Source organism: Garra rufa, chromosome 1 (assembly GCF_049309525.1).
Source record: "Garra rufa chromosome 1, GarRuf1.0, whole genome shotgun sequence".
Lineage (NCBI taxonomy): Eukaryota > Metazoa > Chordata > Actinopteri > Cypriniformes > Cyprinidae > Garra > Garra rufa.
Window position 1 is genome coordinate 74687602 of NC_133361.1, and position 114812 is coordinate 74802413.

Consider the following 114812-nt stretch of genomic DNA (forward strand, 5'->3'; position numbering starts at 1 on the left):
TAGCAATGAAGTCAATTCTACTCCGAACCATCCCTTTAAGGGAAAGATTAGTCTATTCTTAAGAGCATTTAGCTCTGAGTTTTATCAACTCAAAGATAAATATTCCGATGATATACTCTGATTAAAAAGTGTTCCTTAATTTTTGAGCAGTGTATATGTGAGTGAGTGTGTGTGTATATATTATACATATTATACATACATTATATATATATATATATTCTAGTGTATGCTGTGACTTCAGCAAAAGCAGAAGAGACAGGTTATTCCTGTTATAAAGACGCTTTGAGGAAGATTTCTCTTTCTGATGAATTCTCAGCTGCTTGGATGCACTACACTGAAGAGGTTTGTCTTTAGCGTGATTTAAGTCAAAAATAGAATTATGCTAACAAATAAGATTATGAGTAAAAATGTTTGTATTTCTCAGAATGACCTGTATAATAAGACATTCCGGGATCAGTTTAGTCATCTTCAGGAAAAGATCAAATCATCTTGCGCCTGTCGTTTTGGGGACATGGTAAAACCACTTTACACTGCATACATTAATAAATAAAACACTAAATTCAATATTTCATAATTGTCACCACACAACAAAAAGCCCAGTGTTAAATTAACTCTCCTGGGAGTTTATTTGAGTCTATACTCAGAGTGTTAAAAGTCATTGAGGTAATTAATTGATTACTTAAGTGATGATTGATTATTATTGAAGACAGCTGATTTTGACAAGCAGAATCACCAAAGGAAAAAATCAAATGTTGTAAGTCACCAATTATAGTGGTCAGTGTTTTTATTAGTTTTTACTCTTGAGTCTTAACTTTTTAGTATTAGTTTTTGTTTAGCTGCTGTAACTGAGATTAAACAACCAGACAAGCCAAATATATAATTCTGTTTTAAATGTAAACATAGCTTGCGTCACTGAACTCATTTAAATTTACTATATATATATACACATATATACATATACATACATATATATATATATATATATATATATATATATATATATATATATATATATATGCATGTTATTATAGCCTGTATTTTTCATAATTTTGTAATGTTTTTACAAGCTCCTCTGATCAAAAAACTGTCAAAAGGTTTTCTTTTAGATGCACACAGACATCAGGAATCAGTATATTCAGAGAAACAGATCAACTCTGAACGTCACAGAACGAGTGACTAAAAAGTCACAGAAAAACAGTACAAATAAAAGAAAATAGAGTCAAATAAATTACAAAGACAATACAGCTCATAATTTATTCATGACCCAATGCATGATGGAGAGTCATGGATGAGTTCTGATTGGCTACTAAATGCATATTGTCATGATTCATGTATTGCAAACATATATTGTCATAATTCATGAATTGCAAACATATAATACCAAATGTTTTATGGTTCACAGGGTTGACATTATGTTCAGGTCATATTTATAGGTTTTCAAGTCACTACATAATGATTATGTCAAAACATAATCAACACCACCTAATCACATTTGTCTAGTTATTGTTTCTCAGTTACAGCTGAAAAACAAAATCTAAAATTAAGAAGTTAAGGGTCAAGAGCATAACTAATGCAAACCCTGACCACTATATTTGGTGACTTACACAATTAGATTTCCGTCTTTTGGTGATTCGGCTTATTAACATCATGTGTCTTCAATAATGGTCCATCATCACTCAATGAATCACTGAATTACCTCCTTAACTGTTTCAGTGTTCATTTTAACACTTTGAGTAGGGAGTCAAATAATCTTCATTTAACACTGGGCTTTTTGCTGTACAATACAAGGTTTAACAGGATGATATTAATATTTGGATTCCATCAGTGTTGTATTTTCTAGTTATTAGTGTTTCTGTTTTGACTTTTCTTTAGAAAGTGGGTGATTGTCCAATCAGAGTGTTTCTGAATAACACTCCTCGAAGAGTTCAAGAAAAGACAGCTGAGAGTGTCTTGAAGTTTCTATATGATTCTGTGTCCCATATGTCTCTTACATAGAGTCTTTCTGTTCTCTGATGTATTTGGAATACAGCCAATGATGTAATGACAGATCATGAGACTGTCTGTTTCAGTCTCATATAAGGATGTTTTGTGCCTTTTTCATCTCTCTGCTGACAGCTCAGTATTTCACTTCTCTAAATTTACTAATAAATACCAACTACCTTTCCTTAATAAACCAGTCAAGCTGGTGTTAGCTGGTGGTTTCCCAGCCTGGAAAAGTGGCCGAAGCCCCTCTAAAACCAGCCTGCTATCCAAATATGACCAGTTAAAACCAGTAAACCAGCCTAGGTTGGTTTTAGCTGTTTTTTTTTAACCAGGGATAATTTTAGAAGTAGCCAAAAATAAATTTTACGGGTCAAATTATCGATTTTACTTTTATGCCAGAAATTCGAATATTAAGCAAAGGTCATGTTTCATGAAGATAATTTATGAATGTACTACTATAAATAAATGTCCTACTATAAATATATAAAAACTTTTGATTATTAATATGCATTAAGAACTTTATATGGATACATTTAATGGCAGTTTGTTTTATTTTTATTATTTTTTTTCCAAGTTGTTGTCTCTCGGCCAAATATTGTCATATCCTAGCATACAGCAATGGAAAGCTTATTTATTCAGCTTTTGTTTATATCACTTTCAAAAAAATTATCCTTATGAGTAGTTTTGTGGTCCAGAGTCACAAATATAATTTCATCCCATTTTATTATTTAACGTATATAATCCCATTTTATTAACCAATGTCTTTGCTGTTGACCTTTGGTGATACAGTTCATCCATACTTAGTAGCAAAAATGACTTTAGATGAAGTTACATTTATGCCTCATTTTTTTTTTTTTATTGATAAAAGAGTGTTGAACCTTCTTCTCCTGCGCTCTACTGTACTGGCATGAAATTACTTTTCCTTCAGCCTGAGGCATATTTGTTGCACTTTTTGGTGTGTAAGGGCTTTTACATTTGCAAAAAAATTGTCTTATAATATTAAAAGCAAACAAGTAAGCCTTGACTACAATTAAAAAGTAACACAATGCATTACTTTTCATAAAAAGTAACATTAATAGTTACTTTTTTAGGGAGTTACACAATACTGTAATGCATTACTTTTAAAAGTAACTTTCCCCAACAATGTGTGTTACTAATGACAACAAATCCTTCATTGATAACTAAGTTTTTGAAGGTCACAGGAGATTTCCTGCAGTTGCATAAATATCAAACCAATGGATGTTTTTAATGGACGACAAAAACATCAACATTGGGCCCAAATTTAACTTTGGTAGAGTTCTGGAAAGAATCAATAACAACAGAGTCCCTGTGGAGTAGAGATTATTTCTGATAACAAGCAAAATAAATAAGTGAATATGAAATAAAGATGTGCACATCTGTTGACCTTTTTTGATTAAAACTAAAATCTCATTTAAAGTCAACTCAATTCTGTAATCATTGACATGGCTGTAGTCTATCTGGACGTTATTTTTGATGTTTTATTCTGGGTGTGATAGGATATGTATGTACAGTTTTTATGCTTTTATTAGGACTGTCAGTCAATTAAAATGTTTAATTAATCACAAAATACATTTTCACTGTGAAAATACACACAAAAGGTTATTTAAAGTGTTTCATGGTAAAGGAGAAAGTATCAAGAACAAAAATAAAATTAAGAAAAAATAATAAAATTAATAAGAAATAAAATTAATTACACAAATATTTACGCTATAACGGGCCAATGTAAACTTTGGAACATTGTAGATGATAATTTGAAAAATATTTGTATTTTTTTTTCATACAATAAAAGTAATTGGTGACCAAAACAGCTTTGTTACCAGCAGTCTTTATGTTTCACAAAAGAAAGTTTTGAAGCAACATGAGGGTGAGTTTATGATTTGAATGTCATTTTGGGGGGGGTGAACTCTGCCTTGACGGTTTTTGTTATTATTATTTCTTTTTTTTTATTTTTAATACAATGATAGACTAAATAAGAAACTATCCCCCAAGGAAGCATATTGTGCCCTACAATTTTAATATTTATGTTAAGCAACCATTCTAGTGGTCAATGTTTGCATTAGTTAGACTCTTGACCCTTAAATCTTTAACACTAGACTTTGTTTGGCTGCTGTATTTGAGTTAAAACAGCCAGACATAAGCTCATGTCATCAGGTGATGATTATGTTTTAACATATTCATAGTTTGATGTGAATCACATAGTGTCTAATCTTAGTTTTTTTTTTTTTTTCTGTTTAACTTTAATGCATAAATTCTAAATCCATAGTCGACTTCAAATGTTGGAAACACTTTTTTGGCTTTAACGCAAATAAATGTGATGTCACATGACATAATTAGCATATAGGCAGCGTCCCTGTTCGAGTTGCTCATGTTAAAGCATGTTGCTCATGTTTCACAGTTCAAAACGCATAAATCATATAATTTAAATTGACAAATTACCTCTCAAACATACACATCTTAATTTGATGTTCCTTTAGGAGGTTACGTTGCAAGTTAAAAATGTATTCATTTTGTACTGCAGGTCTTGTTTTAAACGGATATTGGAATAATAATAAAATTAATACGTTTTGGCTTGTTAGTAGCTTCTTATATTTTAGTTTTTCTTGTATTATGGTGTAGCTTTTGGTTCACCTGAAGTGTAGATGCTCCCCTTTTTCATAAAGGGTTCATTCTGAAGCACCACTTTTTGACTAACCTGTGGCTCCTCCCTGTGTTTCAGAGATAGGAGCCCGATTCTTGCACCTTAGGGTTGATTCTCACTCAGGCCTGGGTTCACTTCCCTTTCCACGGAAAGGTTCCCTGAAGTGTCACCCCATTAGGACGGGTTTTCCTTTTTGGTCTAAGGGTTAGGAGCCTGTCCTCATGGTTCATTTCTGGAGCTTTCCCAGAACCCTACAAGGCAGAATCTAGTGCTCCCCTTTCTGAGGAAAGGGTCCATTTAGAGCATAAGAACTCATGTTCCTCCCTGTGTGCAGGGTTTGGAACCTACCTTACAGCTCCCCTACTGTCTAGGGTTCCTTCAGAGCACCATCCCCGGGCGGCAAGTCTTCCTCCCTCCTTAGGGCTGGGAGTCTACCCTGGGTGGACTTATGAGAGTGAAATTCCTTCTACCAGGACGTTGGTATGCCCCCTTTTCAAGGGCTAACTAAAAAGTGAGCACTACTCCTTGGTGTTCGAGCTTTCCTCCTTGGTTTCAGGGTTAGGAGTTTGTCCTTCATGTTTCAGATCTCAGCTTCCTCTCAAGCCTTATAATTTGGGTATATGCTCCCCTTTGCGAAGAGTACTAGTTAGAGCATTTGCTCCTGTCGGGTTACGCCAGCGCCCCTTCTACGGAAGGGTTCTCTTTGAGCGCCAACCCCCCACCTTTGTGCAAGGTTGCCTGACTTCGGGTTGAGTACAATACTCCCCTTTTCACAGGCTATGTTGACCAGGCTTGGCACGCTCCCTTTCTCATCAAGGTTTTCCCTTAGAACAGTTCCCCCTTCTGGATGGGCGTTCCTCTCTGCAGCTACCATTTCAGACTCCGGTTAGGAGTCTGTTCTCTATTATCGTCCACTGTTATAGGATGATCTTAGTTCCATGACTACTTCAGTCGACAGACAGCTTGCGAGCTGTCTACCCTGAATGGGGTGTAGCGTTGCTCCCCTCATCTGAGGGTCAACCCCTTCTTCTGTCGCTTTAGACAGCATGGAGCTAGTAGTGAAACCCCCTGTGAAAACACTCTCCCTAAATCCAGTCACTTCGGTAAGTGTCCCACGCTACGCCTGGGCATCTTTTCAAAAATCCACTAGAATGGTAAATGCACATGCATCTGGGGCACTTTTTTAAAATCCACGTGTGTGATAAGTTCCCACAAAGCTATGGGTCCTTTCCTTAAATCCCTTACGGTATGGGTCACGCGTCTTCACTTTGTTCCCATTTTTATTTTTATTTTTGGAGTTGGCTTAAAAATCCTGTTCCCCTGGGTTCAACTCTACTAGATATCAAAGCTGATATCTACTGACTATCCGCTATTCAGGGCGTGTCACTGTTAGTGGCCCCTTTCTGAACGTTCCCAGGACAGGTCCGCTGCCCTCAAATTAGTGTCAGTTCCCGAGGGAACGAGACCCTATGTTTGTGGTAGCTCCTTGTTCTAACAAGTCTAAGTTTCTCTGTTACATAGCCGTTTTCCCCAAAGAATCCCCTGATTCCAAGCCTTGAGCTGTGCCCTGGGTTCTACCCATCAAGATAAGTGGGTAACAGTTCAGAGCACGCAGTGAGGATTCGTCTCAGGTTACGTATGTAACCATGGTTCCCTGAGAAGGGAACGAGACACTGTGTCCTCTAGAGGCCGTTATTGGGGAACGGTTATTATCTTCGCCATGCAATACGATAAGCTTTAGACTTTAAAGTGAACGTTAGGTCGCACCAGTGCCTCTTTATACTTTGGCTGCACGGTAGTGACGTCATAAGCTGTCGCTGGCCATTTCATGTAGTTTTTCTATGTAATCTTCTGACACGAGTCATGCTGCAGCATTCCCCAATAGCGCCCTCTAAAGGACACAGTGTCTCGTTCCCTTCTCAGGGAACTCACTCCCATAGCCAGCCAATCTGTGGGCAAGAACAGTTGTTCGTTTTCTTAAGGGGTCTAGGAGGGGTCTAGGAGGCTCAACCGGCCTCATCCCGTCCCTTTATGGGACTCCATCCACAGCTCATGCGAAAACTTTTTTGGCGCTTCCTCCTTCAGAGCAAAACCCAAAAGTTGAACTTTCTCTGCCCCTGTCAGGGCATTGAGGATTTTCATTGAACGTTCTGCTCTGACAGTCAGAACATCATTCAGCTCTTTGTATGCTTTGGTGACCGCACCAAAGGGCCTCCAGTCAGGAAGCAGAGACTGTCCAAATGGATAATTGATGCTATTTGGCATACTGGCATTCTCCTCCTTGGGCCTACAATGCCCCATGGAAGTAAGAGCCCACTTGACTAAAGGCATTGCCTTATCCTGGGCTTGGCGTATAGCAGAGATATGTGTGGCAGCAGACTGGGCCTAACTATCCACATTTGCCAAGTTCTATAATCTGAATGTCCTTTCTGCTTAGATGGGCTCATTTTCACAAAAAGCGGGTGCTCTGGATTTGTCTCTTTCTTGTACGCTCTTGGCCCCAAATGAGGCTGTACAAATTCACTGGAACGTGTTCAGTGACCTCAGTGAGTTTGGCCCTATCGCTACCCAGCAAAATACTGTCCTTCTTAGCCTGTGCAGTTACACTGCATTATTGAAAAGGCTCCGGTCATCTGAGAAAATGAGTTTTCCTGTCAATATTCGTCAAATAAAAGCAAGAGGCATGGTTTGCAGAAATTCAGTTCTTCATAATTTTTTTTCATTTTTTGTTAAAAACATACACTGGGCTGCAAAAATAAAGAGAATCTCTGATGTTACTACTGGGATCCCCAACCCAAAAACTCCATGAACAAACACAACCTAGCCCCTATACAGTACGAGCACTCCAGCGAATAGAAATTATTAGGAACGGCCTGCCCTGCTTTAGCGTTCATAAAGATGGCACCAATTACCTAACTTAGAGCATAAATATTCAAACAAATAAATCAAAAACAAACATACAAAAATTAATTCCAATTTACAAATAACAATAAACAATTACACCCAATACATCAGCATTATCAAAACTTTATAACACAAAGCAAACCAGATGCGTTTATGTGTGGCCTCGGCCATCACATTTCCCCAAAAGCATCTTAGGAGTTCTTGTATCTTAGGGAACCAAGGTTACGTAAGTAACCGAGTACGTTTTGCATTTGATAAAAAGAAATTACCTCTCCTGTGTAATCTTTTGGAACCCCTGGATACACATTCGGTCCGTTTGGTTTATTGATAATGTTGCCAGGACAAGGGTTACTGTAAAGGAAGATAAAATGTTATATGGGACATTTTGTGGCAAAAAATTTTTATGTCCCATTATACACATGATAATACATTGGATATAATATTAATTAGGAATGATTTTAATGGTACAGCATGACAATAAAGATCTCTGTGAATCATGTGTTAAATCTGCTATAATTGTACATCAGCAATGAGCCACAAGCTAGCAGGAAGTCTCCTACTTCTCATTATGAGCAATGTCATCATACATCATCACCACAATCTGATCATCAGGAATCCCATTCTGAACTATCTGATAGGCGTGACACACATTGGCCTGAAATGGAGGTGTTAAAAAAGACATCATGCAACACAACTTGGATAATGGATATCCAATGTGCTAGAATCACAGTATGATCGATCAATGGGTTGATTCACAGAGAAGACACAGACTCACAAGATAAATAAACAGTATGTCATAAAGTAATGTCATTGTAGGCCACATACCTGGTGCCTGTAATCGTCCCATGTGTTTGAACCAGCAACAAGCATTACCCACTGTTTTCCATTTGCTGCACCCATTCATCAAGAGCAAAGTCTAGTTCAGATAGAAAAGAGTCTGTTATTTTTAATTCACCAACTGTAATAAAAATTGAAATTGTATTAATATATATGTAATGCAAAGTACACACAAAATGTACATGCAAAATACCCAAACTCAGTCTACTTCACTCCTGCACAATTGCACTAGTAGTTGGGAGTCAATCACCTGCTTTCATCTTTATCCTGTAGGTGGTTTCCATGCCATGAAACAGAAAGCTCTAGGCAAAAGAAAGTGAAACTGTTGGGTAGAAATAAAGGCTGCATTATTACCCTATAGTGTGTTGAAACAACCCATCATTTTGAATTGAAACAATCTAGGGTCATTTGTAACACAACATCTGTTTCAGTCCATATATTTCCCCATCCATTAAACAAGATTTTTAATAAAACAACATCTAAGCCAGTTTTTTTCTCAGAACTGAAGACTAATGAGAGATGAAATCACTCTTATTACAAAACCAGACTGACAATATTTCTATTTGAAATTTGGCAGAAATGTTGTCAGTAGTTCAAAGAATGATACAAACATAATTTCACTTATCCAAATACCAATAAATAGTAAAGTCAGAAAAACTAAAAATAATTTTAGAAAGGTTTTGGGTGTGTTAGATTTACACAACAAGACTGATATTACATCGACATACAGTGAGGAAAAAATAGTTTGATCCCCTGCTGATTTTGTATGTTTGCCCACTGACAAAATCCAGGAAAAAAACACATTTATATAAACTTATCAATTGATTCGCCTTTTATGAGTGAAATGCGCATTTGATCCCCTCCCAGTCAACACGTGAGCTTGTGTGATAATCACTGTGATGTCAGGTAAGTGAGTACAGGTGTGTGCCAAAAAATTTGAATATTGAGGGAAAGTCCATTTATTTCAATAATTTGTTTCAAAAAGTGAAACTTGTATGTTATATTAGTTCACTACACACAAAGTGAAATATTTCAAGCCTTTAGTTGTTTCTATTTTGATGATTATGGATTAAAGACAAAAAAAACAAATCCAGTATTTCACAAAATTAGAATATTTCATGTGACCAATAAAAAAAAGATCTTAAACACATGTTGGCCTTCTGAAAAGTATGTTAATGTAATTAAAGTACTGTATTATGTCCTCAGTACTATGCTGGGCCTCCTTTTGCACTAATTCCAGCATCAAGGCAGCGTGGCATGGAGGTGATCAGCCTTTGACACAGTTGAGGTGTTATGGTAGCCCAAGTTGCTTTGATATTGGCCTTCAGCTTGTCTGCATTTCGGGGTCTCTGTTCCCTCATCTTCCTTTTGACGATACCCCATAGATTTTCAATGGGATTTAAGTCAGGCGAGTTTGCCGGCCAATTAAGTACAGTTATTCCATGGCTATTAAACCAGGTACTGGTAGTTTGGGCTTTGTGAGGAGGTGCCAAATCCTGCTGGAAAATAAAACCATCATTTCCTAAAAGCTTGTTGGCAGGAAGCATGAAGTGCTCTAAAATTTCCTGGTAGATGGCTGCATTGACTGTGGATTTGCTAAAAGACAATAGACCCACACCAGCAGATGACATGCTCCCCAAACCATCACTGACTGTGGAAACTTCACACTGGACTTTAAGCAGCTTTTCTTTTGTGCCTCTTCCTCCAGACTCTGGGACCTTGATTTCCAAATCAAATGCAAAATTTGATTTAATCTGAAAACAGGACTTGGGGACCACTGGGCAACAAACCATTAAAACCTGATCAGTGAGGCAGTCATGGTCTTATGGTAAGAGAGTTAGGCTTGTAACCCAGAGGTCACTGGTTCGACTCCCACACCAGCAGGAATGGAAGCTAGGGATTGTGAATGAAAAGTGCCTTTTCCACCTTCAATACCATGCCTGAGGTGCCCTTGAGCAAAGCACAGAACCCCCAATTGCTCCCCAGGTGTGTGTTCACTACTTTATGTGCACACTTGGATGTGTTTAATGCAGAGCACAAATTCCGAGTATAGGTCACCATACTTGGCTACACGTTATGATTTTCAAATATCACCTTTTGTGTTAAAAAAAATGAAAACAAAACAATGATCAAACAACATGAAGGCAAAAAATACTAACTGTATTTATGTTTAGGTGGACTCTTTAATTACTGTTACTTTGGTTTGTGTTAGCAAGTGGAGGGCCATTGTCCTAGTTTTCCTACCCTAATTAACACACCTGGACAATATAACCAAACCAATTAATAACATACCACTTGAAAATTTCAGACAGGTGTGTTGGAACTAAAGATGTGTTCACATCATATTGGAATTCCTGTAATTACGAGATTCCAACTTGTAAAAATCTTGTAGAACTTGTAATTACAAAGTCCTCTTAGAGCTATGACTTGTACCACATGACCTAAACCTGTAAAGGAAACACACAATATATTACTTGCATATTGTATGCACAAGCATACTTGGCAATAAAGCTCTTTCTGATTCTGTTATATGTAACATATGTGTTTAAAAGTAAAAAAAAAAATTCTTGCTGTCATTAATGATATTTATTACATCAACATACAGTGAACTTTTCATATCAGCAGACAATATTCTACATAAAATATCTCATGAAATATATTCTTTTAGATTTTTGGGGTGTAAACAATTTATTCTGATGCAATATTTTCACCAGTGTTCTATCAGCTTTTACATACTTAAATCTGAATATTTTTTTGTTTACCTTTATAAGGGTCTTTTTTTAAATGCATGCATGTCCTTTCCTGCCAAATCATTTCAATTTATCAATACATTCCATATGGCTGTTACCAGTCAGATTAAATGTTTTCCACAGGCGCATACTTTTAAACATACTAAACTACCAGCAGGTGGCGGTAAGTCACTAAATAAGTAATTCATTGAGGTATTCAGCTGATTGTTCAAAATGCTAAATCAGTTAGTATCAAAACACATTGTTAAGTGTTGCTTGGAGAATGTGCTATACTTCTGCTGTGATCCTTGTTTGGAATTATCCTCATTGGAAGCCACTTAGGATAAAAGCATCTGCTTAATGACTAAATGTAAATAAGTAACTTAACTACTACATTACCCTGTTGAAAAAAACAGCATATGCTGGTTAGGTATGATTAGGTACTACAAGTGGACAGCCATGCTCTGGAAATGATTACAACAGCCCATCCAGCTCCTCTAAGAAGAAAACCGAGTTGACTAGGAGGGCAGTAAATTACCACAACATGTTTAATAGGAGAAGTTACAGTAATTGTTTGAGATTCAAATGAGTTGTAATTGCATAGAGGAGAATGGATTGAGTATTGTTAGAAATGAACAATAGAAATGGGCCTGCACAAATATGCAAGTCGTGCTGTCCTTAGACACTACCAAGACCAAGACCAAGACAGACCATGTCAAGACCAAGACTGATACCAAGTCGAGACTGGAGAAAAAAACAGACTAGTATTGAAGCTACTGTATGCAATAACTTGTATGAACAGCAGCATACTAGGGTTCAGCCACAGTTTACATTCACTGACTGTCACTGTAGTCTACTAGCTGCTGGATATGTGCTTGTCTCTTCTATACGCTCTACGCTACACTCACTGAGGCATAACCATTGACTGTTAATATAGGATAACATTACATGGATAGATGAGCGCCAACGGCTGTCGCAAAAAAAAAAAAAAAAAAACATTCATGTGATTGGTTGCATTTGATTTGAAGGGCGCAAAATATTAATGTTGCATTATCAAACGTTGTGTTGTCGTGGATACAAAAGATTTTAGAGCGTCTATTTATTTATGTTTTTGAGCGTGTAGTACTGCTAAATCCCCGACCACTATGATGGTCTGAGACAGCGAGACCTTGACAAGACCGAGAGGTCAGAGACCAAGACAAGACCGAGACCAAAGACCATCAAGGCCGTGACGTAAAAGTGGTCTCGAGACATACATCACTAGCTGTCCTTCTTGCAACAAGGGTTGGAGCGAAGATTCCCTCCACCCTTAAAGTCTACGTGGCTGCTCACAGCACTACAACAGGGCCCGTTTGAGCCTTTCCAGTTAGTCAAGCTGAAGTTTCTCCATCAAGAGGGATTTTTGGTCGACGAATCATGCCTACAGTTTGGGCCAGCAGATTCCTAGGTAACCCTGAGGCCCCGGCCTGCCTATGTGCCCAAGGTTCCCACTACTCCTTTCAGGGACCAGGTGGTGAGCCTGCAAGAGCTGTCCCCGATATTAGGCAGACCAAGCCCTAGCATTGTCCTGTCCGAGTGCTAAGATGTCATGTTGACCAGGCATAAAACTTTAGGACCTCAGACCAGCTCTATGTCTGTCACGGAGACCGGCAGAAGGGGAATGCCATCTCCAAGTAGAGGATGGCCCACTTGATAGTGGACGCCATCACCCTGGCTTACCTGCCCCGCTCAGGGTGCAAGCTCACTCAACTAGAAGTGTTTCATCCTCCTGGGCATTGGCTTGTGGCACCTCGCTGACTGAAAGGTGTAGAGCTGCAGGCTGGTGAAGCACTCAAAAGGGTAGAAGCACTGAGGGGCTTGCTTGATAGTTAACATCTTGTTTACATATGTAACCCTCGTTACCTGAAGGAGGGAACGGAAACGTCACATCCCATCGCCACAGCTGCTATACGACCGCTGTACGGTTGGGCCCCAGCTCGGCTCCTCAGCGAAATCATGTCTATACACTGCACCTATTTATTTGGTACTTTGTTTATTAGGACTTTTTTTGCGGGTTATGTAACGATGAATTTTAGTCAATAAACCAGTCAGAAATCATTTCATGATAATAACGAGTTAAAAGTAGAAAAATATGCTAATTTTTTACTTCAAGATTTTGATTCAGCAATGCACAAATGTTTGCTGTGAAACAATATTGCAATCATTCAGAAGTAAAATATGTTGATTTACCGTAAGAATAATGAAAAAATCTTTAAACAAACCTTGACTACAATTATGGTTGTGTCATGTTTTTTTTTTCTTGACCAATAAAACATCAACATCTAAACCTCTGTTAATTCTCAATTAGAGGTTCTGCAGACATAAAGTCAGTTAGTAATGTGTGAAGCTGGTTATGTTGTTTATTTAATCAGATCTTGATAGATTTAATGTCTTCTTTTTTCAGTTGAATTTATCCAAGGTTGTGGTGGAAGTCAGTTGTAGTTCTGTTTTTATATGCTTGTTAACAGCAGGTTTTCATCACTAATGCACACTCATCATTTAGTTAATCACCTGATTAACTTTAACTGTTTGCCAACTTCGGTTTTGACTCATTCTTTACTTTCGAAATGGTCTTTGCAAATCCAAACAAACCCTGGTGAGGCCTTTTACTTTCTGAACCTGTACTTTACACCTTTGGTTTATATCAACATGCTTGTACAGTTAAATCAAGTCATAAAAATTCATAAAGTCTGAAAATTGTTAAACAGGAATTGTATGTGTGTAGAAACATAGTGAATGCAGGTAGAGAACAATTTCTCTATGTTAGAGAGAGGTAGAAGTGTTTTGATATTTAGCTGACATTGCAGGTCATTCCATGAGATTATCACACTAACAGCTAACTGTATTTTCATATCTGTTGTGTTTTGCTTTCTCAGGAGATCCAGCAACTGGTGACGGTGTGATCTATTGTTTGGTAAGTAAACAATAGATTTTTCCTCTCCATTGACTTCACACACATCCAAGACCTTCCCAAATAAATGTTAGTTTTTCTGACTTTACTATTTATTGGTTTGTGTTTAGGTGAAATTATGTTTGTATCATTCTGTGAACTACTGACAACATTTCTGCCAAATTTCAAATAAAAATATAGTTATTTGCATTTACAGTAAAAGAAAATTGAAACCAGTCAAAATAACAGATGAGATAGTCAGAAAAGTTCATATTCATTTTTGAGTAACATTTGTACATGTATTTAAGAAGAGTTTAAACTTTATTTCAATCACAGTTTTCATGTGCCTTGTCATGCTGTCAGTCTTTAACATTGCTGTATATTTTGATCTGACAGTCCTTGCTTGACAGCTATCAGGATATGTTGTGTTTGGTCTGAAGCAGTTCTAGGCTGAAAAGCAGTCCCAGACGTGTACACCAACCCTGCATGATTCTTATCAGATACATATAAATTTAGTAGCCTAGTTTAATAGTTTCACTTTCTTTAGTTTTGAACATTCTTTTAGTGAAGAGTAGCCAGTGTCTTAGCTGTTTCGTATTTCTTTCCCATTTTATCGCTAACAGTTTAAGGGTTATCCTAAGAAATCTCTGCTGAGACGAAGAGGAAGGGGATTAAAACCACCGGTGAGTTTTTCCTGTTGTTGTTGTTGTTTGGGGTGCTTTCTTTTTTTAATATTCACACTCGTTTCATTGTTGTATTTAAGTTTAATTAAAACCTAAAAATGTTGGGTTGTTCCATGGATGGGAAAATATATGTACTGAAACAACTGTTGGGTACTTTGCATTACATGAATATTAATATTACCATTTCAGTTGCAGTGGTGTAATGTAGCAAAGTAATAATACTTAAGTATTTTTGGGAGTATCTGTACTTTACTTGAGTTTTTATATTTCAGCAAACTTTTACTCCACTGCATTTCTTAATTAAACTGTGTACTTTTACTCTTGCTTTTAAAACGATTTATTTCCCGAAGCATATTCGCTGCTTACTACAAAATGGTCAGAAGCACAGCAAAAAGCCCAGTGTTAAATTAACTCTAATTTTCTGAGATACTGAATTGGGGTTTTCATTAGTTGTCAGTTATAATCATCAAAATTAAAATAAATAAACACTTGAAATATATCAGTCTGTGTGGAATGAATGTATACAGTATATGAGTTTCACTTCTTGAATGAAGTGCTTCTTTTCCAGTTTGCATTTACTGACACTTTTACTTTCAATACTTGCAAAAGTGCAAAAAACTATTTTTTTATTATCTTAAATGTACTTAAGTACAATAAATATCACATACTTTAAGACTTTACTCAAGAAATATTTTAAGGGTTACTTTAACTTCTACCAAAGTCTGATATCTGTACTTTTACTTAAGTATAGCTTTCAGGTACTTTATACACCCCTGTTCAGTTGGTATTACAGATGGTGAATTAAAATAACACACTGTTTTCTATCTGAATTAGACTTTGGTCTTGAAATGGGGGCAACAGATGGAAAAAAGTGGGTAATGCTCGTAGCTGGTTCAAACACATGGGATGATTACAGGAACCAGGTATGTGGCCGACAATGACAGTATTATTTTATATTATGTTAATTTTTCTTGTGATTCTGTACCTTCTCTGTGAATCAACCCATTGATCATACAGTGTTTCTAGCACATTGCTCCCTCATCCAATGTCTATTTTTGACATCTTCATTTCAGGCCAATGTGTGTCACGCCTATCAGATAGTTCATCAGAATGGGATTCCTGATGATCAGATTGTGGTGATGATGTATGATGACATTGCTCATAATAAGAAGTAAGAGACTTCCTTCCAGTCATGTGGCTCATTGCTGATGTACAATTATAGCAGATTTAACACAAGATTCACATAGATCTTCACTGTCATGCTGTACCAGTGAAATGTATGTTCCTTCACAGTAATCCTTATCCAGGCAACATTATCAATAAACCGAACGGACCGAATGTGTATCCAGGGGTTCCAAAAGATTACACTGGAGAGGTCATTTTCTTTTCTTTTTATCAAACACAATTCAGATGTTTTTGTCCTATATGTAAACACAATTCTCACTGTCTTACAGGACGTAACACCTAAAAACTTCCTGGCTGCACTCAAAGGAGACAGATGTGCTGTGAAAAAGAGAAATCCAAAAGTTATTACAAGGTCTTGCTATAACAAACAATCTTGTCATTGCGTCATATTACAGTTCAGATACAAATATGAATGTGGATGGAAGATAATGAAATTATTTAACAGCAAAAACCCAGTTTTTGAAAAAGCTCTCCCAGAAGTTTAGTTGATTCCATACTCAGTAGTGACAGTAATACTGAAGCAGTGGTAAAGTGATTGAGGAAATTAAGTGATTATAGAAGACACCTGATGTTAATAAGCAAAATGACCAAGATGAGAAAATCTAATTGCGTATGTCACCATTATAGTGTTCAGTGTGTGCATTAGTTGGCCTCTTGGCCCTCTTTTCAATATTTTATTTTGATTTGAAACAGCCTGACAAAACAAAGAAAAACAGTCTTCCCATGTTGATTCTGTCTTAACATAATTTGAGTCACTGAACTCATTAAGAGTCTGATCTCTGAGTTATATTTATTTTATTGATTACAGCTGCCTTGTGGGTCTATGCCAAAAGAGCTTGTGTTAAGCAAACTCAGAAACAGATCGACTAAAAAGTCACATAAAAACAGTAAAATTAAAGAAAATAGATTCAAAGAAATTTAGGTCAAAATGCATGATGCCAAAATGCATGATGGGAGTTTTGATTTGCTACAACATATGTTTTTGATGGTCACCATTGATGACATAAACATCCAACCTTAGGTCTTTAGATATGATTTTCTTTAAAATAGTACGTTTCGCAAGTTCGTATTACAGAAGCATATCTTAACTTGATTTAGGATTCTTATACTATCTTCCAAAATAGCATCTTATCTCTATTTGAGATTATTGTTAAACTGCATGATCAAGTTGGACAATCCACTCTCAGGTCTGTTACCAAGCAACCACCCTTGCTGAAAAAACAGCATATGCTGGTTAGGTATGTTTTGGTGCTGGAATGCTGGTTTTAGCTGGAATATACTGGTCCTTTGCTGGTTTATGCTGGTCCCTTGTTGGTTTTTGCTGGTTTATGCTGGTCATGTTGCTGGTTAATGCTGGTCCTTTGCTGGTTTATGCTGGTCCTTGACCAGCAACATGACCAGCATACACCAGCAAAGGACCAGCATTAACCAGCAAGGGACCAGCATAAACCAGCAAAGGACCAGCATAAACCAGCTAAAACCAGCATCCCAGCACCAAAACATACCTAACCAACATATGCTGTTTTTTTCAGCGGGGCAGCACTGCGTTAGCTGCTAATGACCAATGAAAAAAACAAACAAACAAACAACAACAAAAAAACAGCTGGTTTTACCACTTTTCTCAGGCTGTTTTTTGTTCAGCAGGGGAGGTAAACAAAATAAACAAAACCAACCTTTTAATTTCAGTGCCACGAAAATAGCTTTTCCTACCAATCTTATCAAAGTTTTTTCAACCAAATCCCTGGTGAAAAAACAGCATATGATGGTTAGGTATGTTTTGATGCTGGTCTAAGATGGTCTTGTGATCTGGGTTTTCTGGCTGTTATAGCTCAATTACAACATTCAAACTAAATATAAACTAAAATTAAAATTTAAGAGTCAAGAGCTCAGCTAATGCAATTATGCTATAATGGTGACTTACAAAATTAGATGTTCTCCTTTAGTGATTCTGCTTATTAACATCAGGTTATTAACACTGCTTCAGTGTCCATTTTAACACTTTGATTATGGACTCAAATAAACTCCAGTGAGAGTTCCTTTAACACTGGGCTTTTTTGGGTGTTAAAATGATAATGAAAGATATAAATGTTTTATTTTTTGTGTCACACAGTGGAGGAAATGACACAATATTCATCTATCTGACAGCTCATGGACTATTTGGAGAATTTTACTTTCCTAACAGTACTGTAAGTTTTTTTTTTCTACCTCTAGGGTTAAAATCTATCAGTATTGTGATTTTGAGCTAGTAAACCTTAATATACTGTATACATCTGTAGTCACAAAATGTGTGGAGCAAATCCCTGGTGTCAAATTAACACAGCTCAGTGTTTATATGGTGTGTTGAAGTGAATGACATAATTAAATTTAATAATTAAGGGATGATTGGGTCAAGAGCCCAACTAATGCAAACACTGACCACTATAATGGTTGCTTACAAATGTTGGTTTTCAATCATCACTTCGTTAATCACCTAATTATCTCATTAACTTCAACACTGTTGTGTTTATATGTGTCCACACTCAGAGTATTAAATTAACACTGGGGATTTTGCTGTGCAGTATGAGCACACATTGTGACTACATTCAAAGTAACCTGGAAACTCATGGTGAGTCTACAGTATTTAGAACTTAACAAATTGGGAGGGAAAGTGATGTACATAAGATTTGTTAAAGTATTAAATAAAGAAACTCTTAGTGTTAGGGCTTATTCAGTGTGGAGGGATAAACTCGGGCTGAAAGAGGAAATATGGCCATATGGAGAGTGATGTACAAACCACCTTTGATGATCTGGTGATTTAGAAAGGAGAATATTACATCGGGCAGTGGCTTTTGTTTCAGTCATTAATTCACATACTCATGACAACTGTTTTTTTTTTTTTTTGTGGATTGAGAAAAACTATCTATCATTGTTTTCTAAAAAAAGTGCAAGGCTATTTAAAGCAGTCTTAATTTTACACTGGGTGATTTTGCTGTGAATATACCAGTAACTTATTATTTGCCAGAATTTTTAATGATCTGCTTGCAGATTTACCAAATGTAAATAGATAAGTACTTAAAACATTGTACAGTATTTTTCTGCTCATATTGTGGTGATCTAATTCAGTTCTTTTCCAGAGGCTTTATGCCCATGATCTCATTAAAACAGTCAAGGAAATGGCGAGAAATAACAAGTTCTCAAAGGTAAATACAAACATTCATATACACCAATTATATACACCTAAAATAGTCCATATACTGGGCTCTTTTCCATTTCCTAGAGTATTTTTGTAGTGTTACCCTTCCTTTTCTAGAAGTTCATGAATGATCTTTCCCATTAAAATGCAATATTTATTAGAAGAAAGCATATCAAAGGTTATCTCATTATAGAGGCCTGTGAATTAAAACAAAAGTAATCATTGTCAATTATGGACCTTTATATTGTAACCATGAGTATGAATATTATTATAATACTTTGAAACACCATGTTCTTATAGGCTACACACACTCAAATAGTTTGTTCTAAATTTAAACTTTATGTAAGCTAACTACATGCACATTGTCCATCCATATAGATCTAACATATACATAATAATAATAAATAAACACTGCTGAGTGTTCATGTGTTTCCACATTAAAGAGTGTTCAAGCAGCATTGAAGATAATTAAGGGATGATTGTCCATTAGTGATGAACATCTGCTGTTGACAAGCAGAATCACTGATGGACAGAGAAACCCAGTGATTTCATTACTGAAGTCAGTTGTAGTTCTTCTCTGTATCAGAAATTGAACCCTATACCCTCAAATAGGACACTATTTGAGAGAACAGCAATTTGTAGGGGTGTTTGAAACCATAGTGGACATTCTCGAGTGCACTCATTCAATCCCACAATGTACCGCATAAACAAGTGTAAAACCGATGTTCACTCAACGGCTAGAAAATAACCCATAATGCACTTTCAATTGTGACATAAATACTTCTACTAAACTCCTTTTTTAAAATGTGGCGCAGATGGTGATATACGTGGATTCCTGTCATTCCGGATCAATGTTCACTACACTTCCCGACAACATTCGTGGTAAGAAGGGCTATTTATATATATATATATATGTATGTGTGTGTGTGTGTGTGTGTGTGTGTGTGTGTGTGTGTGTGTGCACACTGAAGGAAATTGAAGGAACACTTTGAAAACACTTAAGGGGCCATATGTTTAAAGCTGCTAAGTGTTAAAAGTTCCTAAGTGTTAAAGGAGTCTTATTATGCTCATTAACTTTTGAATTTTAGCCAGTAATATACAAAAGTTTGGTATCATTTTAAAGGAAACCTTTTGAAATGACATAAAACACTTTTGAAATTGAAAACAATTATTGTATGTAGTGTCTGTGTTATAATAAAGACAAAAAAAAAAGAGGCGCTTTTTTTTTTTTTTGTAAACTGAAGTTTGAAAGTGTATAACTCAGGACCTGAGGGCCTCAGCTCCCTGCAAACAATTTTATTTGTTTACAACACTTGTCAGCAAGCACAGGAAATTTGTTTCTATCATAATCTATGCAAGAGTTATTCTATTCCAACTGTAGTGAAGAATAATACCCTTTTTTTTACACAATTTCCGCCTACCCAAATTTTAAGTCTCCCCATACCAACATACAGTGGAATAAATGCAATATCTTGGTCTCATTTTAAAGAAAACCCTTTGACATTACATAAAAAACTGCTGTAAGTGATAAATATTATTATATATGTTGTCTGTCCTAAGATGAACCATGTCAACAAAAGGCGCTTTTAATTTTTTTTGGTCTAAACACTGTTTTTGAAAGTGTATAACTCAGGCCCTGTGTGCTCTATCAAACTGCAGGTAGTTTTAAATGATACCAGCAGATGGCAGTAAACACTAGCAAAAAGAATTTTGTCTTTATCATGTAGTATGCAAGAATTATTCTAGTTCAACTGAAGGGTGGGAAGAAAAACCTTTTTGTAATTCAAGTCACCAAGTTTCCTAACTGTCAAAAGTAAAAAAACAAGATATTACAAGACTTATTACCACAGAAATCATTCTTTTACTAGATGATAACCATAGCAACATCATAATATTATATAAAAATGAGAAAATTACACACTTTAGTACTTTTTTCCTTTTATTTTTCAATGAATGAATGTTCAACACCATAAATATAACAAATAGAAAGAATATGCAAGTGTATAAAAAGTGCAATTATCAAAAAATAGTGCAAAAATGTGCAAAAGAGTTTTAGAAAAGAATATACTTCAAACATTTTCTTTTTCCATGTTCAGAAAAAGTGTAAATTTGTAAAAAATAAAATAAAAAATAAATAACTATAAAATAAATAAACAAACTGTGCAAACATATTACTTCAAAAAAAAAAAAAAAAAAAAAAAAAATTAGTCCAGCTGGAGCTAATTCTTTAGCTGGAGTGTCCCTCTGTGTGCCACTGCTTTAAGCAGTTCCGGGATGGCACCATGCAAAGTGCAACATTGCACTTCATGCAGCACATGGGAGTCTTTGTCTTCCTGTTTTCACTTTTACAAAGCACACAGACTCTCCTGCTAGCTGTGGCATCGGTTCCAAAGAACTCAGGCAGGCACATTTGGGGTGGTTCAGCTGCTGAGGAGGCCGCTGCTGAGGTGGTTTGTCCAATAAGCTCCAAAATGAGCTGTTCTCTGAACACTTTTTGGGACAGAGAAGTCTTATTCTGAAGTTTCAACAGCTCACTGTGTATAATGTAGCTGTTTACAACAGCAATGTCGACGAAATGGAAGAAAAAAGTTTTGTACCATTTCTTAGTCTTATGAAGCACGTTGTAAAATCCTATTAGTGCATCTGACAGGTCGACACCACCCATGTACTTATTGTATTCCATCACTGCTGTTGGAACTGGAATCGGATCCCTTCTCCAGCCACCCTCAGCAGTCTTCACATGACGGTTCACTGTCTCACCGTTGTAAGCCTAGTGAATTGTACTACACATGTTCACCTCCCTGGTGTCCATCCATTTCACAAACAGTACCTTTCCATTTCGTATCTATCTGATCTCCCCTCTTTTGGCCTTTTTGGTGAGGTCGTTACTTTTGGTTTTAGGGAAGCCTTGTCTATTTGGCCGTATGGTGCCACATGCCTGAGTGTGCTTCAAAAGCAAATCGCAAAAGTGGGTTGGGCTTGTATAAAAATGGTCCATAAATACCTGATAACCCTCTCCCAGAATTGTAAAATCCAGAAGCTGCATTACCGACTCGTCGCTCAACCCTTTGCCAGCATCTGTGGAGGGCTTTCCTTCATACGCATAAAAGTTCCATGTATATCCACAGATCGAATCAGCGAGAACAAACAGTTTGTAACCCCATTTAGTGGGCTTATCTTTCATATACTGTTTCAAACCAATCCTTGCCTTTGATGCAACCATACGCTCATCCACAGCAAGCTGCTTTTGGGGGTGAAAATAGGTTTTGCAGGCAGATACAATGTCATTGTAAAGAGGCTTGATTTTGAAGAGTCTATCAAAGTGTGGGGTTCCCTTTCTTCTTTGATTCTCTTCATCTTCTTTTACGTTGGAAATATGAAGATTCCAGGAAATAGACTGGAAACGTGACCTGGACATCGCAAATTGTGGAAACGGAAAACTGTAAATGTCCTTCCTTGCCCAGTAGTCAGCAATGCTCTTTGCATTCACCAATCCCATGTAGATCACAATTCCAATTTATGTCAAAAAGTCTTTGACAGTAAGCGTTATCCACAGAAACTTTTTTCCAGCCTCAGCCCTTTTTTCAGCAAATTCATTTGTGTTCTTTATAATGGTGTTCACAACAGAGGTTGTGAAAAACAAATGGAAAAGCTGAAGTGCCGAGTATGTTGCCGTTGTAATCAGCTGTGGCCCTGGTGGACGCTTTGGAATGAACTTTATTACTGCTGGGTCCTCATCTGCATCTGATATATTGTGCCAACTTTCCTCATCAGAGGCAGCAGCCTCCTGAGCACTCCTCCGCCGTGCTGAGGATCCAGCTCTAGCTCTAGCTCTGCCTCTGCTCCACCTCTGCCCAGAAGAAGTGGGGGTGGCAGTGGGAGATGTGGTGGGGGTAGTGGTGGGCCCAGGTGTGCTAGAGGTTGTTGGTGTGCTTGAGAATGATGAAGGGCTTGTCTGTCGGGCCCTCTTTGGAGGAACCCAATCATCATCAGAAGAACTCAAACTGTAACACAAATAAACACCTTTTATAAGAATATTATAATTTATTTATTATAAATTAGTAAACATCTGGACACTCGTTCCCGTTATTTCAGTTTTGACAAACACAAACAACTAAAAAGCCGGTGCGCAGTGCGCAATGGAGAACAAAAAGCCGCCTTACAAGCGCGAGCAGGATAACACATTATGATTCAAATAAAACATTTCAAAAGTCTTTGGAATATGTAAGTGTATAAATATTTACTTACTTGTCCAGAGCAGGATCCTCGCCTTCAATGAAAGCTGCCTCCCGCACCGAATCAAAGCTCGTTTCGCTCTCCGAATCCGTGTCGATTCGGTCCAGTTCTTCTAAAACAGCATCTGCCCCGACAAAAACCTTCTTTAGAGGCTCGTTTCCCTTTTTAGGAGCCATTTTCCGAGTTCCAAACAAATCCGTGCACGCTGTATGGTGAGTCTGAGCTTTGCGCACGTCACCTTGGCTTAGTTTTGCGCACATCTCATCCAGGTGACCCCTCAATATCTTAGCCGCTGATTGGCCGATCTTAGCTCGCGACATATCAGCGTAAAGCTTCGAGTCTCACCTTTCGAACGATATATATCTCATCTGGATAGTTCGATCCTTTCATATTTTCCAGAATTTTGGAATGTCATGACCCCCCTTTGTTGTGTTTTGGACATACATGGCTCAGCAAGGTATCACTCATGCACACAACCACAGAAAACGCTGAAAATGGGCTCATTTTGTAGAAGAGAACCTAAGGTAAATGATGATATAACTTGTTTGGCTATCTGTGCTGACAGCTGCAGCTCAGGAGCATATAAACAATAATTTATTTTGTATGTTTACGGAATACTAGTTTTTACCTCATGATTCATTTTAAGGCTGCTGGATAGGTGATTTTAATTCAGTAAAAATAACGGTGGATCCTTATTGCTGGGAATGAGAGCTTTCATTTGACATATGACTTGCACATGTGTGACACATCGCATAGTGTAATTTACGTGTAAATAACTTTGTTACAGTAAAAAAATATCAAAGTGATGCATATCTGCATAAAGTAGACATTCTAACCTTTCAAATGGTACAAATATGAGGTTATTGGTCCAGAGAGACCTTCAGAAATTAAAGGTAAACTTTGATGACGTCGCAGAGTTTAAGAGGTTAATGCTATTAGGTCACAAAATAAATCCCACCAATAGAAATTCAAATCGTTGTTGGGTAGGAGATTTGCCACTTTAGCGATTAAGCATGGACAGCCGCTTTCTGGGACGTAGGGAAGCTCGCATGCAGCCATATTGCTATCGCTGCAGCACCCAGGGAGCAGTTGGGGGTATGGTGCCTTGCTCAAGGGTCTCATCTTAGTCGTGGTATTGAGGGTGGAGAGAGCGCTGTACATTCATTCCCCCCACCTATAGTCAGTGCTGGACCTGCGACTGGAACCTGCAACCTTTGGGTTACAAGTCTGACCCTCTAACCATTAGGCCACGACTGGTGTGTATTGGTATGTTTTTAAATTAATGTTGAAGATGTCAAGTTTCCCAGTTCGAATGTCACTTTAGCCACTACTAAATGACATTTCATTGACTTTCCAACTGAAAACCATGTTAAACCATGTTGCAAAAACAAGACACTTTTATAAGGATTGTGAGCTTTCTTGGGGCTATTGGACCTGTTGATCGAACTCATGATCACATCATTTCTCCATGTGTAAATGACATACCAACAGAACAAGATTTCAAAGCTTAAGTAATAATTTGTGATAAATTTTCACAATGCAAAGCATTTTAAAAATACATAAAAAGTATTAAATAGTGCCTTAAATAAAAGTATTTTACTGTAGCTATATCAAATGATTATTCTTCTGTGACTTCACATGAGCAGGTTCATTATTGGCTTTTTTTGACACTTAAGGGAAAGATTAAGACTATTCTTAAGAAAATTTAGCACTGAGTTTTATCAACTCAAAGATCAATATCCCAGGAGTCGATGATATACTCTGATTAAAAAGAGTTCCTTCATTTTTGAGCAGTGTGTATGTGACTGAGTGTGTGAGTGTGTGTATATTATACATATTATACATATATATATATATATATATATATATATATATACATTCTAGTGTATGCTGTGACTTCAGCAAAAGCAGAAGAGAGAGGTTATTCCCATTATCACGACGCTGTGAGGAAGATTTCTCTTTCTACTGAATTCTCAGCTGCTTGGATGCACTACACTGAAGCGGTTTGTCTTTAGCATGATTTGAGTCAAAAATAGAGTTTTGCTAACAAATATGATTATAAGTAAAAATGTTTGTATTTCTCAGAATGACCTTGATATCAAGACATTCCGGGATCAGTTTAGTTATCTTCGGGAACAGATGAAATTATCTTCCGTCTGCTGTTTTGGGGACATGGTAAAAACACTTTACTTACACTACATACATAAATAAAACACTAAATTCAATATTTCATAATTGTCATCACACAACAAAAGGCCCAGTGTTAAATGAACTCTCCCGGGAGTTTATTTGGGTCCATTCTCAAGAGTGTTAAAGTTAATGAGGTCATTAAGTGATTCATTGAGTGATGATTGATTATTATTGAAGACACATGATGTTAATAAGCTGAATCACCAAAAGGAGAAAACCAAATGTTGTAAGTCACCAATTATAATGGTCAGTGCATCAGTTGAGCTCTTGAGTCTTAACTTTTTAGTATTAATCTTTGTATAGCTGTTGTAACAGAGTTTAAACAGCCAGACAAGTCAAAAAGCAAAAGTCCTCAGATGATTAATGTGAACATAGTTTGAGTCACTGAACTCATTTGGAGTTTAATTTCTGAGTTGTTTCTTTGAATCTTCTGAAATAGCCTGTATTTTTCATAATATTTTTTTTTTTTTTTTTTTTTTTTTTTTTTTTTTTTTACAAGCTCCTCTGATCAAAAACTTTTAAAATATTACTGTTTAGATGCACACAGACATCAGGAATAAGCGAATGAATCTATCAAAGACACAATCTGAGAGAATCACCAACGTGTTGAGTAAGGACTCAAATACACTCCTGGGAGAGTTCATTTAACACTGGGCTTTTTGCTGTACAATACAAGGTTTAACAGGATGATATTCATATTGTGTTGTATTTTCTAGTTACTAGTGTTTCTGTTTTGACTTTTCTTTAGAAAGTTGGTGATTATCCAATCAGTGTGTTTCTGAATAACACTCCTCAAAGAGTTCGACAAAAGACAGCTGAGAGTGATTGTAAACTTCTATAACATCCTGTGTCCCATATGTCTCTTACATAGAGTCTTTCTGTACTGTATTGTATTTGGAATACAGCCAATGAGGTAATGACAGATCATGAGACTGTTTGTTTCCCTATAAGGATGTCTTGTGCCTATTTCATCTTTCTGCTGACAGCCCAGTATTTCACTTCTCTAAATTTACTAATAAATGCCAACTACCGTTCATCAATAAACCAGCCTTGAATGAAATGCACTTCTGCTGTGTGTGCCAATTTTTAGTTCCACGGACCTGTATCCTGTTCTGTGTGGCTCAACTCAGATCGAATCTCAGATTTCGTGAATCAAAGAATACTTTTTATTCTAACAATCTCTAAACATGAAGCGCCATTCAAAATCTTGAAGCACCGAATTGAAACAGAAACTGGAGACAAAATAGAAGATCTGATCAGAAAACATGAAGATCTTCATTTATTACATCATATATGTAACCAGTGTTGGGGGTAAGGCATTACAAATAACTCTAGCTACATAATCAGATGACTTTTAACTAGTAACTAGTAAAGTAACACATTGCTTTTTAATTTAGAAGAAAAAATCTTCTGCTATAATAGTTACTGTTTCAAATAAATAAAACACGTTACTCGACCAAAGGTGAATATGCATTAATCTGCAATAATTAAATTATATGTTAAATAATAATACAAATGTCACCCTGGTCCACAAAACTAGTCTTAAATAGCATGGCTATCCTTGCTGAAAAAAAAAAAAAAAAAACAGACCAGCCAACCAGCCTAGGCTGGTTTTAGCTTAGCTGGTTTAAACTGGAAGTAGCTGGTTTTAGCTAGTCTCCATGGATTTTTGTAGCAGTAACCAAAAATACATTTGCGGGTCAAATTATCGATTTTACTTTTATGCCAGAAATTAGGACTTTAAGCAAAGATCATGTTCCATGAAGACATTTTATAAAAGTCCTACTATAAATATATCAAAACTCAATTTTTGATTATTAACATGCATCTCTAAGAACTTTATATGGATGCATTTAATGGCAGTTTATTTGTTTTTTGGTTTTTTTTTCAAGTTGTTGTATCTTAGCCAAATATTGTCATATCCTAACATACAGCAATGGAAAGGCTTTTTATTCAGCGTTCAGATTATATCACTTTCAGAAAATTGATCCTTATGGAAATTTTGTGGTCCAGAGTCACAAATATCCTTTCATCTCATTTTATTATTTAACGTATTTAATCCCATTTTATTAACCAATGTTTTTTCTGCTGACCTTTGGTGATACAGTTCATCCATTCTTATTAGCAAAAATGACTTTAGATGAAGTAACATTTGTGCCTCATTGTTTTTTTTTTTTTTTTTTAATTGTTGATAAAAGAGTGTTGAATCTTCTTCTTCTCCTCCACTCTACTGTACCGACATTAATTTATTTTTCCTTCAGCCTGAGGCTTATTTGTTTCACTTTTTGGTGTGTAAGTGCTTTTACATTTGCTAAAAAAATGTCTTAATATTAAAAGCAAACAAGTAAGCCTTGCCTACAATTAAAAAGTAACATAATGCATTACTTTCCATAAAAAGTAACTGAGTAACATTAATAGTTACTTTCTAGGGAGTTACAAAATATTGTAATGCATTACTTTTAAAGTAACTTTCCCCAACAATGTGTGTTAATAATGACAACAAATCCTTAAAAACCCTTCATCGATAACTAAGGTTTTGAAGGTCAAAGAAGATTTCCTTCAGTTGCAAAATGATCAAACCAATGGACGTTTCACTGGACAGCAAAAACATCAACATTGGGCCCAAATTTAACTTTGGTAGAGTTCTGGAAAGAATCAATGAGAACAGAGTCCCTGTAGAGTAGAGATTATTTATGATAAAAAGCAAAATAAATAAGTGAATATGAAATAAAGATGTGCACATCTGTTGACCTTTTTTGATTAAAACTAAAATCTCATTTAAAGTCAACTCAACTCTATAATCATAGACATGGCTGTGGTCTACAGATGTTTTTTTTCAAATGATCATCTACAATGTTGCAAAGTTTACATTAGGCTGTTATAGCGTAAATGTTTGTGTAATTCTTTTTATTTCTTATTAATTTTATTATTTTTATTCTTGTTACTTTTTCCTTTAACACAAAAAGCTTTAAATAATCTTTTGTATTTTCACAGTGAAAATGTATTTTGTGATTAATTAGATTAAACATTTTAATTGACTGACAGCCCTAATAAAAGCATAAAAACGGTACATATTACAACTGAGTTCCAGTCACAGCCTTAGATGAAATCAGCTTAAATAAAATATAATCTCTGAAGATCTCAGCAGAGGATTAAACATCTCATAAAGGTTTTCTTTTTGTTTGTTTCTAGAAGCATACATACTACATTTTTTTCCTTACCATGTGTGGTAAGCATTTTCAAGAAAGGCGTTCAAATTTCAAGCAATTTGCAAATCTATAAAAACATCTCAAACTGTATAAACCCTGCAAACATTACTTTGATGTCACTCAGTCCAAATGCATTTCTCAGATAGGAAACAGTAAAATTGTTACACACAAAAAAAGTTGATTGATTAAACAGAGTTGTTTTAGTGTACCTGAGTCACTATTGTCACATATACAATCTCCATGAAAAAGGTAATGGTAATTATTATGTGATTACAAAAAAAAAAAAAACATTTGGTGCATGTTACTCAAGAAGTTTAAACTTTATCTGAAGTTACTGACAGCTTTATAAAATTAGGAATAGTAATCCACATCATTTGATTCCTGCAAATCATGTGATGTACTGTAGAGAAACGGAAACCAAACAAAGTGGAAAATTTCCCAACCAAATAGATCCTGTTAACCTGAAAACATCCGGATGATCAAAGATGAATGTATGATTATACCATGTGAAGCTGAACAGGGGTGTGTTTCCCAAAATCATTGTTAGCTAACTTCGATTGAATGATACTGGTAATGAATAAACTTGAATAAATGTACTTTTCTACTCATTCCTCACATGTCCTGTAAGAAGAACATCAAGTCAGTTGCTAAAACTCCTTCACAATTTGAATACAGTATCAGCAGTAGACAGAAAGAAAAAGAAACATGCAGGCTGATGAAAGCAGAATGTCTGAAAAACAATGGAGCATGGTATTCATGGCAGCCACGCCAGTCAGTGAGGGAACACGCTACACCAAACCTGAAATGCAAAGAAACCGGTCAACTCAAGTAATCATCTGTACCCACACCATTAGGTATTTCGGTACTTACCAACACTACTGAAAGTGAAAGAATGTCCTAGGAGAAATTTAGTTTGGATCATTCACTACAGAGAGCCGTGAACATGCAAATCTTTCAAGCATGCAAAAAAAAAAAAAAAAAACCACCTTGAAATGTTGAAATCTGAATGTTGAATTTTTAAATTAGTTTTTTAAAGGATCACTTTTTTTTTTTCGGAAATAGGCTCATTCTCCAACTCTCCCCTAGTTAATAAGTTGAGTTTTACCGTTTTAACGTGACTCAACTGTATATTGTGTACTATGACTGGCAGTGTGTGAATTTTGCACTCTTTAGGGCCGTTAGAGGCTACATTGGAACTCCAGGAATCTGAGTCAATGGTGACTCCAAGAACAACTTTTGATGGGCAAAACCAGACCATGAGCTCACCCATTACCACTGGCTGAGTAGGCAAAAGAGTTTGACATCCAAAATCTCTGACACTAAAAAGAGAACATTAGCAAGGAGGCTATACCAATGAGCTGTTCCTGATGGTGAAAAAAAAAAAAAAAAAAATTCAAGAGGAGATGAAAATAGATAATGTCAATTTGTCCAAAAACAGGTACAGAAATGTACAGATAATTTACTCACCCCTTGTCATCCAAGGTGTTCATGTCTTTATTTCTTCAGTTGTAAGGAAATAGTTTTTTGAGGAAAAATTACAAGGACTGCTTCCCAGGCTGTTTTCCCATTATAACCACTCTCTATAAGACTGCCACGAAAGTCATATCAGTTATATCAGGGGAAGTCATGGCCTAATGGTGAGAGAGCTGCACAACTCCTCGTCCAGGCCCTGGTCATTTCCAGGCTGGACTACTGCAATGCTCTTTTAGCCGGTCTTCCAGCATGTACAATCAGGCCTCTACAAATGATTCAGAATGCAGCAGCAAGGCTGGTCTTCAATGTCACACCTCTCTCACACCTCATCATGTCATTCTTCACTGCTAAAATCTGTAATATCTATCAACACCTTGACTTCATTCCTCACCAACTTCACACCTTTCCTGACCTTCATTCACCCACACACACACACACTCTCTTCTTTTCACCTGCCCTCTCTCTCAGAACTCACCGAACTCATTCAGAAATCCAAACCGTCTACATGTCAACTCGACCCTCTTCCTACATATCTTGTCAAATCCTGCCTTCCTTCTCTGCTCCCCATCATTGCTCCCATTATTCACTCCTCTCTTACCACTGGAATTGTCCCAACATCCTTCAAAACTGCTGTCATTACACCTATCCTGAAAAGGCCTGGCGCTGACCCCTCAAATTTCAATAACTTTCGTCCTATTTCTAACCTACCTTTCATTTCCAAAATTCTTGAAAAAACGGTTGCCACTCAAATCCATTCTCACCTTTCTCACAACAATCTCTATGAACAGTTCCAGTCTGGTTTCCGCCCACTCCACAGCACTGAAACAGCACTTGTAAAAATCACCAACGACCTTCTTATGGCAGCTGATTCTGGACTACTCACCATCCTTATCCTCCTTGACCTGAGTGCGGCCTTTGACACTATTTGTCACACCACCCTTCTTAATAGACTATCATCCATTGGAATTACCAACACTCCACTAAATTGGCTAAAATCCTATCTTTCTGGCCGCACTCAGTTCATTCAGCTTAAATCATTCAAATCCACTCCATCCTCAGTCACTACAGGTGTGCCCCAGGGTTCTGTCCTGGGGCCCCTTCTCTTTATCATCTACCTTCTTCCCCTCTGCAATATTCTCCGTAAATTCAATGTTAATTTCCATTGCTATGCGGATGACACCCAGCTCTACCTCACCACAAAGCCCTCATCCACTTTACCACCCACTACCCTCACTGATTGTATTGCTGAAATAAAATCTTGGTTTACCCTCAACTTCCTTAAACTTAACAGTGATAAAACTGAGGTTATCCTTATTGGTAGTAAATCCATGTTATCCAAAACTAACAGTTTCTCCATCACAGTTGATAACTCCTCCATCTCACCTTCCCCTCAGGTTAAGAGTCTAGGTGTCATCCTTGATAGCACACTATCATTTCAACCACACATCAATAACATTACCCGGTCAGCCTACTTTCACTTAAGAAATATTAATCGTCTCCGTTCATCTCTTACCCCCTATTCTGCAGCCATTCTTGTCCACAGCCTAGTAACCTCCCGTCTAGACTATTGCAATTCACTTCTCTTGGGTCTTCCTCACAAATCCCTCCATAAACTTCAACTAGTCCAGAATTCAGCTGCCCGAATCATTACCCGAACCCCTTCCATTCATCACATCACTCCTGTCCTCCAGCAGCTCCACTGGCTCCCTATCCAATTCCGTATCCAGTTTAAAGTCCTCTTGCTGACATTCAAAGCCATCCACAACCTCTCCCCTCCTTATCTATCTGACCTACTTCATGTTTCCATTCCATCTCGCTCTCTCAGATCCTCTTCCTCATTACACTTGTCTGTTCCACCTGCCCGTCTCACCACAATGGGGAGCAGAGCATTTAGCCGCTCTGCTCCCCGCCTCTGGAATTCCCTCCCATCTCATCTTAGAAACATGGACTCATTTCTTCATTTCAAATCTGGACTCAAAACTTATCTGTTTAAACAAGCCTATTCATTGTAAAATCTATTCATCTGTCATTTTTTTTTTTTTTTTTATTTTATTAAATTTTAATTTATTAATGTATTAATTTTTATGTATGCCTGTACGGTGACCTTGAGTGTCAGAAAGGCGCCTTCTAAATAAAATGTATTATTATTATTATATCCCTGCACTGGCTACCGGTTACAGCACGCATCAAATTCAAGACACTGAATCTGCTAAATGAATAAATGTAAATGTATTGTAAATGAGAGAGTCAGGCTTGTAATGCGAAGGTTGCCGGTTCAATTTCCAAACCGGCAGGGATTGAAGGTGGGGATTGTGAATGAACAGCGCTCTTTTCACATCATTTTATAATTTTCATAAGAAAATCTTATTTTGCTTAATAATTTTGACATTACTCTTTGGTAATTGATCAAGCAGGCTTGTTGGAACCATGTATTTCCAAAGAACTTTAAAACATGTCTTCAAAGTAAACAGTAATATGGCCCAGTTTGTTATGGATCAGCCAGGCTCCATCATAGTAATCACTATCGCCTGAGTTCTAACACCTGTCTTTAATCAAGCACCTCATCACCAACAGTATTTAAGCACACACCTCAGACACCCTCACTGTCCGATCTCGTTCTTGTGTTGAGGATTACTATACTTACCTTGAATACCTACCTGCTATACTTACCTCCTGTGTTTCCCCCAGTCTCTCATTGTCCTTCCTATGTGTCTCCAGTTCTCCAGGATCCAAGTGGATTGAGGCCTGTGCTCCTTCCTGTGATGACTACAATAAACAAGAATTACCATCTCATCATTCTCACAAACTCTTCTAATATATGTTACTCACCTTTGCACTGTCTAGATTCCTCACTTATAAATGAAATACCTTTATTTTTACTTTCCTGTTGTGTCAAGTCCTCTTCCGTAACACAATCAGGAATTACTAATAGGTGTGCATTGAAATCATAAAAAGCCCTAAACAAAAACTTGGCTGGAGATGACCAAGCTGGAACATGGTTAGATTTACAAAACAACCTTTAAATGTAAAATACTAGTCTTCCTGTAAATCAACAAAATGTTAACAGCATGTTTCATTTAAAAAAAGCAGATTGATAAATGAAGAATGCCTGAAAAACAAAAGAGAAGGAAAAGAAACCAGCATAGCTGTCACGCCAGACCGTCATTGCTCACCATAAATAACCTGTCGGTGAAGAAATGGACCATCACACCACACCTGAAATGCAAACAAACCTGTATCCACAACTAGCCAACCGTATCACACCATTTTGGTACTTTTCATCTAAGCTGAAAGTAAAAGACAGCACAACGAAAGTAAAAGACAGGCAACAGTACAATGAAACAATAACCAAGTAGATTCCTGCAGTTACCATAGGCTCTGCATGCTAAATTGTCTAAATGTTAAATAAGGGCATACACCACTTATTAGTGACAATTTGAAATCACTTGTAGAGATTCTGTTCTTTACATTTATATGCAAATAATTAATAACACACACCTTCTGATCTTTCAAATCAAATGACAAACTTAATTACCACTGTTGACTCATCCCTTACACCCTAACCCACCCTTAAACCTACCCATAACACCAAACCTGTCCCTAACCCAGTGGCTCTCAAAGTGGTTCCTTTTGAAGTTAGTTTTAGAAGTTAATTTTCTTTTGACATTTTTTACGGATATCAATGGCATTTCCGAGAGAGAGATCTACCTCTCTCAGCATAATAGGTTCTCTTGTATTTTGTTGCGTCGCGCCGCTCGTGAGGAGAGTAAAGATGGATAGCTCCTAAAGCATATTTCCATATAAATGCACGGCTAATTCGTTTTTTTGTCGCAAGTGAAAAACAATATTAACCTTCTAGTTGTAAAAAGAGCCTCATATAAGAAACATTAATATATAAGAATCTCGCATTCGGAGATGGACACTTCTTGACTGGCTAGACGGCCGCGAGCGGAAACTCAAACAGTGAAAGTGAGTTGTTCAAAACGTTTCTTTTTAGTAAACTCTGTGTACACAAACAATGTTCTCAATGCTCGAGTTTTATGTGTAGAGACCCAGGCGATACTTCCAGCAAAGTTTCATGGTGTGTCGAGTCTTCTTAGTGTTGTAAAAAATATCCATTTTGATGCGCTCAAAGTTATGCCCCTACTACTCCCATTCACCAGCCATTGACCACAAAACAAAATCACGGTCAATCTCAAAAACGGCTCGTTCGTCGTAATTAGCTTTTAGATATAAGTTTGTCTCGTTTACAGGAAAAAAAAAATAGCCTAGGTTGCATTTTGGCAATGGTTATCCTTTAATAGACATGGGAAATCTTTGTTATTCAGAAATGAGATCACGTAGGTGTTTGAATCAATATCCTTTAACGATTAATCAGCTCTAGCATTTTGGTTTGATCACTTTTTGTTACATTAAAAAAAAGAATAATAATTTTGCCTCAAACTGATAATGCGGGTGCTATTCAGATCGCAGGCTTTATTTTTCAGCCATGGTGTAAGAACGTAATGATTACGAAAACGATTATTTATGTTTAACAATTATTATTTTATTTTAGTTAGTTTTTCAATAAAAGTTATTCATTTCATTCTAGTTTTTCATTTATTTTGATGTTTGATATTTTGTTTCAGTTTACGAAAATATTTTCTGATCAATAGTTTTTGTCTTAGTTTTAGTTTTAGTTTTCGTTTACGAAAATAACCTTGTTTAGAACGCAATGAGCGATCCAGTCATTATATTTCACACGTTTTAGTGCTTTAGTAGGCTACACAGTGAGTCTATACAGTTAGCATAATGTTAGCTCTAAACGGCTGGATCATGCTAGTCTTTCAAATTTGTCGGGCTGGGGTGATTTGTGCCAAAGTGGCAGGGTTAAGTTGTCCCGGTGGGATGTTGAGTAGTAGTCCGGTTTTAGACCATCTAGACCAGAGGGGTGTTCCATAAAACTAGTTTACCAAATAAGCCAGGCTTATTTTAGTTAGTCTGAATTATTGTCACTTGATATGGCTCAAAATAGATCAGACTAACTGAAAAAAGTCACTTTATTCTTATATGTTACATAATTGACAAACAGCGTTTTGTTGACAGACAGAATTCTAATGATTCACAAATATCATATATTGTGTATTTGAGTTTTTTTCCCCCGAAAAAGTAGAAAATACAAAATGCGAACAGTTTGATAGGGTTACGATATCTAAAGATTCATGACATTACAATTTTCTTTTTTATTTCAATAACCACTGGCACAATTTACCCCAATGTATTCTCCCCAAAGGCACAACTTACCCCGCACTGGGGGCAAGTTGTGCCAAGAGACCACTTTTTTTCCTGAAAGCTGTACTTCTGAATCAGTTTATTTCAGATCCAATGTTATTGTCCCCATAGATGCACCACATCCTGAAATATATTTACATACTTAAATTGGAGGGATTACTGACATGGCTTCACTATAAAGTCACTTTGAGTAAAAACTGGCACAACTCACCCCACTCTCCCCTACACAGTGATGAAATGGTTAAACTGTTATGTTCATTAAGCATGATTACAAATGCAGACACATCCACACACATTTTGTTGCACCTAAGAGATTTCTGTAATAAATGACGGGTAACAAAACACTTACTGCAGACGAGAGTAAAGAGTCATCTGACACGTTTAAAAGAAGCTTTTTCTTTTTTTTTTTTTGCAATTTGAGGCCAATTACCATAGAAATTGAGCGGGTTTTAATCCTTTTTAACTGTTATAGCGCCACCTATGATCCGATCTCCATGAAACTTTGCATGCTTCTTAAGAGTCGCCTGACACATGTTTTCAACCAGTTTTAAATTTTTGGGAGTTTTTGTTTTGGTTTTATAGGCTTTAGGGTATACTTGATCACACCCCTTTTCTAAATGACCCAGAATGGCAAAGTTGCTCGTTATGAGGAGATCAAATGATATGCATATTGTGTGGATGTGTGAAACACCATGTGATTACAAAGGCTTAAATTGTGTTAGCGCCAACCAGTGGCTGATTTCTTTTAAAATTCTTACAGACCTTTAGGACCATGAGTTGAACTAACTAGCGAGTTTCATTCTAATCGACCTCCGTTAACCTTGTCTAATAGGTTCACAAATTGTATTTGCCAACAACAGCCATGTTTTTTGAGATACACCTCATAGACCCTAATGGCACATTGAACAAAGACACTGCATACCAATTTTCAGGCCAATTGGGTTTTTTCATCTTATAGCATCACCAAGTTTCAGAGCTGTGCTTTTTTTTATTTACCCAAAGATTGGTTAAGATATCTCATTCCGTTCAAGAGTTATAGCCATTTTAATAAAAGTGGCACATCTCTTTTGAATGTTTTTGTGCACCTTCAACTTTGTTTGATAATTATTTATATTCACTGTCCAGGGAACATTTCTGCACTGGTTTGGTTCCGATTACGGAACTAGTTTGCAAAAGTAGGTTTTCAATTTACTTCGTAGAGCAACTTTTTTAACCGCCTTTACCCAATGATTTTTGTTTGAGTCTACGACAAACGGTCTAGAATTTATGAGCATTTTTGCATTTTCAATCACTGTAGAGAAATGAGCAATACTACTACCATCTGACAAAGTTTCAGCTCTCTAGGCCTTACTGTTTGGTCTGCACAATCAGTTTTAGAGAATAATAATAATTTAAAAAAATCTTACAATTACAATAGGGTTTCAGCACTACGTGAACCTCTAAATATAGAAACATATATAGAATAAATGTGCAAAAATGATAAAAAATAAATCAAAAATCGTGAATAACTAATGATTACAAAATAATTATTAATAATTATGTGCATAAGTTATGATAAATAAAATGGTTTTGGTTTCCTGTGAAAGCAGGTTGGAGTTGCACAGCATTTTCCATTTGTGATGCATAAATGGAAGATATTCCCATTGCATTGACCATAATAGACATCTTCAGAAAGTCACTACTCTCTGACCTGATCCACGTACAGAGAATGTGTCTCTGTCTTCAGTGACATGCTCCAACACTCAAATGTATGAGGAACCTTAATATCAGCCTTAATATCATCTAGAGATGGTTTCCTGGAGGAAATATAAAGCTGAGGATCATTAGCAAAACAACAAAAGTTAACCCCATGTTTAACAGTAATGAACCTTAAACACTTTTTTGATTTATTGTTACAGTTATAATGGTCAGATAAATAAGATTTTAATCATGATTTTTAAATTCAAGTACTGCCAACTTGAATCTGCTATAATAATAAGCTCTGTTGCACTATATTGTTTACATGGTTTGCACTCTCTACCATGTGCCCTTACTTGTATTTTTCATTTTTATAAATTGTATGTTTATTTGTATTTATTTGTATTTTTTTTTATTCTACCTTTGTATTTAGTGTTACTTTTTGTATTTAATGTTACTTTTTGTATTTAATGTTACTTGTATGAACCATGGGTCTGACAGTAACGCAATTTCAATTCTCTGTATGTCCTGTACATGTGGCAGAATTGACAATAAAGTTGACTTTGACTTTGACTTAATTGCTCCAAAATATAGTGTTCAGGGCCCGTATTCACAAAACATCTTAAGGCTAAAAGTAGCTCCTAACTTGATGATTTGGAGAAAATCTTAAAAATAATGGGCGTGTCAGTCCTAAATTTAGGAATTTTTGCTCTAAGAGTGTTTCACAAAGCATTTTAGCACTAAAACTAGCTCCTAAATCTGTGCAACGTAAAGACTGATTTATACGCGTCCGCAAGTTTGCTTGGGTTTGTGCACGGCTTCTCGAGTGAAGTGTTTGCGTTTCACCTCATTGCTCATAAAAACATTTTTTAAAGCTGTTTTGGCTGAACAGGTACGCCTGTACAAACATCTCTATAATCCATCAATGTGTGCCCATAGAAATAGTCAGATGGCAAATAACTCATCGTGACCAGTATTGGAAAGGACGAAAAAAGTTTGTGAAACTGTACATTTTAACACTGTTGTGTTGGTTTTACTGTTGAAGGCTGCTGCAATAAAAATATTTCTCATAATTGCTTTTGTTAGTGTTTCACATTACTTATTTTCATAGGTGTAAGTCACGGGTGGGATGGGTGGGACACTTGCAAAGCTCGATATTGTCCTACCACTTTTTGAACATCTCGCGGCACAGACGTAATGCTGATGAAAATTCCTTTCTGTAAATAAGGTGCTGATGCTGACGCTGGAATCTGTATTTTTTTTCTGAAATCATGCTTAATGTTCGTTGCGATGTTAATTAGCGACGGAACTTCTCAATGCGGCTCGTGTTCAGTGTCCAGTGTTCACAGCGAGCGCTTCAATCCCTCGCTTATGACTCATTACGGTTAAAAATCAAAACAAAATACACACAAATGTGTCTCTGATATAGGATCACTGATCAACATATTTAATTTTATTAAGGAATGAAAAAAACTTGTGTGACGGCGGATTAGAACCAAAACCCTCTGACTCTTCTATCGAACATTCTACCCTATATTGGATATTACTAATAACTGATACATATCCATGCATTTATTCACTGTATTATTTATCTCAAGACTAATAACATATTATTAAAGTACATGTAAGAATAAAATTATCATGTTAAAAACAAGTTTAATGTCAATACATTACGGACACATGATCAGAGCCTGTAACCACAAAACATTTCATCTTACCACTAAAAGTTCTCCTAAATGGTAGTAAAAGTTTTTAGCTTAGAGTTTTCTCTTAAAACCTATTCGCAAAGCTGCTGAGACAAACTTTTACTAAGGAATAGAGAGAAGTCTTAGGCTAAGAGTAAGGGCGGAGTTGACCTCGTTACTATGGATGATGTCAGCATGCTCATTAACTATGCACACAATGATTGGCTGATAGAGGAGGAGTCTCTGTCAGAGATTTATTCATAGAAATATTGTAAGGTGCACTATTATATCATATTTAAATAAAGGTTTTAAAATAAAAATGTTGCCATATTCAACTAAAGATTTTAAAATGCAAGCTAAGTGTCACTAATTAAACGTGTATCTTCAGCCTCATGTGCACTCCTCCTATACAGTTAGCGGTTATGCATATAAACAGCCTTTTAATTAACAGTAGAATAATCATAGGAGATATAGTAAGGCATGTAAACGTAAAAGAAAACCAAACTAGACGCAAGAACAACTCTTACTTCTTGCCCAATTTGTTAATGAAAACAAGGATATAAGGGACAATTTGGAGTTGGGATAATCTCAAAAACTAAAAAAGATGTGTGGGAAAATATATGTGTGCAAATAAATGCAGCTTTCCCACTCTTGTCCAGAAGCAAAGATGACTGTGAAAAGCGCTGGTATTCTTTGCAAAGTAAAGATTGCAGAATTTAAGTGACAAACAACTGCTACAGCTAAACGGACTAACTAACATTAGTTGCCGATAATGTTTTCATGTTACCCTGTTATGCTATTGCAGATTGAAATCCTTAGCCTCATTAAAATATTTATTGCATTCATAAGGAGCTGCCATTCAAGGATTGTTAAAACCTTGATCTGTGGCGTTATTGGGTTGTTTCTATTTGTCGCAATTCTGCAACAGTCATAATACCTTTGCGATTAAGACCACATCTTCTGAAAAGCTTATTATCATCAAATGCTTCTAATAAAATGTTTCTGTTCCGAGGCAGACAGCCGGCAACAGCCATTTTAGGATAGTTTTAGGACTTGATCTTAGTGACTTAGGAGTCTTACTTCTCCTAACATTTCGCAGATTTAGGAGGTAATTTTAGTGCTAAAACGCTTTGTGAAATACTCTTAGAGCAAAAATTAGGAGTCCTAAATTTAGGATTGTTTTAAGCATTACTTTTAAGATTTTCTCCTAAATCTACTTTTATCCTTAAGATATTTTAGGAACAGGGGCCCAGAATTTGGGGATGTGTGCGCACAGACAGCACAGGCTTGCGGTGCACAAGAACGCGTCGAGTATAAATCAGCTTAAATCACAAGATCAAATCCTTACCTTCCTAATATTGCTGTTGCTGGCGATCTGCTGGGATAACCTCCAAGACTTTTTTTAGTCTTGGAGGTTATCCCAGCTCCAAATTTTCATTTGATTATATCCTACGTTGGGCAAGAAGTAACAGCTGTTCTTGCGTCCAGTTTGGTTTTGTTTTACGTTTGCGTATCTCGCTATCAGCCATGATTATTCTATCATGAATAGAAAAAAAGCCTTTTACGTCGGCACCGATAGCCTAGCGGTTAGTGCATCAATATATAGCGTAACTCCGCTCAAAGCGACCTAAGTCAATCATTTGAACACTTGTTTAATAAGTGACACTTGCCCTGTATTTTAAATTCTTTATTTGAATGTGGCAACATTTTTACAAACTTTTTAAAACTTTAATTGAATATGGCAATATTTACAACAATATTTCTATGAACAAATGTCTGACAGAGACTCCTCCCCTATCAGCCAATCACTGCATGGTTAGTGAGCATGCTGATATCATCCATAGTAACGAGGTCAACCCCGCCCCTTACTATTAGCTTAAGACTTCTCTCTATTCCTTAGTAAAAGTTTGTCTCAGCAGCTTTGTTAATAGGTTTTAAGAGAAAACTCTTAGCCAAAAACTTTTACTGCCATTTAGGAGAACTCTTAGTGGTAAGATAAAATGTTTTTTGAATACGGGCCCAGATCCATTCAGTTGGACAAAGGTTGGTAGTTTAATGCATAATACATTTATGATGAGAAATCAGGAAATATGCGACCACAGCTGAATCTATTAAGCTTTGAAATAGCAATCTTCTGACAATGTCCTGATGGAAAAACACCCACACAACAGAGGAAGAGGTTTCTAATGACAGAAACCAGACCAGTTCTGATACTCAGTGGATGTGGTTACATTTGTCCTGCAGGTCTTGATGCCTAATTTCAATTTGTTGACTATATCTGATGTTTTTGATCACCAGCTTCTTCTAAAATGAGCCTTATCCAATATCTGGACAGGAACAGTTTCTTTCTCAAGCAGTCCATCTGATGAACACTTGACAATAACTGTGGAACACACAACTCTACTTATAGACCAACACATGGTGAAATTGTCCCTTTTTCTGCACTAAACAAGTGAATTTTGCCAAAATAGTTTTAGAAATGATAGACAAGATGTTATAGAATAATAATATTATATAGCTTCTGTCGTGAAAACAAACTCATATGTGTAAACATACCTGATTCTGTACTGGTTTTACATCACCAATGTAATGGTTTTACATTTTCAAGTTGTGGCTGCATGTGCATTAAGCAATTATTATGTTAAGAGCATCTTTGTTCATTTGCTCATTATCTGACAGAGTCACTCTCCATTTCCGGAGTGAATTCAGACTATAAAAGCACGTCCGTCAGCTCACCATCATCTACTCGTGAACATCTTCAAGCCAGCGTCTGATCCAGGTAAGATCATCTGTTGTCTTATATCGTCTTGTACATTGTTTAATGTAGCTCTGGGGGTTTTCTTTCAGGTCCTTGTCAGAGCCATGTGTGTGTTGTGTTTAATAATTAGGTGATCATAAAATCTGTCTTGGACAAGTTCATAGTGTTAACTATATTTTTTTATTTCAACTGTCAATGGCTGGTTTCAATGATAGTTTGAGCTTATCAAACACGTTTCCTTCAATTAAAAGTGTGTGCCATTTCACTTTTACTATCAGCGCTGAATGGAAGGACTACAGATTTACGTATGTTTCCCAAAAGAAATAGTTCACAAAGCACTGACCAAGGAAATGAAAACTAGAAAGCATTTTTTGTGTACTTTGGTAGTTTTTCACCACAATATTTCATCTTTAATAAGTTTAACATTCATTACATATCATTTATAAAACATTGAGTGATTGAATCTTTGAGTGTTTAATTCGAGTTGGAGCTAAACTCTGGTCTAGTCTGAGTTAGACCTGTACTCATCTGCTTCAGTGGATTCCTACAAGAAAAGTCTGTTTATTTAGTTTGTCATTAATGTTGTTGTGTTCTACTCACTCCTCTGGTCTTATTTCAGCCTATGTTTCAACTGTTGCTCAATAAACACCAACTTCCCCAATCATCTCGGTCCTTACATGACAGTAAGATCTCACTATTTAAATAGAAATGTTAAACTGACCAACTAAATGAATTAAAGTTTATTCACATTTGTTTGTATCTAAACAGTTTTCCATCAGACCAACTACATGGAAGTGGAAAATGTGACGGTGAAAGTTCTCCTTTGACTTCCCTGTGGAAAATGAAACCAGTTCTTTTGTCAATGTAAGTTGTTCAGTATTTATTGCTTGTTTACTGAAATATTTTATTTAAGCAATATATCACTAGCTGTAGTGCATGCTGATCAATGTCTCCAAGATTATTAGAGAACCAAAGGTAGGCGAGTTTGATCAGGGTTGGAGCTAAACTCAGCGCAGCGGATCGGCTCTCCAGATTTGAGGAGCCCTGGTTTAATGAATATGTATTTTGAAGTATACTGTATTTTAAGCGTTTTACAGCGATAGTTCACATAAAACTGAAAATTCTGTCATCTTTTAAGCCTCGTTCAGACTGTCAGCCCAAATCCGTTTTTTTTTTTGTCCATATCTAGATGGAATCGGATTTGAATAACTGACTGTTCCATACAGTCACATCGTAACTGTTCTAATCCGATTTGTGTGTCCATAAGCGCTCTTTCGTTTCACGTAATGTGCGTTGGTTTCTATGGCAATGCCATTGTGTTGTTATGCCGACACCAAAAACAACAATAACAGCATTACAGTTTGCAATATAGAAGCTGTCTTACGATATGACAACGTTGCCGTCGCGTTTGATTATATTTCGTCTTCTAAAGCGGCGGCACAAATGCAGGAAGCTGGAATGTGCGACTTTATTCTGCCGTCTCTGCTGGTTTCAAAACTCAAAGAGCTGCATATACTAGCCGTATATTGTCTTTTCCAACTTGATTTTGCACAAGCTTGTTTCTGCAAAGATGTTTGTTATGTTTTCCACAAAAACATCTGACGTGTTTACGTTTTCCGTGGCATGAAACGTGAAAAAGCAGAAATCCGATTTGAATAGGATTCCAAACCACATACGAATGTAGCTCGAAACGGATTTGAACAAATCGGATTTCATATAGTTCGTTGCTGTTCAGACTACCTAAATATGATTTGGATGAGGCGGAATTCAATTGGATTTGCATTCAAATCGGATTTGGGCTGACAGTCTGAACGAGGCTTTACTCACCCTGTAAAACTGGTTCACGTTCAAAACAGAAATGGGGATGTTTTTAAAGGAACACTCCACTTTTTGGAAATAGGTTCTTTCTCATCATGTACTAAGACCGGCGGAAAATGAAAAGCTGTGATTTTCTAGGCCGATAAGATCAGGAACCAAACTCCCATTCCAGTGTACTAGTCAAGGAAGTTTGCTGCCGTAACATGGAGGTAACAGGAGCAGTAATATCATACAGCGCCTGAAGTTCAGTCACAATTTAAAAAAGCCGGTCACATCGGCAGTTACCTTGCTGGGAACTAATTTCAGGCGCTGTGTGATATTACTGCGCCTGCTGCGTCCATATTACGGCAGCAAACTTACTTCCAGAAGAGTCACGTTTTAAATAGGACAAATATGGAAACTCTAAATGGATTTTAAAAGGGTAAGAATCAACTTATTACCTCGGGGGGAGTTGGAGAATGAGCCTATTTCCAAAAAAGTGGAGTTTTCCTTTAATGAAATGAGATTTCTGTCCCTCTACTGACAGTCAAATACCAGTTTGACATTTTCAAGATGGTCATAAAGAAAGCCAGATGAACTGGCCAGTTTAGTCTAGATTTTCTGAAGAGACTCAATCTCAAGTTTAATTTAGGCTTTTATTCAAATATAAACATTAATGCACACATCAGTGACGGCAAACAGAAGCTCAAGCACGCTTGCTTTCGTGAGAATCAGTGAGGTTCATTCTCATGTTATGAAGCACGTTTGAGATTCGTTATATTTGCCCATCACTGTAAATATGCGAATAAAAGCTAATTTAAATCTGAGAAAATTGAACTAAACAACTCACATTATATGGATTAGTTTAATGACGTTTTTGAAGCATAAAAGCAGTTGTTGTGATATAAATATCTTCACTGGTGTTCTGAAGATGAACAATATTTTTCAGGTTTGGAACAACATAGTGAGGAAATGATGACATATTGATTTTTAGGTGAACTATCCCTGTAATATTACACATCTCCCATTTGAATGGCAACATTAAGACAGAAGAAAAATGTTTACAAATAAGAATTATTTACATTGAGATATTGAAGCATGTCTTGCATATTAAAACTAATGATTGTTTGTTATTTAGTGCTTCATCTCAGGAATTTGTGAAACGATGGCAGAACTCAACATCAGCATCAACGACTCAACTAAACCAGATGATGAATTTGAGAAATTCATTAAATATATGCGTAAACAAGAGTATGCTGGACGTGTATTTGTCTGGATTCTTTCAGTGATTGAGATTCCAGTCATGATCTTAACTCTGATTGCTCTGGGTTTCCTCATCAAATCCCGACCTGCTGCTTCAGTTTTTGTTAGTAATTTAATACTGTCAGATCTCATACAGGTCATTTGTATATCAACAAACACAACGTCATGGTCATATGAATGGTATGAAGTACATCGCTATTCTTTGATTGTGGGTCTGTATTTTATGGCATGTGTTGCTTTTGAACGATATCTTCTGGTGTCTCATCCTATCTGGTACAAATCTCACCATTCACTAAAACTCTCCTGTTTTATTTCTGTGATCGTCTGGTTTGTGCCTCTGATCTGTGCAGAAATAGACCCCCCTTATATGTATTTTAATCCTTTACACCTGTCTATAGCGTGTTTAATTCCCTACCCCATAATCATTCTGTGTTTTGCTGGCACTTGGCGAGGTCTTTCTCACTCAATATCACTGACGGATCTCAAGCGCAGATTAATTTTGGGCAGTTTGTTCCTGGTGCTGTTGACTTACACATTTATCATTCTCCCGTATGTGATTATGGTATTGACTAATTGGTTCATAGATATTTCTTTTACTGACAATTTTATTTATTTGTTCTACTTTGTACGATTGCTCCTGTATGTGAATCCACTTTGTACTTGTTCATGAGGCCTGATGTTGTTTGATGAAGTCTGTTCACTGCTGTTGTAGACATCAGGGTTCGAATCCCAATCAGGACACCAACGCTGTAGTGAATCCACAAAACAGCTGCACTACTGTAGTGTGTTGTATTTCAGCTCCAACACCTGCATCTCATTCACTCAACACCTGCAGCTCAGTTTAACCCACTGCTAAACACACTGCACTATATTTAAAAAATGTCAGTGTCATTTTGTTTTAATTTAATTTGTTTAAGTCCCAGAGCCGGCGCTTCTGCGATTGGCAGTCCTTGAACTCAATCAATCTCGGGTTCTTTTAGATCCAAAGAAGATGAGATAGAACTCTCCGGGACCCTTGACCCAGGTTATGAAACCTTGTTTTCCATTCCCCAAGGATCACAGAATTTCAACTGGGTCTCTCTCTCTCTCTCCATTCTTCATTTTCCACCTGAGAATAAACTCCCAAACACAGAGGGGCAGCTTTGGAGTTCATCACTCTTCAAACAAAGGTGATCCCAAGTCCAAACCTTGAAACCATCAAGACTTTCATCCAAGACTGCATCTTAGTCAATGACCAAGGCAATGCAAGTATTGTACATTTATCTAAACGAAAGAGGTTGTATACACTTGTAAAATGGCACTGATGGTCTCATTCAGGTGGTTAACTGACTCTTTTCCATAGCTGCATTTTTCTTGTTTCTCCAATGGCTTCTCACTTGCCCATCTCACATGTATGATTGTCTGTTTGTTTGTTTAGATTAGTTATGTGTTAGTACTTAGTTAATAAAACTTGTGCACAAATTACATGAGTTTCTAATTCTGCCTTGTAAATAAATGTCCCTTTACGATTTACGATCCAAGATACATGCTCTAATGCTATAGTACTTTAAGGGTGCCATAGAATGGAAAACTGTATTTGCCTTGGCATAGTTGAATAATAACCGTTCAGTACATGGACATGACATATTGTGAGTCATAAACACCATCGTTTCCTCCTCCTTACATAAATCTGGTGTTTGCAAAAGACCACTGAAAAATAGGTCAATCCTAACATAACACAGACTATTACGCATTAGCCCCGGGATCGTTAATAGTTACACCCCCAACATTTGCATCGCCCAATCATCAGATGATCTGTAGATAGGCTATTGTGAAAAAACAAAGCGAGGACAACAAAATACTGGAACACAAGGGAAAAAAACAAAGGAAACCTAGGAACAAGGGTAAATGCAGGAACATACTAACATCATTGTAACATTATTGCCGGACGGTGAAACATGGGAAAATAACAAACTTATAAAGGGAGCAAATGAGCTCTAGCAGGTGGGACAAGTTAACTGATTAATAAAAGCAAGTCCAAATATGGTCATAGAAAAACCAAATTAACCAAAACAACAGGGGGAGACAAAGGGAGAAACCAAAACATAAACATCAACCGGGAAAAAATGCATTTAAAAAAAGTTATAAATTGATTTGAGTTTTAATGAGTGGAAGAAGTATTTGATCCTATCAGTCAGCAAGATTACTGGCTCCCAGGTGTCTTTTATATAGGTCACAAACTGAGATAAGGAGCAAGTTCCCCAAATCTCAGTTTGTTACCTGTATAAAACACACCTGTCCACAGAAGCAATCAATCAATCAGATTCCAATCTCTTCACCATTGCCAAGACCAAAGAGCTGTCCAAAGATGTCAGGGACAAGATTGTAGACCTACACAAGACTGGGATGTGCCACAAGACCATTGCCAAACACAGGGTTCGTACGGTCATGAAAAACCTGGAAAAGTTTTGGAAAATTAAATTAACCCACAAAGTTTTGGAAAAGTCATGGAAATTTGTTTCACCATCTCTGTATATTAGAATATTGCTGATAAATTTTGTTTAAATTCCAGTTATCGAGATGGTAGAGAGAGGTGAACTACCCAATCCAAAAGTAAAGTCATTTGAAGAGGTGAAGATGCGCTGTTCTGATCCTCTCTTTACAGTGAAAGTGGGAACATTCAACAGCATTGCAAGAGAAATCGACCCCTTCCTCACCATATATCAATCTGACAAACCATTGCTGCCTTTTCTCTCCGCTGATATGTACAAACTGATTAAAGGTAAGGATATTGTGTGATTGCTAATGATGTTTAATACTACACACTGCAGTACAAACATTCACAAATGCACGCAAAAAAAAGTCATTTTTTTTTCATTCTATAATCTAGAGCCAGATTTAGAATTTTTAAATAGATTTAAAATATCACCTTTTTGTATTTAGAAATGTCAGGTGCAGGGCAATGTAATAAATAAATCACCGTCTATAGGAGCTATGTTTTAGAGCTTATTAAAGTAAAAGTTCTATGTTTTTTATTTTACTATTACTGTTTAGCCCATTTTATTCCTTGCCTTCATGTAATTTTCATTCAATAAATAATAATAAATTCATTGATAGTTATATGTGTGTGTGTGTGTGTGTGTGTGTGTGTGTGTGTGTGTGTATATATATATATATATGTATATATGGCAGCATATATATATATATATATATATATATATATATATATATATGCTGTCATACTGGATTATATTTTTGTTCAGCCATCAGACAGCAGCTACAAAACAGAAGAAACATTCATGGTTAGCATTTTAGTAGTGTCTTCATTTTCAATTCAGTCTATAATTCCAATATTCAATACACATTAAAACAATTACACTCTAATTAAAAAAAGTGTAAAAGAACCAAAACCATTTACTAATGTGTTGTTTTTGTTAACAGATTGCACAAAAAAACTTCATGTTGCACAGCCTTGTGTCCAAGGCTAAACCCTTAGTGATTTCTGACATTCTTGATGGTTAACGTTAGACAGGTTTAATGAGGATAATAACTGCATGACGTATATATAGTCATTGGTCGGAACATGTTACTTTATTAGGCTGATGTCCATTTTTATTGCCATTACACAGTTAATAAAAACACACGCAGATGCTCATACTGCCCTCCAAAGGCAAAGTGCAGTAACTATGCCAACACTGAAACTGAGAACAATGCTTTTAAAGTTTTTACACCAGCTAGTCAAACATGTTGACACTCTCGTTTCTCTGAAATGGGACAAAATTGAACCAGGAGACTTTGTCACAAGACAAAACAGTTGTCACTGAGTCCATTTTAATCCTTAATTCAATTTTGACCAAATGTGTAGTTACTGCGTTTTGCCTCTGGAGGGCAGTATATTCTTGACCTGAATTTTCGTTAATGCATATAATTCAATTCAATTCAATTCAAGTTTATTTGTATAGCGCTTTTTACAATACAAATTGTTGCAGAGCAGCTGTACAAAAGTTTTAGGCTACTACAATATATTTAGTAGCTTATTAGTGGTGAATACTGTATGTTGAGTCGATGTACATATGATATAAATATTAAAATCAGTAACTGTGTAATCAAACAGATGATGAACACTAATTGCAATGATTATGTGCTGTAATCAACTTGTAGGAAAATTATGTAGTGCTGTATGTTGTTTCAAGGCTGGCATCATCTGCGGTCCTCTGAGGGGTTGGCATCATCTCTTCTTCTTCATATAAGTTGGATGGAAACTCGTCTATTGTCTGCATCAAGCCATGCGTCCGAACAAATGTCCCACACTGTTCTGGGCTTCTCCAGGACAGCTCTAGTCTCGGAGTACAGTGCTGTCTGTGAGCGGGGTGGAGTAACGTAGCCCTCAATCATGCTGCAGTGTTTGCTGCCACCTTCTCCACCCCACACACAGAGTAAAACTCTCCTACTCCGATACAGGAAAAATACAACAGAACTTATAACACTGGGGCTAATATGTTAGCAAACAAGCTGCTGATAGTTTTCGACTACAGTCTTTAAAGTTACCTGTAATATATAGTAAATTTATGGCCATGGGACTTTCGGTTCGCTGAAGCATCCTAGAAGTCCATGCTACATCGCTAAAGTTAGGCCAATCACCCACCTCGTCCCTCCCCACCCGCCAACGTTTCGAATTTCATTAGGTGGGATTTATTTGAATGATATTCTAATGGAGATGACATCATAGCATCAGGACAACAAATTCTGTAGTCCAAAGGAGCCATTCGTTGTAGTTCTTGAAAAAGGGATTTAAAAAAACGAAATAACTCCTTTTGGAGTGGACTTTGAGATTTGTAACTTTGTAGATGTTTTTTAAGCCCAAACATACACACCACACACTGGCTAAAATTCAAAAAGTGAAAAAGCGTAATAGGATCCATTTAATTCAGTCAATGGTCGCGAGACAATGTGCTGTGCAACAGACCTGATAAAAACAAAAATAGCATCAGTAACTGCAATAAAAACTGGAAAAGACACAAAAAAGTTCTGTTGTGGAACACGTTAGTCTTAGGAACACGACTGGCAAACAGCTATAGTTCAAACTGTCTGAACCCTGATAGCACACTCACATCTCGGCAACATCTATTTGACGTCTGCATTAACATCTGCGAGACATCTGCAAGATGTAGTTTGCTCATCTGCAATACGTCTATTGGACGTCTGCTATCAGATCTCAAATAGACGTCTATTAGATGTCTTTAAGATGTTTATAAATTAGAATGGATGTAAAACTGACATCTTACAGACGTCGGCCAGACGCTTGTACACAGCAGATGCTTTCCAGATCAAATGATCTTTAAAAGACATCTTGCAGATGTACGTGTGCTATCTGGGAACAAGGCTTGGGAACACGCATTCCATCAAAAATCTTCCTTTAGCAACCTTAAGATGTTTCGATATGATCCACGTGTAAAGCCTTGTCCTCTGTCTGAATATTCGGAATCCAGGAACAGAATCTCTCTTTTAAGTGGCTTAATAATCTACAGGGAAAATATTCTTGGAAATGAGTCAACAAGTCTTCACCATTACATGAAAGATCTTAGTCAAAGGCAGGATTACCAAAGGCTAAAAAGAAAGAGGACCTTCAACTTAAATGTGTTTGGGTTTTTTTCAGAATAAATCCTTCCTCTTGCCATAAATGTGATATTGGAATAAATAATAAAAATTCACTTACACACAGCAGGGGTCCAGAGGGGGGGAATCAAGGCATCTTTCTTTTGGGAGTCCAAGCATTGTAAATTTGCATTAATTTTGATTAAGGTTTTTTCAACTATGCCTGAGAATGACATCAACACTCTTTCATCTTTGAAGTCACTTCTTAACACCTACTTTCTTTTAACTCTTATTTTATCCATTGTTTATTATCTTTTTTGTGTGTGATTTTATTTAAATTTGTAATGACAGGTTTTATTTTCTTTTGCATTTCTTCCATGTTGTATGACCTTGAAGTGTTTTTTATCTTGTTGTATGATGCAACTCTGTTTTGAAGATGATCAAATGATCTACAATGTAATCATCTTACATTTACATTTAGTCTTTTTTGCAAAGAATTTTATCCAAAGCGACTTCCAAATGAGGACATTGGAAGCAATCAAAATCAACAAAAGAGCAATGCTATGTAAGTTTGACAAGTCCCAGATCATCTTAATGCAGAATACATCGCAAGGTTTGTTTTTACAAATTATATGATAAATAAAAATAAAACAGATAGAATAGAAAGAGAAGAAGTTTTTTGTGTTTTTAGATATATAGATAAGATATGAAATATAAAAAAGAAAAGAACAATCTAGTGTTAGTTTTTTAGATAGATGGATAGAAAAGATAGAAGATATAAAAATACATATTAGGTAACAATATTAGTTTTTTTTTTTTTTTTTTTTTTAAGAATAGTCAGTGAAATTGATTTTGTGCCTCTTTGGGATGATAATGTGCCGTTCACTTTCAGAACGTAAGCTTCTAAAGCGCACATGAGTGTAAAGTAATGCATTGAGGTAAAAGGGTTCAGAGCCAGTGGTGGTTTTGTAGGCAAACATTAATGCCTTGAATTTTATGCGAGCAGATATTGGTAGCCAGTGCAAACTGATGAAGAGAGGTGTGATGTGCATTCTTTTAGGCTCATTGAACATATATTTTTTCAATCTCTTAAATAATGCTAAATTATTTCCTTGATAAGCTTGAAACAAGCATTTCCCACCTGTAAATGAAACACTTTTAATCCCAATTCCATAAAAAGTGCAATTACTTTAAAATTACATTCAAAATTAAAATGTTCCCCATCACTGAATCTATTTCCATTTTTAGTCCTAGGGTTACAAAGTTCTCTCTTGTGAGACATGTCTGACCATCTTTTATGATTATTTTATTCATTGGTCTGTCCTAATCCAGTACATAATTCACCTACATGTTACAAAGAAATACATGCAGTCAAAACAAAAAGCACTTCAGAACATTTTTGTGAGCTTGAAAAGTTGTCCCGTAGGAAAATATATTGAATTAAATATTACATGGATTTAAAACTGCACTATGCCTAAAAATAACTTTAATAACTCTTGACACTTAAAAAAAAAAAATCAACAATACAAAAGAAAAGACAATATCATGAATATGAAAAAAGTCTTTGTGACAAAGCAATGCAACCAACATACCAGGCTCACTGCCAACCTGTGGCTATAGGCATTAAGAAAATAGCGAACGATGGGCAATATGGTTTTAAAGTGGTAAATAGGAGCATGTCAAAGTCATTTACATGTGACAAACATCTTGCTACCAGCTGATGGTGCTATGACTACAACTGAATATTGTTATGTAGAAGTCTTCATGTCAGGAGTTGAATCAAATCTGTGAAGTTTGGGGCAGATTGGATATTGAATGATAAAGTAAATAAAGGGATAAAAATAGTTTATATAACATCTATATAATTGTCACCTAAAGCTGATTTGACACATTTTACGCCGGATACCCTTCCTGCCGCAACCCAGCCCTGAACGTACACTAACTCGTGCAACCCCAGTGCTGAGACACTCCCTCAGTAATTCACTCACACACTCACTACGGCCTATTTAGTCTAATTCACCTATACTGCATGTCTTTGGATTGTTGGGGAAACCAGAGCACCTGGAGGAAACCCAGGCAGACACAGGGAGAACATGCAAACTCCACACAGAAAGGCATCCTGGCTCAGCTGGGACTCGGTCCAGGGACCTTCACTGTGAGGCAACAGTGCTACCCACTGAGCCACCGTGAGCCATAGCTTAATTCAAACTAAATTTCTGATATTGTCCATCAAACCAACCTGACTAATCTAATTGGTCGGATTTATTCTATAACCCCGAGTGTATCGCTTTAGCATTCCTTTAGCCGGCTAGCTTGTCATTCACTTTTTCATTCACGTTTCTATTCTACTTTTTTCTTTCTCGCTTCGTTGTTTCTCCCCCTGCTTTTGTTCTTCACAAGTTCATCAAACAACAGTGGTAAGTTGGAATCGTTATACAATCACGGTGAGTAATGGCTTCTTCTCCTGCTATTGTTATTTGCACCACTTGCCACATGTATACCCAGCTGAAAAAAAAACAGAATATGCTGGTTAGGTATGTTTTGGTGCTGGGATGCTGGTTTTGGCTGGTTTATGCTGGTGCTTTGCTGGATAATACTGGTCATGTTGCTGGTCAAGAACCAGCATAAACCAGCAAAAACCAGCAAAGGACCAGCAAAAACCAGCAAAGGACCAGCATAAACCAGCAAAGGACCAGCAAAAGACCAGCAAAAACCAGCAAAGGACCAGCAAAAACCAGCAAAAGACCAGCAAAAACCAGAAAAGGGCCAGCATAAACCAGCAAAGGGCCAGCATAAACCAGCAAAGGGCCAGCATAAACCAGCAAAGGACCAGCATAAACCAGCAAAGGACCAGCATCAACCAGCAAAGGACCAGCAAAAGACCAGCAAAAACCAGCAAAGGGCCAGCAAAAACCAGCAAAGGGCCAGCATAAACCAGCAAAGGGCCAGCATAAACCAGCAAAGGACCAGCATAAACCAGCAAAGGGCCAGCATAAACCAGCAAAGGACCAGCATAAACCAGCAAAGGGCCAGCATAAACCAGCAAAGGACCAGCATAAACCAGCAAAGGACCAGCTAAAACCAGCAAAGGGCCAGCATAAACCAGCTAAAGACCAGCAAAACCAGCAAAGGACCAGCATAAACCAGCAAAAGACCAGCAAAGGACCAGCATAAACCAGCAAAGGGCCAGCATAAACCAGCAAAGGACCAGCATAAACCAGCAAAGGACCAGCAAAAGACCAGCAAAAACCAGCAAAGGACCAGCATAAACCAGCAAAGGACCAGCATAAACCAGCAAAGGACCAGCAAAAGACCAGCAAAAACCAGCAAAGGACCAGCAAAAACCAGCAAAGGACCAGCATCAACCAGCAAAAGACCAGCAAAAACCAGCAAAGGCCAGCATAAACCAGCAAAGGGCCAGCATAAACCAGCAAAGGACCAGCAAAAGACCAGCAAAAACCAGCAAAGGGCCAGCATAAACCAGCAAAGGACCAGCATAAACCAGCAAAAGACCAGCAAAAACCAGCAAAGGACCAGCAAAAACCAGCAAAGGACCAGCATTAACCAGCAAAGGACCAGCATAAACCAGCAAAGGACCAGCTAAAACCAGCATCCCAGCACCAAGACATACCTAACCAGCATATGCTGTTTTTTTCAGCAGGGTAGCCTATCTATATCTGTCGGCAGTGAGGGATTTACGTGTAATAAATGCAGGGAAATAGTTGGGCTGACAGAAGATATCAAAACTAGAGACACGCATCCAAACTTTGATAGAGGATAGTAAGAATGAGGGCCTTAGATACGGCTTTGGATGCGACTAGCTCAGGGAGTACTGTACATAGACAATTGGGTGAGTTTTTGGGGCAGTCTTGACCTGTTGAAAAGAGATGGTCTTCATTCCTCCAGGGATGGTGCTGCTCTTCTCCCTAGAAATATGGCACATAGTCTTCGAGTTGCACTTGACTAACTCAGGCCCAGGTCAGAAAGCACTGGCTAAACCGTCCGTCTACTAGCCATCAAGTATAACTCTTCCAAAGTAATGGTGCATCATATTTCATTCAAAGAAACAAGTGTTAATGATAATTCCCCTTATCACTCAGCACACTCTGAGCCTCTGTGCACTTTCTAAAATCCACATCATGGAAAGTGTGCACACTAGGCAACTTGTGCACTTTTCTAAATCCGGTATGGTATGGTTAGTTAGTTAGTTTCAGGCCCGGGTTTTACCTTGGGTCCCACTCCACTTATGCATTGTTGCAGATACCTTCCTGACCTTCCTTGATCTGCTGAATCAATTCCTTGATCAAGCTCATCCAGAGCTGATGGTAGCCCCCTGTTCTTTGGGATGTGTCGTTCAGGCCTTTGGCCGAAAGAGAATAGTGTCACTGGCATCCCAGGGGCAAATCCCTTAGCTTTGGTGGAGTTGTTACTTAGTGCTCCCCTCATCAAGGCTGTGTGGGTATACCATTCCCCATAGTGACTAGAGGATGCAGTTCGATATTCCTTCAAAAGGGAACGTCTCAGGTTACGTATTAACCATGCTTCACCAAGAAGTGAACAAGTCATGTTTTGGACGCAAGCTTCAGTTGAAGAAGCGAATGACGCGTTCCTCAACATCTTTGTTGGGTATCCCGGGTTGGTACATGATGCCAGGGTGCTGAAGAACAATTTGCTTACAATGGCTGCCTGTATCCACCTGCAGGAAATGCACTCTTGGAGATGATTGTTATACCTGTTTAAATGCACCCATCGCACCCTACAGAGATTCTGTACAGAATCTTGTATAAGCTCGCTTCAACGTCAAGCATGCTCATGCACGTAACCTTGTTGGATGCAGCTCAGTCTTCTTCAAGGCCCTGAAAGTGAGCCCTGCCTTTGTGCCAGATGTTGTAGTATGCTGTGCAGTGCTCCACAATCTCTGTCTTCAGAACCGAAACATTGTTGATCCATAGGTTGTGGAAGATCCTGCCGATGACCCACCTGAACTCCAAAACACAGAAGCAAACGCAAGAGAGGATGTGTGGGACAACCTGTCTGCAGCTGTATCTGCATCAGACAACTATGAGCCTGTTCTTTATGAGCATGATTACATGAAAGACAGTAGTTAGGTGTGTGGGTGTTGGTGATGCAAAAAGTGCAGTAGCAGAAGTTAGAGAGAGGTGGAGGTGCATTGCATCTCTTTGCATTCCTCTTGTTTTATACTCACTGCCGCTGGCAGCCCTTGTGATGAAAAAGCTTTTTTTTTCATGGTTTCTGCATGTTTGATGAAGCTAAGTTTAAGAAATTTTTAAAGAAAGTTTAATGAATCATTTGAAGGGAATACAACTTATCAGTAGGTTCTCTAAATGTAGCAGACATAGCAGCACCTGAAAGTGTACAAAAAATAGATTTGTACTGATCTACATCAATTTTACAAAGAAAGTTTAAGGTGCGAATAATGTTCCCGAAACACTGGAATACGGACATAACTTTTACTGGACTACCTGATCATGCTAAAAAAAAAAAAGCATTTTTGTATTTCTTTCCAGTGCAAATGTCTACAGATTCATAAATCAATAACAATATTTACTAATTTTTTCTGTGAAATTGAGCAAAACTAAGTTTATGATTAAAACAAATAAAATAAACTTTATTCAAGTGAAAAAATAGTTTTCACACTCCACTGAGATATTGTTCTTGTTGTACGCATAAACAAAATAACTTTATTTTACATCTTGAATAATAGTTTAATATTTATATTCAGTATTTTATTAGAACAAAAACTTGAGAAAACATTCACTTTTGACAGTGCCTTTGACTTTAATTCTAAAAAGGGTCAAGAGCACAGTTAATCCAAACACTGATCACTATAACGGTGACGTAAACAATTAGATCTCTCCTTTTAGTGATTCTGTTTATTAACATCAGGTGTCTTCATAATAGTCAATCATCCCTCAATGAATCACTTAATTATCTCATTAACTTTAACACTGATTCAGTGTTCATTTTAACACTCTTAAGTAGGGACTCAAATAAACTCCCGGGAGAGTTAATTTATTGGGCTTTTTACTCACTCAGGCAACCAACATTGGCAACACTGATATATTGTAACATTTTAATGAGATATCTTAAACTGAAGTTTTTGTCTTCTGTGTAAAAATAGTTCCTGGGTATATATTGTTTTGTAATAAAACAATTGTTTAAAAAAAAAAGTTCTGATAATAGCTTAACGTTATTTACCTTAGCCAACCTTTGGGGTCTTTGCCATTATAGTCCAATGTCATTATGCATCAATTACTTAGTTATAGATTCTGAGTTGTTTTTTTTAGTACAGATGGGGTGAAGAGACAGTTAAACAAATGGTTTTCTTCAAGATCTTCTCTTCAAATTAGAAAGTTTTTTGTTTTGTTGCATGGCATCTGTTTTGTAAGGGTTCCTGACAGTTCATACAGTAAAAAGCGGCCTTAAAGTATAAACATTTCAAGTTCAGAATAAAGAGGCATTGAATTATTTGCAAGTCTTTCTTATTTAATTCCTACTCACTGTCTGTCTCAGGATTGTCACAGAATTTTGTGACTCAAATTTGGGCATTATCCAATGAACAGTGGACAAGAAAAATTAAAATACCAGTTAGACAATAAATAAATAGATGAGTTTAAATGTAACTTAGGCAAAATCATATGAAGTGCTTGTATTTCCTTTCTGCAAGCAGCGGAAGAGATGAAACAATTTCTCTGAAAAACCATGTGACCATCTGCATGCAGTATTAACTTAAATGCAATTGCATGCCTGCAAGTATTGCAATGAGCTGGAGAAAAAAAAACAACCACAGAAATGAACAGACATTATTTCCTTATACTTGCACAGCAAAAAGCCTAGTGTTAAATTAACTCTCATGGGAGTTTATTTGAGTCCTTACTCAAGAGTGTTAACAACCGTTTTAAAATGAACACTGAGGCAGTGTTAAAGTTAATGAGATAATTAAGTGATTCATTCAGTGATAATTGATCATTATTGAAGACACCTGATCTTAATAAGCAGAATCACCAATCAAACTGTGTAAGTCACCATTATAATGGTCAGTGTTTGCATTAGTTGGCCTCTTGGCCCTTAACTTTTTAATATTACATTTTGTTTGGATGATGTCATTGAGTTATAACAGCCAGACTAACAAGAGGAAATGTGATTGTTGATGTATTGATTATGCTTTGATTACTTTGATCACTTATTATCTCATTAATTTTAACTCTGCTTCAGTGATTTTAACATTTTCACACTCTTGTAATGCAAAAAGACAATAGTAAACACTATTTATTATGTAAAGGATTTTCAGTTAAAGTCAGTTTATCACTGATTTAGTGATGCCATTGTACAACTCAGTTCAGTTCAAATAGTATCTGTGCGATCAAGTTGATGATATCTCTGGAAATTAAGTGACCCTAACTAAGCAAAGCCAGAGGCGAAGGTGGCAAGGAACAAAAACACAACAAAGCAATAATCTCAGGAGCAGAGTTTATTTAAAAATATTATTTGCATATGTTTCAATGCTCAGACTTCATCGAACACAAATCCAAAAGGTTTTATTACACCACAAGCCATTGGAATGGAAAGTAACATAACATCTCATAACGTTAAAAACCTTAAAAGGAAGATATTCTTATACTTTTACTCATAAAGACAAACAATGGAGAAATAATACAAAAAGTAATAATTACCAATGATTAAATGATAAATGATTATAAATGAATGACTGAATGAAAGAAAGAAAGTAAATCAACCCAATGTATGGTTGCTCTCTTGAAGCAGAACACACACATGTTGCATCACAGGATCCTGAGATCCTTCAATTAAATGAGAGAAACAGATTTTAGAGAGCTGGACAGACACTGTATTCTTTTAGTACCCACATCTAAGATTTAAGATTTAGTTCAGCTGCCAGAATATTTGCACACATTCATCGATTTACTGATTTGCCCAATAGCTGTAGAGACTTTCAGCTAGTCCTTGATTCTCCTCAGCTGCTCTGTTCTTAAGTTCCTCAAGTTTCAGAACTCTGTCTTGATTTCCAGTTTCCTTCACTTTCTCAATCATGAAATCCAGATGTATGAAAGAGGACATGGATGTTGATTTTAAAGCGGTCTCCATTAATTTCTCCAAACACTGATAACACTCTTCCACAAGCCTGATCTTCTCTGCCTCTATCTGCTTGATCTCTTCCTCTAGTTTGATCAGCATACTTTTTTTCTCTCCAAACTCTTTGTCATATTTCCTTTTCAGATCATCATATGTTTTTGTGACCTTCCTTGTTTTAATCACATATTTTTTAGAATCTTTCACATGTTTAGTGTAGTGACACCCTTGACTGCAGACTGTACACTCTCCTTTTGCCATCACACTACACCATGAGAGATCTTTGACCCACCAGCATCCTGGATAGTGGCAGTTCTCCTCACAGACAGTGCAGCGGGTTGCCTCTTTGCTCCAGTGCCACCATGATGCATTTATTGGGACCTCGTCTTTATAGGGTTCGTCAACTATGTACTGAAAGTTATTCTGTTTTTCTCTGTAATTTTCAAACTTGTCCAAAGCTGCTTTTGTTTGCTCAAGCTCTTGTTTTTTCAGCTCTGCCAGTTCGATTCTGTCCCTTAAATTGCTGACACTAGCGTCCAGTTGTTTTCTGGCTCTAAGCACACCTTCAGTCATATCTAAGCTTTTGGGGTTTATCCCATCCAAATATTTGAAAAGCTGCTCGAAATTTTCGATCCCACGATCCCAAGATGCTTTGTAATCCTCTCTGTCTTCATCTTTGTAGCACTCACTCTGACAGTTGTCAAACTTAAAACAAATATATTCGTCCCTTTTTATATATTTATGGAAGGTATCTTTGATAAAATTATGGATTTTTTGGGGGAGATTTTTTTTTTCTTGGTGTGTGAAAAGTAGTAAGATGTTTTTTTCGATATCTTTCCCAAATAACGACAGAATTTCATCCAAAATATAACGTTTTCTTTCATGGAGTCGAGTATCTGTTGCATTTAGCACAATGCACACTGCATGAATTTGATGAATGCCATCCTCAGATCTGAACAACTGCTGTAAAGCTTCAGCAATGTTTTTGTCTTTATTGAAGCCTTCTGTGTCACCAAACCCAGGTGTGTCTATAACAGTGAGAGTGAATGGACTGTTCAGTGCATAAACCTCATAAACAATCACTACTTTTGTCTGAGATGTAGCTTGATGTTCAGATATCTCTCTGACCTCCAGCCAAATCTTATGTTCCCATCTGACACCCATGATGTAATTGATCATTGCATTGATGAGGGTGGACTTTCCTGATCCTGTTTCTCCAATCATCAGTATGACCTTGCGAGGTTTGCCTTCTTTTTTTTGTCCAATTCTCTCTCTCCTCAGCAATTCTCCATCAGATAAGACTGTTGGGTTCAGTAAATATCTTGTAGTGGGTCCTTCAATTGATTTACTGTTTACAAGAATGTCTCTCAGGTCACTTTTCAAAGAAGCATCCAACTCTTCACACCTACATAAAAAGCATTACATATTATTATTCACAATATATGTGCATATTATTAGGCATTTTATACAAGGTGACCATACGTGCCATTTTGCAGGTATTTCTTTGATGCCTAAAATAAGCAGGTATTTGCTGTTTGAGCTACAACCAGGAGTCTGCAACCTTTGACGTTAAAAGAGCCATTTTGGCCCCTTTCTCACCAAATAAATTTCACATGGAGCCACAAAATATTTGATCCCCATGGGGGTCATTTTTAAAGATAAAATGGCATATAGCTAAAGTTTTGGCACCTGAAAACCTCTACGTGAACACACTTGCGTGAAAACAAGTGCAGGGAAAAGATTACTTTTTAGTTGGATATTAGCTGGATATTTTCTTCATGTTATGGGAATTTTTTTCAGTGGCAAGTTGCTTTGCTTGCTCATTTTAGTTCCCAGAATGTTTTAGAATGTCTCTAAAACATTCTAAAACGTTTGAGAATATTGTTATAACATTATTCTCTAAGATTCTAATCTAGCTTCCATCACACCAGATGTGGCCTTCCATTGCTCAGAAGAGTTACTTTATCTCTTTGAGGACTTGGGATTTGACTTGTGACTTGCTTGTGACTTGAAAGCAAATGTGTAAAAATGGGATATATCTTTATACTTTAGGCTTTATAACACAATTTAACTCAGCAATAGCGAGTCTGTCAGTTCTGAAGAAAAAGTCAGAAGTGTAAGATATAAACTCATGATTTTGAGCTGAGGGGAAAAGGCAGAATGTGTTTTCTTTTCAGAGTTGTGCGATCTATAATCTCAAGAATTGTGAAAATAAAGTCAGAATTTCAAAATATAAACTCAAATGTATCTTTTATCCCATGGCTTCAATAAACTGCTACTTGCAAACTATCATTAACCCTCACAGCCTCATTTTTATCCAAGAAAAAAAAAAAAGTGATTAAAATAAAACGAATTTAAAAAAGCAAAACAAAATTAACCTTTGGTCCTTCTTACTGCAGTGAACAGCACAGACGAACACACACACACTCGCACGCACATACACACACGCACACTATAATATGCCGTTATACTCCATAGAACTCTATGTAAAACTAAGCTTTTTTTTTTTTTTTTTTTTGCAAAGGCCTATCTAAAGGGTTAATGGGGCCAACTGATAATCAACAGTAAAATTGACTAATTTTACCTCTTCCCAACAGGGAAAACCACAAACAATCAAGAATTCATCATTATATGATGTCATGGCTTTGCAATCAAAAAATGTGGTTATAGTGGAAGTCAATGGGGCAAAAACAGCCACGAAAAACAAATGAGGGAGAAAAAAATGAAAATCTGATGCTGCGCTAAAACTAACAATGCATGAAACCCAATCTTCTTACTAATCTTTCACATGTCCAAGACTGTTAAAAAGGTTAAAAATTTTTTTAAAAAAAATTCAGTCCACAATTACCTTTTATATTGAAAATAAGTCATTTTGTGTTTTGTTTTGTTTTTTTTTGTTTTGTTTTTTCAAAATCAGTGACATCATTTAAGAACTTGGCAATTAAAGAGTCAAAATCCTGAATTTTTCAAAACATCGTAATTTCGATCCGGACAGAGGTTGATTAAGAGATTTTTGAAAAAAAAAAAAAAAATGTATCTGATCAACTTTTACAGCAGTTTAATTTTCATCCATGAACATAACGAGAGGGTAGTAAATTTGGCCAGAGCGTTCGGTTGAGTTTTTGAAAAATTTCAAAGCATTTTCTTAAAATATGTGTCAAAATAAGATTTCTCACAAAAAATAATTTATATATATATATAACATTTTTAACTGAGTTATTGTAAGCCCTTGCAATATTTCAATAATTTCAATATAGCAGCCCAATTTTTCAGTTTGCACTGTTGCTTTGTTTTTGTATTTTTCTGGCACAATCACACCCTCTTGCAAGCTCATCAGTGGCACCTTGCTCATTTCAAGCATGCAAAAATCTTTGTATGCAACTTTTTAAGTAAATAATGATAGTAATGTGCCTTACCATTCAGACTGTGACTTGGAATATGCCATGACTGGTTCCAGAGTAAATACTTTTTACAACTGATAGAGAATTCACAATAATTCACACCTTTCACAGGTGTCCACCAAACCTGAATGACTCCGACAACAAGAGCAGTAGATGTATTTATACCCTGAACACATCTTCTTTCTTATGGTCATGTGATTTAAAGGAAATATTGTTGGGGTGGTTTGTGTAGATCATGTGATTTACACAAAATGGGGGGCTATGGCAAGCTGTTTTAACATTTAATCTATAAGCCGTACTAGTATCTATTTTCATGTTACTACCCACATAGAAAACGGTCTTGGCCCAAATGTGGCCTCAAGCTGGCACTGCTTCCTGTTGGCAATGCCATGTTCCCTTTCAGCCAGAGCTGGGCCATGTGGGGCAATGATGACACAGCGTGGATCACGGCAAACAGTATGAGGGCCAATTGTTGGTGGGAGGAGTATGGCCCAGATCAGGCTTGTGATATAATAGCATATATGTGACCCATGATAAACAAAAAAAGATAAACAAATGGTTTTCTTCAAGATCTTCTCATCAAATTAGAAAGTTTTTTGTTTTGTTGCATGAAATCTTTGTAAGAGTTCCTGACAGTGAAAAGCGGCCTCAAAATATTAAAATTTCAAGTTCAGAATGACTGAATTATTTGCAAGTCTTCCTACTTTGTGTCTGTCTCAGGATTGTCTCGGTAACACTTTATAATAACTATCCGTTATAACTAGTCAATAGATCATTAATAAACTGTTAGTTAATGAGTTATAAATGACTTGTTAAATAACAGTTTATAGTTTGTTAATTATTTATAACTGTGCCTTATAGATAGCCAATAGATAACTTACAAACTGTTAGTTAACGAGTTATAAATTACTTGTTAACTGTATTTTAATGATTTATAACTATGCCTAATAAATTAGTAATAGATCATAAACAAGCTGTTAGTAAATTAATTACTAAAGACTTGTTAAGTATCAGTTAATAGTTTATATATGTTATTGGGACGTTATTCTAAAGTTGCAACTATTCTTCATTTATTAACTGTTAGTAAATGAGGAATAGTTGCAACTTTAGAATAACGTCCCAATAACATACATAAGATAATAACTAACACTTAACTAATATATTAACTCACACTTTACAGATCAGTTGTTCATAGTTTTTTTTTTTTTTAACATCTACTAATACCAGTGACACTTTGTAGAACAGCAAATGGATGGAACCTGTTCAAGCTACAGCAATTTGATGTGATATTTAAAATATAAAATTTTTGTACCTCAACCTTGTTCCACCCATAGGCTTTTCTGTGTACTGTATTTTACCAAAGAAACTCCACAGATGAAATGTTGAACATTGTGCTTAATGTATCGAAACACATACTGAGCCATCACATGGCAGAACAGCAGAATACAACAGAATACAAACCCATAGTATTAGTAGATGGTTAACAAACTATGAACAACTGATCTGTAAAGTGTGAGTTAATATATTAGTTAAGTGTTAGTTATTAGCTTATGTATGTTATTGGGACGTTATTCTAAAGTTGCAACTATTCCTCATTTACTAACAATTAATAAATGGAGAATAGTTGCAACTTTAGAATAACGTCCCAATAACATATATAAACTATTAACTGATACTTAACAAGTCTTTAGTAAGTAATTTAATAACAGCTCCTTCAAGATCTATTACTAATTTATTAGGTATAGTTATAAATCATTAAAATACAGTTAACAAGTCATTTATAACTTTTTAACTAAAAGTTTGTAAGTTATCTATTGGCTATCTATAAGGCACAGTTATAAATAATTAACAAACTATTAACTGTTATTTAACAAGTCATTTATAACTCATTAACTAACAGTTTATTAATGATATATTAACTAGTTATAACAGATAGTTATTATAAAGTGTTACCAGAACGGGTCAAAAAATACATTAACAAATAAATAAATAATTAAAATGACTGTAAAAACCATGATTTACAATTCAGATGCAGGTTTCACAAAACAAAAAAGATTTCTTAAGTTATAAACTTCACATTCCAGCCTTCAAGAATCAAAACTATCAATTCTTATATTAATTTAAACAATTATTGTCAATCAAGTATTATATTAATTAACACATGCATATATGTTACTGCTTTAAGTGTTTAAATTTGTATAACACATTATCTTGTCGATCCATCAGTTCACATTTACAACTGTTTGCTGCTTAAAACCATGGATTGATTTTTTACATTGGTCTTTTTGACAACAGCAGACGTACAAACTGATTGAAAATGTCAGATCATTCTCTTTCAGCAAGAGGCGCTTTCAGAATGTTAGTACACAAAGCACTTTGAAACGTGCAGCGCTCATATTTATTTAATGGATAGCTTTATAAAGTTTCGTCGCAATTATTACCTTTTAGTCCCCACATTTAAGACAACCTGAAATCATAATTAAGACTTTCTTAACCCCTAATAATACTGCAGTCATCAATAAAAATTAAGAGCTTTATTTTAAACACAGACTTTAAAAAACAACCCTTAGCCTACACAAAATTCGTTTCTTTTTATTTTTTCCCCACTGTGTTCGGCGCACAAGAGAAATATTAGGGAGCTAAATTAATATCAGCAAATGAAGTATTCGTCTATCATTGTCTCTGAGAGAATGTGCACGTCAGATGCTGAAAGCGCTGTTTTTACTTTCGCTGTAACATATTGCGCAGTTTTCACTTTGTTTGTGTGATATCCATTGGCTCACCTTCATGGTTTAAAACATAAATATGTATAAAAATACAGTATAAAAAGATATATTTACAATATTTTGTGACGTAACCCCAACATAATGAGCTAGCGTTACATCTGTCCGTACTCAATGCGCCGATGCTCTCATCACTGCACGGAAGATTGCACCCCATTTTTTTATTTAATTATGTCAAAAGCTTGCATGGTCCGCATGAACGCATCTTGCGGTCCGGATCCATAAACCAAGAGGGATAAACCAAGTTACAGAAAACAGCGGGGGGAAATGGATGGGAGAAACCCACTCAAAGTCCAGGGGTGTGACATTACCTCCCCCCTCCCGGAAGGCACGTCCTCGCGCCGACAAACAAGGGAAACAATGTACAAAGTCTTAGGAGGGGGTTTTGGCGGAGGACGGACTCCCGGAAGGAGGGCAAAATACAGAGTCCAGGGAAGTGCTGATGGAGGGAGGAGCCATGGCGGAGGGAAGGCTGACGACTCCATGGGGCCGACCGATGGAGGCGGAGCAGGTGGTGGTAGAGCCCGAGACGGAGACGGAAAGCCGATGGTCATGGGTGACACCGAGGATCCGGAGGGCCAATGCGGAACCCAAGGCTCTGGCGACCAAGGCGGAGATGGAGGTCCGGAGCGACAGAGGACCGAGGCTGTGCCCGCGGGAGGGAGGAGGTCCACAGAGCCGGTGGGACGGAGCGACGAGGCGCAGCCGGAGGAGTAGAGTCCAGAGGTGTAGGTGGGGCGACGACTGACCAGGGCGGAGCCGGAGGGACGATAGAGCCCGGTGGAGCTGGTGGGCCGACGGCGGAAACGAGGGAGCAGAGAGCCGGGGTGGAGCCGCAGGGTCGGAGGGCCGAGGTGGGGTCCTGGACTCAGGCTGTAGGCGATGGTGAGGGATCCTCCAGCCATGACACCGATGGAGACTGGCAGACCTGCGGCGAACCCACCGCACAGATGGTGGGCTGAGGGTGAGCAAGGGGACAGACAGCAGACAACGGGGATTCAGGTAGGCTGGGCGGAACCAGCGGAGATTCAGGTCGGCTGTACGGAACCATCGGAGATTCAGGACGGCTGGACGGAACCAGCGGAGATTCAGGCATAGACAGAAGAAGGAGGGAGGGTGGGTGGGAAATCCAGGAAGACAGGTATATCCGTGACAAAGTCTATTAAGTCCCCAGAGTTGTGCTCATGCTCACCCCCAGTGGTGGTGCAGTGGGCAGGGCTCTCTACCGCCCTCTCTTGCTCCACGAAGCACTCCACCGTCACAGATGTAGTGGCTGGCTCTCGCACCTGGTCGGAAGTTATGACCCCGTCGGCGCACCATACTTCTGTCGCTCCGGGCTCAGGCTTCCCGTCTACGAATGGCTCAGGCTCGTAATCTGTGGGTCGGGGTGGCTGGCTGGGCTCTGGTTCCGGAGTGGCACTGATGAGGTTCTCCTGGGAACGGGTGGGAAACAAGGGTTTGTTTCTCGCCAGTGTCCACTCCACAAATGCGGCGAAGTCCGCTCGAGGGACGTTGAGGCTAGTGTCATAGAACGCACAGAGCGCGTCGTCCGGGTAGCTGGTGGTGTTTGCTACAAGCTGGAACATGACTGTAAATCCCTCGAGCGGTAGATCCCCCTGCTTCAGCCGGAGGAGGATGAATTCTGGACGGAATAGGGGGTTCATAGTGATAACACCACGGAAACAAAATGACTGAGACAAAACAACGATAAACAAAACGAGGGCAAACGTGGAGAAAAAAAACTGTATAGGTCAGTCTTTCTGTCAGGTTTCAGGCAGGAACAGACGAACAACGACGTAGTAAAACGAACAGTATTTAATAAATCCAACGGGAAACACAGGAAACTCAGGAACAACGGGTAGTAACATTAAAGACCGACAAGCATGGGGGGAAACGCACACACTAAATACACAGACTGATTAACAGACACAGGTGCAGACAATGAGGGATAAACCAAGTTACAGAAAACAGCAGGGGGAAATGGATGGGAGAAACCAACTCAAAGTCCAGGGGTGTGACACTGTGAGAAATAGAAAGCTAAAATTTGAGACCAGAAACTGTAAATGTGTTTGTAAGGAAAGTTGGTAATTATTAAATCATTTCTCTCTCCATGACTGCTGTCATGTCACACGTGACAAAAGAACGAACGACTCGGACCTGAAGACTCGGGAGGTGAACTAATCGTTTCTGTTTCCTACAACAGGATTGTGCGGAAGCACAGTCAACACAAAATGAACAAATCTATTCGAGTCTTATTAAAGATTGTTATAAAAGATTATAAAAAATTGTTTCAAAATGAAAAGAATAATTGAAAAAAAAGTAACCTATTACACCAGTGTATCTCACCTGATACTCCTTAGATCTTCTGGAAAATTTAGTTGAATGACTAATGTTGCTTACATTCTATTGTGGCACTATTTGTGCTGAATACAGTGTAATCAGACCTTAGCCATTAACATGTTTTTAAGATACTGAAAAAAACACAAATGTCAGGGCATTCCAAAACTTCTTCAGGGCCCCAAAACACTATGGGTAACACACCGGGTAAACGTACAAAAGTCCTATTTCTGACAAATATTGACAAATCTGTCTAAATCTGTGTTAGTGAGCACTTTTCCTCTTGATCCTTGCAACATGGGGCTGTGCATTATCATGCTGCAACATGAGGTGATGGTCGTGGATGAATACTTGTTGTCGATACCATACCATAACCCCACTCCCACCATGACTCCAGCCACAACATTGACATCAGCAAACCGCTCACCCACACAACACCATACACACTGTCTGCCATCTGCCATATGCAGTGAAAACCGGGATTGATCTCTCCAAAGTGCCAGACGGCATCTAATTTAAGCATTTGCCCACTCATGTCAATGCTTCCCTGAGATGGTTTCTGATAGTTTGTGCAGAAATTCTTTGGTTAAATCAAACCGAGTGTTGCAGGAGCTGTCTGGGTAGCTATTATCAGATGATTTTGAATGTGAAGATGCTGGATGCGGAGGTCTTGGGCTGCGCAGTGCTGTGGTTACACATGGTCTGCGGTTGGGAGGCCGCTTGGATGTACTGCCAAATTCTATGAAACACCTTTAGAGACAGCTTATGGTAGAGAAATGAACATTCAATTTAGGGGCAACAGCTCTGGTGGATATTCCTGCAGTCAGCATGCCATTTGCATGCTTCCTCAAAACTCGCAACATCTGTGGCATTGAGCTGTGTGATAAAACTGCACATTTTAGAGTGCCCTTTTATTTTGGCCAGCCTAAGACACACCTGTGCAATAATCATGCTGTCTAATCAGCATCTTGATATGCCACACCTGTGATGTGGATGGATTATCTCAGAAATGGAGAAGTGCTCACTAACACAGAGGAGTCATTCTACCAAACTGGTGCCATTTGGGTCCGCAACGTTTGATGAGATGCTTAAGGCACAAAAAATGTCCTAAAGTGTGTTTTCAAAGCTTAAACTTATTAATTCAAGTGTTCTTGTTAACATGATATATGATAGAACACTATTCTTAAAAAATAACATAGTGTTTTTTAATACTTTTTCATTAGTACATAACCAATTTCACATATTTTCATCTAAAATATCACCAAAGAGATTTTTTTTCAAACTTTTATTATTTTCAGAATTTTATGTGTGTCCTTGTTTACGTAAGATATATTTATTCAAATTAAACCATATTTTTTTGAAAATATTTTATGATTTATGTGTGTCTCTCATTTTAACTTACCACCCTATCACACTAACTTGTTTTATCTATAATTAATGTACTGTTGGTTTAAATGATATCAAAGAGGTAGTTACATAATTTGAGCCTTACAGACACCAAGAACAAAAGCAGGCAAAAGGGACATTGTTTAACATCATTAATTTGATGTTTTTTTTATATGTTAGACAGGGTCCGTCAAGCTTAACCCTACCACCCTGTCATGCAAATTAGATAGGGAAAGCGTTTTTTTTATTTTTATTAATTCTTTTACATTATTAATGTAAAGAAAATCAAATTTCAGATTGAATGCATGCACGTAGTTATGTATATTATATTGCATTTCTGTCTAGAGATAATCTTAAATATTACACATTGCACCTTTAACAATGGCAGTTAAACCACAGTAAGTACAAAACTAACCATTACAACAGTATTTGCAGTAAACTGTAGTATTACTATAATATAACTCTAGTAGAACCATGGGTTCAAAACTTTGTTAAGAATAAAAAAAAATAAAATAAAATAAAAAAAACTTGGTTGCTACAATTATGGTTGCTACAGTTTTACTGTATAAAAACTATGGTTAACTGCTCTATAAGTGTATACAGATTTCATAATGCTTATCATTTCAAAGTAGGTTTACAGAAAATGCATTTTTCCAAGGTTTCAATGAAAATAATTAATCGGCCAGAGATTACTGGGGAAGATCTTCTAGCAGAATTACTGAAGAAAAGAGAAACAGAAAAAAGAAGATAAAAGACAAACACAACTACAACTGACTTAGTCACAGCCTCAGATGAAATCAACTGAAATAAAACACATGACATCTCTGAAGATCTCAGCAGAGGAGGATTAAACAGCTCCACAAACAGCAGCACCACCTTCACACATTACTGACCAGATTGACTAAAATTACTATTGAGAAAAGAGGTTCAGATGCTAAATTTTTCATTTTAACTTACCATTAGTTTGATCAGTGTTTGCTTTTGTTGGCCTAACTAACATTAGTTTCCAGAGGTAGATAATTTGTCTGATTTTATAAACACTTTGCACACTAGACATTTAGAAAAGCTGTTCAAATTCAATCAATAAAAACAAAGGTCTCCTATATTCAACAGCGTAAAATGTAGCGGACAGTGAATCAAGCCACTACTTAAGTATTTTCCAGTCACATTTTCTCTCGTGTATTCTTCAATATAATAAAGTGTTCTGTGAACAGAACCATAGCAGCTAGACGTTTTTTTAACTTTGCATTGTGCAGATGCATGTGCAAAGGTTGCTTCTGCAAAAAAAAAACCACAGAACAGATATCCTGTTTTCATGAAACAGTACCTGCATTATAAGAACTACGGAACTACGTTTTTTCAGAGAAACTGTATCAATTCAAAACCACTTGACTTCATATGGTTATGCCCAAAGTCACATTTTTGCTCATAATTTTCTTTTGCCTAACTAATATTTTGATTGCTGCCCTACACCGTTCAATGGATAGTTAAACATTTAAGTCACAAAATACTAAGAGACAATGCTGGGATTGAAAGAAGAAGTTAGAAGTTTGAAGGGTTGTAACTAAGACTAGTTAACTATAGCAAATTGCTAACAATGCCATTTGTGAGAGGTTTAAGTGCAAGACAGAAAAAAAGGATACTTGAGAGAGTACCACTTGAAAGTTAGCACTAAAGAGAACGATTAGGCAAAAGTAAAAAAGTCAACCAAGCTTCATTCTTTTATTGCTGTATTATTCTGAATTGTATCTCTTTCCTTTTATTTATTGATTTAATTTATTGTTACAAAACTAAATTTACAGCATCTATACAAAATTTGACTTCTGTCTACGGCAATCCATTACAATATAATTTGAAATCCCTTATTTAATGGTGTAGCATTTTGTGTTTATTAATCATTTCCTTTTTTTCTTCCTTAATTGGTTAGTGAGTGTCATGATATGTAAATAATCCATATTCATTATGATGCATTATGATGGGTGGCGCAATAAATAAACAAATGGTTGTTTGAAAACCTGGAACATGTCGTGTATGCTCCATAAAAACATCAAAACATGGTGTCAGAAGTAAATTAGTAAGGCGAACAACAATACTGCAAACATGGAAGGACTTAAGCCACCCGCTGGACTTGATCTACAGTAGGGGAACTTGTCGGAAAACTAGAGAAGATTTCAATAAAGGTTTGAGCTGTATCTAACAGCTATCAGAGGAGCTAGTAAGCCAGATAAGGTACAGTCCTCACTATTTCTTCAACTACTGTAACCCAAAGAATAACATAATCTATGAAGTTCAAGTTTTTCACATGTGTAAGGGGATATGTCTTTTAGCCAGTAAACTAAGGGCAAAATCATGTGAATTTGGACAACTGCAAGAATCCCTAATAAGAGATCGAGTTAAGAGAGGTTGACATAACTCTTGAAAAAGTAACCCAGCTAAAGTGCAAATAAAAAAAATGCATGAGGAGGATCTCAATGCACAAGCCTCTGCACGTGAAAGCAAGCACGTAAATGCGATGAAACACAAGACTACAAAAATAAAACGAAAGTGAGGAGAAGCCCCTGTCTGCAGCCTGCAGATCGAGGCGGGGCTGAATCTGGGGCGGGGCTGTCCGTGTCGCCCCGCCCACATGCCTTCTCATTGGTTGTAGGTAAATTAATAATGTCGAGATAACGTAACTCCCACAACTCATCTCATTGGTGGCAAAGTAATGACGTTGAAAACATTATGGAGTTAAGGGAAATGAAATAGCAGATAAAATAGCAAAGGAAGTTACTAAAAATAATCAAATTGATTTTACAGTTAGTATTAGTAGAACAGAAATTAAGAGTATTATTAAAAATAAATTAAAGAAACAATGGCAACAACAATGAGAAGAAAATAGGAAAGGACGATGGTTTCATAAGATTCAAAGGAGAGTGGGAGAAATAAGGTGTACAGGGAAGAAATAGGCGAGAAGAGACAATAATATTAAGGCTTCAGTTTGGACACACGGGATTAAATGAAACATTACTGAAAATATGTAAACATGGCACAGGGAAATGTGAATATTGCGGGCATGAAGAAACAGTGGAACACGTCATATTAGAGTGCAGGAAATATGAAACTGAAGACAATTGACCTTATGCACGGAGTGTAATATGGAATGACCCATATAACCAAAAGATGGCAGCAGAGGATTATTTATTATGCAGCTGCCTTTTAAATTCCCTATATTTTTCAAGACGTCTTGCTTTTCGATTTATTATAAAATTACTAGTCTAATAAATTGTAGTACTTTTACCATCCTTAAGTATATAGCAAGTGCAGAAAATCATTAAACTCACACACAAACAGCCTATAAGGGTGAATTATTTAAATACTAATATATAGTTCACTACAAATACATTAAATAATTATGGTATAATAATTAAATAATGCACCCAATATGAATCGATAGAAATATTAAATATTTTATAAAATTTAATAACTACATCTTTTAAGTTTTATCTTGAACTGTAAAATCTTTGATCTATATATATATATACACTACAGTTGACCAGAAATGCCTTAGCTGGCTTGACTAAACAAGTAATCCGATATGGTCAATTAATAGCGAAATTAGAAGAAATTCAAAATATGTTTCAATTTAGTAGATATACTTTGGGAAGGGTCAACAGATTGTTATAGGGTGTTATTTCAATTTCTTAGAGAAATTAATGTATTTGAGCACAGAGGACCCAGACTGCTGTTTCGCGTGTCATTAGACTGTGGGAGGGAGAATCAGAAATAACTGTGAACATTATTATCTTAAATAAATAACAGTGAAATTCATTCATGTGTCGTCATAATTCATTCATGTGTCATAAATGTTTGTAATGATAAACAACTCTGATGTTTAACAACCCTTTTCTATTTATTAATTTAATAACATAAGGATAGTGGACACTCTTGCTGAGAATTTTCCACATTTATGTATCTTATTAACAATTAAGACAATAATCAAAAAAGCTGTAAATAAACACCACTGGTTAACATTTTGATTTATAGTCACGGATTGCCAGAAATGGGATAACTAAACAGCAGAAAGATGTCTTGCTTGTAAATGTAACCTTGGACCACAAACCAGTCATAAGCGTACGTTTTTCAAAAACTTAATTGAGATTTGTACACATCTGAAAGCTGAATAAATAAGCAAAGGATTCAGCATTTATATAAAACGTATAATTCATAAATATAGTTTCCAACTGCATTTCCTGTTTATCGTGGCAGCGACGTCAACCATTTCACTAACCAATGAGATGAGTTGTGGGAGGGATGTTGCATCGACGTCATTACTTTACCTACAACCAATGAGAAGGCATGTGGGCGGGGCGACACGTGCAGCCCCGCCCCAGATTCAGCCCCGCCTCGATCTGCAGGCTGCAGACAGGTGCACTTGGCAACCTGAGGCAATACATCAAGAACAAGCCTGACAAATGGGGGTTTAAGTTGTTTGCCAGGGCTTCAGAGGATGGCTTTATTCATGACCTAGTGCTATACCAGGGCAAAACTACACTGGAGGCCCATGGCGTCCCCTTGACATCTGAACAACAAGCAATGGGTGTCACCAACCAGATAGTCTCCATCCTGGCCAGTACCATGACCTCCTCCACTACCACAGCCATCTTTGCAGACAAATATTTCACCAGCCTGGAGATTGACAAGTCCAACAAAATTGGTAAGCCTCCACTGAAGTCCATCAAGGATATGGAGAAAAAGACTGTCCCTCGTGGTATGCATGACTACATCACCAGTGATGATGGGATCCTGACCCTCAGCAGAGTGACGACCTTATTGTCCTTCCACCTGTTAACAGACATAGGGGTGGAGCCCATATCCTCAGTCTACCGATATAGCAGTGACACCAAGAAGAAGGAACCGGTAAACTGTCCTGCTGTCATCAAGAGCTACAATGCCAACATGGGGGGCATTGATAAGAGTGACATGCTGGTCCACCTATACCGCACCCCCATGAAATCTAAGAGGTGGTACATGCGGATGTTTGCATATGCAATAGATCTCTGCCTCACAAATGCCTGGATCATGTACAGACGGGACATCAAGGCTCTTGCTGTGGATGGCTTGTCGTTGAAGAACTTCCGGATCCAGGTGTTCAGGAGTTGCAGCAGCCAGACCCCAGCCATGTCTCGCCCCCGAAGGAGATTATCATTTTCATGCACCCCCAGCACCTCTGCTGATGTCCCCAAGCCTGTCCGGGGACACTGCAGCCCCAATCCAAGTGATTCTGTGCGGTTTGACACCTCCCTGTTCCATGCCCCTGTCTACACCACCCGACAGACCTGCAAGTACTGCAGCAGGAAGGGGAACATAATGAGATCAAACATGATCTGTAGGGTCTGTCAGGTCCACCTGTGCTTCAATGCTGATCGCAACTGCTTTGTCAAGTACCATGAAGCAGTTGCCTAAGTGACTGGACTGGAATGGTGACACATGAAAAAGAAAAAAAGGATACGAGGAAATGATCGGTAACATCATCGCTTTGAGGTACGATATCTATATCAGTAAGATCTAGTCCGTGCGATATAATTAGATCTAGTGTATGATTAAAACGATGAGTGGGCCCAGTGACATTTTGTTTGACTCCAAAAGAGTTCAACAGGTCAGTAAACGCAAGTCCTAACGCATCATTTGTATTATCAACATGAATGTTAAAATCTCCAACAATTAATGCTTTATCATAATTAACCAATAGGTCAGAAAGGAAATCTGCAAATTCTTTTAGGAAATCTGTATACGGCCCTGGAGGTCTATACAAAGTAGCCAGAGCAAGAGATAGGAGAGGACCATTTTTCTGGTCTAATCACGATTAGATTTGTTCTAGATCCTGCATTAAATTTTTGTTTTGACCTCACTATTCGAGGAACAGACACAGTCTGATATTTATATTTTTATTGTGTGGTAACCATTTTATAAAAGCAATAAGGTACTCCGCTTCACGTCTTGCCTAACAACGCCCTTCAACCGTGATTTATTCACGATACAGCACGGCCTCTCGTACCTTATTGCTTAAATATAATTGGACTTTGGCGTATGCATTACACGGTATTGCGCTCCGTGGACAGCGCCGTCTTTTTTTAAACAAGTACTCGCTGTCTCGCTGCCATAGCTATAAAGTTTGTGTAAACTCATCTTTCTTTATAGACTCCTAAGCCTTTTCAGTCAAATGGTTCGCCAGCTGATGTGCCTTGGAATAGTAATTAAAAAAGCTAACAACCATTAGTGTATGGAAACTTTATTAATGAAAACAGTATTTTATGTGTACAAAATGAAAAGTAAAAATGTAATTTTAATACTAAATCAGATGTTATATTAAATGTTCATATAAAATGTTCTATGTGTAATTAAACTGTGATGTAAAAAAGATTTTTGCGTGGTGGCCACTAGCGCTATGTACCGTCAGCAGCGATAAGGTATAGCTAAGAGCGCTCCAGACCAACCTTACGAAAGTATGACTTACAGAAGGTATACTTAACTAAGAAGTTTTCGGAAAACACGTATTAACGATAAGGTACTTCTTAAGGTACAACTTAAGAACGGCGTAGCGTTAAGGTGGTTTCACAGAACACAGCCCAACTCGTTGCCGCTGGCAGATTGGTCATTACTTTAAAAAACGAAAGCTTGAATTTAACAAACATAAAATGTTCCAAACATATTTCTAAATTTACTTTATAAAGAAAGGAAACAAAATCTAGCCACTTAGCCATTAAAATCCAAAACTGAACTATTTTAATATAGCTGCAACACGAACTCTGTTCTGATAAGTTGTCGGACAAGGACAGGGCTCGGGTCTGAGAGTCTCGGGATGGGCTCGTGCTGGACTCTGTTCATTTCCTCGTTTCAATTAAAACTGATCTGAAAACCCCGGTTTCGCAAACTGTTAAATACACAGGAGCCGAGATATAAGCTTCTCTCACGCGGCCACTTTTCAGATAAGATTATGCCGGCACTCTACCACGAAACCAAAGCCTAGGTATTTACTTTTGTGCATTTGTTCTAAATGTTCCTGTTGTCTTCTGTGCCCAGACCTTTTATTTGATACCTTCAAGAAGTGTGTTTTCTTCTAATTATTACAAAAAAACTATATAAAAGATAAAATAGACTTTCTATAGGTTTTCCATTCTGCTTTCCAACTGATATCCTAAATTAATGGGTCTAGGTATTATTTACACACGAAGCAATGGATTGTTTTGATTTTGGACTGGATTTCAATGGTGAGAATCTGCTATAATTAATGACATGCCATTTTCCACGATGCATGTTTCATGAAGTTATGAATGAAAATGTGACCTATATTTTTTCTTAATTTAATGGTTTCATGTGTGTGATAACATCATAAGGAACATATTATGGAAAATTCTGGAAATAATGACCTGCAATTTTCCACGATCTATGTATGTTTCGTGAAGTTAAAAATCTGCAGTGGTTTGTCCTGCTGCGCCTCAAGCATGCCCATTAGGTTTCATGTGTTATAGCACTAAGAACAATATCTTTGGATCTCATTGACGGATTATGGTAAATCTACACAGCAAAAAGGCCAGAGTTAAATTTACTCTCCAGGGAGTTTATATGAGTCCACTGTCGAAAGTGGTTAATTTTACACTGAAGCAGAGTTAAAGTTAATGAGATAATTAGTGATTAATTGAGTGATGATTGATCATTATTGAAGACACCTGATGTTAACAAGCAGAATCACCAAAGGAGAAAATCACATTTTTTAAGAAACCATTACAGTGATCAGTGTTTACATTAGTTGGGCTCTTGAAATTAACGTTTGTAAAATCAGGTCTTATTTGTTTGCTGTAACAGTGTCATAACAATCAGACAAACCTGACTAAAGGCAATGATGTTTTCAAGAGGTCTTTGTGAAGTGCCCTGTATAACAGACTATGGGTTTTATCACCAGTTACATAAACTCTGTGAATGAGAATTGCATCTACAGTCAGACAGATATATAAATAAAAAGTATATTAATCAAAGTCAATACTAAAAAGGAAACTTCCTAGTTAAGACACAGAAATGAAGAATCAGTGTGAGGACCACAACAACGGTGACCATGAAAAATAGTGTTGTAGCCAATCAGAACTCATCCATGACTCCCTTCATGCATTGCGGCATGAATAAATTATGGGCTGAATTGTCTTTGTAAATTATGTTATTCTTACTATTTTCATTTTTTTTTTTTTTTTTTACTTTTTAATAACTTGTTTTGTGATGTTCAGAGTTGATCTGTTTATCTGAATATGTCGTTTGTCACTGTTTTGTCATTGTCATACGCTGGTTCTTGATGTCTGTGTGTGCCATAAACAATCAAGTGTTGTTGAGTTGTAAGAAATTCTTCCAAAATGTGTTTTAAAAAAGGGTGGAGATGATTGTTTGTTTTAATCTCATGAGACTAAATATTTACAACAGTTAATTGACTGAAATCTTTTAGAAGCTTATCTCTGAGCTGCACTTCCTTTAATGGAAAATAGCTCTGAGATTTGACTCTAAATTGAGCTCAATGACTCAGGGCAAGCAATGATAACGTTAAGACATAACCATCACCCCCTGATGACTTGTGGACTTGGCTTGTCTGGTTGTTTTCCAGTGCAGCAAAAATATGCTCACACAAAGCTCCTGCTTGACGCTCACGCGTGCTCCTGCTGCCGGTGTGAACGCACTCATTTGTTAACATGGGCACCGAAAAAAAATACACGCCACTCACGCTCTGCTCATGCTTGCGGTGTGAAACGGGCCTTGTTTGTTGCGCTGAATCACATGCAATTACAAAATACAATGTTCTGCATTTTTTAATTTAATTTAATTTGTTATGCCTTTATTCTCAAAATAGACTATTAGGATCAAATATCGCTGCAACTTTGTACACATCAATACGGCAACGACTTTACAAGGACTTTTTATTATATGTTGTCATTTTTGATAACAACAGATTCTCATCAACAATGCCAAAAAAAAAAACGTATTTATTCAAGTGATCAGAAATGTACCTTATATTTTTTTTGTACACTTTAGTCAATGCTTAGACATTTTTAAACAACTTTAGACATTGTTACAGTCCAGCATGTCCACCCTGACACAGCTGGAAGAACTTCGGTTTTTTTTTCCTTCAATTATTTTTTAAGAAAAATAAAAAACAGGGCATGGGCAGCTCGCCATCAGAATGTACAGCACCAAAATCGCAAAAACAAATCTTAATAATAATAATAATAATAATAATAATTATTATTATTATTATTATTATTATTATAAATAAATAAATAAATAAAATAATCTTTTAATTCTACAAAAACTGTGGTTTATATTACTCCTCTTTACTCAAATCAATTTTTCTTGTATCTAAAATTGTATATATGGTATGAAAAAGATGAGCTACCTCTCAAACATGCATATCTTAATTTGATGTTGCTTTAAAACGTTGAAATATATAATGTTTTTTGTTCAGAAGATGAAAGTTGCAGAGTTAGTAATGTGTAACTGCCCGCGGCGCCGACAGGATCACATTATAAATGTGGATACAGCTTGCAATACTCGTTTAAGAATTAGGCATTGTTCAAAACTAAGCTATTTTACATATTTCTTTTATTTGTTTACAACCACAAAAAAAAAAAAAAAAAAAACATGTGTATTTGTAAAAAAATGGAAGCAAGATGCTGGGCGCATCACAGAAATTGCCTGAAATTATGCATATAGGTGTCAAGGTTCAGGTAAAGATGAGAGGTGAGGACTCAATTGTGCAGGAGATGGGGCTTTTATTATCAATAAAAAATAAACAAACAACAACAAAAACTACCCCGAGGGGGAAAAACAGGACAAGGCTAGGCTAGGCTAGGCTAGGCTTGGCTGGGACAAGGTAGGGCAGAACACATCCAGGGAAAATGCGTTGACAAACAGGCCCAGGACTGCAAACACAAGGGCAATAAGTAGGGAGCAAATGAGGCAGGTAACGAGGGAAACACAGCTGGGGCAAATTAACCAATAATCAGGAAACAAGATGGGTGGGGTCAAGACAATAGACATGAGAGCACATGGCACAAGAAACCAATCAAGACAAAACCATGTGCTCACACAAAACAAAACACAAGCACATGACCAGCAACAGAAAATCACAAGCCATGTGTTTGAACAAAACACGAACACACAGCCAATGTGAAAAACTCATAAGCTGCGTGTTCACACAAAACATGACAAGAAAGCACGCAGCTGAAAACAAGCCACGTGCAACACCACAAGACAAGAAAATACAAAAGACAAATCCAATTGACAGGAGAGCGTACGGCCCGAACAAACTCAAGACCGCACGCTCCCGCAACATTTCTATTTCCAATGCAGTCTAATAAATGTTCATCAGGAAAAAAAAAAAAAAATGAAAAGAAAATAATATTACAACTGCACCTGCTTATGAATAGCTTTTTGCTATTCGTTTGAACTATACTTTCAGGAAAGATGGAATCGTTTAACTATTGTTAACAATGGTATTTGTGACCAACGCCCCCTGGAGCTGTGTTTGGCTACAGAATGTTGTTCCTTGCGCCACCTGGTGGATATTATATGAAGCGCAACAACCTTTTAAAAAAATCAGAAAAAGCCCTTACAGATCTATCCGTGATCACGCGTGCTGAATTGCAGGCTGTCGTGTGAAAATAGACACATATTTAATGGCCAGATCTGTATATTTAAAAAATGATTTATGATTGTGTGTTGTTCTCCTGCATAAACCATCATGTACAACTCCTGTACTCTCTACTCTGTCAGATTCCAGTTTTGATTTTAAGGATGTAATCGTCTTTTATGAGGCTCAGAGTGGATTTTTTTCTTATAGCAGCATGGTCCTCATATTATTCTTTACAAAATAATGGTATAGTTATTGCGTGTCACAGTGCACCATAATGCCAGTCTACACTAACAGCGTTTTTATTTACATTTTATATAATCTTAAAGGTTATAATCAGCAGGCAATGGACACATTAGGCAAACACACACTTTCCTGAAACACAGCAGAGGAAAATGAGACAAACATGGTGGTTCACTTTGGTGAGAAGGAATTATATGTGAATATGAATGGAGTGGAGTATGGTGTATTTTGCAGAGCACAGCGTGATGCTTTGTTAGATGTGCTGCGCCACATAAATCCAGATGACGTGACAGAAGAGGAGAGAGAAAGGGTCAATGCTTTCATAGATAAATGGCAAAGGACAAGCGGACAGGCAATAGAGAGACTAGATGGACCCGGGTTGAAAAGGTTAGACAGGAAGTTGCGAAAATGTATAACACAGATCGTGGGTTAGACTGGTGCAGATGCATTCTGGAAGAAGTTGCACCTTGATTTGAACATAGACCATGAGTTCATTTCTTCTGTTCAGGTTTGCCAGGTTTTCTTTAAAAACTTCCAGCTGAACTACATCCTTAAATCCTTAAATCCCACACACCTGAAACTAACCTAAAGGTTTAGTCACTGAAAGAAACAGACACCAGTTTTTTTCTTTCCAACAAAAGTGGTGCACACACATTTTTTTTAATGTGCAATATTTCAAACACACTTAGGCTGAGAGTTTTGTCATCCATTGCCTGTTGCAATCCCATACAGCAAATAAAAATACATTTCAAATGTATACAAATTTATTTGTTAAGATATGTTTTCTTTTTTTGGTCATTTTTGTATGCACTGTAAAAAATTATGGTTAGAAAAGATTAAATTAGGCAGCAATGGCTACCAAATAAAAACCATAAAACCAGCACAACTCAACAGAAACCCTTTCAATCCCAACAAAAAGTTCATCTTACAAATGTCAATATCTCAGCAGAGGATTATTAAACAAATCCGCAAACAACACAACCAGCTTCAGATGCTACTGAGCAGATTAACCCGATTTCATATAAAATGTCTTACTGAGAATTACAGTTTTTTACAGACGCTAGGACACATTTCTCAATACTTAGGTCACTTTTGCAAAACTCTTGACACAGTGAGCACAACAGAAGTCTATGTGGGCTAAACTGAGGATCAATTATCATTGTTTTGGCACAAAATGCATTCAATGACTACATCTCTCAAATTTCATGAATTCTTTTCTCACTCAGACACAACAACTGACAAAAATCTTTGTACGTACAGCACATTTTGCACATGCTTACTTATGTTCAAAACAATAACATAATGCAAAACTGAACAAGACAGCAAAATTCAACAGCAATATTTTATTGAAACATATTTCAAATCTAAAAATGCAGTAGATTAGCATTACTTTTTTATCTGTATCAGTGGATGGTGTGTATACAAATTCTTGTATTTTGGAATTACTTAGTGCAAAAAAATAAAAATAAATAAACAACATAAAATATTGACTAATTCTGCATCATGTCTGATTCATTCCAGTAACATATATTGCAGTTATAAACAATATATATTGCAATTATAAACAGACGTTTCCTTGTTTTACACAAGAAAACAGTGTGTAATGCTACATGTTGTTAGTGTTGTTTTGTGGGTGACAAAGTGTGTTTGTCGGCTGTCAACCTTTGCTAGTGTTCTGGAAGAATGAGTTTATTTGAGACCTGAATAAAGTGTTTTGGTAGTTGTAGTGCATTTTGAATGTGAAATGAACTGCTTTGCCAAGCTGAAAGTCAGTTAGGAGAATTGTGTGAAGAGTTTTGCAAAAGTGACCTAAGTATTGAGAAATGTGTTCTAGCGTCTGGAAAAAACTGTAACAGGTTTAGATATTAAATTTTTTATTGAAAATAATAAAGTTTGATCTTACTTACGATGTAGGTCAGTGTTTGCTTTAGTTGGGCTCTTGACTCTTGAGTTTGTATGATAGGTTTCATCTTGGTATCACTTTCTATGAAGCCTGTATTTATAATGAATTATAAGATTTTTTGTCTTGTTTCCAGCCAAAATATCTAAAAATTCTTGAATCAAGAAGGATCTTCTAGACGAGTAAAAATAATTTTCTTGTTTATAGAAAAAACAATTCAAAATTAAGTGAGTTTTTGCTTAGAACAAGCTAAATAATCTGCCAATGGGGTAAGAAAAATAATCTTATTTCAAACAGAAAATAAGATTATTTTTCTTACCCCATTGGCAGATTATTTTGCTTGTTTCAAGCAAAAATGCACTTAATTTTGACTTTTTTTGCTGAAAACAAGACAATAGTTTTTTACTCATCTAAAAAATACTTCCTGATTTAAGAATTTTTAGATATTTTGGCTGGAAACAAGACAAAAAGTCTAAGCTAGAAAAGCATTTTTTGCAGTGTAATACCTTATAAACACCATTGTAATATGTTACATCATTTTGTAAATAATCAAAATAACAGTTATGATGCATTAGAATACTCACCTATTTGTGCTTATGATTTTGATGGGTACAATGCATTATAACACCAGATGAAGCCTGCATTTACAATGCATTATAATGCATGATAAGAACATGCATATAAGAATGCCCTTATAATGCATTGTAAATGCAGGCTTCATCTGGATGCATTCATCAATGCTTTGCCCATTGCAAAACGTGATTGGCAAAGGGTTTGCCAGAATATACCCTGACCCATATGAATGAATTGAAAACGCTCATTACGTGCCAGTTCTCTGATGCCCATATGTACATAATCACCAAAGATTCTCATAAACCAAAATAGACCATCCATAAAACACTATGAGAATATACTAAACTGTGTTCAAGCAGATGTTACAGTGTTACAGCACACATAATACATAACCAAAATAATACTTGTAAAATTAGTGAATTGAATACACTTTAACTGATTTCAAATAAGCTTAATAAAAACCAAGTGCTGTAATTCTGATGTTTCCTGGAGGTTCAGGAGGTTGATTCCTTCAGCTTCAGCTCCTGTACTGAACAGAAAGCTACTGCTGCAAAGCTTTTATACCGTTACATTTTTACTATCACTTTCAAAATGACTCACAAGGACCCTAGGGGTAAAGAAGAGCAAACAACATTCACAAGAACATACTGCGCTTTTGTTTTAAGAAATGGAAGTAATTAAGTCTTATGCAAAACCCATTTTATTATTAAGTTGAAAGTGCCCAAGAAAAGTAGTTTAAGTAGGGTTGAGAAGGTTTCCTCATGATTAATGTGAATGTAAATTCATCTCTCTTTTTCTTTTTTGGAAGGGACATGAATAATAACCAGTAGTGGAAAGAGTACTAAAAATTGTACTTAAGTACAAATACTGAAATAATACTCAATTACAAGTACTTGTGTTAAAACAATAATTATGTAAAAAATCGCTCAAAAGTACTAGTTAATTTTTAGCTGGCAATATTTAATGAATTACCAAAAAACAATTAATAGAAGTTTCACTGCTTCTAGGTCCTAAGTCTCTGTCATATATCAGAACGATCATTATCAAGATGATGTCAGGAATTTAGGGAAATGCATATAAATAATTACAATTAATTATGATTAATTGCAATTACAGTGCCTTGCAAAAGTATTCATACCCCACGCTTTAAATTAGTTTTTCCCTACGTCAATCTACATCTAATACTTCGTAATGACAAAGAAAAGACAGGTTTGTAACAACTTTGCAAATTTATTAGAAATAAAAAACTGAAAAGATTCTGTTGCATAAGTATTTATACCCTTTTCTGAGACTTGTTTCTAGATGTTCCTACACTTGGAGTGGAGTTAAACTGTGGTAAATTGATTTGAATGAGTCTGATTTAGAAATGCACACACCTCTCAGAAAAGCTCAAACAGCTGAAAATGCATATCAGAGCAAAAACCAAGATAACTGTCTGTAGAGCTCAGTGACAGACTTGTGTTAAGGTGATGATCTAGAGAAGAATTCAGAAACAAATCTGCTGTGTTGAAATTTGACAGAAGCATAATGGAAGACGACTGGAACAACTAGGACTCTAGAAAATGTCATCCAAGCTGACAGAGCTTGAGAGGTGAAAAGGTGAGGCAAAGAATGGCAGATAATTGCCAAATGCAGATGTGCAAAGCTCACATCAGACCCAAAAACACTTGAGGCTGTAAAGCTACTTCAACTATGGACTCAGTCAAGGGGTGAATACTTATGCAACCTACTTATTTTTCATACATTTGTAACATTTGCAAATCTGGTTTGTGCTTTGTCATTATTATGGTGTATGGAGTGTAAATTGATGTGGGGAAAAACTAATTCAAAGCAGTTTAACAAAATGCTGCAACAAAACAAAAGGTGACAAAAATGAAGGGGTATGAATACTTTGAGCACTGTCTTTATCTCAGCCACCAGTAGTGAGCACTCTCCTGAGTAAGCAGTTCTGAGTAACTGCGGGCCACAATTTAGAGATGGGGATTCAAAGTGAAGAGAGAGACGTGTCTGATCGTGGACATTTCCGTAATGATAAGTTCCTGGCAACCGAGCCCTTTTGGGATGTTGGTCGCTTTGTGGGGTTGTTTCCAGAATTCGCACATATGTGACCCTGGAGCACAAAACCAGTCTGAAGTGTACATTTGTCAAAATTGAGATTCTTACGTCCTCTGAAAGTTGAGTAAATAAGCTTTCCATTGATTTATTGTATATATGTTTGTCTGAAATACAACTATTTGAAAACCTCCAATCTGAGGGTAGAGAAAAATCTAAATATTAAGAAAATCGCCTTAAAGTTGTCCAAGTGAAGTTCTCAAGGCAATGCATATTACTAATCAAAAATCAAGTTTTAATATATTTATGGTAGAAAATTTACAAAATATCTTCATGGAACATGATCTTAATATCCTAATGATTTTTGGCATAAAAGAAGAATGGATAATTTTGACTCATACAATGTATTTTTGGCTATTGCTACTTAAGACTGGTTTTGTGCCCCAGGGTCACATATAGTTGGCTTGTTGGTTTTACCGATTAATGTAACAAATAACCGTGTCTGATTGGTCCAGATGCTGAAATGACCTACAAGGACCCTAGAGGTAAAGAATAGCAAACAACATTTACAAGGACATACTACATTTGAAAGTAATTCAAAGTCTTATATGTAGGTTCCCAGCGGTCCTAGGATTCAGGGCTCTCAAACAATTGGAGGGGAGGATCCAGATTTTTGTAAAAGATAGTGTGAAATTATGAACACTTCCTCTCTAGATCTTATTCTTCTAGTTGTTGCACACACACAGGGGCAGACTGGCCATAGGGAGCAATGGGAGAATTCCCGGTGGCCTGGGAGCCAATTTGGCCCGCTGCCCTACAGTTCTTTGTTGTTGTCCTCGTCTGCCAAATGCACTGAAGTAATTATTTCCAAATTCGCTATTCAATAATAAAACTTAAATAAAGTCATGAATTGATTTGTCTTGTTTTGAATCGAATTGCGATTTGCCTTGTGCATGCTCAGTGCTTCCACCAAAAGGATACAAGACTCGAGAATGGAGTGAAAGTGCCCAGGTGGTGCAGAGAGGCAAAACTGTCCTGTTCAGGACTTTGAGTGCAGGTCAGTTTTGTCTGTAAATAGACTATTGTAGTTTTGTCTTTGTTAGTTAATTCTGGGCCCGTATTCTTAAAGCTTCTAAGAATCGTTTTAAGGTGCGTTCACACCAGACGCGACTTGCACGAATAAATCACGCTATTCGTGTGTAGTTGGACGCATCTATCAAACAAATGCCACTGTACTGTTTCAATATTAAAAATATATATACACATATGTGTGTAATTCTCAATTACAGCAGGTGTTCATCACTAATGCACAATCATGCTTTAATTAGTGACTTATCTCATTAACTTGAACTTGGCCCTTTGCTGGTTTATGCTGGCCCTTTGCTGGTTTATGTTGGTCCTTTGCTGGTTTATGTTGGTCCTTTGCTGGTTTATGCTGGTCGTTTGCTGGTTTATGCTGGCCCTTTGCTGGTTTATGTTGGTCATTTGCTGGTTTATGTTGGTCCTTTGCTGGTTTATGTTGGTCCTTTGCTGGTTTATGTTGGTCCTTTGCTGGTTTATGTTGGTCCTTTGCTGGTTTATGCTGGCCCTTTGCTGGTTTATGTTGGTCCTTTGCTGGTTTATGTTGGTCCTTTGCTGGTTTATGCTGGCCCTTTGCTGGTTTATGTTGGTCATTTGCTGGTTTATGTTGGTCCTTTGCTGGTTTATGCTGGCCCTTTGCTGGTTTATGTTGGTCCTTTGCTGGTTTATGTTGGTCCTTTGCTGGTTTATGCTGGTCCTTTGCTGGTTTATGCTGGTCCTTTGCTGGTTTATGCTGGCCCTTTGCTGGTTTATGTTGGTCCTTTGCTGGTTTATGTTGGTCCTTTGCTGGTTTATGTTGGTCCTTTGCTGGTTTATGCTGGCCCTTTGCTGGTTTATGTTGGTCCTTTGCTGGTTTATGTTGGTCCTTTGCTGGTTTATGTTGGTCCTTTGCTGGTTTATGCTGGCCCTTTGCTGGTTTATGTTGGTCCTTTGCTGGTTTATGTTGGTCATTTGCTGGTTTATGTTGGTCCTTTGCTGGTTTATGCTGGCCCTTTGCTGGTTTATGTTGGTCCTTTGCTGGTTTATGTTGGTCATTTGCTGGTTTATGTTGGTAATTTGCTGGTTTATGTTGGTCCTTTGCTGGTTTATGTTGGTCCTTTGCTGGTTTATGTTGGTCCTTTGCTGGTTTATGCTGGCCCTTTGCTGGTTTATGTTGGTCCTTTGCTGGTTTATGTTGGTCATTTGCTGGTTTATGTTGGTCCTTTGCTGGTTTATGCTGGCCCTTTGCTGGTTTATGTTGGTCCTTTGCTGGTTTATGTTGGTCATTTGCTGGTTTATGTTGGCCCTTTGCTGGTTTATGTTGGTCCTTTGCTGGTTTATGTTGGTCCTTTGCTGGTTTATGCTGGCCCTTTGCTGGTTTATGTTGGTCCTTTGCTGGTTTATGCTGGTCCTTTGTTGGTTTATGCTGGCCCTTTGCTGGTTTATGTTGGTCCTTTGCTGGTTTATGTTGGTCATTTGCTGGTTTATGCTGGCCCTTTGCTGGTTTATGCTGGTCCTTTGCTGGTTTATGTTGGTCCTTTGCTGGTTTATGCTGGTCCTTTGCTGGTTTATGCTGGTCCTTTGCTGGTTTATGCTGGCCCTTTGCTGGTTTATGTTGGTCCTTTGCTGGTTTATGTTGGTCCTTTGCTGGTTTATGTTGGTCCTTTGCTGGTTTATGTTGGTCCTTTGTTGGTTTATGCTGGCCCTTTGCTGGTTTATGTTGGTCCTTTGCTGGTTTATGTTGGTCCTTTGCTGGTTTATGCTGGTCCTTTGCTGGTTTATGCTGGCCCTTTGCTGGTTTATGTTGGTCCTTTGCTGGTTTATGCTGGCCCTTTGCTGGTTTATGCTGGTCCTTAGCTGGTTTATGATGGTCCTTTGCTGGTTTATGTTGGTCCTTTGCTGGTTTTAGCTGGCCCTTTGCTGGTTTATGTTGGTCCTTTGAAACCAGCAAACCAGCTAAAACCAGCATCCCAGCACCAAAACCTACCTAACCAGTACATGCTGTTTTTTTCAACAGGTTTAGTTCCATCTCTGGCTGAAAAACTGTGCTAACTAGCAAATCCAGTCGATTGGAGCAAAAATTTATAAAAACTAGGGAGGCCTTTTACTTTCTGAACCTGGAATTTACACCACTGTAAATGTATGAGCCATGTTTGTCTCTTTGCTGTTTCCTCAAACATTTCCCAGGTGGACTGTCTATTTATGTCTCGTTTCTTTGTTAGTTTGTGTTGTGAGCATTTGAAGTGCATTGAGCTCTCTCCACCCTGCACTTCCTGCTAGAAGTGAAAGATTTTACATTTGTTCAGATGAAACAGGAAGACCCCTTAAACATTTGGACGTTTAACAACCATTGAAAAGACATCCTGTCCCGTCCCGTCATGGTTGAAAAATAGTTCTGAAATGAAAGTTGAACCTACGCCTTCAATGTTATCTGGATGTGAATTGCATGTCTTTCCTGTGTGGCTACTATTTAAGCAAGAAAATGGAAATAGTACAGTATAATGTAGTTAATTCTGAGTATGTAGCAATTTTCTCAAAGATTTACATTAATATTAAGCAGCTATTTTTCAAACAAGAGCATAACCAATGTAAAGGATAAAAGTGAACACACATGTTTAATTATCTTTTATTTATTTTTATTCTCTCTTGTTCACCTGCTCTTCCAGAAGCATTCTTATTGTGGCAGTACTCAATTTTTCCTGTAACAGTTTACATTTTTGTTAAACAGATATAAATCGAACAAGTAGAAAACCAAAATATTGGATTAATGTAAACACTAGTGTCAGCATTGTGGTCTGTTTTGTAGTGTTTTTCCCCCCTGTGTTCCCATCGATTTGGTTTGTTCCTTTGTCTCCCCCTTTGGTTCAGTGTTTATTTGGTTCAGCCTTGCCCTCGTTATCGTGGATTGTGTACACCTGTCTTGTTTAGTGACCACTCCCCTTTGGGTATGTTTAAATAGTCCATTGTTCCAATTTCCCCTTGTCTCTCTATGTCCCTGGATTTATGTTCTTAGTTTATTTAATAAGTCCTTGTTATATTGTGTACTCCTGCCTTCATGTCTCACTCCTGCAAGTGTGTGACAACACTTAAATGTCTCTTTAAATGTTTTATTTCTTTTAACCACCACCAGCTCTTCCTGGAGCATGTTTGTAGCAGTTGGACTTCACCTCTTCTGGTTAATGCTGGTCCTTTGCTGGTTTATGCTGGTTTTAGCTGGTTTATGCTGGTCCTTTGCTGGTTTATGCTGGTCCTTTGCTGGTTTATGGTGGTATTTTGCTGGTTAATGCTGGTCCTTTGCTGGTTTATGCTGGTTTTAGCTGGTTTATGCTGGCCCTTTGCTGGTTAATGCTGGTATTTTGCTGGTTTATGCTGGTCTTTTGCTGGTATTTTGCTGGTTTGTGCTGGTCCTCTGCTGGTTTATGGTGGTATTTTGCTTGTTAATGCTGGTATTTCGCTGGTCTTTTGCTGGTTAATGCTGGTATTTTGCTGTTTTATGCTGGTCCTTTGCTGGTTTATGGTGGTATTTTGCTTGTTAATGCTGGTATTTTGCTGGTATTTTGCTGGTTTATGCTGGTATTTTGCTGGTCTTTTGCTGGTTAATGCTGGCATTTTGCTGGTTTATGCTGGTCCTTTGCTGGTTTACGGTGGTATTTTGCTTGTTAATGCTGGTCCTTAGCTGGTTTATGCTGGTCCTTTGCTGGTTTATGCTGGTCCTTTGCTGGTTAATGCAGGTATTATGCTGGTTTATGCTGGTCCTTTGCTGGTTTACGTTGGTATTTTGCTTGTTAATGCTGGTCCTTAGCTGGTTTATGCTGGTCCTTTGCTGGTTAATGCTGGTCCTTTGCTGGTTTATGCTGGTCCTTTGCTGGTTTATGCTGGTATTTAGCTGTTTAATGCTGGTATTTTGCTGTTTTATGCTGGTCCTTGATCATAAACCAGCAAAGGACCGGCAAAAACCAGCAAAAGATCGGCATAAACCAGCAAAAAACCAGCAAAAGACCGGCATAAACCAGCAAAGGACTGGCAAAAACCAACAAAAGACCGGCAAAAACCAGCAAAGGAGCGGCATAAACCAGCAAAGGACCGGCATGAACCAGCAAAGGACCGGCATGAACCAGCAAAAGATCGGCATAAACCAGCAAAGGACCAGCAAAAACCAGCAAAGGACCGGCATAAACCAGCAAAGGACCAGCATAAACCAGCTAAAACCAACACCCCAGCACCAATATATATTCTAACATTCTAACAGCTGTTTTATCTGTATTGCATTTATAATCAATTTGTAAATCATTAAGCTAGCATAAAGGTAATAAAACAATATAGTTTAAGCAAAGTCATATAAAATCTGCTGCATGCTGCCTGTCATTGGCTAAATTGTTAATTACGTGTGAATTACTGAATACATAAAAACAGTATAAAAGCATCACCTTTGCAACATTCTTGTAAATATATGCACATACAGCAGACACATCTCTAACACTCTAGCTATAGCCTTAAGAATGAGAGCAACAATGGCACCAAATGCCGCAGGTTTCAGTGCAACAGAACCGGTCTCCTCTGAATTCACCATTCTTCAGAATGAAACTAAAGAGCTGACTTGTCCTTTATTCACAGACCTACTGCAGGAACTTGGAGCAACAAAAGAGAGATTACAAGCCACAGAGACGCGACTCAACGCTCTGGAAATCAGTCAGCAGGAGCTGATGTCTAAACTTAGTAACAGTGAAGCTCAGATTGAGGAAATCAAAATGGGAAAGCAAGGTGAGACTGATGTCTATGAAGACCTAAGACACTGGCACACAATTGGTGGAGGATTTACTTAGAAATTGTGAAATCTACAAGTGATTTCTCTGTGAAATTTGTTTCCAAGAAATGGTATCAAATGAAATAAAAACAGTCTAGGGTGATATCTATATTTATGATATGTTCCCTTCAGACAGACCAAAGGTGGCATTTTCTGCTGCATTAGGAGTAAATGGTTTCTTTGGACCAGTTAATGTAGATTCAACATTGGCTTACAAGGATGTCTGCATTAACGTTGGTATTGTTCATCCACACTGCTGAAGACAATATGAACACACTTGTATAATCAATGAGATCTGTATCTCAATCTTTAACAGGGATTTTCACAGCACCACTGCGAGGAGTTTACTATTTCAGTTTCTTCTACCATTGTGGAACTGCAAGTGAAACAGTGCTGACCTTGTATAGAAATGAAATGAAAGAAGCAGCAGCAGGACAACACAAGAGTAATGGTGTTCCAGCGAATGGAGGAAATAGCTTAACGCTGCTGTTGGATAAAGGAGATCAAGTCTATATCAAACTAGGAAAGGACTCATGGATCTGGGATAAAGAGAATGTCACATTGTTCAGTGGTTTTAATAAATTAGCACAGCCATTGTCACAGTCCTGTCTGTTCATCTGGTCTCCCCCTGTCATTTTGTCATTTTTGGTTTCACCCTCATCAGCCTGTCATCCCCATCACCTGTGTTTAATTAGTCATCTGTGTCACCTGTGTGTAATCATCTAGTCACCCTTTAAAAGTCTGTTTGTATCTTCAGTTCATGTCGGTCTTTAACGTTGGATGTCGTGTGTGTAAGTGTTCCTGCCTGATCCTGCCTGTTCCTGCATTGTTCTTCTTGAAGTATTATATAAAATATATTGTTAATTGTTAATCTTGTCTCTCGTCTCGTCTCGTCCTGCACACAACCCTGACAGAAAGACCGACCCAAAACAGTTCACGACGTCTTCCCCTGCGTTTCTTTTCCGTTTTTTGAATCAGTGTTTGTTTTATTTTTTTTTCCCTTATGAATATCCCTGCTGTCCGCATCATCCTGCTGGAGCAGGGGAACCGCTCTCTCGAGGACCACATAAGTGACTTTATGTACCTCGCGCCGATGACGCATTACCCGGACCGCTGCCTGTGCACGTTCTTCCGTGCAGGACTTAACATCGCCACTAAAGCGCAGCTGTCCGGGGAGGGTCCTCGAGAGAGCCTCGCCGGTTACATCGAGTGGGTGCTGGTGTCCAGCAGAGCTTCGTTGACCGCGAAGGATGACACCAGCCCCACTCCAGACCCAGAGCCCAGCCAAACATCACCCCGACATGCAGAGTATGAGCCCGCATTCACCGCGGACGGAGAGCCTGAGCCCGGAGCGGCCACAGTATGGACTGCCGATGGGATCAAAACCTCCGACCAAGAGCGTGAGCCGACCTCTACATCTGCGACGGTGGAGTGCTGCGTGGAGCAAGAGAGGGCGGTAGAGAGCCCTGCCCACTGCACCACCACTGGGGGTGAGCTTGAGCAACACTCTGGGGATTTAATAGACTTCTTCTCAGAAACACTGGCCTGCCTGAACTTCCCACCCACCCGCCCTCTTCTGCCTAATCATGGATCCCCGCTGGTTCCGTCCAGCCATCCTGAATCCCCGCTGGTTCCGTCCAGCCATCCTGAGTCTCCGCTGGTTCCGTCCAGCCGTCCTGAATCTCCGCTGGTCCCGTCCAGCCGTCCTGAATCTCCGCTGGTCCCGTCCAGCCGTCCTGAATCTCCGCTGGTCCCGTCCAGCCGTCCTGAATCTCCGCTGGTCCCGTCCAGCCGTCCTGAATCTCCGCTGGTTCCGTCCAGTCATCCTGAATCTCCGCTGGTTCCGTCCAGCCATCCTGAATCTCTGCTGGTTCCATCCAGCATTCCAGAAACCCCGCTGTCACCTGTCAGTCCCCCTGCTCACCCTCAGTCCTCCATCTGTGCAGTGGGCTCGCCGCAGGTCTGCCAGCTTCCATCGGCGTCTCGGCTGGAGGATCCCTCATCTCCACCTCCAGCCTCAGAGTCCAGAACTCCGCCTCGGCCCTCCGACCCTCCGGCTCCACCACGGCTCTCAGCTCCCTCATCTTCAGCGTCGCCCGTCGGCCCACCAGCTCCACCAGGCTTCCTCGTCCCTCCGGCTCCGCCTTGGTCGGTTGTCGTCCCGCCATCGCCTACGGACTCTACTCCTCTGGCTACGCCTCGTCGCTCCGTCCCATCGGCTCCGTTGGGCTCCTCCCTCCCCCCGGCTCCACCTCAGTCCTCTGTCGCTCCGGCTCCACCGCGGCCCTCTGGATCTCCGCCTCCGCCTTGGTCGCCAGAGCCTCTGGCTCCGCCTTGGCCCTCCGGATCCTCGGTGTCGCCCAGGATCTTCGGCTCTCCGTCTCCGCCTCGGGCTCATCCTTCACCTGCTCTGCCTCTGTCGGTCGGACCCCTGGAGTCGTCAGCCCATCCTCCACCATGGCTCCTCCCTCCGTCGGCTCCACTATGGATCTTCATGGCTGTGGCCTGGGTCTTGCTCTGTGCCTCCTGCTCCGGGTCCCTCCTGTTTCTTCCCTGGCTCCTCCCACCTTCGTCGCCCCCCTGGACTCTGTTGACTTTGTTTGTTGTCCCCCTCCAGGGGTGCCGTCCTCCGCCAAAGCCTCCTCCCATATGGACTCTGTTTTTTTTCGCTCCCCTTCTCTTTTTTTTTGTTGTTCCCCACGGCGCGAGGACGCGCCTTTTCGGAGGGGGGTGTAATGTCACAGTCCTGTCTGTTCATCTGGTCTCCCCCTGTCATTTTGTCATTTTTGGTTTCACCCTCATCAGCCTGTCATCCCCATCACCTGTGTTTAATTAGTCATCTGTGTCACCTGTGTGTAATCATCTAGTCACCCTTTAAAAGTCTGTTTGTATCTTCAGTTCATGTCGGTCTTTAACGTTGGATGTCGTGTGTGTAAGTGTTCCTGCCTGATCCTGCCTGTTCCTGCATTGTTCTTCTTGAAGTATTATATAAAATATATTGTTAATTGTTAATCTTGTCTCTCGTCTCGTCTCGTCCTGCACACAACCCTGACAGCCATTCAGTCGTCAAACTCTTTCGGTTAATTTTTTTTTTCTCTTTAAAGATATATTATTAATTCCCATCAGTTGTAGTTCTTTGAACATCTGATGTCTTTCCCTTTCATATGCCACACATGTTAAAAAGAAAAAACGTTTTTGGTAATCCACATTTATCACAGAAGCCTGTTTCATGTTTCCCTATTATATGCAGATTTTTATTTAATACTACATGTCCTATTCTTAAACTAGATAAAATGACATCCTTTCTTCTGTTTCCATAACTTGCTTTCTCTTTACCGACAAATTCATAGCTTTCACCCATTTCCCCTTCCGGCGTTTGTGTATTCTACACCATTCACAAGTCATAATCCAATTGGAGATATCTTTACTTCGTCATTTTTAAAGATATCCACAAATACACTTGTAGATATCTGTAAATAATGTACTACTAGTCGAATTTCAGTTGTATACATCTTGAATTGGAATTCTTCCCAGTCGAAACCTATTTAAATATATCTGCAATTTAATTCTGGATATCTCAATCAGATTTTCGACTAGGAGGATCTTTCTTTGGAGATGTCCGCATTCAGCTTTGTGACTAGGAAGAATTTGAATGTAGATATCTAGAATTAACATTGCCTAGTCAAAATTATTTGATAGATATCTTAATTGTGTACTCAAAGCACCGCCTTAAACATATGGTCTTCGAGGAGTGCGCCAAAATCTCAGAACGGCCTGACCTGCTTTTCAGGTAATAAAATAATTTCTGTAAAAGTAAACTATGTAGGTTTACACTGTAATTGTAGCTGCATTATTTGCAAATCACAGGCTTGTTTCGTGTTCATGGCAATGATTTCCTTGTTATACTTCGTTCGTAATAAAAAAATGAATTTGTGAGTGTGCAGACACGAAGAAACAGTGAACAAAAGTCATTTTTGCCATTCCTGGTGGTGTAGTTACTGATTAAATTAAACGCATCTGTTTGGACGTTGTGTTTTTGCAACAGATATGTCAGTGACTACCTACAAATGTTAATGCAACAAAGACCTGTTGTAAAGTGAAAGCCTGAAGTGCCTATGCAAACACTCATAGGAGCGTTTAAGAAGCAGACAGCTATCAGAGGGACAATTTTCAATCTTGGTGGGCATTAAAGTGTTTTAAATACTGGAAAAAAATCCTTTTAAAAACAGGACTTGTTGTTAACCAAACTTGGTAGTGAGCTGTATTAAACATGATCTCTTATATACAGTATAGGATTAGCTGATGAGCTGTTGACAGAGCAGACAAAGGACGGAAGATAGCAAAAGTGCATGCAAATAGCGTGAAAGACCTCAAAAAAAGCAATTGGAAAGAGCAGGCTCTATATAGCCCCTAATCCAAGGGCCAGATTTACTGACATTTTGCTCCAACACAACCCTTCTTTGGCATAACAAAACCTGTGCTCATCAATGTGCCAGTACAGTATTTTCCAAAATCAGTGCATTGTGTTCTCATGCTAATTTGTCCTGTTTAGTAAATCTGGGCCTAAATAATCAAATGAACAAGCCATTTCTTTAAGACATGTTCAGTTGAATTGGCCTTTAATTTTACCTTAATATAAATCATATGTTTCTGCACAGGGCACATTTAATGTTAGGTAAGAGTTCAAGTAAATTCCTTACCGTTCAGTGAGTCTTTGTCATTTTTCTTGTCTTCTCCAATACTACAGCACTTGAAACCTCCTTCAACGCTGAGACTACAGAATCTGTAAACCTGCATGTGAGGGAAGTTATTTTTGATGTTGTCAATGGTTGTAACTATTAATGACTTGTGACTCACAGTTTTACTTTATTTCCTTCAGGAGTGGCGAGCTATACGTTCCCAGCAAGATGAAGAATATAATGCTATAAATATATATATATATATAACAAGAATATAATGGATTAACCAAGACATCACCTCCCTTGTGGTCAAGATTTATGGATTTTACCTGATATCAGTTTTTTAAAAAGTAGATGTTTTGATGAGGTTTTTGTGAAATATAAATAAAAGGAACAATAGTAGTTAAAAGTCTATTAATGGCTGGTTTAGCTGAGCCATCCATAAACTAAACAAGCCCTGAAAATTGGTAAAGGAGCACATAAACTTAATTTTGAATAATATTAGATAAATAGTTGCATTTGATAGATTAAACTTCTGATTTCAATGGCTTGTAAAATGTGTTTTGACCAGTTTGGCTGGAGTTTTTATAGTGTTTACACTGTTCTGACCAGCAGGGGTCAAGCACATTTCAAGCACATCAAAACAGTGAATCATTTTGTGAAGCAATTGGTTAAACGAATCGAAACTTTTTAGTTAACTTCAATATGATTCATGTTGAAATCACTTAATTTGATTATATTTAAAGATTAAGGGCAGCAACTTAAGTTTTTAAGTAGAAATAAATTAATTAATTAAATAGAGTAATTAAAGTGTACCTTAGGAGATAAAGTGGGACCTACAGGCATGAGAGATCAACCTGCTTCTACTGTTAGACTCCAAAAACATAATGCCCAGAGGAAAAACTGATCACAGAGACTCAAATATTTGTTGTCACTTATTTCCTACATACTACTGATTTCAGCTCATCTGCCTGGATCCCTCACATCCAAGCCATCTTGAACTCTTACCATCTGGCTGGCGATAAACCTCTTTCTGATTCTGATAAATAAAGTTCTTTTTGGACATAAAATCAAATATGTCCATTTTTTAACCCTCATTTCTGACCCTCAGTCTAAAACGAGCTGTTTTAAAGGAGCAGGTCCATTAAGGCTTGAGTAATCGGCCGCTGTTATGGTGCGTTCATTTTTAAATGGTTGCAGAAACATTTCCAAATGTGTTTTGTATTGTAGGCCTTGACTCATCAGGCACAACAAATCTACTTACTTCAAGACTTTTACTCAAGTCTAACTGGTATTGGTGACTTGTAACTTGTCATTTTTACAGTAAGGTATCTGTACTTCTACTCAAGTATGGCTTTCAGGTACTCTTTACACCTCTGCTTACTGATAATAGAAACAAATAAAAAAAACTTTTCTGTCTAATAATATTTCATTTGTTAATTTCCAGATTGGTTAAGTCCCACACAAATGTATTACTCATATTGAGGTCATAAACCATGGCTTTCTGAATAAAGCATTTCACTTAATTCATCCCTTTTTTCTGTACAGCAGTGGACGACTATTATTTTTATGCACAGAAGTAAGGAAGAAAATCAAATAAAGCTGGTTATCCATTTCCCCATGTAAAAAAAAAGGTATTATTAAAGTACAAATGAAGGCATATTTCTCGTTCCTGCTTGTTTTATTTAAACTTATAATGTAAGAAACGTAAATGCCCTTTACGATGATTGACAGCGGCATGAACCAATCAGCATGAGTTGAGAAAACGAAAGTAAAACTGAGAACGTAAAAGAGGAAGAGGAAAAGGAAAAACGGCAGAGAAAATAGCGCAAGAAGAAGGCAAAAACACAAAACCTTAAGCAATTGCTCCCAACATCACACACAAGCAGAAGGAGCTACAGATATAATCTGAGGTGAGTGTTTTCTACCGTTGTTTTCATGTGGGGGTGTCACTTTGAGATATCCGGAGGCATCGCAAATATGGATGCTGAGTAAAGAGAATTTCCTCGAAAGGGACTTTGTTTTTTATAAAACGATTAGTTTTGTTAAATGTTAAATGTAACCTACATTTTTGTATTTTTACATCACTATGGTGCAAGATAATCCTATTTAAATCAATGTGATAAACGAGTTCATTCAAAAGTAGTGAGAAATGTCCCCACAAGGTCCAAATTTGCTGGTATTACGATCCTTGTGGCAGGAATCTGTTCAAGAATAGAGTTCACCATAAACATCCTATTTAAATACCAATAACTTATATGCTTTAATCCATGTTTTATGATAAACATGACTCAATATAATAAAATTGCGACTATAGTTTTCTAAAAAAAAAAAAAAAAAAAAACATATTTGTGGCCATTATTGGAATTGAAAAGGTTAGAATAAACACGAAACACATGTGAGTTAGTCGGCTGCTCTCGAATCTGTGGTTTTCATTAACACATGAATCTTGAGAACTGTTTAACATATCCCACTAAGTCTGAAAAAAATAATTAATCTACACAGCATGAAGATATGAAAAACCATAGCTATTCTTCAAGACTGCTGATTAATGTCATTTTTGTAAGAGGAAGGTCCTTTCCTGGGAAGGTAACTAAATTTGAGTTAAGTATTAATACACTGATTTTTCCTCTGGGTATAATTTGATTGATTTGAAGTGAATCGAAGCATCTGTAGCGTTTGGAGTCAGGACGACTGGAGTGAGGATCCAAATGCAAGCTTTATTAAACAGGCTATCAAAAGAACAATCCAAAGAGAAATCCGAAACAAGGCTAATAACAATCAGCAAAACAGAGGGGGAAGGGAGAGGCTTTTATATCAAAACACTAGGGGTCACATGACAAAACTAACCAATGAGAACAGGACACTCTGCCCTCTGGAGGAGTCCAGCTGGTGACCGTGACACAATCGAAGTTTACAGAGAGAGAAAGTATAGGATACAAATGTAACTGGATTTTTATTAATATTTTGATTATGCTGTAAACGGCAATTTACAAAACCTAGGCTGGTTTTAGCTGGGTTTTTTTCAGCAGGGACAATAACGCTTCTTCTTTTTTTTTTTTATTAAGCTAGAGATATGGCTTTAGAAACTGCACAACGGACTCAACCAGATGTCCCTGACCACTACCAGGATGTGGAAGAGTTTCCACCAGCTCTGGGGTAAATCTGTATAGAAATGATGCTCTGTTATTTATTGTGTGTAAATGATTGTTCTAATTATTCTGTACTTCCGTTGTATGCGATTGATATGGATCAGCTATTTGATGACTTCATGTTAAATGACTAAATAAATGATTGTTCTGATCTGTCATATAGCATTTTAGGACTTAACCAAATCTCAATTGATCATGCGGGACCAGGGGCCTCATTTATAAAACTTTCTTACGCACTGATTTGATCTTAGAGTGTTCGTACGATCAAATCCACGTCAAAGTACAGATTTATAAAAACCGTCTTTGACGTGTGTAGGAGCATTAAACTTGTTGTTATTTTTCTTATTGGTTAATCACTGTCACGAGGGTTCACTGGTGATCACTTCCGTTTTCTATATCTTATGTGGCGGTTCATTTGTTTGTATGATTGGCGAGTAGTGGGGCCAACTTTCTGTTGACCGTATTGCTTATTGTTTTGGTATTTTTTTTGTATCTGTTTGTCTTCGTGTGTTTCATTTAAAATAAATCAATGCAAGCAAAACTTAGCAAAGATACTCTTTAATACGGACAGCAAACGAGTCACGGAGGATCCCACTATCTTGCCTGTATGTGGCGATTGGACGCCGCTTCATTAGTCAACAGAAAGCGGCGCTTGTTATCAAGAAACTCCGTTTATATGCTGTATTGGAACGCAGCTGTGGATTGTAGGAGGCAACGGACACGAGAAGCACAGCACTTGGACCGGTATGTGAAACAGATTATTATTTATCTGCTTGCTGGCTTGTCTATTGGAGACACTGTGTTGGTTGTGCTGGCTGTGTAGCGCGCTGCTACATATTTGAATCAACTGCATTCCTTTGGAAACGCGGCGTTTACGTCATGTCTGTTACATGCAGTGATGGGATTCGCGCAGTTGATTGCGAGTGATTTAAATGGATTGCTGTGAAAGCTGAATGTAAAGTTGAAGTTTTGATGAGAGAAAATGGATGAAGACGAGGCTGATGTGGTTGTCGAGAGTATAAGGGAGCGTAAGCTTACAGCAAAGGCGTGGGAATTAAAAGTTGAATCGTTACAAAGGGATCGCAAATCCAAAGTGAATAAAATAAAGAATTTGATTGGTTCAATGAAAGATCTGATGCAAAATGGTGAAAATGCACCTAAGGTTTATTCTTTACTGGAGACATTAAAACTTCTGAGAGATGATGCCACCTTGTTGCATGAAAGTGTGATTCCTTTACTTCCTGTTGAGGAGCAAACTAAGCAAAACGAATGGTATGGCTCAGTTTCACGGTTCAACAAAGGTTTTATTGAAGATGTGGAAAAATGGCTGCTTGATCTTGAATTCTTCAAGAAAACTGTGTCTGCTCCAGCTTTAGCATTGTCTGATCAAATGAATGAATGCTTGGTGTTACCTCAGTCTGCTATAGATGCAACACCGATGAAGACCATGTCTGTTGCTGAAAATTCATCTTCTTTACATGATCAATTGCCTGCTGTTACATCCTCTGATTGTGCAAATTCACAAAGAACTCTGACTCAAAGTGAAGAGTGCAATGCATTGCCTTCTGATCATTTTACGGATGACATTAAGCCAACTGATAGCATTTCCAACACATGCAGTAAAAAGTCTGGTAATAGGAGCTCTTCTTCAGGTTCTCGATCTGGTAGATCATCTACATCTTCTGCTCGTCTTCAAGTGGAAGCTGAAATGGCAGCTTTGTTAGCCCGCCAGCAAATGCTGCAAAGGAAGCATGAGGTGGAAGAAGAGGAGGACCGCTTAAGAAAGAAGAAAGAACAAATTGACCTTCAAACTCAAATAGCTGTGTCTATGGCTAAGGTTAATGTGTACAGAGCTGCTATATCAGACCCAAGTGTGCATCTGGAAATTAGTGAATCAAGAAAGAAAAGTGACAAAATGAGTTCCTCCAATGTGATGGCAACAGCATCAGTTCAAGTTAATGCACCTGTTAAGTCTCGGTCTGTCAGTAATTCAACAAGGGATGTGGATGTAAAGAATACTCAGCCTCACTCTCTGCAACAACCAAGTTCCAGTTCTATAACACCATTACAGTTAAGTGCATCATTCAGTGGACAGCAATTCTCTAACCGTGGTGGTGATGTACCTGCTTTAAGGCAATCGTTATCTGATGATGAACAAGGAAATATGGTGCGTCTTATGGAGAGACAAAATGAAATTACTGCTATGTTGGTACAACAATGCAATACTTCATTACTTCCTCACAGAGATATTCTGCCTTTCGATGGAGATCCCTTGCAGTATCAATCTTTCATACGCTCATTCGAGGAGGTTGTGGAGAAAAGGGCAAATAATTATGGTGACTGTTTCTATTTTCTGGAGCATTATACTCGAGGTCAACCTAGAGAACTCGTCAAAAGTTGTCAGCATATGGCTTCCACACAGGGCTATTTGAAAGCCAAGGCCTTACTTAAGGAACATTTTGGAAATGAACTTAAAATATCGTCTGCCTATATGGACAAAGTGCTTTCTTGGAAGGCTATAAGACCTGAAGATACTAGGGCTTTGCAGGATTATCATCTTTTCCTTAGAGCCTGTTGTAATGCCATGGATGATGTGTGTTACATGAAAGAGTTAAACTTGGCTACTAACATGCAAACTATTCTTTCCAAGTTGCCCTTTAAGCTCAGAGATAAATGGAGAGCAGTGGCATGTGAGCTGCAGGAAAAACGGAATGCGCAGGCAGTATTTAAGGATATTGTGGATTTTGTAGAGAAGCAGGTAAAAATTGCTACCGATCCTGTGTTCGGAAACATTTTGGAGGCTCCTTTATCTGTCAGTCGAAATCCGTATCGTTCTAAGATGAAGGGCAGTAGTTTTGCTACCACCGTTACTGTGACTGGTACTGAAGATGCTAAGGAAACCAACAAGCCAAGTTTGGCCTGTCTTTGTTGTGGTGATGAACATTTCTTAAATTCATGCACTGTGTTGGCCAAAAGGTCCCATAAAGAAAAGCTGGAATTCTTGAAAAAGAAAAGAGTCTGTTTTGGTTGTTTGGGTACAGGCCATATTAGTCGAGATTGTAAGAAGCGGATTACATGCAGAGTGTGCGGCTCTAAACACCCCAGTATTCTTCATATTTTTCGACAAGATAAAACCGTCGAACCAAAGCAAGCAATAGGCAATGCCCTGATCTCAGTTCAGTCAAACAGTCTTACTGGGGCCGGTGAAGATGCTTGTGCCTTGTCCATTCTTCCAGTGTGTGTTAAAACTAAGAATGGAACCAAGATTGTGGAGACTTATGCCTTTTTAGATCCAGGCAGTTCATCAACTTTCTGTACTGAAAGTCTCATGAATAAACTCAATCTGTCTGGCAAAAGGTTGAATATTCTGCTTAAAACCATGAATCAAGACAAACTGACTTCCAGTTATGTTCTCAAAGATTTAGAAGTTGCTGGATTGGATCAGACACATTATTGTTACTTGCCTGAAGTGTATACTCAGAAAAGCATGCCAGTATCTAAGGCTAACATTCCCACACAGAGCGATCTTGTTCGCTGGCCTTATTTAAATCATGTAACTTTGCCCTTAATTGAAGCTGGAGTTGAGCTCTTGATTGGAGCCAATGTGCCAGAGGCACTGGAGCCATGGCAAGTTGTTCGTGGTCAAAGGAATGGACCATATGCGGTTAAAACCATACTTGGATGGACGGTGAATGGACCTCTTAAAGGAATGGAAAAAGATGGAACTTTTTGTAATGACCAGCCTCAGGTGACTGTGAACAGGATATCTGTCTCAAAATTGGATGAGCTTTGGAAACAACAGTTTAGGACTGATTTCCCTGAAACTGCTCAGGATGAACTGGTTGCAATGTCTAAAGAAGATATTCAGTTCATGGATATAGTGTCTCAGTCTGTAAAACTAAGAGATGGCCATTATTGTATTGGTTTACCGCTTAGGAGAAAAGATGTGGTCCTGCCAAACAACCGAATAGTTGCAGAACAGAGAGCTTTAAACCTGCAAAGGAAATTCTGGAAAGATTCTGCATTTCATGTAGATTATACCGCCTTTATGGAGGATGTGATTTCCAAAGGATATGCAGAAAAGGTACCTGAAAAGGAACTTAAGAGGCATGATGGTCGTGTGTGGTATATACCCCATCACGGGGTTTACCATCCAAAGAAGAAAAAGATCAGAGTTGTATTTGACTGTAGTGCTTCTTTTCAGGGAGAATCATTAAATGGACATCTCCTTCAGGGACCAGACCTAACAAGCACTTTATTAGGTGTTCTTACTAGATTTCGAATGGAGCCTGTTGCCTTAATGGCTGATATCGAGTCTATGTTCTATCAGGTGAAGGTTCCTGCAGAAGATTCTGACCTGTTGAGGTTTCTGTGGTGGTCAAAAGGCGACTTGAGTAAAGACCTGGATGAATTTAGAATGGTTGTGCACCTATTTGGAGCTTCTTCGTCCCCAAGTTGCTCTAATTATGCACTTAAAAAATGTGCAGATGACCATGGAGCCATGTTTAACCAGAGGACAGTAGAGGTTGTCCAGAGTCACTTTTATGTGGATGATTGTCTTTCTTCTGTGCCTACGGAGTCTGATGCTATTCAGCTATATAAAGAACTAAAGGCAATGTGTGCTAAAGGTGGGTTTCACTTAACCAAATGGATGAGCAACAGTCGTGTGGTGTTGAATGCGATACCAGAAGAAGATAGAGTGAAAGAAGTCAAAGATCTTGATTTGAATCATGACATGCTTCCAGTAGAAAGAGTACTCGGTGTACAGTGGTGTGCTGAATCTGATACCTTCAAATTCAAGATAGTAATCAAAGAAAGACCATTTACAAGAAGAGGGATACTTTCAGTGATCAGTGCCATATATGATCCCCTTGGTTTTTTGGCTCCAGTAGTTCTTTCTGCAAAGAGGATCCTTCAAGATCTTTGCAGAGAAGGGGTTGGATGGGACAGTGCTATACCCATTAAATATGTACAGAGATGGACAAATTGGCTCAAGGATCTGCATGGCTTGGAGAAATTTGAGATGAAAAGATGTCTGAAGCCTGTAGAGTTTGGAGAGATCACTGTAGCTCATTTACATCATTTCTCGGATGCCAGCGAGGAAGGTTATGGCGTTGTGTCATATTTGCTTTTACATAATGGTCGGAACATGGTGCATTCTGCCTTTTTGATGGGTAAAGCCCGAGTGGCACCAGTGAAATCTATCACTATTCCTCGTATGGAACTGACAGCTGCCACTTTGGCCAGTCGAATGGACCAACTGTGGAAAAGAGACCTGAAAATGAAATTACAAGATTCAGTGTTCTGGACTGACAGCACTGCTGTGCTGAAATATATCCAAAATGAGTCCTCCAGATTCAAGTGTTTTGTTGCTAATCGAGTGTCTGAGATCTTGAAAACATCCAAAACTACTCAGTGGAGACACACAAATTCTGCCAACAATCCCGCTGACTTCGCCTCAAGAGGCTTGAAGGTAGATCTATTCCTTAAAGAACAGATGTGGACTTCTGGCCCTCCCTTTCTTACTAGGCCACCGGAGGAGTGGCCAAGTAGCCCAACTGACTTGGGAAAAAGTTTGGTTCAGGATCCAGAAATTAAACAAGAAGTGGTTGTTAATACACTGCTGGTTCAAACTCAGGAGGGATGTGGCACTGTAACACAGCTTGTCAATTACTATTCATCATGGACACGTTTGAAGAAGGCAGTGGCCTGGATTCTGAGGCTGAAGAAAATTCTTCTATCCCTGAGTAAAAGGAGAAAACAGCTGAGGGAATCTCTCGTTTGCACTGAACCAAATCAGTCACTGAAAGATATCATTAATGAATCCATGCGTAAATTCCGATCTAGTATCGGGGACGGTTACCTTTCAGTAGATGAGTTAGAAGAAAGTGAAATGGCGATCATACGCTTTTCCCAAAAGATGAGGTTCCCAGAGGAACTGATATCTTTACAAAGAGGTGAGATAGTAAAGCGGAGCAGTCCTTTGTATTGTCTTAACCCAACACTTGATGCAGGCGTCATAAGAATGTACGGACGTTTGGATAACGCAGTTATGCCTGAAGAATCGAAGCACCCAGTGATACTGCCAAAGGATTTGTATGTTTCTGAGCTACTTATAAGACATATTCATGAAGAAGTTGGACACAGCGGACGAAATTATATGTTGGCTAGACTACGTCAAAAATATTGGATCCTGGGAGCAAGTTCAGCCATACGTAGAGTTTTGTCCAGATGTGTGATTTGTAAAAGACTTCAAGGAACAGCAGGCTGCCAGCAGATGGCGAACTTACCTTTAAGCAGAGTATTACCAGATGAACCACCATTTACTCGAGTTGGAGTGGATTGTTTCGGTCCATTTGAGATAAAACGTGGAAGAACTACTGTGAAGCGATATGGAGTCATTTTCACTTGTTTGTCCATCAGAGCTGTACACATTGAAGTGTTGACAACATTGGACACAGACTCTTTCATTAATTCTTTACGACGGTTTATAGCACGTCGTGGTCAAGTGTCAGAGTTGCGTTCTGATAATGGAACCAATTTCGTAGGAGCTGAACGAGAGTTGAGAGAAGCTATACAAAACTGGAACCACAATAGGATCAGTGATGTTCTAATCCAAAAGGGTATTAGATGGATTTTTAACCCTCCTACAGGATCTCATCACGGAGGTGTATGGGAGCGGATGATTCGATCAGTGAAGAGGATTATGAATTCAGTCCTGAGAGGGCAGAGTTTAACTGAAGAGGGTCTCCATACACTTTTATGTGAAGTGGAGTCCATTATTAATGGCCGTCCTCTCACTAGATCATCAATGGATCCCAACGATTTAGAAGCTATAACACCCAATCATCTGTTGCTGTTAAAGACTCAACCTTCTTTACCTCCAAGTTTGTTTCAGAATGAAGATCTTTATGCACGACGTAGATGGCGACAAGTACAGTACATGGCCGACCTGTTTTGGAGGAGGTGGGTAAAGGAATATCTACCTCAGCTACAGGAACGACAGAAATGGCTTGTGAAGAAAAGGAACTTTCAAGTTGGAGATGTTGTACTTGTTGTCAATGACACTGCCCCTCGGAACTCATGGTTAATGGGTAAAATCATTCAAACTATACCAGACAAAAGAGGTTTGATCCGCCAAGTAAGGATTAAGACAAGGTATAATTGCTTGGACAGACCGGTCACCAAGATTTGCTTACTACTTGAAGCTGAAGAAGATTTATAATTGATTTCTTTTTTTTTTCTTTTTTGAGCGCTCAATGACTTACTGACGTACTGATGAGGACATAATGACTGACTTGTATACAGATTCTTTTGAATTTTTTGGTCTGACTCTTTTTGACCCTTTTTTGAGACTTTTCTAAGAAGAAATATGGACATTTTTTATTATGGACTGATTAATTGATGGACATGTATTTATAATATGAATTTGTATATTTTGTATGTTTATGGTTGTTGATTTATGGTTGATGATTATTACTTTTTCTTTATATGTAATAATCATGGGGCCGGAATGTAGGAGCATTAAACTTGTTGTTATTTTTCTTATTGGTTAATCACTGTCACGAGGGTTCACTGGTGATCACTTCCGTTTTCTATATCTTATGTGGCGGTTCATTTGTTTGTATGATTGGCGAGTAGTGGGGCCAACTTTCTGTTGACCGTATTGCTTATTGTTTTGGTATTTTTTTTTGTATCTGTCTTCGTGTGTTTCATTTAAAATAAATCAATGCAAGCAAAACTTAGCAAAGATACTCTTTAATACGGACAGCAAACGAGTCACGGAGGATCCCACTATCTTGCCTGTATGTGGCGATTGGACGCCGCTTCAACGTGGAAAAGTACTTATCTCCACGTCAGATTCCAGCTTGGCGTACGACCGCTTCCTTGTGGTAATGCCTGGTATTGCAGATAGTTCAGCCTTACTATAATTTGATTTCTTGCACTCCTTTTTACTTGCCATTGTCACAGAGTTTTTGCTTTAGGAATGAGCTCATTTTATATGTTAATTAATTAAGCAGGGGCTTTTCGACGGTGGAACATTCAGCTGCACACAATTCCACGATCATTTGTGATTTATAACCGAATGACTGGCGTACGCATGGATTTCGTGGTACGTTCGTTTTCTCTGAATCGCTCTTACGATCAAATCAGAAAAGTTCTTAGATAAAATCAAGGATGGTTTCTACACAAGTCTTTATAAATGAGGCCCCAGGTCCAGACCCCACTTTTCGCAGATTAATTTGCCAATTTACACATTAAAGCTATATAAAACCACAAGATGAAGAAATAAACAGAACTCAATTCATTATTCACACACCCAACGTCTTCCTCCGTTTAAGAAACATAGGAATATTTGAAAGAAATCAAGGCTAAAGAGTTCATGTTCCTCAACTAATAAATGAAACAATACACAATGATGAAAAAGTAAATGAAAACGGGGAACGCCTGCAATTTCAAGTCTAAGAGTTCAACAAGAGCTATTAGTACAATTCTTTTTTACAACTGAGATCAATGTTACATGAATAAACATTAACTCATGTTCAGAGCCCAAAACTGTGTTAATGCATTTCAATTTTTTTTTTTTTTTTTTTTTTTTTTTTTTTGCTTGATCTCAGTGCAATGATTTAGATTTTCTTTTTGGATAAAAACACGAAGGAAAGCGAAGAGTCCGGTTTTAAGTTGGTGTTTAGATTTCTTAACTAGAAGAGAGTGTTACAGTCATTTTTGTAAGAGTTTTGTGCTTTTATCAAACCAAAACCCACATGTTGTTTTCAAATGCAGTGAAATATTTATGTCTACCGCGGGTGAAGAAGACATAGTGTGGATTGGGTTCATGGACATCGTTCCCGTCATCGGGACGGTAAAAGAGGCAGTGGAGCTGGTGTTGGCTCTGTATGAAGGGAATGAAGCAGTGGTAAAGGAGAAAGAGAAGGCCATTGAAAACATTCTGAAAGAGCCTTTAAAAAAACACGTAAGTCATATGAAAATATTACATATTCAAAGACTGACAGATAGTAAAGCAAATTCCCCTAATATTCCCAAAAAAACGTTTAATACAAACAAAATCCTAGTACACTCCTGTTGTTATCAGAGATCAGCTGGAAATATTTTTTTTTAGAAATGATTTATGATTTTATGGATGTGATTGATTTTAAGAATGTAATTGTCTTTTATGAGGTGGATCATTTTTCTACAGCAGCATGGTCCATCATGTGCTATTCTTTACATAATGTATAAATATGGTATCTCACAGGGCATCTATAGATTTAATTTTAATATTTGATCTTTCCGTATTTAGAAGTCGACTGATAAACCAGCAGCTGAACGTCCTCAAGATGGGAGAGGTGCATATAATTTCTACTCTTCCCGCTGCTCTAAAGTGAAATGAAATTCTAATTTAGAGTTAAATCGTTGCAAGGAACAATATATATATATATATTTTTTTTTTTTTTCTACAGCGGTCAGAAAGGAAACGATAACTGAATATGCGATGAAAGGTTCCAAAGGGGGAACAAAACCTCCAACTTCCACTCAGCAGAAAGAGAAAAGAGTGGAGGCTATTAAAGAAGCGTTAAAAAAGATCCATATCATCGATCCAAACTTCAAGGGTGACCTGGAGGAAGAACTGAAAAAAGTCGAAAAGAGGTCGAAAAGAGGTGAACATGTTTTCAACAATGACATTCTTAAATTTCATTTCAAAGTGCTGACTGACTTTATACAGAGTCATAAAATGTATAATCTACTAGGATATAATAAGCAGGCAATGGATACATTAGGCAAACACACACTTTCCCGAAGCACAGCAGGGATATTGAGACAAAAATGGTGGTTCACTTTGGAGAGGATGAGCCCTACGTGAATACGAATGCAGTGATGTATGGTATATGTTGCAGAGCACTGCGTAATGCTTTGTTAGTTGTGCTGCGGTGCATAAACCCAGATGACGTGACAGAAGAGAAGAGAAAAGGGGTGAATGATGTCATAGATAATATGAATAACCTTCAAATCTATGTGGACCATCTGGCAAAGGAAAAGTGGATAGGCAATAGAGAGACTAATCGGACCCGGGTTGAAAAGGTTAGACAGGAAGTTGCCAAAATGTATAACACAGATCGTGGGTTAGATTGGTGCAGACGCATTCTGGAAGAAGTTGCACCTTTGTTTGGAAATAGACAGTGAGTTTAATTCTTCTGTTCTGGGGTTGCCAGGTTTCCTTTCTAAACGTCCAGCTCAACTACATCCTTAAATCCCACAGACCTGAAACTAGCCTAAAAGTTTAGACACTGGATTGTTTTCTTTCCAACAAAAGTGGTGCACACACATTTTTAAATGTGCAATATTTCCAACACAATTAGGGTCAGAGTTTTGTCATCCATTGCCTGTTACGGCTGATATCCTCTCCATAATCTTGTTTTTCCTCTCCCAACCAATGCAAAAATAGCTCCGTAAATTTTCTATACATTACACTTTCCCTTTGTTTGCCATAGCCAGTGGTTTTCTCGGAAATGTGTTAGCTTTAATTCTGATTAGTTGCTTTAAAACAAAATCTTGCCCTGGACTTGCTTTTTCTACCACAACCTTGTTCTGAAACTGAAAAATCCAACGAAACGATCCATTTTACTTACAAAAAAATGCTAATTTCCAGCATTAAGATTAATGCGCTCAGCAAAATATCTGTAACTAAAATGCAGTGTTTTCAAATTACGTCCAAAATGTAATACATTATATATTACAAGTTACTGTCGTTTGAAATAATTAGTCTCTAAATTGTAATGTTACTTTTGAGTCACTTTCACCATGATATCCACAGAAATAGGACAAGGCGTCATAAAATGCCAAAATGTAGTTTATTACTGCTCATTCTGCATCCAGTGGAGGGTGGTAGGTCTAATTAGCATAAACTACTTATAAAATACTCATAAAGCATCTATTCTAGATGACCATATTCTACATCCATAATCCTACCCAATACCTAATCTTAACAACTACCTTACGAACTATTAAAATGAACTGACCCACATTTATTACATTCATAAATAACACCTGTAAATAAAGCGAAATGTTATAATGTACAAACAATAAACACAATAGCTACCTAGCCTATGTGAGATGTGAGATTCACAATGTCTTTTCAAGGAAAACGAAATGAAATGAAAATGAAATTACTCATATAGCCAGAAGATGGCAGCAGAGGATCATTCATTGGTTGCAGCTGCCATTTCAAGACGTCTTGTTTTTCGATTGATTATAAAATTACTAGTATAATAAATTGTAGTACTTTTACTGCACTAAAGTGTATATAGTATAGCAAGTGCAGAAATCATTAAATAATAATAATAATAATAATAAGCTCAGACACAGACAGCCTATAAGGGTGAATTATTTAAATATATATAGTTCACTGCAAATTAAAGGAGAACTCCGGTGTGATTTTGACCTAAAGTGTATTGAATCATGATACCGAGTGTAAACGTACCTTGCATATCTCATCTCGTCTTGTCCACTGCTGTCCGAAATCTGGGGTCAGTTAGCCGATGCTCACAACAGCTTGTCAATGCTATTCAATAGGGCATCGAAGGAGCCATGTAAATAAATCACTGTTTTACGCCATTTACGAGGCACAACGTAGCTCCACACTTCATTGGTAGACTTCCAAGGGCCCTGACATTTAAAACGCGACATTGAGAACTTAGAAAAAGCACCGGTAGTTTATTTACAAGTAGATTTATACAGACATCTTCCACCAGGAACAGAGCGGTCGCCGCCATCTTAAATGTAGTCACGATAAGTCGAGTGTCGATCACCAAGGAAATGTATCAGCTTATCAACGTATAAGGCTGTAGTTTCCTTGGTGATCGACACTCGACTTATCGTGACTACATTTAAGATGGCGGCGACCGCTCTGTTCCTGGTGGAAGATGTCTGTATAAATCTACTTGTAAATAAACTACCGGTGCTTTTTCTAAGTTCTCAATGACTCGTTTTAAATGTCAGGGCCCTTGGAAGTCTACCAATGAAGTCTGGAGCTACTTTGTGCCTCGTAAATGGCGTAAAACAGTGATTTATTTACATGGCTCCTTCGATGCCCTATTGAATAGCATTGACAAGCTGTTGTGAGCATCGGCTAACTGACCCCAGATTTCGGACAGCAGTGGACAAGACGAGATGAGATATGCAAGGTACGTTTACACTCGGTATCATGATTCAATACACTTTAGGTCAAAATCACACCGGAGTTCTCCTTTAAATAAGTTAAATATGAACGGTATAAGAATTAAATAATGCACTCTATGAATTTGAACTATAAATATAATAACTACATATTTTAAGCTTTAACTTGAACTGTAAAAGCTATTAAATAGCCTATATTTAACAACACAACCTTGTTACTGCTGTAGTTTTGTTACTCTGAATATCAAGAAAGTAATCCGTGCATATGGTCAATTAGGGTAAAGCGAAACCGAAAGCAAACTGCATTTTTCTCACGCAGCCTACCTCTCTCATTCGGCATGAATCCAATGAAATGTGTCCATATTCGCAATGTATTTGAATGCTAAATTATGTAGGCCGAACCAGGCTTTGTAGGCTACTTAATGCGCGTTAAGACATCCTCGTCTCATGACCAAATATGTGTTTGTCCCGAGCTCAGGGATTGTATTACGCCATACGCACTATTTTATGCACTGCACGGATTGTATTATGCAATATGCACTATTTTATGCACTGCATGGATTGTATCACGCAATATGCTTAATTTTAATTTGCCAGTGTATCTATATGTTTGTTGACTGTATTTCATTCTGATAATGAACAGACTGCAACGTTTGCAATGCTATGTGTGTGCGCGAGGCACCAAACTCTAAAGACTCTAAATATGTTTGAGCTTTGTTAAGAAAAACAACATGTTTGGATATTTGGGTATGAGTTTATATTACAGATGAATACATTATTATTCGACTTCATAGCACAGCTTATAACTTATTACACAGACATCCTTACTGGTATTGTAAACTATCTTAAATTTTTTGATATTTTACCATTAAGCCTACTGTAATTATTTGATTACTGTTACAAACTCATTTTGTTTGGCAATAAATCTCATTGTGATCTGTTATATTGAATTGTTAAATTGAAATGCAAAATTCCTGGAAAGCATGTGGAGCTGCATTTACATGTATGGAACAAATTGCATGGAAAATGTATAAAATAAAATAAAGTGACTACTAACAGCCTACAGTGCCTTTAATTATTATTTTTAATTATTATTGTCACAAATGTCATTGAACAAGCGCTGAGCATCTTAAATAACATCCACGAACCACAAATACAACATTAGCCACATAAAGAGGGCAAATCCAGGGCGCACAGCTTTCTCACAGGTATGACGTTTATTTTAAGACAAATCTATTTGAATTTTTATTGTATGAATTTGAATTATTGACAAGTGTCATTTAACAAAACAGAATATTGGGTGGCATTTAACATACACTGACCAAAATCATAAACGCAGCACTTTTGATTTTGCCCCCATTTTTCTTGAGCTGAACACAAACTTCTTAGATTTTTTCTATGTACACAAAAGGCCTATTTCTGTCAAAAATTGTTCGCAGATCTGTCCTAATCTGTGTAATCCATCAATATTCTGATTAGACAGCATGATTATTGCACAGGTGTGCCTTAGGATGGCCACTCTAAAATGTGCAGTTTTATCACACAGCACAATGCCACCCCTGCTGAAAATAACAGCTAAAACCCACCAAGAATGGTTTTAGCTGGTCAGCAGGCTGGTTTTAGACGGGTTTTGTCCATTTTTCCAGCCTGGCCAGGCTGGGAGACCAGGTTAAATCAGCTACTTCCAGCTTAAACCATCTAAGACCAGCCAACCAGCCTAGGCTGGTTTTAGCTGGAGTGTTTTTTTCCAGCAGGGACCTTCTTTTCTAATGCAGATATGGGGGAATCCACACACCCACCAAGTCCATACAATTGGTAGCAGTTTTTTTCAGCAGGGTGGGCACAGTGATTTGCATAAACACCGCCTCCAAAGCAAGACATTTTGATGTGCATGACCCCTGCTGGTCAGAACAGTGTAAACACAATAAAAACTCCAGCCAAAAACACATTTTACAAGCCATTGAAATCAGAAGTATAATCTATCAAATGCAACTATTTATCTAATATTATTCAATATTAAGTTTATGTGCTCCTTCTCCAATTTTTCAGGGCTTGTTTGGTTTATGGATGGCTCAGCTAAACAGGCCATTAAGAGACTTTTAACTACTATTGTACATTTTAATTATATTATACAAAAAACCTCATTAAAACATCTGTACGTTTTAAAAAACTGATAAGACATCAGGTAAAAACCATAAACCTTGACCACAAGGGAGGTGATGTCCTGGTTAATCCACATAATTCATGCCATCCCAGAAATCATTGCCTCACAGCAAATTTTGAAATGTTTTGAAAGCGTTATAATGCAATGAAGCCTCTTAAAAAGTTTTGCTCCTAAGCACTAATTTAAAACAACAGATTCATAAAAATGTTTTATGAAAGCAGTGTTTCAAAGGCGTCCATCACTACTTTCTTCTTTTGTTTAATGGTGATTTCTTAGGGTGTGTTCACACTTGTCATGTTCGGTTTGATTAAAATGAACTCTGGTGCAATTGCTCTGTTAGTGTGGTTCATTTGAGTAATTGTGAACGCTGCTATACGAACCGTGGTGCGCACCAAACAAGTGGTCCGAGGCCACGCAAAAGATGGGTCTCAGTCCGCTTTAAAATGAACTCTGGTGCAGTTCGAATGAAATGTGAACGTGACACTGACCAAATACTTTTCAACAAACCAAAAACTGAAAGTAATGACAAGATGCAATGCTATGCAACATGATTTCACGAAGGGAACAAGTGATATCTCCAAAGCAAAATGAGTAGAGGGCAAACATGGAGCAACGAAGAGGTGAAGTGCCTTTTATGAGCTCACAGATGGTAAAAATCAAATTATATAAAAGCAAAAGTCCAGCAGGGAGCATTAGGTGTAGTCGTCTTAAAGCAATAAATAGAAGACAGAACAAGTAAACCTGTAATTTTTGACTCACCATAGACAGTTACACTGAATCTGTAGGTGTATGTGTTCTCTTTCTTGCTCCCGATGGTCATTTCATAAAGTCCAGAGTCTGTGGTTCTGCTGTTTGTGATGTTCAGCGATCAAGCGTCAGTCTTTTTCTGAATCTCCCATCAGGAACATTATCATATGTGGAGAAGTTTCCAGCCTCTTTATTTCTGGTGAAATGTAGAAATGTCCTGTAGAGAAGTCTTTATCAACTAAGATGAAAACTGCTCCAGCCTGTCAGAATGTCCGTTGGGGGTTGTACTTAATTTCCTTTTATTTTTTCTTTTCTAAACCACAGTGTTGTGTCATGTTTACAGGAGCAGTGTGTCATCACAGTAATGATACCGTTTTGATTTGCCCTCTCCCACTCTGGTTTGCACAAAAAAAATTTTGTGCAAAAAATAAAGTAAAATAACTTATAAGCTAAGCAGGAGTTTGAACAGTATGACAGGAGAAGCTCAGTTTCTTGGTTTGTTGATTTGAATAAAGCTGAAAATATATATTCAAAAAAAGGGTTCTCTAGAAGTCTTTCTAAAAACCTTGATTAGTCCACTATTAATTTGACTATAAATGGAGAAAGTTCAATACTGCTGCTGCTCTTATGCTGAAATCTTCATTTTCATATTAAGTGTCAAACACCATCGTTAAAACAATGTTGAGTCAATGTTGATGTGTCAACGATAATTGCATTGAAATAACGGTAACACTTTACAACAATGTTAATTAGTTAACACGAACTAAGAATGAACAGTACTAAAAAATCTACCTAAACCAACCACTCACTTACTCTCCATACTCTTTATTCCTCCTGTGTACCAGGCGTTCCAGGACGTCTTCAGTAAGGTCGCTGCAACCCATTTTCCACCTCACCGACCATGGGACTGTGCCATAGACCTGCTGCCTGGAGCCAAACTTCCTAAGGGAAGAGTGTATCCTCTGTTGATTCTGGAGAGAGCTGCCATGGAGGAGTACATCCAGGAAGCGTTTCAACAGGGGTTTATCCATCCGTTCACCTTACCCGCAGTGACAAGCTTCTTCTTCGTGGCCAAGAAGGATGGGGGTCTGAGACCCTATATCGACTACGGGTACTCAAAGAACAAATGCTTAAGTTCACTCACCCACTTCCTCTGGTCCCGGAGGAGTTGTGAGGTGCCAAGCTGGATCTCTGGAGCGCCTACAACCTGATCCGGATCCGTAGGGGTGACGAATGGAAGGCTGCCTTTATAACACCTTCTGGCCACAAGAGTACCTGGTGCTGCCCTATGATCACTCCAATAGTCCGTCCATCTTTCAAAACACCACTCCAGGACCATCACCACCATGTTCGCCAGGTACTCCAACGCCTCAGGAAACACCATCAAGACCACCAACCACTTCGTCATCGTCACCCTGCTGTCCAGATGGACCAGAGGATGGTGGATGTGGTTTAGAACTGGCCACTCCCGTCTACCATCAAGGAGATGCAGCGGTTCCTGTGGTTTGTCAACTTCTACAGAAGGTTCATTGCTCACTATAGCCAACTTGCCGTTCTACTCGCCTCTTTGATCTGCCAAAAGGGCAGGTTGGAGCAAAATTACGACGTAGGAGATCGCCTGAGATCATCCCCGACAACATCTTCCGAGTCCACAAGATCCTTGACTCCTGGCGGCAAGGCGGCACCCTCCAGTTCCTTGTAGAATGTGAGGGTACGGTCCCGAGGAGAGATCGTGAGTAGATTGAAATAACATCCTAGACCCGATTCTCCTCACAGACTCATTCCCATTCAACAGACTACTAATTGGACACACCTGCAATCACTTGCCTACACCTCATAAAGCAATCTCACTTTACTGTCACTTCACAATGTGATTTACTTTTTTAAATAATAACTGTCAAATACTGTTAAATTGTGGATATTTTCTTCGGTAAACTCAGAGTTTTTTTTCAGTCTCCTCCCTTTTTTTTAAGTGTAAGCAATGATTAAATACCTCACTAATTCATTCATGCAGCAAAATGCAAATGGAAAATACGATTATTGTTCTTACTCCCTCTGCAGATAAATGAGAAAATAAGAAAAATTAATAACATTTCATTTTAGTTGATTATTAAATATTTTAATAGGGGTTCAAGAGAAAATTGTTTCATTCCTATGGGAGCTGATAGTTTGCTACATTTTTAAATGCTTATTAAACAGCAACCACAGACAACACCCCTTCAGGTTCACTCAGCGTCTGAATTTAAAAAGGAAAAAAAAAAAAAAAAAATCCAGTCCACAATTACCTTTTATATTGAAAATAAGTCATTTTGTGTGGGTTTTTTCCCCCAAAATCATTGACAATATTTATGAACTTGGCAATTAAAGAGTCAAAATCCTGAATTTTT

General features: G+C 37.7%; 2 protein-coding genes across 2 annotated transcripts; one reads left to right on the plus strand and one right to left on the minus strand.

Moving 5' to 3' along the window:
- Positions 1 to 57704: 57704 nt before the first annotated feature.
- On the minus strand, positions 57705 to 61851 carry LOC141338847 (uncharacterized). Its single transcript, XM_073844466.1, has 2 exons — positions 61740 to 61851; positions 57705 to 59728 (listed from the first exon to the last, which is right to left on the minus strand). Exons 1-2 carry the CDS (start codon positions 61766 to 61768, stop codon positions 58156 to 58158), a joined length of 1602 nt encoding a protein of 533 aa, XP_073700567.1. The 5' UTR covers positions 61769 to 61851; the 3' UTR covers positions 57705 to 58155.
- Positions 61852 to 89216: 27365 nt separating this feature from the next.
- On the plus strand, positions 89217 to 97351 carry LOC141319975 (complement C1q tumor necrosis factor-related protein 3-like). The gene is made up of 4 exons (XM_073833283.1): positions 89217 to 89466; positions 89642 to 89746; positions 89802 to 90080; positions 97257 to 97351. Exons 1-4 carry the CDS (start codon positions 89217 to 89219, stop codon positions 97349 to 97351), a joined length of 729 nt encoding a protein of 242 aa, XP_073689384.1.
- Positions 97352 to 114812: the final 17461 nt, after the last annotated feature.

Bases quoted from the DNA above. Each gene is read 5' to 3' on its own strand.
- LOC141338847 (XM_073844466.1), bottom strand. From the start codon at position 61,768: ATGGCATATTCCAAGTCACAGTCTGAATG. The intron at 59,729-61,739 runs GTAAGGCACATT...CTTTTTATGTAG, and splicing joins TCCAAGTCACAGTCTGAATG to GTGTGAAGAGTTGGATGCTT.
- LOC141319975 (XM_073833283.1), top strand. From the start codon at position 89,217: ATGGCACCAAATGCCGCAGGTTTCAGTGCAACAGAACCGGTCTCCTCT. The intron at 89,467-89,641 runs GTGAGACTGATG...TGTTCCCTTCAG, and splicing joins AATCAAAATGGGAAAGCAAG to ACAGACCAAAGGTGGCATTT. The intron at 89,747-89,801 runs GTATTGTTCATC...TATAATCAATGA, and splicing joins GGATGTCTGCATTAACGTTG to GATCTGTATCTCAATCTTTA.